General features: G+C 47.4%; 1 protein-coding gene and 1 long non-coding RNA gene across 2 annotated transcripts; both read left to right on the top strand.

Moving 5' to 3' along the window:
• Positions 1 to 31,922: 31,922 nt before the first annotated feature.
• On the top strand, positions 31,923 to 45,341 carry LOC147105397 (uncharacterized). Its single transcript, XR_015081748.1, has 3 exons — positions 31,923 to 32,291; positions 44,698 to 44,757; positions 44,991 to 45,341. It is a non-coding gene; the product is annotated as an uncharacterized LOC147105397 (long non-coding RNA).
• Positions 45,342 to 48,081: 2,740 nt separating this feature from the next.
• LOC147105396 (26S proteasome non-ATPase regulatory subunit 13-like) lies at positions 48,082 to 110,632 on the top strand. The gene is made up of 13 exons (XM_086011702.1): positions 48,082 to 48,245; positions 48,820 to 48,898; positions 52,673 to 52,707; positions 54,327 to 54,382; positions 74,920 to 74,963; positions 78,886 to 78,972; positions 80,250 to 80,421; positions 85,946 to 86,025; positions 92,158 to 92,283; positions 96,576 to 96,638; positions 101,486 to 101,566; positions 102,475 to 102,591; positions 110,383 to 110,632. Exons 1-13 carry the CDS (start codon positions 48,148 to 48,150, stop codon positions 110,476 to 110,478), a joined length of 1,134 nt encoding a protein of 377 aa, XP_085867828.1. The 5' UTR covers positions 48,082 to 48,147; the 3' UTR covers positions 110,479 to 110,632.
• The last annotated feature ends 33,547 nt before the right edge of the window (positions 110,633 to 144,179 follow it).

The raw sequence follows: 144,179 nt of genomic DNA, 5'->3' as shown, positions 1-144,179 counted from the left end.
CTCTACACACAGCTTGCCACTTTGGTCCCTAATGGGCCCTACCCTTTCCCTGGTTATCCTCTTGCCCTTAATATACTTATAAAACATCTTAGGATTTTCCTTTATTTTGCTCGCCAGTGTTATTTCATGGCCCCTCCTCGCCCTCCTAATTTCCTTTTTAAGTATGCCCCTGCACCTCCTATACTCCTCTAGGGCTTCCACCGTCTTTTGTCTTTTGTAACTGCCAAAAGCCCCCCTTTTTTTCCTAATGCATTTTTGTATATCCTTTGTCATTCAAGGTTCCCTTTGCTTGTTGGTCCCACCCTTGACCTTTACAGGAACATGTTGGTGTTGTACTCTCTCTATTTCCCTTCTGAAAGCCTCCCACTGTTTTGATGTGGATTTTCCTATAAGTAGCTGCTCCCAGTCCACTTTTGCCAGATCCTGTCTTATCTTATTAAAATTGGCCTTCCCCCAATTTAGAACCCTGATTTCCGGGCCGTCTTTGTCTTTTTCCATGACCACCTTAAATCTCACCGAATTGTGGTCACTATCGCCAAAATGCTCTCCTACAGACACTTCCACCACCTGCCCGGCTACATTCCCTAGAATTAGGTCCAGTACCGCCCCCTCTCTTGTAGGACTTTCTACATGTTGGCTCAAAAAGCTTTCCTGGATGCACTTTAAGAATTCTGCTCCCTCCAAGCCTTTCACACTCTGACTATCCCAATTTATATTGGGGAAGTTGAAATCCCCCACTATTACTACCCTATTATTTTCACACTTTTCTGATATCTGCCTGCATATCTGTTCCTCTATCTCCCCCTGACTGTTTGGGGGCCTATAGTACACTCCCAGCAAGGTGCTTGACCCCTTTTTGTTTTTAAGTTCTACCCATATGGCCTCATTAGAGGAACCCGCTAATATATCATCCCTCCTTACAGCAGTAATAGACTCCTTAATTAATATTGCAACACCCCCTCCCCTTTTACACCCCCCTCTGTCTCGCCTGAAGATTCTATACCCCGGAATATTTAGCTGCCAGTCCTGACCCTCCCTCAACCATGTCTCCGTGATAGCAACAATATCGTACTCCCATGTGTTCAACAACAACTTCAGTTCATCCACCTTATTTGCAAGACTCCTTGCATTAAAATAAATGCCTTCCAGCCCTGCCATATTCCCTTTTGCCTTCACATCTTTGCTCTGCCTTCCCTGCTGACTTGTTTTTTCCTCCTTATTTGGCTGTACATCACCCCCTACTATAGCTCCACTCTGTATCCCATCCCCCTGCCGAATTAGTTTAAACCCCCCCCAGCAGTGCTAGCAAACCTCCCCGCAAGGATATTGGTTCCTCTCTGGTTCAGGTGTAAACCGTCCGACTTGTACAAGTCCCACCTTTCCCAGAAGCAGACCCAGTGATCCAGGAAACTAAAGCCCTCCCTCCTGCACCATCCCTTTAGCCACGCATTCATCTGTTCTATCCTCCTATTCCTATACTCACTAGCACGTGGCACCGGGAGTAATCCAGAGATTACAACCTTTGAGGTCCTGCTCCTTAATCTTGCCCCTAGCTCCCTAAATTCTTGCTGCAGGACCTCATCCCTCTTTTTACCTATGTCGTTGGTACCAATGTGGACCACGACCTCTGGCTGTTCACCCTCCCCCTCCAGAATGCCCTGCAGCCGCTCAGTGACATCCTTGACCCTGGCACCAGGGAGGCAACAAACCATCCTGGATTCACGTCTACGGCCACAGAAACGCCTATCTGTTCCCCTTACTATAGAATCCCCTACGACTATTGCTCTCCCACTCTTTTTCCTCCCCTCCTGGGCAGCAGGAGCGCCCCCAGTGCCAGGAAGCTGGCTGCTGCTGCCTTCCCCTGGTGAGTCATTCCCCCCAACAGTATCCAAAATGGTATACTTGTTTGAGAGGGGAATGGTCACAGGGGTTTCCTGCACTACCTGCCTACTTCTATTGCTCCGCCTGGTGGTCACCCATTTCCTTTCTTCCTGTGCAGCCCTTCCCTGCGGTGTGACCAACTCACTAAACGTGCTATCCACGAACTTCTCAGCCTCGTGAATGCTCCACAACCCATCCACCCGCAGCTCCAGCTCCTCAATGCGGTCTGCTAATAGCTGCAGATGGATGCAGAGAGTGGTGAACCTGTGGAATTCTCTGCCACAGAGGGCGGTGGAGGCCAGTTCATTAAGTATATTCAAGAAAGAGTTGGATATATTTCTTAAGGCTAAAGGAATCAAGGGATATGGGGAGAAGGCAGGGACAGGGTACTGAATTTGGATGATCAGCCATGATCTCATTGAATGGCGGAGCAGGCTCGAGGGGCCGAATGGCCTACTCCTGCTCCTATCTTCTATGTTTCTATATTTCTATGAAGGTAAATGTGGGTCCCTTACAGGCTGAGACAGGAGAAATTATAATGGGGAATAAGGAAATGGCAGAGAAATTAAACAAATATTTTGGGGTAAAAATTCAGCAGCGCCCCCTTTGGGGCACTGCCTTCGCCGGAGCGCTAACTTTAGCACACCGAAAAAGTTTGCGACCCGCGGCCGATTTTCCCAGGTAGCGCCCCGAGATGGAGGAGGAGTGTTACTGGAAGCGCACAGCATCCCTCTTGGGGCGCTGCGAGCCAAAACCGGGGTGCGACGTGCCGTGGGGCTGCAGGCCTTCCTCCCCTTCTTAAAGGGGAGGGGCCTGGCGCAGTGCATCCCTGTGCCCAGCTGGGCCATCAGGGATCGGGAGTGCTGACAAACAAGCCCGGCACTCAAGAGAAGTGCCAGGCTCACGGAGAGCAGCCGGCACCCCGCGGGGGGGCTTCACAGGGGCCAGGGACAGCAACGGGGGCAGGTGCAGGCAGGTGGCCAGCAACAAAAATGGCCGCCCGCCACCTCCCCTTTAACTAGCACCGCCCCGGCCGCAGGTAGGCCCCTGACTCTGTTGGACATAGCGTCCAGCGGGAAATCGGGGGGCGCCACCCAATATTACAGCCGGTGCACGAGTGGGGCGTGCGCACGGTGATGACATCATCGGCGGCGGCGCATCGCCACGCCGTCGCTAGCCTCTTGCTGAATTTCACGGGAGGCGTTAGCGGCGCCGCTCCCAGGCGCTAGTTGATTTGCGCCCCATTAGCGCTAACGGGAGGCGCAAATCAACCGAATTTAGCCCCTTAGTGTCTGTCCTGACGGAAGAAGACGCAAAAAACTTCGTGGAAATAGTGGAGAATCAAGGCTCTAGCGAGAATGAGGAACTGAAATAAATTAATATTAGTAAAAAAATAGTACTAGAGAAATTAATGGGAATGAAAACCGATAAATCCCCTGGACCTGATGGCCTACATCTAGGGTTTTGAAAGAGGTAGCTCTAAAGATAGTGGATGCATTGGTTGTCATTTTCCAAAATTCCATAGATTCTCGAACAGTTCCCGTGGATTGGAAAGTAGCAAATGTAATCCCACTATTTAAGAAAGGAGGGAGAGAGAAAATGGGGAACTACAGACCAGTTAGCCTGACATCAGTAGTGGGGAAAATGCTAGAATCTATTATTAAGGACGTGGTAACAGGGCACTTAGAAAATAATAATAGGATTGGGCAGGGTCAACACGGATTTATGAAAGGGAAATCGTGTTTGATTAATCTGTTAGAGTTTTTTGAGATTGTAACTAGCAGAATAGATAAAGGGGAACCAGTGGATGTGGTGTATTTGGATTTTCAGAAGGCATTCGATAAGGTACCACACAAGAGGTTATTAAACAAAATTAGGGCACGTGGGATTAGGGGTAATATACTAGCATGGATTGAGGATTGGTTAACAGACAGAAAACAGAGAGTAGGAATAAACGGGTCATTTTCAGGTTGGCAGGCTGTAACTAGTGGGGTACCACAAGGATCAGTGCTTGGGCCTCAGCTATTCACAATCTACAGCAATGATTTGGATGAGGGGACCAAATGTAATATATCCAAGTTTGCTGATGATACAAAGCTGGGTGGGAATGTAAGTTGTGAGGAGGATGCAAGGAGGCTTCAAGGGGATATAGACAGGCTAAGTGAGTGGGCAAGAACATGACAAATGGAATATAATGTGGAGAAATGTGAAGTTATCCACTTTGGTAGGAAAAATAGAAAAGCAGAGTATTTTTTAAATGGTGAGAGATTGGGAAATGTTGGTGTTCAGAGGGACCTGGGTGTCCTTGTACACGAATCACTGAAAGTTAACATGCAGGTACAGCAAGCAATTAGGAAAGCAGATGGAAAGTTGGCTTTTATTACAAGAGGATTTGAATATAAGAGTAAAGACGTCTTACTGCAATTATATCGGGCCCTGGTGAGACCACACCTGGAGTATTGTGGACAGTTTTGGTCTCCTTACCTAAGGAAGGATATACTTGCCATAGAGGGAGTGCAACGAAGGTTCACCAGACTGGTTCCTGGGATGGGGGGATTGTCCTATGAGGAGAGATTGAGTAGACTAGGCCGATATTCTCTAGAATTTAGAAGAATGAGAGGTGATCTCATTGAAACATACAACATTCTTACAGGGCTTGACAGGGTCGATGCAGGGAGGGTGTTTCCCCTGGCTGGGGAGTCTAGAACCAGGGACCACAGTCTCAGAATAAGGGGTCGGCCATTTAGGACTGAGATGAGGAGGAATTTCTTCACTCAGAGGGTGGTGAATCTTTGGAATTCTCTACCCGAGAGGGCTGTGGAGGCTCAGTCGTTGAGTATATTCAAGACAGAGATCGATAGATTTTTGAATATTAAGGGAATCAAGGGATATGGGGATAGTGCAGCAAAGTGGAGATGAGGTAGAAGATCAGCCATGATCTTATTGAATGGCGGAGCAGGCTCGAAGGGCCAAATGGCCGACTGCTCCAATTTCTTATGTTCTTACGTGAAAGGGTGGGCATTGGATGGGGTACAGTGTGTGTGAGGGTGGGGAGTTGGATGGGGTACAGTGTGTGTGAGGGTGGGGAGTTGGATGGGGTACAGTGTGTGTGAGGGTGGGGAGTTGGATGGGGTACAGTGTGTGTGAGGGTGGGGAGTTGGATGGGGTACAGTGTGTGTGAGGGTGGGGAGTTGGATGGGGTACAGTGTGTGTGAGGGTGGGGAGTTGGATGGGGTACAGTGTGTGTGAGGGTGGGGAGTTGGATGGGATACAGTGTGTGTGAGGGTGGGGAGTTGGATGGGGTACAGTGTGTGTGAGGGTGGGGAGTTGGATGGGGTACAGTGTGTGTGAGGGTGGGGAGTTGGATGGGGTACAGTGTGTGTGAGGGTGGGGAGTTGGGGTACAGTGTGTGTGAGGGTGGGGAGTTGGATGGGGTACAGTGTGTGTGAGGGTGGGGAGTTGGATGGGGTACAGTGTGTGTGAGGGTGGGGAGTCGGATGGGGTACAGTGTGTGTGAGGGTGGGGAGTTGGATGGGGTACAGTGTGTGTGAGGGTGGGGAGTTGGATGGGGTACAGTGTGTGTGAGGGTGGGGAGTTGGATGGGGTACAGTGTGTGTGAGGGTGGGGAGTTGGATGGGGTACAGTGTGTGTGAGGGTGGGGAGTTGGATGGGGTACAGTGTGTGTGAGGGTGGGGAGTTGGATGGGGTACAGTGTGTGTGAGGGTGGGGAGTTGGATGGGGTACAGTGTGTGTGAGGGTGGGGAGTTGGATGGGGTACAGTGTGTGTGAGGGTGGGGAGTTGGATGGGGTACAGTGTGTGTGAGGGTGGGGAGTTGGATGGGGTACAGTGTGTGTGAGGGTGGGGAGTTGGATGGGGTACAGTGTGTGTGAGGGTGGGGAGTTGGATGGGGTACAGTGTGTGAGGGTGGGGAGTTGGATGGGGTACAGTGTGTGTGAGGGTGGGGAGTTGGATGGGGTACAGTGTGTGTGAGGGTGGGGAGTTGGATGGGGTACAGTGTGTGTGAGGGTGGGGAGTTGGATGGGGTACAGTGTGTGTGAGGGTGGGGAGTTGGATGGGGTACAGTGTGTGTGAGGGTGGGGAGTTGGATGGGGTACAGTGTGTGAGGGTGGGGAGTTGGATGGGGTACAGTGTGTGTGAGGGTGGGGAGTTGGATGGGGTACAGTATGTGTGAGGGTGGGGAGTTGGATGGGGTACAGTGTGTGTGAGGGTGGGGAGTTGGATGGGGTACAGTGTGTGTGAGGGTGGGGAGTTGGATGGGGTACAGTGTGTGTGAGGGTGGGGAGTTGGATGGGGTACAGTGTGTGTGAGGGTGGGGAGTTGGATGGGGTACAGTGTGTGTGAGGGTGGGGAGTTGGATGGGGTACAGTGTGTGTGAGGGTGGGGAGTTGGATGGGGTACAGTGTGTGTGAGGGTGGGGAGTTGGATGGGGTACAGTGTGTGTGAGGGTGGGGAGTTGGATGGGGTACAGTGTGTGTGAGGGTGGGCATTGGATGGGGTACAGTGTGTGTGAGGGTGGGGAGTTGGATGGGGTACAGTGTGTGTGAGGGTGGGGAGTTGGGGTACAGTGTGTGAGGGTGGGGAGTTGGATGGGGTACAGTGTGTGTGAGGGTGGGGAGTTGGATGGGGTACAGTGTGTGTGAGGGTGGGGAGTTGGATGGGGTACAGTGTGTGTGAGGGTGGGGAGTTGGATGGGGTACAGTGTGTATGAGGGTGGGGAGTTGGATGGGGTACAGTGTGTGTGAGGGTGGGGAGTTGGATGGGGTACAGTGTGTGTGAGGGTGGGGAGTTGGATGGGGTACAGTGTGTGTGAGGGTGGGGAGTTGGATGGGGTACAGTGTGTGTGAGGGTGGGGAGTTGGATGGGGTACAGTGTGTGTGAGGGTGGGGAGTTGGATGTGGTACAGTGTGTGTGAGGGTGGGGAGTTGGATGGGGTACAGTGTGTGTGAGGGTGGGGAGTTGGATGGGGTACAGTGTGTGTGAGGGTGGGGAGTTGGATGGGGTACAGTGTGTGTGAGGGTGGGGATTTGGGGTACAGTGTGTGTGAGGGTGGGGAGTTGGATGGGGTACAGTGTGTGTGAGGGTGGGGAGTTGGATGGGGTACAGTGTGTCGGTTATTTCCCTGATATCTGGAACAAAGGACTCATAACGCCCATATACAAAAGTGGGGACAAAATCGACCCAAACAACTATCGAGGCATCTGTGTAAACAGTAACCTGGGGAAGGTATTCTGTAGCATCATAAACAAAAGACTTATAAACTTCCTTGAGGAGCACAATGTCTTGAGTAAAAGCCAAATTGGATTCCTGCCAAACTATAGAACATCCGATCATATCTTCACCCTACAGACCCTAATTGACAAACACGTTCACCATAACAAAAGCAAAATCTACGCATGCTTTGTAGATTTCCAGAAGGCTTTCGACTCCATCTGGCATGACGGTTTATTCCTGAAACTTATCGAAAGTGGGGTAGGAGGGAAAACATATGATGTAATTAAATCAATGTATACAAACAACAAATGTGCAGTTAAAATTGGAGACAAACAAACAAAATACTTCCCACAGGGGCGGGGGGTGACGCAGGGCTCGCCAATCTCACCGACACTCTTTAATATTTACATAAATGAATTGGCAAAACTACTTGAACAATCTACAGCACCCGGCCTCACCCTATATGAATCCAAGGTTAAATTCCTCCTCTATGCAGACGACCTGGTTCTGCTGTCACCTACTAAAGAGGGGCTATAGCAAAACCTGGACCTGCTGGAGTCGTACTGCCAGACTTGGGCCCTGACAATAAATCCCCAAAAAACCAAAGTCCTTGTGTTCCAGCAAAGATCCAAACATCAGGGACCCAAAATAAATTTCACAGTAGGAACAACCAAAATTGAACAAACCACTAACTACACATACTTGGGCTTAAAAATCAGTTCTACGGGAAACTTCAAACTGGCTGTGAATGAACTGAAAGAGAAAGCAAGAAGGGCTTTCTATGCCATCAAAAAATCAATCCAAATAGAAATCCCAATTAGCATTTGGCTCAAAATTTTCAAATCAGTAATTGAACCAATTGCACTCTATGGCAGTGAGGTATGGGGACCGCTAACTCAACAAGAATTTGCAAAATGGGACAAACACCCAATTGAGATCCTACATGCAGAATTCTGTAAAAGTATCCTCCGGACTCAAAGGAAAACAGTAAACAATGCATGCAGGGCGGAACTAGGCCAATATCCATTAATAATCACTATCCAAAAAAGAGCCACCAAATTTTGGAATCACCTACAAATGAGCAATCCCCAATGCTATCACTACGACGCCCTGAAATGCCAAGAGCTGACCATAAAGAAGAATACCCTCAGTCAACTAGTCCTGGGACTCAGTGAAGTAACTACTAACAATACTAACAATAACCAGCCCCAGGACAGTGACAGGGTAACACAAAGAATTCGACCCAACACAATCGTCACTAAGCAAAAGGAAAAATATCTGACATATTGGGCAGAAACAACAAAAACCCAAAGCAAACTCAATTGCTACTTGGCCCTAAACAGACAATACAACATAGCTGATTACCTGACCAAGATAAAGGATAACAAACTGAGAAGAACCTTGACAAGGTACAGACTTAGCGAACATAGCCTAGCGATCGAAAAAGGCAGACACAGGCAGACCAGGCTGCCAAGAGAGGACAGGATATGCTCTCACTGCAGTCAGGGAGTGGTGGAGACAGAGATGCACTTCCTCACAGCTTGTGGAAAATATCAGGGCATCAGGGAGAATTTCTACCAAAAATTCTCACAAATATGCCCTGATTTCAGAAATCTGAATGACAACCAAAAACTCCCATTCCTACTGGGAGAGGAGAGAAGCTGCATAACACTGGCGGCACACTATGTTACAGCTTGCCATGAACAGAGGGACAACCAGTAAACTAAGAAAAGAATATATATAAACAATGCGAATGTATATTTATACACTCAGGGATATACCTGTTTATACACTGTATGACTAGAACTGCGTTTATGTGCTAAACCATAAATGTATTTTGATGCTTTGGCAACATAAGATGTAACTTATCATGCCAATAAAGCGATTTGAATTGTGAATTGTGAATTGTACAGTGTGTGTGAGGGTGGGGAGTTGGATGGGGTACAGTGTGTGTGAGGGTGGGGAGTTGGATGGGGTACAGTGTGTGTGTGAGGGTGGGGAGTTGGATGGGGTACAGTGTGTGTGAGGGTGGGGAGTTGGATGGGGTACAGTGTGTGTGAGGGTGGGGAGTGGGATGGGGTACAGTGTGTGTGAGGGTGGGGAGTTGGATGGGGTACAATGTGTGTGTGAGCGTGGGGAGTTTGATGGGGTACAGTGTGTGTGAGGGTGGGGAGTTGGATGGGGTACAGTGTGTGTGTGAGGGTGGGGAGTTGGATGGGGTACAGTGTGTGTGTGAGGGTGGGGAGTTGGATGGGGTACAGTGTGTGTGTGAGGGTGGGGAGTTGGATGGGGTACAGTGTGTGTGTGAGGGTGGGGAGTTGGATGGGGTACAGTGTGTGTGAGGGTGGGGAGTTGGATGGGGTACAGTGTGTGTGTGAGGGTGGGGAGTTGGATGGGGTACAGTGTGTGTGTGAGGGTGGGGAGTTGGATGGGGTACAGTGTGTGTGTGAGGGTGGGGAGTTGGATGGGGTACAGTGTGTGTGAGGGTGGGGAGTTGGATGGGGTACAGTGTGTGTGTGAGGGTGGGGAGTTGGATGGGGTACAGTGTGTGTGAGGGTGGGGAGTTGGATGGGGTACAGTGTGTGTGAGGGTGGGGAGTTGGATGGGGTACAATGTGTGTGTGAGGGTGGGGAGTTGGATGGGGTACAGTGTGTGTGTGAGGGTGGGGAGTTGGATGGGGTACAGTGTGTGTGAGGGTGGGGAGTTGGATGGGGTACAGTGTGTGTGTGAGGGTGGGGAGTTGGATGGGGTACAGTGTGTGTGTGAGGGTGGGGAGTTGGATGGGGTACAGTGTGTGTGAGGGTGGGGAGTTGGATGGGGTACAGTGTGTGTGAGGGTGGGGAGTTGGATGGGGTACAGTGTGTGTGTGAGGGTGGGGAGTTGGATGGGGTACAGTGTGTGTGAGGGTGGGGAGTTGGATGGGGTACAGTGTGTGTGAGGGTGGGGAGTTGGATGGGGTACAGTGTGTGTGAGGGTGGGGAGTTGGATGGGGTACAGTGTGTGTGAGGGTGGGGAGTTGGATGGGGTACAGTGTGTGTGAGGGTGGGGAGTTGGATGGGGTACAGTGTGTGTGAGGTTGGGGAGTTGGATGGGGTACAGTGTGTGTGAGGGTGGGGAGTTGGATGGGGTACAGTGTGTGTGTGAGGGTGGGGAGTTGGATGGGGTACAGTGTGTGTGAGGGTGGGGAGTTGGATGGGGTACAGTGTGTGTGAGGGTGGGGAGTTGGATGGGGTACAGTGTGTGTGAGGGTGGGGAGTTGGATGGGGTACAGTGTGTGTGTGAGGGTGGGGAGTTGGATGGGGTACAGTGTGTGTGTGAGGGTGGGGAGTTGGATGGGGTACAGTGTGTGTGTGAGGGTGGGGAGTTGGATGGGGTACAGTGTGTGTGAGGGTGGGGAGTTGGATGGGGTACAGTGTGTGTGTGAGGGTGGGGAGTTGGATGGGGTACAGTGTGTGTGTGAGGGTGGGGAGTTGGATGTGGTGCAATGTCTCTCTGTTACTGTGAGGGGTTTATCCTAGTGAAGGATGTGTGATACATCAGAGATTGTTACAGTGAGGGTTATATCTTTTGTGTTACAGTGAGGTGTATACCTTAGTGTGTAACCGTGAAGGGTGTGGGATATTTCAGTTACAGTAAGGTGCGTGGGGGATATCCGAGTGTTACAGTGCTGGGTGTAAAGAAAAAAGAAAAGACTTGCATTTATATAGCGCCTTTCATGACCACCAGACGTTCCAAAGCGCTTTGCGTCAATGAAATACTTTTGAAGCGTAGTCACTGTTGTAATGTAGGAAATGCGAAAGCCAATTTGCGCACAGCAAGCTCCCACAAACAGCAATGTGATAATGACCAGATCATCTGTTTCAGTGATGTTGATTGAGGGATAAATATTGGCCAGTTCACCGCAGATAACTCCTCTGCTCTTCTTCAAAATAGTGCTATGGGATCTTTTACGTCCAGATGAGGCAGCAGAAGGGGCCTCGGTTTAATGTCTCACCCGAAAGTTGGCACCTACAACAGTGCAGCACTCCCTCTGTACTGCACTAGAATGTCAGCCTCTTTTTTGTGGTGTATATCTTAGAGTGTTACAGTGAAGGGTGTGGGAAAATCAGAGCTACAGTGAGAAGTGTGAATTATATCAGAATGTACAGGGAGAGGTGTGGGATATATCAGAGAGTATTACAGTGAGGGGTGTGGGGTATATCAGAGTGTTACAGTGAGGGGTGTGGGAAAATCAGAGTTACAGTGAGAAGTGTGAATTATATCAGAGTGTTACAGTGAGGGGTGTGGGATATATCAGAGAGTATTACAGTGAGGGGTGTGGGGTATATCAGAGTGTTACAGTGAGGGGTGTGGGTTATATCAGACTGTTACAGTGAGGGGTGTGGGTTCACAGAATCACAGAATCCCCACAGTGCAGATAGAGGCCATTTCGGCCCATCGAGCCTGCACCGACACATATCCCACCCTATCCCCGTAACCCCACGTATTTAATCCCCTAACACTAAGGGTCAATTTATCATAGCCAAATCAACCTAACCCGCACATCTTTGGACTGTGGGAGGAAATCGGAGCACCCGGAGGAAACCCACGCAGACACAGGGAGAATGTGCAAACTCCACACAGACAGTCGCCCGAGGCCGGATTTGAACCCGGGTCCCTGGCGCTGTGAGGCAACAGTGCTAACCACTATGCCACCATGCCCCCCGTTATATCAGACTGTTACAGTGAGGTGTGTGGGTTATATCAGAGTGTTACAGTGAGGGGTGTGGGGTATATCAGAGTGTTACAGTGAGGGGTGTGGGGTATATCAGAGTGTTACAGTGAGGGGTGTGGGGTATATCAGAGTGTTAGTGAGGGGTGTGGGGTATATCAGAGCGTTACAGTGAGGGGTGTGGGGTGTATCAGAGTGTTACAGTGAGGGGTGTGGGGTATATCAGAGTGTTACAGTGAGGGGTGTGGGGTATATCAGAGTGTTACAGTGAGGGGTGTGGGGTATATCAGAGTGTTACAGTGAGGGGTGTGGGGTATATCAGTGTGTTACAGTGAGGGGTGTGAGGTATATCAGAGTGTTACAGTGAGGGGTGTGGGGTATATCAGAGTGTTACAGTGAGGGGTGTGGGTTATATCAGGGTGTTACAGTGAGGGGTGTGGGGTATATCAGTGTTACAGTGAGGGGTGTGGGTTATATCAGGGTGTTACAGTGAGGGGTGTGGGGTATATCAGGGTGTTACAGTGAGGGGTGTGGGGTATATCAGAGTGTTACAGTGAGGGGTGTGGGTTATATCAGGGTGTTACAGTGAGGGGTGTGGGGTATATCAGAGTGTTACAGTGAGGGCTGTGGGTTATATCAGGGTGTTACAGTGAGGGGTGTGGGGTATATCAGAGTGTTACAGTGAGGGGTGTGGGGTATATCAGAGTGTTACAGTGAGGGGTGTGGGTTATATCAGGGTGTTACAGTGAGGGGTGTGGGGTATATCAGTGTTACAGTGAGGGGTGTGGGTTATATCAGGGTGTTACAGTGAGGGGTGTGGGGTATATCAGAGTGTTACAGTGAGGGGTGTGGGGTATATCAGTGTGTTACAGTGAGGGGTGTGGGGTATATCAGAGTGTTACAGTGAGGGGTGTGGGGTATATCAGAGTGTTACAGTGAGGGGTGTGGGGTATATCAGAGTGTTACAGTGAGGGGTGTGGGGTATATCAGAGTGTTACAGTGAGGGGTGTGGGGTATATCAGTGTGTTACAGTGAGGGGTGTGGGGTATATCAGAGTGTTGCAGTGAGGGGTGTGGGGTATATCAGTGTGTTACAGTGAGGGGTGTGGGTTATATCAGGGTGTTACAGTGAGGGCTGTGGGGTATATCAGTGTTACAGTGAGGGGTGTGGGGTATATCAGTGTTACAGTGAGGGGTGTGAGGTATATCAGAGTGTTACAGTGAGGGGTGTGGGTTATATCAGTGTTACAGTAAGGGGTGTGGGGTATATCAGAGTGTTACAGTGAGGGGTGTGGGGTATATCAGAGTGTTACAGTGAGGGGTGTGGGGTATATCAGTGTTACAGTAAGGGGTGTGGGGTATATCAGAGTGTTACAGTGAGGGGTGTGGGGTATATCAGTGTTACAGTGAGGGGTGTGGGGTATATCAGGGTGTTACAGTGAGGGGTGTGAGGTATATCAGTATATCAGAGTGTTACAGTGAGGGGTGTGGGGTATATCAGTGTTACAGTGAGGGGTGTGGGGTATATCAGAGTGTTACAGTGAGGGGTGTGGGTTATATCAGGGTGTTACAGTGAGGGGTGTGGGTTATATCAGGGTGTTACAGTGAGGGGTGTGGGTTATATCAGAGTGTTACAGTGAGGGGTGTGGGTTATATCAGGGTGTTACAGTGAGGGGTGTGGGTTATATCAGGGTGTTACAGTGAGGGGTGTGGGTTATATCAGAGTGTTACAGTGAGGGGTGTGGGTTATATCAGGGTGTTACAGTGGGGGGTGTGGGTTATATCAGGGTGTTACAGTGAGGGGTGTGGGTTATATCAGAGTGTTACAGTGAGGGCTGTGGGTTATATCAGAGTGTTACAGTGAGGGGTGTGGGGTATATCAGGGTGTTACAGTGAGGGGTGTGGGGTATATCAGGGTGTTACAGTGAGGGGTGTGGGGTATATCAGAGTGTTACAGTGACGGGTGTGGGTTATATCAGGGTGTTACAGTGAGGGGTGTGGGGTATATCAGAGTGTTACAGTGAGGGGTGTGGGGTATATCAGGGTGTTACAGTGAGGGGTGTGGGGTATATCAGGGTGTTACAGTGAGGGGTGTGGGGTATATCAGAGTGTTACAGTGACGGGTGTGGGGTATATCAGAGTGTTACAGTGAGGGGTGTGGGTTAAGCCTGTATAGCCTGTGAAGTTAAAGGTAAGTTGCTATTGAAGTTCTTCCCCCCCATACGGATGACCTCTAACCTGTACCCTGCTCTATCTTTGATGAAGCAGCTGTTTGCCCCGCCCAACACTCGGAGCGGTTTGATAACACGGTCTTAACTATTTACAACTCAATCTGGGCTCTAATTTAATTGCATCCTGCACAAAATATGGTGGTGCAGCCTGCAGCAGGCAGACCTGTGTTGGAGGCACAGCTTGTACGCAAGCACATCTACGGCCCGTAGGTTGCCAACCCTCCAGTATTGCCCTGCAGTCTCCCGGAAGTAGAGATTCATCTCCAAAACACTGCTGCGAGCAACTGGGAGAAAAATTTTCTTTGAACACTTTCGGGCTTGCCGGTAGAAAATCAGCGAGATCTTATTGAATGGCGGAGCAGGCTCAAGGGGCCGAATGGCCGACTCCTGCTCCTATTTCTTATGTTCTTACTTCTGTTCTATTTATTGGTTATAAATATATTGGGGATGGGAAAAGAGGCTGACTGACGGTGCGGGGCGGTTGGAGGCGGGAGGTCATGTGCTGAAACCTCCCGGACTGTGTCCAACCCGAGGTGGTAATGCTATCCACAGGCAAATGTTCAGAATCCCCTATGGTATCCTGGTGAGTCTACAGCAATGTCATTGTCAGTTATTTGTGTATATTTCAAATTCTCAACAAAGAGACGGAGAAACACGGTGACTTAACAAGTCAACAAAGAGACAGGGAGAAACACGGTGACTTAACAAGTCAACAAAGAGACAGGGAGAAACACGGTGACTTAACAAGTCAACAAAGAGACAGGGAGAAACACGGTGACTTAACAAGTCAACAAAGAGACAGGGAGAAACACGGTGACTTAACAACTCAACAAAGAGACAGGGAGAAACACAGTGACTTAACAACTGGAGCAGAGGCCGGTCACTTCGGTTTGGCAGAGACGGTGGGAATCTACTTTAGATGTTATCCGTGACTCAGTGGGTAGCACTCTTGCCTGAGTCAGAGGGTCGTGGGTTCAAGTGCCACTCCAGAGACTTGAGCACATAATCCTTTGCAGTACTGAGGGAGTGCTGCACTGTCGAAGGTGCCATCTTTCAAATGAGACGTTAAACCGAGGTCCTGTCTGCCCTCTCAGGTGGGCGGAAAAGATCCCATGGCGCTATTCGAAGAAGATCAGGGTTGTTCTCCCCGGTGTCCTAGCCAATATTTATCGCAATCAACATCACTGAAACAGATTATCTGGCCATTATCTCATTATTGTTTGTGGGAGCTTGCTGTGCGCAATTGGCTGCCACATTTCCTACATTACAACAGTGACTACACTTCAAAAGTGCTTGATTGGCAATGAAGCGCTTTGGGACGTCCTCAGATTGTGAAAGGCGCTGTAGAAATGCAAGTCTTTCTTTTCTTTTTCTTTTGGCCTGTCCCGCTGCAAGGAGCACTCTCGATCCAGTGCTCGCATGCCACCCCGCCTCCCTCAAGCTCATCACTCCATCAGCCCGCTGGGTCTGTTGCCTGCAGCCCTTCTTGGTTCGCTGCTTCTCCTGCCCCTACTGCTAACAGACAGGCATAGCCAAGAAATAAAAAATAGAGCTGGGCGCTGAAAGGACCCTTCCCGACTTTGATACACCACGTTCGGCTCACACCGTGTGTATCAGGTGTGTGGAATGCCAAATCTCCGAGGATTTCTTTCTGGCAACAGAGGTAGAGAGTACCAGTGACCAGAGAACAGTGCAGCACTGGAGGCCAGGCCCAGGCCCAAGGCCTATGGCCAAAAGCTACAGAAGGACTAAAAAGGCCTGAAAAGTCGAGCTCCAGGAAACTTGCGAGTAGGTTAAACTTTAAAAAAAATTAATTTACAAAAAATAAAATCATAATAATAGAAAGTTACAGCACAGAAGGAGGCCATTTCGGCCCATCATGTCCGCGCCGGCCAACAAAGAGCTATCCAGCCTAATCCCACTTTCCAGCTCTTGGTCCGTAGCCCTGCAGGTTACAGCATCCCAAGTGCACATCCAAGTACTTTTTAAATGTGGTTAGGGTTCCTGCCTCTACCACCCTTTCAGGCAGTGAGTTCCAGACCCCCACAACCCTCTGGGTGAAGACATTTCCCCTCAAATCCCCTCTAAACTTTCAAATGTGGCAGAACCACTGAATGACTCTGGCTAACTGTATATAATTCTCTTTAACGATGTTCTAACACCAGCCTAAACCTGTACCATTGTGTTAGGCATTACTGTGTTTTGTATATAGAGTTTGCATGTACGGGGCGTGGCCCCTTTAAGAGCACGGGAAAACGCGGGCAAATGCGATGACGTCACGTCGCAAACCACGGGGCTGCCCAGGCAGTCCTCGTGGCATCTCCGTTGAGTAAAGACCTGTTTAGTTGTTCTCTTGTGTCGATCTCCGTTATTCGTTGGAATTCGTTAATTCCTACACCAATTAATTTAAATCTGTGCCCCCTGGTTTTTGACCCCTCTGCTAAGGGAAATAGGTCCTTTCTATCCACTTTATCTAGGCCCCTCATAATTTTATACACCTCAATAAGGTCTCCCCTCAGCCTCCTTTGTTCTAAGGAAAACAGACCCAGCCTATCCAATCTTTCCTCATAGCTAAGATTCTCTACTCCTGGCAACATCCTTGTAAATCTCCTCTGTACCCTCTCTAGTGCAATCACCTCTTTCCTGTAACGTGGTGACCAGAACTGCATGCAGTACTCTAGCTGAGGCCTAACTAGTGTTTTATACAGTTGAAGCATAACCTCCCTGCTCTTGTATTCTATGCCACGGCTAATAACGGCAAGCATTCCGTATGCCTTCTTAACCACCTTATCTACCTGGCCTGCTACCTTCAGGGATCTGTGGATATGCACTCCAAGGTCCCTTTGTTCCTCTACACTACTCAGTGTCCTACCATTTAACATGTATTCCCTTTCCTCGTTACCCCTCCCCAAATGCATTACCTCACACTTCTCCGGATTGAATTCCATTTGCCACTGTTCTGCCCACCTGACCAATTTATTGATATCTTCCTGCAGTCTACAGCTTCCTTCTTCAGTATCAACCTCACAGCCGATTTTAGTATCATCTGCAAACCAAGTCTAGATCATTGATATATACCACAAAAAGCAAGGGACCTAGTACTGAGCCCTGCGGAACCCCACCGGAAACAGCCTTCCAGTCACAAAAACACCCATCAACCATTACCCCCTGCTTCCTGTCTCCGAGCCAGTTTTGAGTCAAACTTGACACTTTGCCCTGGATCCCATGGGCTTTTAACTTCGTGATCAGTCTGCCATGTGGAACCTTATCAAGAGCCTTGCTAAAGTCCATATACACTACATCAAATACACTGCCCTGATCTACCCTCCTCAAAAAATTCAATCAAGTTTGTCAGACACGACCTTCCCTTAACACAGAAGGAGGCCATTTGGCCCATCGTGCCTGTGCCAACTCTTTGGTAGAGCTATCCAATTAGTTCCACTCCCCTGCTCCTTCCCCATAGTCCTGTATATTTTTCCCCTTCAAGTATTTGTCCAATTCCCTTTAGAAAGTTACTATTGAATCTGCTCCCATCGCCCTTTCAGGCTAATCCCTGCATAAACATTCTTTTCCTCATGTTGCCTCTGATTCTTTTGCCAATCGCCTTAAATCTGTGTCCTCTGGTTACCAACACTTCTGCCACTGGAAACAATTTCTCCTGATTTACTCTATCAAAATGAACTCCTCTATCAAATCCCCTCTTAAACCTTCTCTTCTGCACCTCTCTAAGCCTTTGACATCCTTCCGAAAGTGTGGTGCCCAGAATTGAACACCGTGCTCCAGCTGAGGCCTAACCAGTGATTTATAAAAGTTTAGCATAACTTCCTTGCTTTTGGACTCTATGCTTCTATTTATAAAGCCAATATGCTTTATTAACAATCTTCTCAACTTGTCCTGCCACCTTCAGAGATGTGTGTACATACAGCCCCGGGGTCTCTCGGTCCCTGCACCCCATTTATTACGTCCGTGAATGATTGAGACACGGACAGCAGGAGTTGAACAAAACACGTCTTTACTGATGGAAGTCACTAGTGAAACTGAAACAACAGAGGTTCACTAGCGCCTTTTATACAGGGGTGGTCACTGCCGGTACTGCAGTCTGAGACCAGTTATTCTCTTAAAGGTACATACACAACAATTCCTCCCCTTTTAGATAAACAGTACATAACATTCATTTAACAACTAAATGATAACTAATTACAATCACAATTACGGTTGCTAGATACATTGGTTAAGTTTAAGCAATTATAAGTTCAGTCTTTGAGGAGGCTTCCTGATTCTGTCTGGATAACGCCTCTTTGGGGTATCAGGTTCTTCTGGCAATGTTGAGTCGGGATCAATGTCGTTGTTTGGTTCATCTGCTTCCAATATTACTGGTTCTGCGGTAGCTGCAATTGAAACGTCGATTTCATTACCAGGTGTATCAGATCGTGGAGTGGAGTTGACGTTTTCCAGTGACTCTAGAATCTGGTCAGCATGGCGTCTTACAATGCTCTCCCCAACGTCCACGGTATACATGAGAGGTCCTTGTCGTGTACAAATCGTTCCTGGCTGCCATTTCTCAGTGCGGTGGTCCCGGGTCAAAACTGGTTGACCTATCTTAAAACTCCTGGTCGGCCCTTCATTCATATTCTGAAACTGCCTGTTCTCCACATTTCTTCGGACGTTTGGCTTAACCAAATCCAAGCGGCATCGTAGTCTTCGATTGAAGAACATCATGGCTGGAGTTTGGTTGGTAACCACATGTGTCGCATTCCGGTAGGCAAACAAGAAGTTGTCCACCTTGTGTTGTAGGGGTATATCTTCATTACACATTGCCTTGATAGCCTTCTTGAATGTTTGAGCAAACCTCTCGGCCAATCCATTAGTAGCTGGATGATATGGAGCAGATGTGTAATGCTTAACACCATTGTTCTTTAAGAACCTCCGGAACTCTTCAGACACAAACTGTGGTCCAGTGTCAGAGCAAATCTGTTCAGGCAGCCCATTCCTGGTGAATATGGTTCGTAAAACTGTGATAGTTTTTTCCGTGGTGGTTGAGGACATTTTTATTACCTCTGGCCACTTTGAATGTGCATCCACCGCAATTAAAAACATCGAGTCCATGAAGGGACCAGCAAAATCAATGTGCACCCTTTGCCATGGAGATGAGGGCCACTCCCATGGATGCTTGTGGTGGGGCATTTTGGACCTTCTGGCATCCTGCACAGCTCTTGGTCATCTCTTCGATTTCTCTATCGATTCCCGGCCACCACACAAACGCTCTGGCTAAGTTCTTCATTTTTACCCCACCCAGATGACCCTCATGAAGCTCATTGAGCACTCTATCCGTCAACTTAGGTGGAATTACTACTCTGGATCCACACATCAAGGTTCCTCTGCACACTGACAGCTGTTCTCTTCTCGGCGAGAATGCTGGCAGCAGTGGTTCACCATGTGCTGGCCATCCCTTCACCGTTAAATCATAGACCCGTGATAATGTCGGGTCATTCTGTGTTTCCTTTTCTATGTTTGCATTCGTCACAGGGAGACATTCGACTATGGTCGAGTGGAATAACTCCATTGGATCCACTGCAAGGTCTTCTTCTTCCACCGTCGGCAACGGTAGGCGTGACAATCCATCAGCATTTCCATGCTGTTTAGTTCCTTTGTACTCGATGTCATATTGGTGTGCCCCTAGGAAAAGGGACCATCTCTGCAGCCGTTGTGCTGTCATTATCGGTACGCCCTTCTGAGGGTTGAAAATGGAGACAAGAGGTTGATGATCGGTTAGTAGAGTAAATTTTTGACTGTGCAGGTAGTGATTGAACTTCTTCGCCCCCCACACTAGGCTGAGGGCCTCTCTGTCAATCTGGGCGTAGTTACGCTCAGCAGAAGTTAACGAGCGTGACGCAAAAGCTATCGGCCTCTCTAAACCATCAAGGAATTTATGTGACAGTACCGCCCCAATGCCGTAGGGAGACGCATCACACGCCAGTCTGATCGGCAGTGCTGGGTTGTAGTGAGCCAATACTTCCCTTGAAGTGATTAAGTCCTTACTCTTCTGAAAGGCACGCTTACAATCATCGCTCCATTTCCATGCTACCCCCATTTGTAGTAGGGCGTTCAGTGGGTGCAGAATTGTCGACAAATTCGGCAAAAACTTATGATAGTAATTCACCAATCCGAGGAATGACCTCAGTTGCGACACATTTTCAGGCACTGGGGCCTTAACAACCGCTTCAATTTTGTCAGGGGACTTGTGTAACCCCTCTTCATCAATCACGTGGCCACAATACAATATCTGTTTCTTAAAAAATTCGCACTTGGGGCGGTTGGCTCGCAGCCCATGTTCCCATAGTCTAGTGAGCACCTGTCACAAGGATGTCGTCCAAGTAACAGAGTCCCCGGAATCCCTTGCAGGACTTGTTCCATCGCTCTTTGCCATATCGCCGGAGCCGATGCTACTCTGAATAGCAATCGCTGATACTGGTAAAGACCTTTGTGAGTGTTTATCGTGAGATACTTCCTAGAGGACTCTTCAACCTCCATCTGCAAATATGCTTGTGCTAGGTCAATTTTTGTAAAACGCTTCCCTCCAGACAGTGAGGCGAAGATGTCTTCTATCCTTGGAAGAGGATATTGTACTGTGTGAAGGACTGGGTTCACCATCACCTTGAAATCCCCACAGATGCAAATCTTCCTTGGCTCCCCGGACTTATTGCTTAACGTTTTCTTCATGACAGGAACGATGGGTGTCGCCCACTCGCTCCAGTCGACCTTAGACAACACGCCTGCCTTCTCCAGATTCTCCAGCTCTGCCTCGACGGCTGGGCGAATTGCATATGTTACCGGTCTTGCTTTGAAAAACTTGGGAACTGCATTCTCTTCCATTTTTATCGAGGTGGTTACGCCTTTAAGTGTGCCCAGTTCTTGTTGAAATACCTCTTTGGCGTTAGCTAAGATTGTTGACAATCGTCCAGGAGTGACGTCTTCATCTTTTTTACCGTCCACCGTCATTGCATGAATGGAGTGCCAATCTAAGTTTATCTTCCTGATCCATTCCCGTCCCAATAACGGTGGTCCACCATTTGGCAGTATGTAGAGATACAATTTCCGTATTTTCTTGCCGTTGTATTCGACAGGCACCCTTATTTTTCCTCTGGGGTATACTTTTTGCCCCGTATACATCGTCAAGACGATGGATGTCTCTCTCAAGGGTATGTGTGAAAATAGCCGCTCGTAACCTCGTCGATTCATGACGGTTAGCGCTGATCCTGTATCCAATTCCATTTTAACTTGGGACCCTGCTATCGTGAGGGTGACCCAAATGGTTCGGTGATCCTCTTTTGTGATTACATTGTGAAGTTTGAGACAGCTTAGTCTCCTGTTCCCGGATTCACTATCGCTCATCTGGTCTTCGGAACTACTGTCCGTCATCTTTTGTACTTTCTTGTATGGTTCCTTAGTAGCCTTTTTGTTGTCGCTGGTCTTCTTCCCAGACCTGCAAACTCGTGCAATGTGTCCCATCTTCCCGCATTGCCTGCATATTTTGTCTTTGGGCCAGCAGTTCTTCTGGTCATGGTTAGTTCTGCCGCAGCGATAACATTTTGCAAATCCCCGTGTCATTTCGTGGGTGCCGTATTCCTGTGGTTTTTGTTGAATTTCTGCAGCTCCCCTGGCTGCTGCTTCATACGATACTGCCACGCTGAAAGCCTTATCTAGCGTCAGCTCTTTCTCTGAGAGTAACTTCTTCTGTGTTCCTTCACTCAGGAGTCCACAGACAAATTTGTCCCGTAGGGTATCTGCCAGTCCTGCTCCGAACTGGCAGTGCTTTGATAGCTTGCGTAGTTCCGTAAGGTACTCAGCATTGCTCTCATCTTTATGCTGAGTTCTCCTGTGGAATTTAAATCTTTCTGCTATCAACAGCGGTGCAGGGTTTAGGTGTTCCTGTAGGACAGCAACAATTTCGTTAAAACTCTTCGCCTTCGGTTTGGCTGGAGTAATCAGGTCCCGCAATAGGCCGTACGTTCTAGCGCCCATTAAGTTTAGCAATATCGATGCCTTTTTCTCCTCCGCTATTTCGTTTGCCTCGAAATATACCTCGACTCTTTCCACATACGTGGTCCAGTCCTCTATTGTATTATCAAAAGCAGTGATACAGCCAGTCTTCGGCATCTTGCAAATCTAAAATGGCGCCTCCCGCGCTTTGCCTTCTTCCCCGATTTAACAAAATGGCGCCTCCCATGCTTTGCCTTCTTCCCCGCTGATTAAGATGGCGCCTCCCGCGCTTTGCCTTCTTCCCCGCTGTTGCTAGCACTGCTTTCCGCGGTTCCTGTTGCAACCTGCAGCTCCTCGCGGTTTCTTGCGCGTTTAATATTTTTAAAAAAATTATTTTCCCGTCGTGGAACAACCCTGTGGGACTCTTGCCTCCCTCTTCGCGGGTCTATACGCAGCCCGGCTTCGTAGCACCGGCCGCGCCCTGTGTGCTCCACCCTCTCTCTCTCTTCTTCCCGACAACGCTGCTCGGCCCCGTTGCAAACCACCCGCTCGAGTTCGCGACCGCCGCAGCCCAGGAAGGATCAGTGCACTACCTGCCACCAGCCCGATTAGCTGAAGCACCGTCGACAGGAACCAGGCCCCGCTTCCGACAGCTTCTCCAGCAATCTTCAACTCCGCAACACAGGGCGGATGCCCACGGTCGATGCCCGTTTCTACTGCCTCTTACTTTCTTTTCTTTCTGGCCTCGACCTCTGCTCACTTCGCTGTAGGAATGGATCCCAGGAGGTGGTGCAGACTGTAGGTAGGTTCGTATCTGCTCGTCGCCAGTATTACGTCCGTGAATGATTGAGACACGGACAGCAGGAGTGGAACAAAATAATTCTTTACTGATGGAAGTCAATAGTGAAACTGAAACAACAGAGGCTCACTAGCGCCTTTTATACAGGGGTGGTCACTGCCGGTACTGTAGTCTGAGACCAGTTATTCTCTTAAAGGTACATACACAACACCATTAACATTGTATCGTTTCGTTTATATTGCCTCTTCTCATTCTTCCTACCAAAATGTATCACTTCACACTTCTCTGCATTAAATTTCATCTGCCACGTGTCTGCCCATTTCACCAGTCTGTCTGTATCCTCCTGAAGTCTGCTACTATCCTCCTCACTATTTACTACATTTCCGAGTTTCGTATCATCTGCAAATGTTGAAATTATGCCCTATATACCCAAGTCCAGGACACTTAATGTATATCAGAAAGAGCAGTGGTCCTAATACCGACCCCTGGGGGAGACCACTGCACACTTCCCTCCAGTCTGAAAACAACCGTTCACTGCTTTCTGTCCCTTGGCCAATTTCGTATCCACGCTGCCGCTGCCCCTTTAATTCCATGGGCTTTAATTTTGTTAACAAGGCTGTTATGTGGTACTTGGTCAAACACCTTTTGAAGGTCCATATACACAAGATCAACTGCACTACCCTCATCAACCCTCTCTGTTACTTCATCAAAGAACTCAATCAAGTTAGTCAAACATGATTTGCCTTTAACAAATCCATGCTGACTTTCATTTATTAGCCCATACTTTTCCAAGTGCCACTGAATTTTATCTCGGATTATTAAAGAAAGAAAGACTTGCATTTCTATAGCGCCTTTCACAACCACCGGATGTCTCAAAGCGCTTTACAGCCAATGAAATACTTTTGAAGTGGTGTCACTGTTGTAATATTGTCTCTAAACGTTCCCCCACCACCGACGTTAGGCTGACTGGCCTGTAATTGCCGGGTTTATCCCACTCCCCTTTTTTGGAACAGGGATGTTGTAGCGGTACCACCAAGTGTCCCTTACTTACCGTACATAATTCCCTTTAACGTAACGATGTAGCCGGTGCGGGGCTTTCCTCCTTTGGGAGTGCGGGTTAACGCGATGACGTCACGTCGCACATCACGTGACCGTCCCAAGCGCGGGCAAACGCGATAACGTCATCACGCAAGTCACGTGACTACCCAAGCACGGGACGAACACGATAACGTCATCACGCAATCCACGGGACTGCCTACTCAGTCCTCGTGGCGTCTCCGTCTGGTGAAGACCTATTTTATGGTTCTCCTGTAGCGAGCTCAGCAACCTGTTTGAATTCCTCTGTTCCTGCATTAAAAGCCTTTTTGATTGTTCTCCTGGAGTCGACCTCGATTATTTGATAGGCATTCGTCCAACACCTACAATTGGTGAACCCGAATACCTACAATTGGTGACCACCGACGTGAGGACGGGAGCTCATCAATACCTACATTGGTGACCCTGTTTTTGGTGAACGTTTTTCATGAAAGCAGCGCAGCTGGACCCCGATTTTTTGTGAACGTTTTTCACGAAAGAAGCACGCAAGGAAGCTTAAGCCGTTTCGCTCAGCTACCGCAACACTGGGAGCAACAACCGCCCTCGTGCTTTATAAAAGGTAGAAGCCCCGTTCACCCTGTGCAACATCGATACGGCGCAGACCACGTACCTGGATACGGTCTCTGTTTTCGACAGCTCTACCGAATTTTGGAGCGTCAGCCTCTTCGACAACCCCACGGCGGAACAGCAAGTATGACACCCTCACAGCGCGGGTGCAGCACGTTTTTGGGCTCACAGGATCGGAGCGCGCCCCGGCGGAGAGGCCACGAGGACTCAGTCCTCGCAAACCACCCCTCGCAACCCACGTGGCCTCACCCCTCGCAACCCACGAGGACTTGTCCCTCACAATCCACGAGGATTCGCTCCTCGCAACCCACGAGGATTCGTCCCTCGCAAACCACGGGGACCCACCCCCGCCGACGCCGCACCAGCCTGTCAGCCTGCTGGTCTGTCTTTTCTACCACGCTTTTCGGCGCGAAAGAGAAGCGTTGCCGCCCTCCCGACAGTTTTTCCCCATAACCAACAACTAGAAGCGTTGCCACCCTCCTGGCAGTTTTCCCCCGAAATCAACAACAACTAGAAGCGTTGCCGCCCTCCTGGCAGTTTTCCCCCTACCGAAATCCACAACAACTAGAAGCGTTGCCGCCCTCCCGGCAATTATCCCCCTACCGAAATCCACAACAACTAGAAGCGTTGCCGCCCTCTCTACAGTGTTCCCCTCAACGAAAGCAAACATCTACTGACACTGCGACCATCGAGGGCGGGTCCACCGGGCATCCCGCGGCCGCGATCGGCCACATGAAAATTGTTGTCATCACCGATCACTGATCAACGCAGCAACGGTTCACTCTCTTCTGTGTTACCGTAGTAGCACTATGGCATGCACTGTTCCGTGCATTCCCGACTGCCGAAGAGTTCGCTCGCCTGTCGGCGAGTTCACCGACCTGCCCAGACCCACGTTTTTTTCCTCCTGGATCACCCGTTCGGCGTTCCTGCGGATTTCGTCAGACTGGGGACCTTTTTCCAACAATGACAGAACCATGGTCCGCGTCTGCCCAACCTGCCAGTCGCTATGACGCGGCCAGCTGTTTCGCCCCGGCGCCCGTTTCGAACCACGGGCTACAGAGGTCACACGCTTCCACGGTCCTTCACAGGGCTGAATACATTTTATTCACCCTTACACGCATCAGGATCCTCTCAAGACCCCGTCTACCGGACCACATATTTCGACCTCGCCCGCCACATTGAGACAGCATGACCGCCCGCCTGACCATCAGCTACCCATCATCGTTACGGCACACCTGGTACGATCATCCGCCTGACCACCAGCCACCCATCGTCATTACGCCAACCCAAGTACGACCGCCCGCCAGACCACCAACCACCCAGCAGTCTCCGTCTCGAGGCTACAGGAGTCATTCAGCCAGGCTCGTCAGACCACCTCACCGTTCGACGTCCGTTAAAGCGAATTCTGGGGGGGCGCATATAGCGGTACCACCGAGTGTCCCTTACTTACCATACATAATTGCCTTTAACGTAACGATGTAGCCGGTGCGGGGCTTTCCTCCTTTGGGAGTGCGGGCGAACGCGATGACGCGGGTTAACGCGATGACGTCACGTCGAACATCACGTGACCGTCCCAAGCGCGGGCAAACGCGATGACGTCATCACGCAAGTCACGTGACTACCCAAGCGCGGGAAGAACGCGATGACATCATCACGCAATCCACGGGACTGCCTACTCAGTCCTCGTGGCGTCTCCGTCTGGTGAAGACCTATTTTATGGCTCTCCTGTAGCGAGCTCAGCAACCTGTTTGAATTCCTCTGTTCCTGCATTAAAAACCTTTTTGATTGTTCTCCTGGAGTCGACCTCGATTATTTGATAGGCATTCGTCCAACACCTACAATTGGTGAACCCGAATACCTACAATGTAACATTTGCAATGCTCCAGTCCTCTGGCACCACCCCCATATCTAATGGGGATTGGAAGATTGTGGCCAGAGACGCAGCAATTTCCACCCTTACTTCCCTCAGTAACCTCGGACACATCCCATCCGGACCGGGTGACTTTTCTACTTTGAGGACTGCCAACCATTTAAGTACCTCCCCTTTATCTATTTTTATCCTATCCAATATCGCTATTGCCTCCTCCTTTACTGCTACATTGGCAGCTTCCCCTTATCTAGTGAAGACTGATGCAATGTACTCATTTAGTACCTCAGCCAGGCCCTCTGCCTCCACAAGATAATCTCCTTTATGGTCCCTAATCGGCCCCACCCTCCCTTTGACTACATTTTTTTTACTATTTATATGTTTATAAAAGACTTTTGGTTCTCCTTTATGTTAGCTGTTAATCTATTCTCATAGTCTCTCTTTGTCCTCTTATTCCTTTTTTTTAGATTGCCTCTGTACTTTCGGTATTTACATTGGTGCTCTACTGTATTATGAATCTTACATTTGCCTCTTGTTTCTGTTTCAGTTTGATCTCTATCTTTGAATGCTCTTCCTTTCCCCCTCAAGGGAATGTGTCTACTTTACCCGAACTGTCTCCTCTTTGAGGGCCTCCCATTGTTCTGCACATCAAGTTACAATTGCATCTGATTGACCTCAGCTGTTTATAAATAATTACAATTATTTACCTAAGATTTGCATTTATATAGCAGCTTTCATGACTCCAGGACGTCCCAAAGCACTTTACAGCCAATGAAATGCTTTTGCAGTCTAGTCACTGTTGTAATGTAGGAACCATGACAGCCAATTTGCGCACAGCAAGCCCCCACAAACAGCAATGGGGTAATGACCAAATAATAACTCCCCGGGGTCATCCACATCCACCCGAGAGAGCAGATTTAAATAGATTTAAATGTAAAATGTAGTCCTTACCTATTATCTCGATCAACATGGCTGAGAAACTGGAAGCTCAGAAAGTTAAACTGCTCCACAGCAGTACCCAATGGCTGGAGTCTACAACTGTACGAAAACTGAAAGCACTTTTTTGTATCCGTGTACTGTCAGTGTAAAATAACAGCAACATAAAGCCACGAGTGATTCTTTGAAAGAGAAATGTGACACCTTTAACATTGAAAAGAAAGAACTTGCATTTACATAGTACTTTTCACAACATCCCAAAACAATTTACAGCCAATAAAATACTTTTGAAATGTAGGGGAACACAGCAACCAATTTACACACAGCAAATTCCCACAAACAGCAATGAGATAAATGACCAGATAATCTGTTTTAGTGATGTCAATTGACAGAACACTGGGAGAACTCACCTGCTCTTCTTTGAATAGTGCCCTGGGATCTTTTGCGTCCACCTGAGAGAGCAGACGGGGCCTCGGTTTAACGTCTCATCTGAAAGACGGCACCTCTGACAGTGCAGCACTCTCTCAGTACTGCACTAGGAGTGTCAACCTGGATTTTGTGCTCAAGTCACTGGAGTGGGATTTGAGCCCACACCTTCTGACTCTGAGGCGAGAGTACTACCACTGAGCCAAGGTTGATAGCATGAAAAGGCCTCTCACAGTATCACAGTAAGATATTGCAAATATTTTTTAATGCCACATGCCCCCTTTGATCCATGTTGTGGTGAAAATAAATTCACATCTAAACCATGTAAAAGTAAAAAGATGCAGTTTATTATCAGAGCTCTGGGAGAAGAGTCTCAGACCCCACGGTCTGTGCGAGCACCTTCTCGTTCTCTCTTGGTTGGTACAGCTTTTTATTCTATTTTCATCCAATCACATTGTATTACAATAATCACCTGATCACATTGTATTACAATAATCACCTGATCACATATGGATTCTTTTCAGTATTAGTAAAGGTTAGTTACATCTTACTATGCCTTTGGTCACAGGTCAAATTCCCATGACCCCTATATTCTGCTGTGTCTACAATTTTTAGCTAAAGCAGCACATTCCTTATCACTTACGCAAAACGCACATATTCTGTCTGGTCCCACAACTGCGTCTTATCTTGGTTTTTCGAAGCTTCTCACATTGTTCTTTGTTTAGTTTTGCCTTTTTACGTAAGTCAATTTTTATTGTGATATTTCTTATCTCAACCTGGTTTCTTTTAATCACTTTCACTTGACCCCACTCCTTTGTTCTGATTTTAATTTTGCTGGCATCACTTAAGTAGTGGTCACCTCGGCTGTCCGAATTCTGAGAGGGTTCAATTTAACCCCTTCAATAGCTAATTAATCCTCCCCTGCAATCATTCTGGCGGTTAGGCCCTCGTGACCCTTCTTGGTCTGCAATACTGGGCTGCAGGTCATAGGTTACAGTATCAACAACTCGTTTGTAACTGAGCCCATTCTTTCTGTTCTGTTTCTTATCTCTGCCACCTGGATTATGACGTCTGGTTCTACAGGCTGCCAGACCATATTTGCTAGGCTGAGGCTTCTTTAATAATCTACGCAAGCCATTTTGTTTCTTTATGTTACTACTTTAAGTTTAGCTGATTTTATTAAACCTTTCTCACAGTTCAGCATTAGCTGTGTGTAGCTTGGTGGCTATGCCTTGTCTTATTCTTGTAAGGCTCCATTATATAAAGTCCTTGAGCTGGGCAGACATTTTATCATCACCTGGCTTCTCCTCAGCTCTTAGTGATCTCGCACATAACCCCTTTCTCTTTCCTTTGTCTAAAGTAATTTGTTTGCTCTGCATTTTAAACACTGAGAGGATTTGCTTTTAACCCTTTCAATCCCTCCTGTTGGTCCCGCACCAAATTTAAACTTTGGCTAGGGATACCAACTTCTCTTCCACTTTTATCATCCCCGGGATTACTCCTATACTGATGGCTTAAACTTAGTACCTAAGTTCGTCTTTCCCCTCTGTCTATCTTGTTGAGCTAGGCGTGGTAGTCTGTGAAAATGAACAAAGAACTTTACATGTATGTTCCTATCTCTATCAGTTCATTATCCCGCATTAACTGTTCGGTTTCTGGCTCAATATTGATTATATCAACTGTAGCAACCGGCACTACTCGGGACGCAGCTGCCCTATACCGTCATTATAACACAAAATAATACTACAACTATAATGACAATTATAAGTCCTTATCATTTCTATTTGTCTTTTGATGCTTGATATTCGACCTTGCTGGCATTTATGCTATCTTTTTCCGCTTGCCTGTTGTCAGTCCCTGGTCTAAGAATTAAAACCCATCTTTGAATCTAATAGCTATTTCTTACAATTCCCTTTTTTTTTGAGGAAATATCCTTATTGACTTCTCACAATCGACTCTTGACTAATCTAGCTAGCTCTTATTGCTCTCTCAACTTGGGCGTTAGTTAGTAGGGAGTCTTGAAGATTTCTCCCTTCCTTACAGTCCATTCCTTTGAGGAGAAGGAGCAACCTCTGACCCCTTACTCAAATTCAATTCACTGTTCCGGTGTTCCAATTCTGCCCCGCCTGGGGCATCCTCTGTTTCTTCTATCTTTCCTGCTGTTACCCCGCCTGGGGTCTCCTCTACATCGCTTCGGATCTTCTCTTTTGGTGTGCTCAATTAATTTGTTAGTGCTTGTCAGTCATGGGCATGAGTACCCAATTGGCTTATGTATCAAAGTCTTACTCCACACGTTACATATATCAAATACACTATCATTATAAGTTGGATAACTACCAGAGCATGTGAAATAATACAAACCTCAGGGTGTGCTGCTGTATTAAGCCCAATATCCCATCAATGTGAGTTGTCCGCTATGCTGTCAATTTCAATATCTATTCTCGAGTTGTCTTGCTCCAAAACACACAAATGCTTTAGGGAGGAGTTCAGTCGCATCATGAGCTCACTGAAACCCACAAACAACAGGGGAATGTCATATCCGAGTATCCGAATTGTGCCACATAATTGTGTAGCTCATACTTAAAAACATGTTGGTTGATGGGACAGGTCCTGTTAGACCCGTAAAGCATGGTAATTGCAGTAGTAGTGACACAGGAGGCACCACTAAAATCACCTCATACTGGATTCGTACTGGTTTTTCCCACGCTCTGTTACCTACAAAACACAGTTATTACAGTCACAGTTAAATTCAGTCTTACAATCATATCAAATACATTACAGTTCAACATCTAATCAACAAATCATGGATTTAAAAGATTCTCCAGATCTCTTTTTTGCTCGTATCCATCTTGTGGATAATTCTTACTAAACATGATTTCTCCTTGGCCCTCAATTGTATCAATCTAGATTCCATGTAACTCTCCACTTCAACTTCAATTTCAATCCCTCTAACAGGTATACCAGTGTGTTTAACTCTATTCTGATTGTTTCATTAATTAGATAGTTTCTCGATGGAGTATGTGTCAATGCTTTAAAAGTTGTCTCGCTCTCCTGAGCCACATTAACTATTTCATGTTTTGCTGTTGTCAAGTAACTGAGCATGTCTGAGACCCGTCCTTCAGTGCAAATTCACCATACATTCCTGGATGGTAATTACTTCATACGTTACAAATCACAGTTGCACAATATCATGCCACCCATGCCATCCAATACAAGCCTTTCTCGGGTTTTCAGGTATCTTATCAAAAGATTGTAGTCGTCTAATGGCTGAATACTTCTTCAAGGTCTTACTTGCTGCTATTTAAGCTTTGACCTGAGCTCTTTCCTGTAGTTGTGCTTTCACTAATGCGGTTTTCTCAGCTATTAGGCTCTCTAAAAGCATAATCTGTTGCTTAAAGTTATTCTCAAGATTCAACTTTTCTTTTTCCACGGTCTCTATTGTTGCCTGACTTTTCTCAATGTTTTCCGAAAACTGCTTTAACCTGTCAACTTTTTCAAGTAAAGCATCTTCCTTCTCAGCTAGAAGGGAGGCAAGAGAATTTTCATTCTGCTTTGACTTCATTAATTTATTCTCCAAGTCTGAAACCAGTTCTTCCTTGGTCTGGCAATCTACCTGGAGATTTAGTAAGCAGCCGTTCAAATTATTTTCTTCTTGTTTCAGATCATCGAGTTCAGACTGATTTTTTTTTCAGTTTTGTTTCTGCTCTTTTAAACTGCCTGAGAGCATTTTGCAAGTTCCCATTCAGTAGTGTAATTCTCCTGTTTCAATCTTACACCCTCAATCACTTTCCTTTAATTACCATTCATATCTCATTCATGAGTCCTGGAAAAACTTTACCGTCCAGTACAATATTTAAGATAGAAAACATAGATCAAACGTTCTCACTTGATCCAAGTTATTAACACATTTTATTATCATTATTTTTAGAGGATCTTTTATTTTCCCAAAAGTAACCAAATATATTGTGCCTGAGTCCATTTTGTCATTTCAAAATTATCCCAAAATCCAAATAGCAGTACAGTTGAACTGACAGGTTTTGTCAATGTTCAATTTCATCTCTATCAATTTATCTTCCATTTCCAATTTCAGGAACAAGTGATTCTCAGGCTAGGTAGCTTACACAGTGTTTTTAACATTAGAGACAGAAGTGCTGCAAATAGTTTACAAGGTAACTTCCATATAACAGATGAAAGAAGGGAATCCATTGTGACTCTGCTTAGAGCCCAAGGGGTTAATTTATCAAATCTTAATTTTCCCTCTGTCACTGTGGTGAAATAATAACTTAAAATTAAGAAACTTAAATTTAATAATGTCCAATATCTTTAGATTTCATACTAAAGTTGTTGCTTGGTGAACTTAAACAGCTGTCAGTGGAAAGGGTTAACTCCTTTGCAGGTTTTTAAGAAGGTGGAGCAAAACATTATCAAATGCACGCAACTGCGTCAATTCACGTAAATCAAAAAAAAAAACACTTTCCTGATCGAAAGACAGTTGTGTTTTCACACTTTAACTAAACACGAACACGGAGGTAAGAAAGACGGGAATGAGCAAAGTTCACAAGCTAAGTAAGTCTTTGTAAGGAACTCTGCAACTATCGGATGTTCTTGCGGAGCGGAGTTATCTTATTCAATGCGGTCTACACAAATTTACACCAACCAAAATTTCACCGTGGCCACAATGAAAGTCTGGTTTTAATAGGTTAATTAACCTCATAACTCCAATTTAATCCAGATCTTGTAAACATTCAAATTAATTTTCTTCCAAGCACATTGGCAACTGTAACTTTAAGGCAGAAGCTTATCTTTTGTAAAACTATGGACAGACAAACAAAACAAAATAGCACATTCTTGTAGAAAACAGTAAATTACGTCATATTTTCTTATCAAATCAAACTGCTTTAGAAGATTTCACCATAGCAACCGCGACTCCAAGGTTAAATCTTAGACTGAAACTTAATCTTTTGTTATACAAACTTTTTGTTGCTCTTCTCAGTTTTTACATACCAGCTTAACTTAAATTAGTTCAAAGGTTTTTTTTCAATTCTTGGGGCACAATCTTATTCGCACATGCTTCCAAAATCCAAGACAAGACAAAAGTTTTTAAACGCTTTTAACACAGAGAAGTGGGTGGAGCTAAAACAAACATAACAGAATCTTTCTTTTAAAGACAGACTTTCAGACAAAAGAAATACTGTAACTTCTTAAACATTCATAGTCAGGAAAACTTTCACACAAACTGAAATTCCAGCATTTTTTAAGGTTCCTTTCACTCAGCAAATCTTGTGTTTTATTTGTCTCAGCACAAATGTTAATAACTTCCATGTCAGTAAAACTTTAAGTTTCTCTTTTTTTTCCCTCTTTTTCCATCGGTGTCCCTATCTTCTTTCTCCTTGTTTATCCTTTAGTTTTGCCAATTTTTTTTCTCTAATTTTGTCACCTGCTCCTGTAGATTTTCGTTTTAATTTCCTCGGTCTTTTGAATGACCGTTACTAATTGTTGTACCAATATAACTCCCGCTTTCTTTGTCTTACTTCCCTTTTGTGTCTCCCACCATTCTCGTTGGTACACTGGTACCTTAGACGGATCCCATCCATCCTTTTTCATCTTATCTATCAAACCCTTCTGATCGTCAGCATAGAGCCAACTCAATGAGCCCGGCAGTCCCCTATCTGGGCCTCCGCCTTCTGCCATAATGTATTATTTTTGATACTAGTCTACCGCGTTCCGGTCCTCCCTAGTAACTCGTTCTCAGAGGTCTACCTATCATCCACCACTAGTGATGGCGGTCCTGACTTGTAACTATCTCGCTGTCAGAGGTGATTATTTCACTTGTAGCCGTTAATACATTATTATTACCATACGTCGCGTCATGCAATACAACAGAGAGACTTTTAGTCTGTCTCGGATTCCCAACTAACTCTGGCCTTCACATGGGGCCCAATTGCCCTCTTAATTCCGGCTCAGTATGGGTCCTCGAGACATTTACATTCCGAAATAACACATCAGATGTCAATCAACTTAACCACTTATTTAGACTTATCCACTATTTGAATTTATCCACTATTTAAACTTATCCACTATTTAAACTGCATCTCTCACCCGTCACGGATACCAGATTCTTTTGGTACTGCGTCGCTGTCACACCGCCCTTCCGAGTGATCCAATTTCTGGACGGTCAAGATTTGACGACTCGCCCCGTTCAGTGGTGCAGGCGGTCTTCCAGTTCTGAAGTACCCTGCTCGCAGCACCAATTTGTTGTGGTGAAAATAAATTCACATCTAAACCATGTAAAAGTAAAAAGATGCAGTTTATTATCAGAGCTCTGGGAGAAGAGTCTCAGACCCCACGGTCTGTGCGAGCACCTTCTCGTTCTCTCTTGGTTGGTACAGCTTTTTATTCTATTTTCATCCAATCACATTGTATTACAATAATCACCTGATCACATATGGATTCTTTTCAGTATTAGTAATGGTTAGTTACATCTTACTATGCCTTTGGTCACAGGTCAAATTCCCATGACCCCTATATTCTGCTGTGTCTACAATTTTTAGCTAAAGCAGCACATTCCTTATCACTTACACAAAACGCATATATTCTGTCTGGTCCCACAACTGCGTCTTATCTTGGTTTTTCGAAGCTTCTCACATTGTTCTTTGTTTAGTTTTGCCTTTTTACGTAAGTCAATTTTTATTGTGATATTTCTTATCTCAACCTGGTTTCTTTTAATCACTTTCACATGACCCCACTCCTTTGTTCTGATTTTAATTTTGCTGGCATCACTTAAGTAGTGGTCACCTCGGCTGTCTGAATTCTGAGAGGGTTCAATTTAACCCCTTCAATACAATAGCTAATTAATCCTCCCCTGCAATCATTCTGCCGGTTAGGCCCTCGTGACCCTTCTTGGTCTGCAATACTGGGCTGCAGGTCATAGGTTACAGTATCAACAACTCGTTTGTAACAGAGCCCATTCTTTCTGTTCTGTTTCTTATCTCTGCCACCTGGATTATGACGTCTGGTTCTACAGGCAGCCAGACCATATTTGCTAGGCTGAGGCTTCTTTAATAATCTACGCAAGCCATTTTGTTTCTTTATGTTACTACTTTAAGTTTAGCTGATTTTATTAAATCTTTCTCACAGTTCAGCATTAGCTGTGTGTAGCTTGGTAACTATGCCTTATCTTATTCTTGCAAGGCTCCATTGTATAAAGTCCTTGAGCTGGGCAGACATTTTATCACCACCTGGCTTCTCCTCAGCTCTTAGTGATTTTGCACATAACCCCTTTGATGTGGATCCCCTATTACTGTTATGATGTGGATCCCCTATTACTGTTATGATGTGGATCCCCTATTACTGTTATGATGTGGATCCCCTATTACTGTTATGATGTGGATCCTCTATTACTGTTATGATGTGGATCCTCTATTACTGTTATGATGTGGATCCCCTATTACTGTTATGATGTGGATCCTCTATTACTGTTATGATGTGGATCCTCTATTACTGTTATGATGTGGATCCCCTATTACTGTTGTGATGTGGATTCCCTATTACTGTTATGATGTGGATTCCCTATTACTGTTATGATGTGGATCCTCTATTACTGTTTTGATGTGGATCCCCTATTACTGTTGTGATGTGGATTCCCTATTACTGTTATGATGTGGATCCCCGATTACTGTTATGATGTGGATCCCCTATTACTGTTATGATGTGGATTCCCTATTACTGTTATGACGTGGATCCCCTATTACTGTTATGATGTGGATCCTCTATTACTGTTTTGATGTGGATCCCCTATTACTGTTGTGATGTGGATTCCCTATTACTGTTATGATGTGGATTCCCTATTACTGTTATGATGTGGATCCTCTATTACTGTTTTGATGTGGATCCCCTATTACTGTTGTGATGTGGATTCCCTATTACTGTTATGATGTGGATCCCCGATTACTGTTATGATGTGGATCCCCTATTACTGTTATGATGTGGATTCCCTATTACTGTTATGACGTGGATCCCCTATTACTGTTATGATGTGGATCCTCTATTACTGTTTTGATGTGGATCCCCTATTACTGTTATGATGTGGATCCTCTATTACTGTTATGATGTGGATCCTCTATTACTGTTATGATGTGGATCCCCTATTACTGTTATGATGTGGATCCCCTATTACTGTTATGATGTGGATCCTCTATTACTGTTATGATGTGGATCCCCTATTACGGTTATGATGTGGATCAGCTATTACTGTTATGACGTGGATCCCCTATTACGGTTATGATGTGGATCCCCTATTACTGTTATGACGTGGATCCCCTATTACTGTTATGATGTGGATCCCCTATTACTGTTATGATGTGGATCCCCTATTACTGTTATGATGTGGATCCCCTATTACTGTTATGATGTGGATCCCCTATTACTGTTATGATGTGGATCCTCTATTACTGTTATGATGTGGATCCCCTATTACTGTTATGATGTGGATCCCCTATTACTGTTATGATGTGGATCCCCTATTACTGTTATGATGTGGATCCCCTATTACTGTTATGATGTGGATCCCCTATTACTGTTATGATGTGGATCCTCTATTACTGTTATGATGTGGATCCTCTATTACTGTTATGATGTGGATCCCCTATTACTGTTATGATGTGGATCCTCTATTACTGTTATGATGTGGATCCCCTATTACTGTTATGATGTGGATCCCCTATTACTGTTATGATGTGGATCCTCTATTACTGTTATGATGTGGATCCCCTATTACTGTTATGATGTGGATCCCCTATTACTGTTATGATGTGGATCCCCTATTACTGTTATGATGTGGATCCCCTATTACTGTTATGATGTGGATCCTCTATTACTGTTATGATGTGGATCCCCTATTACTGTTATGATGTGGATCCCCTATTACTGTTATGATGTGGATCCTCTATTACTGTTATGATGTGGATCCCCTATTACTGTTATGATGTGGATCCCCTATTACTGTTATGATGTGGATTCCCTATTACTGTTATGATGTGGATCCCCTATTACTGTTATGATGTGGATCCCCTATTACTGTTATGATGTGGATTCCCTATTACTGTTATGATGTGGATCCTCTATTACTGTTATGATGTGGATCCCCTATTACTGTTATGATGTGGATTCCCTATTACTTTTATGATGTGGATTCCCTATTACTGTTATGATGTGGATCCCCTATTACTGTTATGATGTGGATTCCCTATTACTGTTATGATGTGGATCCTCTATTACTGTTATGATGTGGATCCCCTATTACTGTTATGATGTGGATCCCCTATTACTGTTATGATGTGGATTCCCTATTACTGTTATGATGTGGATCCTCTATTACTGTTATGATGTGGATCCCCTATTACTGTTATGATGTGGATCCTCTATTACTGTTATGATGTTGATCCCCTATTACTGTTGTGATGTGGATCCCCTATTACTGTTATGATGTGGATCCCCCATTACTGTTATGATGTGGATTCCCTATTACTGTTATGACGTGGATCCCCTATTACTGTTATGATGTGGATCCTCTATTACTGTTTTGATGTGGATCCCCTATTACTGTTATGATGTGGATCCTCTATTACTGTTATGATGTGGATCCTCTATTACTGTTATGATGTGGATCCCCTATTACTGTTGTGATGTGGATTCCCTATTACTGTTATGATGTGGATTCCCTATTACTGTTATGATGTGGATCCTCTATTACTGTTTTGATGTGGATCCCCTATTACTGTTGTGATGTGGATTCCCTATTACTGTTATGATGTGGATCCCCGATTACTGTTATGATGTGGATCCCCTATTACTGTTATGATGTGGATTCCCTATTACTGTTATGACGTGGATCCCCTATTACTGTTATGATGTGGATCCTCTATTACTGTTTTGATGTGGATCCCCTATTACTGTTGTGATGTGGATTCCCTATTACTGTTATGATGTGGATTCCCTATTACTGTTATGATGTGGATCCTCTGTTACTGTTTTGATGTGGATCCCCTATTACTGTTGTGATGTGGATTCCCTATTACTGTTATGATGTGGATCCCCGATTACTGTTATGATGTGGATCCCCTATTACTGTTATGATGTGGATTCCCTATTACTGTTATGACGTGGATCCCCTATTACTGTTATGATGTGGATCCTCTATTACTGTTTTGATGTGGATCCCCTATTACTGTTATGATGTGGATCCTCTATTACTGTTATGATGTGGATCCTCTATTACTGTTATGATGTGGATCCCCTATTACTGTTATGATGTGGATCCCCTATTACTGTTATGATGTGGATCCTCTATTACTGTTATGATGTGGATCCCCTATTACGGTTATGATGTGGATCAGCTATTACTGTTATGACGTGGATCCCCTATTACGGTTATGATGTGGATCCCCTATTACTGTTATGACGTGGATCCCCTATTACTGTTATGATGTGGATCCCCTATTACTGTTATGATGTGGATCCCCTATTACTGTTATGATGTGGATCCCCTATTACTGTTATGATGTGGATCCTCTATTACTGTTATGATGTGGATCCCCTATTACTGTTATGATGTGGATCCCCTATTACTGTTATGATGTGGATCCCCTATTACTGTTATGATGTGGATCCCCTATTACTGTTATGATGTGGATCCCCTATTACTGTTATGATGTGGATCCTCTATTACTGTTATGATGTGGATCCTCTATTACTGTTATGATGTGGATCCCCTATTACTGTTATGATGTGGATCCCCTATTACTGTTATGATGTGGATCCCCTATTACTGTTATGATGTGGATCCCCTATTACTGTTATGATGTGGATTCCCTATTACTGTTATGATGTGGATTCCCTATTACTGTTATGATGTGGATCCCCTATTACTGTTATGATGTGGATTCCCTATTACTGTTATGATGTGGATCCTCTATTACTGTTATGATGTGGATCCCCTATTACTGTTATGATGTGGATCCCCTATTACTGTTATGATGTGGATTCCCTATTACTGTTATGATGTGGATCCTCTATTACTGTTATGATGTGGATCCTCTATTACTGTTATGATGTGGATCCTCTATTATGTTATGATGTGGATCCCCTATTACTGTTATGATGTGGATCCCCTATTACTGTTATGATGTGGATCCCCTATTACTGTTATGATGTGGATTCCCTATTACTGTTATGATGTGGATCCCCTATTACTGTTATGATGTGGATTCCCTATTACTGTTATGATGTGGATCCTCTATTACTGTTATGATGTGGATCCCCTATTACTGTTATGATGTGGATCCCCTATTACTGTTATGATGTGGATTCCCTATTACTGTTATGATGTGGATCCTCTATTACTGTTATGATGTGGATCCCCTATTACTGTTATGATGTGGACCCCCTATTACTGTTGTGATGTGGATTCCCTATTACTGTTATGATGTGGATTCCCTATTATTGTTATGATGTGGATTCCCTATTACTGTTATGATGTGGATTCCCTATTACTGTTATGATGTGGATTCCCTATTATTGTTATGATGTGGATTCCCTATTACTGTTATGATGTGGATCCCCTATTACTGTTATGATGTGGATCCTCTATTACTGTTATGATGTGGATTCCCTATTACTGTTATGATGTGGATCCCCTATTACTGTTATGATGTGGATCCTCTATTACTGTTATGATGTGGATTCCCTATTACTGTTATGATGTGGATCCTCTATTACTGTTATGATGTGGATCCTCTATTACTGTTATGATGTGGATCCCCTATTACTGTTGTGATGTGGATTCCCTATTACTCTTATGATGTGGATCCCCTATTACTGTTATGATGTGGATCCCCTATTACTGTTATGATGTGGATCCCCTATTACTGTTATGATGTGGATCCCCTATTACTGTTATGATGTGGATCCCCTATTACTGTTATGATGTGGATCCCCTATTACTGTTATGATGTGGATCCCCTATTACTGTTATGATGTGGATCCCCTATTACTGTTATGATGTGGATCCCCTATTACTGTTATGATGTGGATTCCCTATTACTGTTATGATGTGGATTCCCTATTACTGTTATGATGTGGATCCCCTATTACTGTTGTGATGTGGATCCCCTATTACTGTTATGATGTGGATTCCCTATTACTGTTATGATGTGGATCCCCTATTACTGTTATGATGTGGATCCCCTATTACTGTTATGATGTGGATCCACTATTACTGTTATGATGTGGATCCCCTATTACTGTTATGATGTGGATCCCCTATTACTGTTATGATGTGGATTCCCTATTACTGTTATGATGTGGATCCCCGATTACTGTTATGATGTGGATCCCCTATTACTGTTATGATGTGGATTCCCTATTACTGTTATGATGTGGATTCCCTATTACTGTTATGACGTGGATCCCCTATTACTGTTATGATGTGGATCCTCTATTACTGTTTTGATGTGGATCCCCTATTACTGTTATGATGTGGATCCTCTATTACTGTTATGATGTGGATCCTCTATTACTGTTATGATGTGGATCCCCTATTACTGTTATGATGTGGATCCCCTATTACTGTTATGATGTGGATCCTCTATTACTGTTATGATGTGGATCCCCTATTACGGTTATGATGTGGATCAGCTATTACTGTTATGACGTGGATCCCCTATTACGGTTATGATGTGGATCCCCTATTACTGTTATGACGTGGATCCCCTATTACTGTTATGATGTGGATCCCCTATTACTGTTATGATGTGGATCCCCTATTACTGTTATGATGTGGATCCCCTATTACTGTTATGATGTGGATCCTCTATTACTGTTATGATGTGGATCCCCTATTACTGTTATGATGTGGATCCCCTATTACTGTTATGATGTGGATCCCCTATTACTGTTATGATGTGGATCCCCTATTACTGTTATGATGTGGATCCCCTATTACTGTTATGATGTGGATCCTCTATTACTGTTATGATGTGGATCCTCTATTACTGTTATGATGTGGATCCCCTATTACTGTTATGATGTGGATCCCCTATTACTGTTATGATGTGGATCCCCTATTACTGTTATGATGTGGATCCCCTATTACTGTTATGATGTGGATTCCCTATTACTGTTATGATGTGGATTCCCTATTACTGTTATGATGTGGATCCCCTATTACTGTTATGATGTGGATTCCCTATTACTGTTATGATGTGGATCCTCTATTACTGTTATGATGTGGATCCCCTATTACTGTTATGATGTGGATCCCCTATTACTGTTATGATGTGGATTCCCTATTACTGTTATGATGTGGATCCTCTATTACTGTTATGATGTGGATCCTCTATTACTGTTATGATGTGGATCCTCTATTATGTTATGATGTGGATCCCCTATTACTGTTATGATGTGGATCCCCTATTACTGTTATGATGTGGATCCCCTATTACTGTTATGATGTGGATCCCCTATTACTGTTATGATGTGGATTCCCTATTACTGTTATGATGTGGATCCCCTATTACTGTTATGATGTGGATCCTCTATTACTGTTATGATGTGGATCCCCTATTACTGTTATGATGTGGATCCCCTATTACTGTTATGATGTGGATTCCCTATTACTGTTATGATGTGGATCCTCTATTACTGTTATGATGTGGATCCCCTATTACTGTTATGATGTGGATCCCCTATTACTGTTATGATGTGGATTCCCTATTACTGTTATGATGTGGATCCTCTATTACTGTTATGATGTGGATCCCCTATTACTGTTATGATGTGGATCCCCTATTACTGTTGTGATGTGGATTCCCTATTACTGTTATGATGTGGATTCCCTATTATTGTTATGATGTGGATTCCCTATTACTGTTATGATGTGGATCCCCTATTACTGTTATGATGTGGATCCTCTATTACTGTTATGATGTGGATTCCCTATTACTGTTATGATGTGGATCCCCTATTACTGTTATGATGTGGATCCTCTATTACTGTTATGATGTGGATTCCCTATTACTGTTATGATGTGGATCCTCTATTACTGTTATGATGTGGATCCTCTATTACTGTTATGATGTGGATCCCCTATTACTGTTGTGATGTGGATCCTCTATTACTGTTATGATGTGGATCCCCTATTACTGTTATGATGTGGATCCCCTATTACTGTTATGATGTGGATCCCCTATTACTGTTATGATGTGGATTCCCTATTACTGTTATGATGTGGATCCTCTATTACTGTTTTGATGTGGATCCCCTATTACTGTTATGATGTGGATCCCCTATTACTGTTATGATGTGGATCCCCTATTACTGTTATGATGTGGATTCCCTATTACTGTTATGATGTGGATCCTCTATTACTGTTATGATGTGGATCCCCTATTACTGTTGTGATGTGGATTCCCTATTACTGTTATGATGTGGATCCCCTATTACTGTTATGATGTGGATCCCCTATTACTCTTATGATGTGGATCCCCTATTACTGTTATGATGTGGATCCCCTATTACTGTTATGATGTGGATCCCCTATTACTGTTATGATGTGGATCCCCTATTACTGTTATGATGTGGATCCCCTATTACTGTTATGATGTGGATCCCCTATTACTGTTATGATGTGGATTCCCTATTACTGTTATGATGTGGATTCCCTATTACTGTTATGATGTGGATCCTCTATTACTGTTATGATGTGGATCCCCTATTACTGTTGTGATGTGGATCCCCTATTACTGTTATGATGTGGATTCCCTATTACTGTTATGATGTGGATCCCCTATTACTGTTATGATGTGGATCCCCTATTACTGTTATGATGTGGATCCCCTATTACTGTTATGATGTGGATTCCCTATTACTGTTATGATGTGGATCCCCTATTACTGTTATGATGTGGATTCCCTATTACTGTTATGATGTGGATCCCCTATTACTGTTATGATGTGGATCCCCTATTACTGTTATGATGTGCATCCCCTATTACTGTTATGATGTGGATTCCGAGGCCCTGTTGTGTGTCTGATGCTGCAGTGATAATTTTCTGACACTCTTTGTAAACAGTTTCCACTCAGACACCCCGTCCCGGAGCCCTATGGTGGTTGGTCTCACAAATGGTAGGTTGAATATTCTCCTCAGTAATGGTGACTTGATATCTCCTAAGTGTTCGGTTTTGGTTAAATCGGTTATCAGCTCAAGAACTGCACATTAGCGCCTGAGACAAAGGGTAGCAGGATTAATAAAGTCTGGAAGAGAGCAGGATTCCAGATAACGGGACAGTCAATGTGGAAATGAACAGGTAAGGAGGAATTCAGCTGTCGTGAACTACATTCCTCGAATGGACACTCAGATCCCATCAGCCTCTTCTTCCCTTCAGTCACCGCTTTCTGGTTGATCCTTAATGACAGAGGACAAGGGCAATGAAATGTTAGAATCTTGCCCTAGATTGAATGACAGACAATATAAATAACTTTCCATAATGACAGAGTGGTGGAAGGGAAGTTTCCTCACAGTAATGTGTGTCTTTGAGAAATACCCTTATCTTCAGAAGCTGTGTAATGTGTCAGACTGTGCGAATTCAGACAGTTTTCAGAAAAACAGCGAAATCGTTTTGAACATTTTTGAAAGAATGAGTGTTAAATTTGGCAAGTTTGAAGTTTATACAACATAAACAATAATTGTGTGTTTAACCCCTAAGCCAGCCCCTTTTTAAAATGGTAATTAAAATTATAAAAAGTAGAAGTATTTTACAATTATTGCAACTGGATGGTGCAATGGGTTAGACACTTGCCTTTTCCCTCTGGAACCTGAGTCCAGATCAGACTGTTGGCTGGACGGCTCTTGTGTGCAGAGTTTGGGCAGTTCCATGGTATTGCTTGCAGACATTAAAAAATACAAAATAATATTTTAATTTTTTTTCTCTCTCTCACATGGCAGCTGTTGATGATTCTGCCATTTACACCACATCTAGCGTCATCTTTACATACATAGAAACATAGAAGATAGGAGCAGGAGTAGGCCATTCGGCCCCTCGAGCCTGCTCCGCCATTCAATGAGATCATGGCTGATCATCCAAATTCAGTACCCTGTCCCTGCCTTCTCCCCATATCCCTTGATCCCTTTAGCCTCAAGAAATATATCTAACTCCTTCTTGAATATATTTAATGAATTGGCCTCAACTGCCTTGTGTGGTAGAGAATTCCACAGGTTCACCACTCTCTGGGTGAAGAAATTCCTCCACATCTCAGTCCTAAATGGCTTACCCCTTATCCTTAGACTGTGACCCCTGGTTCTGGACTCCCCCGCCATCGGGAACATCCTTCCTGCATCTAGTCCTGTTAGAATTTTATAAGTTTCAATGAGATCCCCTCTCATTCTTTTAAACTCCAGCGAGTATAAGCCCAATCGACCCAATCTCTCCTCATACGTCATTCCTGCCATCCCAGGTATCAGTCTGGCGAATCTTCGCTGCACTCCCTCCAAGGCAAGAACATCCTTCCTCAGATAAGGTGACCAAAACTGCACACAATACTCAAGGTGTGGTCTCACCAAGGCCCTGTACAACTGCAGCAAGACATCCTTGCTCTTGTACTCGAATCCTCTCGCTACGAAGGCCAACATACCATTTGCCTTCTTAACCGCCTGCTGCACCTGCATGCTTACCTTGTCTCATTACTATCTCCTTTTGCCTTGCACCATCATCCCTTTTGTCTTTTAATCTCTCCTGCCTTCCATCCTATCAGACCTTCCCTTCTGTTCTTTCCTCCCTCTGCCTGGCCTGCTGAGTATTTCCAGCATTTCCTGTTTTTATTTCAGATTTCCAGCATCCGCAGTATTTTGCTTTTGTAAAAACTATGTTTGTCTCTTCCTCTTCTCTGATTCTCACTCACTCTCTAATTCTTTCCATCAGACTGACCGCTTGCAGCCCATTCTGTCATGGAAGTCCTCCTAATGCAGTTAACAACTACAGGTAAATCTTGAAAGAAAGTTAATCTCCGTAATTTCACCCTGATCCCAAAAGATAATCCGGGATATGAGCCCATATCACATGTTCACCGTAGTTTGAATGTATTTCGTAGATGATGCTCTCTTGCTTCAGGAGGACTGAGAAATAGTGTTTCACAGAGTATCTACACATCCAGATTTTATCTCCATAAACCTCATTCCAGTTTTTAACCAAGTATTCATCCTTTCTTTTCTTAGAGAAGTTAAATGCCACCATTATCTACTTCTGATTGGAATCGGTCCCACGGATCTACCACACTGTTGGGGGAAAATGGTCTTCCAATCTCTTATTTCACTTGAAGGTTTCCAGCTTTTGATAATCTGGAATCTGCCAACTGTTGCAGCCTCAACTCCACCCTCAGAACAGGGCAAGGACCGCCAGTGGCTCTGAAGGTGACCGTGGATCTGAACCTTTATGCGTCTCGCTCCTTCCAGGCTGCTGCTGGAGATGTAAGCAACATCTTGCAGTTTACAGTGCACTAAGGGAGGTCACTGAAGCTTTCCATGCAATGAGAGCTAACGTTATTTAATTCCCCTGTGCCAGAGAGAAGCAGGCAGAGTGAGAACAAGTGTTTGCAAGGTTTTCAGGCTTTCCCCATGGCAGGGTACCATTGACTGCACGCACATTGCTTTCCCAGCACCTCGTGTCAACTCTGCCATGTACCTGAACTGAAAGGATTCCACTCCCTCAATGTGCAGCTGGCGTGTGACCATAGGCAGCACATCAGGCAGGTCAATGCCCGGTATCCTGGCAGCAGTCACGATGCATTCATTCTGTGGCAGTCCTGTGTGCCAGCTGTATTTCAGCCACCATGGCAAACCAAAGGGTGGCTACTGGGCGATAAGGGCTAACCGCTGACAACATGGCTCCTGACTCCGGTTCGTGCCCCACGCACACGTGCGCAGCAGGCGTACAATGAGAGCCATGCTGCTGCAAGAAATCTGATAGAGCAGACCATTGCCATGCTGAAGCAATGATTTCGCTGCCTGGACCCTCCAGAGGAGCCCTGCAGTACTCAGCTGAGCGGGTCTCAAGATTTGTGGTGGTATGGTGCATGCTGCACAATCTTGCCATCACGAGGGAACAGCCCTTGCTACCATCTATCAGGCGAGATACTGAGGAGGAGGAGGCAGATCAGGAGGCAAATGAGGACGAGGAGGAGGAAGAGGAAGGGAGGCTGCAGCCTAGACAACCCCGTTCTGCCCGGGCTGTACTGAAGAACTAATTTAAGTGCGATACCAGTAACCGCAACCCCAATTCCTCATTCACCAACAGTCCCACACTCCTTACCCTCCCTCTGTCATTGACCATCACATCATCCTCTTGCCCACAATGCAATATTAAAAGCCAACACAAAATACACATTCCAACCCAAATTTATAAATTAAATAATGCCATATTGCATACAAAAATAAACTGTTTCACCCTCGTGCATTCCCTTAGTGCCTGTCTTCCGTGTGCCTTTGCCTGTCCTGGTGCTCCTACAAGGTGCTTCCCCAGTGGCTGCAGCATGGCTGGTGGAAGGCTGCTGACTTTCAGTGGAGGAGACTGCAGATAGCTTTGGAGGACGACCTCAAGCAGCTCTGGGCCTAGAAGGCCTGGCTTCAGACTGTACCATCTCGGCCTGGGTGGCAGCAGTCTGAGCTGGCTGGCTAACAGGCAAGGGCACTGGTGAAGTGGCAGGGGTGCAAGCACAAGTGCTCTCATCCTGAGAGGGGACAGCAGGTTCGTGCTCCATGGAGCCATTGCCACCCACCTCAGCAATCCTAGTAATCTAGTTCTGACGAAAGGTCATCGACCAGAAACGTTAACTCTGTTTCTCTCTCCACAGATGCTGTCTGACCTGCTGAGTATTTCCAGTATTTTCTGTTTTTATTTCAGATTTCCAGCATATTTTGCTTTTGTCATCCTAGTAATCTGTTGGAGGACAGATTGCTGGACTGCCGTGACATGCTGGAAGCCCCTTTGAACACTGGTAACCGCAGCCACAATGGCAGCAGTCTGAGCTTCCACTGCAGCACCCAGACGTTGGGTGGCTGCTGCTTGTGCTGCAATGGAAGCTGCGATATTGGCCATCAGACGCTGCATCATAGTGAGTTCCACAGGTGTGTTGATGGAGTTGGCCACCACTTCCATGCTGGAAAGGATGGGCTCCAAGCTCTTCGCAAAGCCCTGTGCCAAGTTGGTGCCGGCCCCCTCCATGCTCCTTGACACTGCAGGCCAGCCAATGCACCAAGCATTTTGGTGTGTACACCCACCAGCCTGGCCCATCGAAGTCCACATCTTAATCCTCTGCAGCAGAACTTGTGTGTGGCCTCGCCCTCTGGTGAGCTGACACCCCCTGCCCTGGCTACAGGCCACTCCTGCCCGTCAGTGGCTCACCACCTGCGGCTCCCGCCTCGGAGCCATCCTCTGAACTCCGCACCGTGCCGTATCCGAGCTGGAGCCTGCCAGGTGTGTCTTCATCATCACGGTCTTCCTGCTGTGATCAGGGTTTGGATTAATGTTGGGGTTCGGGTGGGGATTGAGGTTGGGGTTGGGAATGGAGCCGGCCCACTCCACCCGCCCTGATGTATCACACAGTGCCCACACAGAGCGCTGCAATAGGCAGCGGGCCCCAGGCTTCGCCAGGCCTTTGGCCAACATGAGGCGCCAGGATGGCAGCAAATTCTCTCGCTGCTGACAGCAGGACAGGAGGCAGTGAGAACACCCCGTCTCCAGGACAACCGGGGCGGGGCCAGATTGACGGATACCAAGGGGCGGGGCCAGAGGCGGAGTGACGGTTACCAGGGCGGCAGGGGGCGGGGCCAGATTGACGGTTGCCAGTGCGGCAGGGGCGGGGCCAGATTGACGGTTACCAGGGCAGCAGGGGGCGGGGCTACAGGCGGAGTGGCGGTTACCAGGGCGGCAGGGGGCGGGGCCAGAAGCGGAGTTACGGTTACCAGGGGGCGGGGCCAGAGGCGGAGTGACGGTTACCAGGGCGGCAGGGGGCGGGGCGAGGCGGAGTGACGGTTACCAGGGGGCGGGGCCAGAGGCGGAGTACCGGTTACCAGGGGGCGGGGCCCGAAGCGGAGTGACGGTTACCAGGGCGGGGCCAGAGGCGGAGTGACGGTTACCAGGGGGCGGGGCCAGAGGCGGAGTGACGGTTACCAGGGGGCGGGGCCAGAGGCGGAGTGACGGTTGCCAGGCGGCAGGGGGAGGCGGAGTGACGGTTGCCAGGGCGGCAGGGGGCGGGGCCAGAGGCGGAGTGACGGTTGCCAGGGCGGTAGGGGGCGGGGCCAGAGGCGGAGTGACGGTTGCCAGGGCGGCAGGCGGCCGGTTGGAAGCTGCAGTGCGGCTGTGGAGAGCGGCAGGATGAAGGACCCGGTGGGCTTCCTCCGGCGGCAGCAGGAGGCGGATAGCGGGGATGGGTCGGAGCGCTGGCAGAGGATGGAGACCTTCTACAACAGGAGGTACGGCCCACCTCCGCCCTGGGTGTGGAGAGTATCCCCGGCCGGTTGGAGCCTGGCCCACACCGCCGGGTGCACCGGGGCCTTGGGCTGGCGCCGCTCCAGTGTCCCTGCGGCCCGGCCCCCGGGACAGGCCTGGGGCTGGGAATGGCCGCAGGGCCTCCATCCTCACATGGCGAGCGGGGACTGGGCCGCAGGTAGGGCCTCCCGCCCCCTGTGGAGCTGGAGGCCGGGCCGGGGATCAGGTCCAAATGGACCCGGCGCTGCATCCCCCTGGCATGGTTGGCAGGCCGTGGCTGGAGGGGCTCCTCCGCCTCCGCCTGTGCTGGAGCCGGGGGTGTGGAGCACCAACAGTTGCGAATGGCCGGCGGCCCCGCGTGAGGCTGAGGGTGAAGCTTCCTGCAGACGCTCAGCCACCAGGGTCTGTCCAGACGCTGACTCTGCATTGCTGGCACCTTCTGTGTTTACTCCTGTGACACGGGTTGGGTCCCGGGACCAGCCCAGCCTCGCCCCGCTCAGCACATGGGCGCCGCCTTCTACAGTCACCATTAACCCTTTCCCTCTGCCTTCAATCCAGGCTCTGGCACCAGCTGACGGTGGAACTGCTGGAGTTCACGCTGATTCCATGTTTCCCATCTGGGGACAATCTTTTACAGGTAGGAGGGACAATGCAAGGTTTGTTGATTCTTTGGACTAAACCAACAAAGCAGACATTTCATTAACACTTGGGGTGGGGGTGGAATAGAGTCGGGGATTTTGATGTCCTCTTCTGAAATGAAATGGCAGGTTTGGATGCGAAGCATAATGTGGAGATATTTGGCTGTCAAAGTGAGTGTTTTGTCCTCCTTGAGTAAGCCAGTGTCACTTCACATCCTGCTCTGTCTGTGTCCAACCAAAGTTTTGGCTGGCTTCTAAATCTGTTCCTAACCTGCACTAAGATCCGCTCACACATTGGCTTCACGTCCCCTAATGCCTCTAATGTAAAATTTTCATGCTCGTATTTAAATTTCTTCATGGCCTTGCCCCTCCCCGACTGGAACCACCTCCAGCCCTACAACCTGCCGAGGTCTCTGCGCTCCTGTCGGGTGTGTGGGTCAGAACTTTTTGCCCATCTTTCCCGCAATTCCATGTTTGATTCCCTCTAATCGGGTTTCCGCCCTACCACAGTACTGAAACAGCCATTGGTCACCTAACGGGCCCATCCATGCGGGGCCCGCCTTCCCACAGCCAAACAGAAAGCGAACAAACTCTTCTTTACCCGATCGGATGATGCTTCACTCTCAGTCAAACAGCCTTTTTCACTCGCCAATATTGTTATAACTAATAAACAAAAGTGTTCAGAGAAAATTTAAAAAAACAAAACACTTTTAATGGCCTGGTGATTATCAAAGTCACAAATGACATTCTATGTGACTGTGACCATGGTAAACTATCCCTCCTTGACCTAGCGGCAGTCTTCGACACAGTTGACTACTCCATCCTCCTCCACTGCCTCTCTGCCGCCGTCCAGCTGGGTGGGACTGCCCTTGCTGGTTGCATTCTTATCTATCGAATCATAGCCAGAGAATTGCTTGCAATGGCTTCTCTTCCTGCACCCCCACCGTTACCCCTGGCGTCTCCCAAGGATCTATCCTTGACCCCCTCCTGTTTCTCATCTACGTGCTGGCCCTTGGTGACATCATCCGAAAACGCAATGTCAGGCTCTGCATGTACACTGACAACACTGGATACAACTAAGGCAATGAACCCTGACAATATCCTGTCTGTAGTGCTGAAGACTTGTGCTCCATAACTAGCTACGCCTCTAGCCAAGCTGTTCCAGTACAGCTACAACACTGGCATCTACCTGACAAGGTGGAAAATTGCCCAGGTATGTCTTGTCCACAAAAAGCAGGACAAATCCAATCCGGCCAAATACCGCCCCATCAGTCTACTCTCAATCATTAGCAAAGTGATGGAAGGTGTCGTCGACTGTGCTATCAAGCGGCACTTATTCACCAATAACCTGCTCATCAATGCTCAGTTTGGTTTCTGCCAGGCCCACTTGGCTCCAAACCTCATTACAGCCTTAGTCCAAACATGGACAAAAGACCTGAATTCTAGAGGTGAGGTGAGAGTGACCGCCCTTGACATCAAGGCAGCATTTGACCAAGTGTGGCATCAAGGAGCCCTAGTAAAATCGAAGTTAATGGGAATCGGGGAAAACACTCCACTGCTGGAGTCATACCTGCACAAAGGAAGATGGTTGTGGTTGATGGAGGTCAATCACCTCAGCCCCAGGACATCGCTGCAGGAGTTCCTCAGGGCAGTGTCCTAGGCCCATCCATCTTCAGCTGCTTTATCAATGACCTTCCCTCCATCATAAGGTCAGAAGTGGGGATGTTCGCTGATGATTGCACGGTCTTCAGTTCCATTCGCAACTCCTCAGATAATGAAGAAATCCATGCACGCATGCAGCAAAATCTGGACGACATTCAGGCTTGGGCTGATGGTGGCAAATAACATTCGCGCCACACAAGTGGCAGGCAATGACCATCTCCAACAAGAGAAAGTCTAGCCACCTCCCCATGACATTCAATGGGATTATCATCGCTGAATCCCCCACCTTCAACATCCTGGGGGGGGTCACCATTGACCAGAAACTTAACTGGACCAGCCACATAAACACTGTGGCTACAAGAGCAGGTCAGAGGCTAGGTATTCTGTGGCGAGTGTCTCACCAAAGCCTTTCCACCATCTACAAGGCACAAGTCAGGAGTGTGATGGAATACTCTCCACTTGCCTGGATGAGTGCAGCTCCAACAACATTCAAGAAGCTCGACACCATCCAGGACAAAGCAGCCTGTTTGATTGGCACCCCGTCCACATTCACTCCCTCCACCATCGGCGTACTGTGGCTGCAGTGTGTACCATCTACAAGATGTACTGCAGCAACTCGCCAAGGCTTCTTCAACAGCACCTTCCAAACATGCAACCTCTATCACCTAGAAGAACAAGGGCAGCAGGCGTATGGGAGCATCACCACCTCCAAGTCACACACCATCCTGACTTGGAAATATATTGCCGATCCTTCATCGTTGCTGGGTGAAAATCGTGGCACTTCCTCCCTAACAGCACTGTGGGAGTACCTTCACCACACGGACTGCAGCGGTTCAAGAAGGCGGCTCACCACCACCTCCTCATGGGCAATAAATGCTGGCCTTGCCAGCGATGCCCGTATCTCATGAATGAATTGAAGAAAACCACTCTGCTCTATCTCACTACCACCTCGCTTGCCCCCTTCCACTGTCTCTGATTTGTCAGACTGCTTGTCCGACATCCAGTATTGGATGAGAAGAAATTTCCTCCAACTAAATATTGGGAAGACCGGAGCAATTGTTTTTGGTCCCCTCCACAAACTCCATCCCTGGCCACCAATGCCATCTCTCTCCCTGGCAACTGTCTGAAGCTGAGCCAGACCAGTCACAGCCTTCATGTTGCATTTGACCCCGAGATGAGCTTCCGACCACATATCTGCTCCATCACCAGGACCACTTACCTCCACCTCTGTAACATCGCTTAACTCCGACCCTGCCTCTGTTACCTCTAGACTTGACTTTCGATGCTCCCCTGGCCGCCCTCCCATCTTCCGCCCTACATAAACCTGTGTTTATTCAAAACTCTGCTGCCAGTATCTTGACTCTCACTGAGTCCCGATCACCCATCACCCCTGTGCTCGCTGACTTACATTGGCTCCTGTTCTGGCAACGCCTCAGTTTTGAAATTTTCATCCTTGTTTTCAACTCCCTCCACGGCCTTGCCCCTCCCTATCTCTGTAATCTCCTCCAGCCCTACAAGCCTTTGAGATCTCTGCGCTCCTCCAATTCTGGCATCTTGCGCATCCCCAGTTTTAATGGATCCATCATTGGCAGCCATGCTGTCAGCTGCCTTGATCCTAAGCTGTGGAATTTCCTCCCTAAACCTCTCTCTCTCTCTCTCTCTCTCTCTCTCTCTCTCTCTGCCTCTCTCTCCATTTAAGATGCTCCTTAAAGCCCACCTCGTTCTGTCTCCATGTCTCCTGTGGCTCAGTGTAAAATTTTGATTGAAGCGCCTGGTGACATGCTATGTTAAAGGCGCTATATAAATGCAAGTTGTTATTGATGTTGTTTATAGGTGGCTATTAGTTTTGATATGAGGGTTCCCTGTTGGTAGAAACAGGAACAGGTTTGCATGTTGGAATAACTTCACTTCATTGGGTTTTCAGCCAGTCTTGATTATTATAAATAAACAGGTTCTGGTGTATACCATTGACGTTTAGTAACTCATAGTAGAAACAGTGACTGTACAAACGTGGCCAGCTGTGACGAGCATGCCTTCAGGACAGTAACATTCACTCATACCAGATGTGTAGGCTCCAGCTATAACACTGCCTTTTTTCTCCTCTTTTACAGTTGTATGAAAACTTCATAAGTGACTTTGAGCACAGGTAAGCATTTGGCAAGATGACTAATGTCGGCATGGGACATGATTACTGTGCAGACAAGTCTGATTTAACCAGGTCTGGAATGTGAGCTGTTTTTCTAAGGGTTCTGAAAACTGTGTTGAGTTTAGACCGTTGGAGTCTGCCCCGCTGACTAGAAGCACCGAGGAGAATTAATGGGACTGTGCGGACTTGAAAGTGTCAATGTTGGCTTGGTACCCAGTGTTTACACATTGATCTGTGATATTCACCCCTGTTTAAGATGTAATGGAAGTAGAATGACCGCTGGAGATCAAAGGTAAAAGGGCACCAAGGGCATTGTGAATGTGTCCAGTTGACAGCTTTAACCTGGCATCCTTACATACATATTCAAAGTGAAAATAAAAAGTGCTGGAAATACACAGGAGCATCGAAAGAGAGAAAGGACCGGTTAATGTTTTGGATAGATTCCCATCATATCTCTTCTTTAGCTCTCTTTATTCATTCACGGGATGTGGGCATCGCTGGCGTGGGCATCGCTGGCAAGGCCAGCATTTATTGCCCATCCCTAGTTGCCCTCGAGAAGGTGGTGGTGAGCCGCCGCCTTGAACCGCTGCAGTCCGTGTGGTGAAGGTACTCCCACAGTACTGTTAGGGGGGGAGTTCCAGGGTTTTGACCCAGCGACGATGAAGGATCGGTGACATATTTCCAAGTCAGGATGGTGTGTGACTTGGAGGCGAACTCGGAGGTGGTGGTGTTCCCATGCACCTGCTGACCTTGGAGCACTTAATTTTGTCCCAGCTGATTATAATTTTCCCTTCAAGTGTTCTTCCATCTTTTGCTCTTCCTTTGCTCTCCCCACCCCCCACCTCACCATTGTGTTTTAACACCTCGATCAAGGGCTGAGCAGTTCTGTACTAGGAGGTGCCCTGATGGCGGATGTCACTTTCTCCTTCATTTCATCTTCCAACACCTCCTGCCCCATGATTTGGATGAGACTGACAATACCTATTCCTTGGGAAGAAGCCGGCTCCCACATTCAGTCCAGCCTGGGATTTACACTCTGCTCCCTCCTATGGGTGCCGTAGCCTGGTGGTTACGATACTGGATCGGCAACCCAGAGCTTGGGAGTTCAAATCCCAGCACAACAAATTTGTGAAACTGAATTCAATGAATTTGTGGACCAGATAAAATGACCATCAAGTTGTCAGATTGTTATTAAAAACACAACTGGTTCACTAACATGCTTCAGGGAAGGGAAGCTGCCACCTATCCAGTCTGACCGACATGTGACTCCAGTCCCACACAACATGGTTGACTGTTAATGTCCTCAGGGCAACTAGGGATAGGCAATAAATAAATAATTGTTGTCCAGATCCCAAAAACAAATAAAATTCCCAGATGCATGCCCAGCACTCTATACTGCAGCTGACTCCTGAATACTCAATGCTGTCAGTGGTTGCGTACATGAGAGCTGCCCTTCACTTGAGTGCAAGCATTTAGCAAAACGGGCAGGGGATTGGTTTGTGGCCAGTCCAAAGATTTTATTTCAATCTGCTCTGAAACTGTAATATCCAGTAAAGTACTCAACACAGAAGGTTCACTATTACAACACTGACGCTGGAATTTCATGTTCTCTCACACAGAATAAACCCCTTGTCCCTGGTGGAAATTATTCTACGCGTGGTTCGACAGATGAATGGTACGTTCCTGAACTCCCCTTCGGTGTATCTCTTTGTCCTATCAGTTTATATTTTAACATATCAAGCCCACATGTCTGTGTTTGCGCCCCATTTTTTAAAGATTTTAAACCATAATGTAAGTGTCATGGGTTAACAGAAATTTGCCCTGGAGCCTAGCCCACAGCTGGTTGGAGGGAATGGAATGTCCTTTCTCCGTGTTTGTTGTAACAGGCGGTGAGAGGCTACCAAGTAAGAATAACAGGCATTAGTGTTGCTCATTGAGTTACCTGTTTGTGTACTAGTTTCATTCTGCTGTTTGTACGTCTTGTATACAGTTCACTGTTTTAGAGGCAGGCCCCTCAGAGTAAGAACTCCTGCCACACCTAGAGTAAGAACTCCTGCCACACCTAGTGTAAGAACTCCTGCCACACCTAGAGTAAGAACTCCTGCCACACCTAGTGTAAGAACTCCTGCCACACCTAGTGTAAGAACTCCTGCCACACCTAGTGTAAGAACTCCTGCCACATCTAGTGTAAGAACTCCTGCCACACCTAGTGTAAGAACTCCTGCCACACCTAGAGTAAGAACTCCTGCCACACCTAGTGTAAGAACTCCTGCCACATCTAGTGTAAGAACTCCTGCCACACCTAGTGTAAGAACTCCTGCCACACCTAGAGTAAGAACTCCTGCCACACCTAGTGTAAGAACTCCTGCCACACCTAGAGTAAGAACTCCTGCCACACCTAGTGTAAGAACTCCTGCCACACCTAGTGTAAGAACTCCTGCCACACCTAGTGTAAGAACTCCTGCCACACCTAGTGTAAGAACTCCTGCCACATCTAGTGTAAGAACTCCTGCCACACCTAGTGTAAGAACTCCTGCCACACCTAGAGTAAGAACTCCTGCCACACCTAGTGTAAGAACTCCTGCCACACCTAGAGTAAGAACTCCTGCCACACCTAGAGTAAGAACTCCTGCCACACCTAGTGTAAGAACTCCTGCCACACCTAGAGTAAGAACTCCTGCCACATCTAGTGTAAGAACTCCTGCCACACCTAGTGTAAGAACTCCTGCCACACCGAGAGTAAGAACTCCTGCCACATCTAGTGTAAGAACTCCTGCCACACCTAGTGTAAGAACTCCTGCCACACCTAGAGTAAGAACTCCTGCCACACCTAGTGTAAGAACTCCTGCCACACCTAGAGTAAGAACTCCTGCCACACCTAGAGTAAGAACTCCTGCCACACCTAGTGTAAGAACTCCTGCCACACCTAGAGTAAGAACTCCTGCCACACCTAGAGTAAGAACTCCTGCCACACCTAGTGTAAGAACTCCTGCCACACCTAGAGTAAGAACTCCTGCCACATCTAGTGTAAGAACTCCTGCCACACCTAGTGTAAGAACTCCTGCCACACCGAGAGTAAGAACTCCTGCCACACCTAGAGTAAGAACTCCTGCCACACCTAGTGTAAGAACTCCTGCCACACCTAGAGTAAGAACTCCTGCCACACCTAGTGTAAGAACTCCTGCCACACCTAGAGTAAGAACTCCTGCCACACCTAGAGTAAGAACTCCTGCCACACCTAGTGTAAGAACTCCTGCCACACCTAGAGTAAGAACTCCTGCCACACCTAGAGTAAGAACTCCTGCCACACCTAGAGTAAGAACTCCTGCCACACCTAGAGTAAGAACTCCTGCCACACCTAGAGTAAGAACTCCTGCCACACCTAGAGTAAGAACTCCTGCCACACCTAGAGTAAGAACTCCTGCCACACCTAGAGTAAGAACTCCTGCCACACCTAGAGTAAGAACTCCTGCCACATCTAGTGTAAGAACTCCTGCCACACCTAGTGTAAGAACTCCTGCCACATCTAGTGTAAGAACTCCTGCCACACCTAGAGTAAGAACTCCTGCCACACCTAGAGTAAGAACTCCTGCCACACCTAGAGTAAGAACTCCTGCCACACCTAGAGTAAGAACTCCTGCCACACCTAGTGTAAGAACTCCTGCCACACCTAGAGTAAGAACTCCTGCCACATCTAGAGTAAGAACTCCTGCCACATCTAGTGTAAGAACTCCTGCCACATCTAGTGTAAGAACTCCTGCCACATCTAGTGTAAGAACTCCTGCCACACCTAGTGTAAGAACTCCTGCCACACCTAGTGTAAGAACTCCTGCCACACCTAGAGTAAGAACTCCTGCCACACCTAGAGTAAGAACTCCTGCCACACCTAGAGTAAGAACTCCTGCCACACCTAGAGTAAGAACTCCTGCCACACCTAGAGTAAGAACTCCTGCCACACCTAGTGTAAGAACTCCTGCCACACCTAGAGTAAGAACTCCTGCCACACCTAGAGTAAGAACTCCTGCCACACCTAGAGTAAGAACTCCTGCCACACCTAGTGTAAGAACTCCTGCCACACCTAGTGTAAGAACTCCTGCCACACCTAGTGTAAGAACTCCTGCCACACCTAGAGTAAGAACTCCTGCCACACCTAGAGTAAGAACTCCTGCCACATCTAGTGTAAGAACTCCTGCCACACCTAGAGTAAGAACTCCTGCCACACCTAGAGTAAGAACTCCTGCCACACCTAGAGTAAGAACTCCTGCCACACCTAGAGTAAGAACTCCTGCCACACCTAGTGTAAGAACTCCTGCCACACCTAGAGTAAGAACTCCTGCCACACCTAGAGTAAGAACTCCTGCCACACCTAGAGTAAGAACTCCTGCCACACCTAGTGTAAGAACTCCTGCCACACCTAGTGTAAGAACTCCTGCCACACCTAGAGTAAGAACTCCTGCCACACCTAGTGTAAGAACTCCTGCCACACCTAGAGTAAGAACTCCTGCCACATCTAGTGTAAGAACTCCTGCCACACCTAGAGTAAGAACTCCTGCCACACCTAGTGTAAGAACTCCTGCCACACCTAGAGTAAGAACTCCTGCCACACCTAGTGTAAGAACTCCTGCCACATCTAGTGTAAGAACTCCTGCCACACCTAGTGTAAGAACTCCTGCCACATCTAGTGTAAGAACTCCTGCCACACCTAGAGTAAGAACTCCTGCCACACCTAGTGTAAGAACTCCTGCCACACCTAGAGTAAGAACTCCTGCCACACCTAGAGTAAGAACTCCTGCCACACCTAGAGTAAGAACTCCTGCCACATCTAGTGTAAGAACTCCTGCCACATCTAGTGTAAGAACTCCTGCCACATCTAGTGTAAGAACTCCTGCCACATCTAGTGTAAGAACTCCTGCCACATCTAGTGTAAGAACTCCTGCCACATCTAGTGTAAGAACTCCTGCCACATCTAGTGTAAGAACTCCTGCCACATCTAGTGTAAGAACTCCTGCCACATCTAGTGTAAGAACTCCTGCCACATCTAGTGTAAGAACTCCTGCCACATCTAGTGTAAGAACTCCTGCCACATCTAGTGTAAGAACTCCTGCCACATCTAGTGTAAGAACTCCTGCCACATCTAGTGTAAGAACTCCTGCCACACCTAGAGTAAGAACTCCTGCCACATCTAGTGTAAGAACTCCTGCCACACCTAGTGTAAGAACTCCTGCCACACCTAGAGTAAGAACTCCTGCCACACCTAGTGTAAGAACTCCTGCCACATCTAGTGTAAGAACTCCTGCCACACCTAGTGTAAGAACTCCTGCCACATCTAGTGTAAGAACTCCTGCCACATCTAGTGTAAGAACTCCTGCCACATCTAGTGTAAGAACTCCTGCCACACCTAGAGTAAGAACTCCTGCCACATCTAGTGTAAGAACTCCTGCCACACCTAGTGTAAGAACTCCTGCCACACCTAGTGTAAGAACTCCTGCCACACCTAGAGTAAGAACTCCTGCCACATCTAGTGTAAGAACTCCTGCCACACCTAGTGTAAGAACTCCTGCCACACCTAGTGTAAGAACTCCTGCCACACCTAGTGTAAGAACTCCTGCCACACCTAGAGTAAGAACTCCTGCCACATCTAGTGTAAGAACTCCTGCCACATCTAGTGTAAGAACTCCTGCCACACCTAGAGTAAGAACTCCTGCCACATCTAGTGTAAGAACTCCTGCCACACCTAGTGTAAGAACTCCTGCCACACCTAGTGTAAGAACTCCTGCCACACCTAGTGTAAGAACTCCTGCCACATCTAGTGTAAGAACTCCTGCCACATCTAGTGTAAGAACTCCTGCCACATCTAGTGTAAGAACTCCTGCCACATCTAGTGTAAGAACTCCTGCCACATCTAGTGTAAGAACTCCTGCCACATCTAGTGTAAGAACTCCTGCCACATCTAGTGTAAGAACTCCTGCCACACCTAGTGTAAGAACTCCTGCCACATCTAGTGTAAGAACTCCTGCCACATCTAGTGTAAGAACTCCTGCCACATCTAGTGTAAGAACTCCTGCCACATCTAGTGTAAGAACTCCTGCCACATCTAGTGTAAGAACTCCTGCCACATCTAGTGTAAGAACTCCTGCCACATCTAGTGTAAGAACTCCTGCCACACCTAGTGTAAGAACTCCTGCCACACCTAGTGTAAGAACTCCTGCCACACCTAGTGTAAGAACTCCTGCCACATCTAGTGTAAGAACTCCTGCCACACCTAGTGTAAGAACTCCTGCCACATCTAGAGCAGTGGTGTTCAATATGTTAACCCACTGGCCACCTGTGGCTAATTGAAAATCTAGACGTGGCTAATTGCATTTCTGATTTGTGAATAAAAAATGAGTAATAGACACCGTTATTGGTCATGTGGTCTCTACTCAATTGCACGGTGTGCGCATGTGAACTTTGACCGTTCTGTGTTTGTTGGTAAAATTGTAAGATGAAAAACAGAGTGCGACATTTTTGATTGTTGTGAGTGCTTTCCCTCCTTCTTTACTGGATGGTGGTAGATGTTTAAGTAAATATACACTTGTGAAGTACACTTACCTGTATTGTGTGAGTGTATGTAAGGCGTTTTCTAGTAAAATTACTGCACGTGGCTTAAACAGTATCTCCGTAACCGCACTGTTAGCTAGTCAGTGACCCCTATTCAACAGCACTGTACTAGAGGCCAAGTTTTAATGGCCAAGTTTGTATTTTATGATGATACTGTTCCTGTTAATTTAAAACACAATATTTTTGAGCTCGTCAAGGGGATGGGATGTTAGTGCTGCGGAATGGAACTGTTCCCATTTCAGGCACCCAGTGTCAGCACTGAGCACTCCCAGATCAGGTGTAGTGCGGCCAGATGCAGCATAAAACTCCCTCTACTCTGCCCCAGTAACAGGTCTCAGCCTCAGAGTGCCCCCGACTGCTCTAATGTGGCATTTGTTTATCTTTCATGCGAGCAATGACGGACAGGTAAAGAGCCTCTGGTCCATTGAGCCTGTCCCACACAGTTGCGATACCTTGTGTATCACCAATATATACTCTCCACCCCACCCGAAACCATGTGATCTCCTGGGAGAGGCGAAAAAACAGATTAAAAACCCAGGCCAATTTGGGGGGAATCTGGAAATTCCTCTCTGACCCATCGAGGCGATCAAAACTAGTCCAGGGGATCACCCTGGCCCTGAATTCCCTGCAGTGCCCACCTTCTGTAAGAGGTGATCTCCGCCCCAGCCAGAAACAGCTCCGGCTCTCGCTTGAAGGAATTCAGCGAATCAGCACCCACCGCCCGAGATGGCAGCCTATTCCAGAGGCCCACTACTCTCTGGGAAATGAACCATCTCCTGACCTCTAACCTCGATCTAGCCTTGTCCAACTTAAATTTCTGAACCCTGGTCCTCCCTAACCTATTTAATTGGAACAAACTGACAACTGGAACACAATCTATTCCCTTCATTATCTTATAAACCTCAATCAGATCAGTCTTTGCTTCTCTAAAGTGTAGAGTCCCAGCCCGTTAGCCTATCAAGATAACTAAGATGCTTTAGACTAGAAATTAGTCTAGTGGCCCACCTCTGCACCCCTTCCAAAGCCTCACTATCACCCACCCTGTGAGGAGACCAAAACTGGACCCAGTATCCCAAGTGTGGCCTGACCAAGGTCTTGTACAAGGACAAACAGTGCACCTCGTCTTGTCCTCGGATCAGCCATCCTGTGGCGTCTCTGTTTGAGATTGTAAATTTGTGCTGAATTAGAAATGGATTTTGCTGTGGGGCTATGTCCACTGTGAGCTGGATGCAAGCTCATTTCATAAACAACAGACAGCAGAGACTTCCACCTCAGGTCCGCAGCAACCAGGTCCGAGAGGTGAAAGACCAGTGACTTTTTTTATTCGTTCATGGGATGTAGGCATCGCTGGCAAGGCCAGCATGTATTGGCCATCCCTAGTTGGCCTTGAGAAGGTGGTGGTGAGCCGCCGCCTTCAACCGCTGCAGTCCGCGCAGTGATGGTGCGCCCACAGTGCTGTTAGGGAGAGAGTTCCAGGATTTTGACCCAGCGACGATGAGGGAACACTGATATACTTCCAATTCAGGATGATGTGTGACTTGCATGGGAACTTTGAGGTGGTGGTGTTCTCATGAGCCTGCTGCCCTTGTCCTTCTAGGTGGTAGAGGTCACGGGTTTGGGAAGTGCTGCCAAGTTTGACGAGTTGCTGTAGTGTAACTTGTAGATGGTACACACTGCAGCCACGGTACGCTGGTGGTGGAGGGAGGGAATGTTTAAGGTGGTGGATGGGGTGCCAATCAAGCGGGCTGCTTTGTCCTGGATGGTGTCGAGCTTCTTGAGTGTTGTTGGAGCTGCACTCATCCAGGCAAGTGGAGAGTATTCCATCACACTCCTGACTTGTGCCTTGTAGATGGTGGAAAGGCTTTGGGGAGTCAGGAGGTGAGACACTAGCTGCAGAATTCCCAGCCTCTGGCCTGCTCTTGTTGCCACAGTATTTATGTGGCTGGTCCAGTTAAGTTTCTGGTCAATGGTGACCCCCAGGATATTGATGGTGGGGGAATCGATGATGGTAATGCCGTTGAATGTCAAGGGGCGGTGGTTAGATGCTCGCTTGTTGGAGATAATCATTGCCTGGCACTTCTGTGGTGCAAATGTTACCTGCCACTTATCAGCCCAAGCCTGAATGTCATCCAGGTCTTGCTGTGGGCACGGACTGCTTCATTATCTGAGGAGTTGCGAATGGCACTGAACACTGTGCAGTCATCAGCGTACATCCCCACTTAAGAACATATAAGAAATAAGAGCAGGAGTAGGCCATACGGCCCCTCGAGCCTGCTACGCCATTCAAGAAGATCATGGCTGATCATTGACCTCAACTCCACTTTCCTGCCCGATCACCATATCCTTTGATTCCCCTAGAGTCCAAAAATCTATCGATCTCAGCCTTGAATATACTCAAAGACTCAGCATTCACAGCCCTCTGGGGCAGAGAATTCCAAAGATTCACCACCGTCTGAGTGAAGAAATTCTTCCTCATCTCAGTCTTAAATGGCCTACCCCTTATCCTGAGACTATGCCCCCTAGTTCTAGACACTCCAGCCAGGGGAAACAACCTCTCAGCATCTACCCTGTCAATCCCCCTCAGAATCTTGTATGTTTCAATGAGATCACCTCTCATTCTTCTAAACTCCAGAGAGTATCGGCCCATTCTACACAATCTCTCATCATAGGACAGCCCTCTCATCCCAGGGATCAATCTAGTGAACCTTCGTTGCACCGCCTCCAAGGCAAGTATATCCTTCCTTAGATAAGGAGACCCAAACTGTGCCCAGTACTCCAGGTGTGGTCTCACCGAGGCCCTGTACAATTGTAGCAAGACTTTCCTACTCTTATACTCCAAGCCCCTTGCAATAAAGGCCAACATGCCATTTTTCTTCCATACTGCTTGCTGTACCTGCACGCTAGCTTTCTGTGTTTCTTGCACGAGGACACCCAAATCTCTCTGAACACCAACATTTGAAAGTTTCTCACCATTTAAAAAAGATTCTGTTTTTCTATTCTTCCTACCAAAGTGAATAACCTCACATTTCCCTACATTATACTCCATCTGCCACCTTACTGCCCACTCACTCAGTCTATCGATATCCCTTTGCAGACTCTGTGTTCTCCTCACAGCTTACTGTCCCACCGAGCTTTGTATCATCAGCAAACTTGGATACATTGCACTCGGTCCCTTCATCTAGATCATTAATATAGATTGTAAATAGCTGAGGCCCCAACACTGATCCTTGCGGCACCCCACTAGTTACAGCCGGCCAACCTGAAAAAGATCCATTTATCCCTATTCTCTGTTTTCTGACCTTATGGTGGAGAGAAGGTCATTGGTGAAGCAGCTGAAGATGGTTGGGCCTAGGACACTGCCCTGAGGAACTCCCTGCAGTGATGTCCTGGGGCTGTGGTGATTGACCTCCAACCACCACAACCATCTTCCATTGTGCTAGGTATGATTCCAACCAGTGGAGAATTTTCCCCCCGATTCCCATTGACTTCAGTTTTACTAGGGCTCCTTGATGCCACGCTCTGTCAAGGGCAGTCACTCTCACCTCTGGAATTCAGGTCTTTTGTCCATGTTTGGCTGTAATGAGATCTGGAGCCAAGTGGTCCTGATGGAACCCAAACTGGACATCAGTGAGCAGGTTATTGGTGAGTAAGAACTGCTTGATAGCACTGTCGACGACACCTCCCATCACTTTGCTGCTGATTGGCAGCTCGGTTAGTGGTGGTGCTATCGAGCCACTCTTGGTGATGGACATTGAAGTCCCCCACCCAGAGTACATTCTGTTCCCTTGCTACTCTCAGTGCTTCTTCCAAGTGGTGTTCAACATGGAGGAGTACTGATTCATCAGCTGAGGGAGGGCGGTAGGTGGTAATCAGCAGGAGGTTTCCTCGCCCATGCTTGACCTGAAGCCATGAGACTTCATGGGGTCCGGAGTCAAAGTTGAGGACTCCCAGGGCCACTCCTTCCCGACTGTATACCACTGTGCCGCCACCCCTGGTGGGTCTGTCCTGCCGGTGGGACAGGACATACCCAGGGATGGTGATGGAGGAGTTCGGGACATTGGCTGCAAGGTATGATTCTGTGAGTATGACTATGTCAGGCTGTTGCTTGACTAGTCTGTGGGACAGCTCTCCCAGTTTTGGCACAAGTCCCCAAATGTTGGTGAGGAGGACTTTGCAGGGTCGACTGGGCTGGGTGTGCCATTTTCGTGTCCGTAGCCGGTGCCAAGCTCGATGCCGGGTGGTCCGTCCCGTTATATTCTTGTTTTTCGAAGGTTTTTTTTACAACTGAGTGGCTTGCTGGGCCATTTCAGGGGGCAGTTAAGACTCGACCACATTGCTGTGGGTCTGGAGTCACATATAGGTCAGACTAGATAGGTGGCAGCTTCCCTTCCCTAAAGCACGTTAGTGAACCAGATGGGTTTTTACAACAATACGATAGTTTCATGGTCACCATTACTGATGCTAGCTTTTTATTCCAGATTTATTTAATTAACTGAATTTAAATTCCCCAGCTGCCGTGGTGGGACTTGAACTCACGTCTCTGGATCATTAGTCCAGGCCTTTGGATTACTAGTCCAGCAACAGAACATAAGCTACTGTTCCCGTTAACCCACTGTGCCACCCAATTTGCTGTTCTCATTAATTTTAAGTGAGGTTAAATCCTGCATTCGCAAGGATGAATCTAATGCAACAACATGCATATATATCAGAGTCCTAGGCCTAGAAATTGGGTTGGGGCGCAGAAGTCGGCTGAGCACAGGATTTAGCACAGCGATCGGTGTGATACCGATCGCCAGAAATTCAGTTTCAGTGCCCCTCGAGGGAGACGGGGCGAGGCTCGAGGCGCTCCGCGTCCCTCTTAGGGCGCTGAAACTGATTATCGCAGCGCAACGTGCCGCAGCGCCACATGCTGCGGCACGGCATGCTGCGGTACTGCAGGCCTTCCTCCCACTGTTAAGGGGGAGGTGCCTGCAACAGCGCGATCCCCGATCGCGAGTGCCGGCAAATGAGCCCGGCTCCAAGGAGAAGTGCCGGGCGCTCGGGAAACAGCCGGCAATGCTGCGGGGGGGTGGGGGGGTGGTTAGGAGGCCAGGGACGGAGGCGCTGGCAGGCGGCCGCCCCGCACCTCCACCTTAACTTGCGCCGCTGCCGGCACAGTAAGGCCCCGTGAACCGGGCACGGGTAGCGAGCGGCGCAACTGCGGCGTTCGCTACCAAATATCGCGAACGGGGCACTGCGCGCACCGATGACGTCATCGGTGGCGGCGCAGCGCAAATGCCTAACGCCACCATTAGCGCCCCGACTGAATATCGCCGGAGATGCAGCCAGTGGCGCTACAGCCACTGACTGCCTCTTTAGGCGCTAACAGGTGGCGCTACTCACCCAATTTCTCCCCCCTAGAGTCATAACGGCACAGAAGGAGGCCATTCGGCCCATCGAGCCCGTGCCGGCTCTCTGTAGAGCAATCCAGTCAGTCCCATTCCCCCGCTCTATCCCCGTAGCCCTGCAAGTTTATTTCCCTCAAGTGCCTATCCAGTCTTTCCTTGAAAACATTGAGTGTCTCCGTTTCCACCACTTCTGTCGGCAGCGAGTTCCAGGTCCTCACCACTTGCTGCGTAAACATTTTTTTCCTCACATCCTCCCTGTATCTCGTGCCCAAAACCTTAAATCTGTGTCCTAGTCCTTGTACCATCAACTAGTGGGAACAGCCTTTCCCCGTCTAGCCTATCCATTCCCGTCGTAATCTTGTACACCTCTCAACCTCCTTTGCTCTAATGAAAACAAATCCAGCTTCTCCAACCTGTCCTTGTAGCTAAGATCCCCCATCCCCGGAACCATTCTGGTAAATCTCCTCTGTACCCTCTCAAGGGCCTTCACATCCTTCCTAAAGTGTGGTGACCAGAACTGGACACAATACTCCAATAAAGGTTCAGCATAACTTCTCTACTTTTGTACTCAATACCTCTATGAAGCCCAAGATCCCATATGCTTTGCTAACCACTCTCTCAATATGTCCTGCCACCTTCAGGGACCTATGCACATTAACTCCCAGGTCCCTCTGTCCCTGCACACACTTTAAAACTGTGCCATTAAGTGTATATTGCCTCTCCCTGTTCCTTCTGCAAAATGCATCACCTCACACTTCTCTATTAAATTCCATCTGCCCATTCTGCAGCCTTTCTCTGTCCTGTTGCAGTCGATTGGTATCATCCTCACTGTTTGCCACACCCCCAAGTTTGGTGTCATTGGCAAATTTAGAAATTCTACTCTATTCCAATATCCAGGTAATTTTTATATATATATCAAAAAAGCAGTGGCCCCAGCACTGACCCTTGGGGAACACCTCTGTCTACCATCCTCCAGCCTGAAAAACAGCCATTTATCACTGTTTTCTAACCTTAAGCCAATTCCTTATCCAAGCTGCCATGAACCTCAATTTTGTTAACCAGCCTTCTATGTGGTACTTTATCAAACGCCTTCCTAAAATCCATGTAGACAACAACAATTTCATTCCCGTCATCAATCCTCCCTCTTACTTTATCATAAAATTCAACTCGGTTAGTCAAACACGATCTGCCATTTACAAATCCGTGTTGGCTCTCCTTAATTAGCTAGAACATAAGAACATAAGAAATAGGAGCAGGAGTAGGCCAATCGGCCCCTCGAGCCTGCTCCGCCATTCAATAAGATCATGGCTGATCTGATCCTAACCGCCAATCCACTATCACAGAACCATCTCCTGAATCTAACAGAATTAGACACACGAAATAGGAGCAGGATCAGGCTACACAGCCCCTGGGCCTGCTCCGCTACCCACAGGGCCATGACCGATCCGAACCTAGACTCATGTCCAAATTCCTGCCCGCTCCCCGTAACCCTTAATTCCCTTTACTTCTAGGAAACTGTCTATTTCTGTTTTTAAATTTATGTAATGATGTAGCTTCTACAGCTTTTTGGGGCAGCATATTCCATGAACCTACCACCCTCTGAGTGAAGTAGTTCCTCCTCATCTCAGTTTTGAAAGAGCATCATCGGAACATCCTCCCCGCATCCACCCGATCCAACCCCTTCACAATCTTATATGTTTCAATAAGATCGCCTCTCATTCTTCTGAACTCCAATGAGTAGAGTCCCAATCTACTCAACCTCTCCTCATATGTCCATCCCCTCATCCCCGGGATTAACCGAGTGAACCTTTGTACTGACTCGAGAGCAAGTACGTCTTTTCTTAAGTATGGACACCAAAACTGTACGCAGTATTCCAGGTGCGGCCTCACCAATACCTTGTACAACTGAAGCAATACCTCCCTATTTTTATGTTCTATCCCCCTAGCAATGAAAGCCAACATTCCATTGGCCTTCTTAATCACTTGCTGCACCTGCATACTAACCTTTTGAGTTTCGTGCACCAGGACCCCCAGATCCCTTTGTACTTCAGTACTTTCCAGTTTCTTGCCATTAAGATAATAACTTGCTCTACGATTTTTCCTGCCTAACAGTGCATAACCTCACACTTTTTCCAGTATTGTATTCCATATGCCAAATCTCTGCCCACTTACTTAGCCTGTCGATGTCCCCTTGCAGGTTTTTTATGTCCTCCTCACTCACTACTTTCCCTCCCATCTTAGTATCATCTGCAAACTTTGATATGTTACACTCGGTCCCCTCCTCCAAATCGTTAATATAGATTGTAAAGAGTTGGGGACCCAGCACTGACCCCTGCGGAACACCACTAGTTACTGATTGCCAGTCTGAGATTGAACCATTTATCCCAACTCTCTTCTGTTAGATAGCCAATCCTCTATCCATGCCAGAATATTACCCACAATCCTGTGATTTTTTATCTTAAGCAATAATCTTTTGTGTGGCACCTTGTCAAATGCCTTTTGGAAGTCTAAATACACTACGTCCACTGGTTCCCCTTTATCCACCCTATACGTTACTTCCTCAAAGAACTCCAGCAAATTTGTCAAACATGACTTCCCCTTCATAAAACCATGCTGACTTTGTCCTATTAAATTATGATTATCCAAATGTCCTGTTACTGTCTCCTTAATAATGGACTCCAAAATTTTACCTACCACAGATGTTAGGCTAACCGGTCTATAGTTTCCAGCCTTCTGTCTACTGCCCTTTTTAAATAAGGGTGTTACATTAGCAGTTTTCCAGTCTGCCGGGACCTTTGCCGAGTCCAGGGAGTTTTGGAAATTATTACCAATGCATCCACAATCCCTACCGCCACTTCCCTCAAGACCCTAGGATGTAAGCCATCAGGTCCAGGTGATTTATCCGCCTTGAGTCCCATTATTTTACCGAGTACCACTTCCTTAGTGATTTTGATCGTGTTTAGCTCCTCCCCCCCTTTAGCCCCCTGTTTGTCCAGTGTTGGGATATTCTTAGTGTCTTCTACTGTAAAGACTGATGTAAAATATTCATTCAGTGTTTTTGCCATCTCCATATTTCCCACCATTAATTTCCCGGTCTCATCCTCTAAGGGACCAACATTTACTTTAGCCACCCTTTTTCTTTTTATATAACTATAAAAAACTCTTACTATCTGTTTTTATATTTTTTGCTAATTTACTTTCATAATCTATCTTCCCTTTCTTAATCAATCTTTTTGTTATTTTTTGCTGTCTTTTAAAGTTTTCCCAATCCTCTATCCTCCCACTAGATTTGGCTACCTTTATATGCCCTTGTTTTTAGTCGAATACTATCCTTAATTTCTTTACTTAGCCACGGATGGCTGTCTTTTCTTTTACACCCTTTTCTTCTCAGTGGAATATATCTTTTTGGAAGTTTTAAAATAACTCCTTGAATGTACACCACTGATCATGTATCGTCTTACCCTTTAATCTATTTTCCCAGTCCACTCTACTCAATTCCGCTCTCATACCTTCATAGTCTCCTTTATTCAAGCTTAGCACGCTTGTTTGAGATCCAACCTTCTCACCCTCTAATTGAATATGGAATTCAACCATGTTATGGTCACTCATTCAAGGGATCCTTTACTAGGACATTTTTAATTAATCCTGTCTCGTTACACAGGACCAGATCTAAGGTTGCTTGCCCCCTGGTCGGTTCAGTTACATACTGCTCAAGAAACCCATCCCTAATACAACTCAATGAACTCATCCTCAAGGCAGCCCTGCCCAATTTGATTTGTCCAATTAATATGATAGTTGAAATCCCCCATAATTATAGATGTTCCCTTATTACAAGCCTCAACTATTTCCTGATTGATACTCCGTCCAACAGAGTTGCCACTGTTCGGAGGCCTATAGACTACGCCCACTAGTGTTTTTTTCCCCTTATTATTCCTTACCTCCACCCAAACTGTTTCATTATCCTGATCTTTTGACCCAATATCATTTCTCTGTATTACAGTGATCCCTTCCTTTATTAACATAGCCACCCCACCTCCCCTTCCTTCCTGCCTGTCCTTCCTGATCGTTAAATAACCTGGTATGTTTAATTCCCAGGCATTGTCACCCTGCAGCCATGTTTCTGTAATGGCCACAAGATCATACCCATATGTAGTTATTTGTGCCATTAACTCATCTATTTTGTTACGAATGCTACGTGCATTCAGATAGAGAACTTTCAAAGATGTTTTGTGACACTTAGTTCCTGCTTTTGCCCTTTTTTATTACTTTACCTTTTACTCCATACCTTCTGCCCCTTCCTGACATGCTCTGGTTTTTAATTTCCCCACTGATACCTAAGCCTATTACCTTCTCTGTTGTCATTTTTATTATTTGCTCTCTAGGAAACCTTCCCCCCCCCCCCCCCCCCCCCCCACTAGTTAGTTTAAAGCCCTCTCTACAGCCCTAGTTATATGATCCGCCAGGACTCTAGTCCAGCACTGGCCAAGTGAAGCCCGTCCCAACGGAACAGCTCCCTCCTGCCCCAGTACTGGTGCCAGTGTCCCAGGAAGCAAAACCCATTTCTCCCACACCAGTCTTTGAGCCACGCATTTAACTCTCTAATTTTATTTGTCCTAGCCAAATTCGCTCGTGGCTCAGATAATAATCCAGAGATTATTACCCTTGTGGTTCTGCTTTTTAATTTGGCCCCTAGCTGCTCAAACTCCCTCAGCAGAACCTCCTTCCTTGTCCTATCTATGTCGTTGGTACCAACATGGACCACGACAACTGGATCCTCCCCCTCCCACTCCAAGTTTCTCTCCAGTCCAGAGGAGATGTCCTTAACCCTGGCACCGGGCAGGCAACACAGCCTTCGGGACTCTCGCTCTCGGCTGCAAAGAACTCTATCTATCCCCCTAACGATACTATCCCCTACCACTACAACATTTCTTTTAACTCCCCCCCCCCCCCCCCCCCCCCCACTTGAATGGCCCCCTGCTCCACGGTGCTGTGGCCAGGTTGCTCATCCTCCCTGCAGTCCCTGCTCCTGTCCCCACAGGGAGTAAGAGCCTCGAACCTGTTGGACAAGTGCAAGGGCTGCGGCTCCTCCAACACTACCTCCTGGATCCCCGTACTTGCCTCACTTCTAGTCACACCATCCTGACCCTGGCCACGGACTACATGTGAATTAATTAATCTAATTGGTGTGACTACCTCGTGATACAGAGTCCAGGTAACTCTCCCCCTCCCTGATGTGTCTCAGTGTTTGAAGCTGCTCTTCAACACGGAGCCGGAGTTCCTCGAGCAGCCAACACTTACTGCAAATGTGATCACCGTGAGCATCAATGGTGTTCACCAGCTCCCACATATTGCAGCAGCAACACATCGTCTGATCTCCCATTCTATGTAATTAATTAAATTTATTAATATTATTCTTAAATATCCTCTGCCCCGATTCTAGATGGTGTATATCACACCTTAGAAACTATAAACCAAAGAGATTTAAGCTTAAAAGGGAGAAATACTCACCAACCAATCACTTACCCGCTTTCTGGTGACGTCACACTTGGATTACTTTTTACCTCTCTCCTTCCCTCCGAGTTCAGAGACTGGAGATTGGTCGGCCTTACCTGGTCTCTGGGACTTTTATACCCCGCTCTGCCGCTCAGGTTTCCCGCTGACGCTGTGAGGCCTTACCTGGTCTCTGGGACTTTTATACCCCGCTCTGCCGCTCAGGTTTCCCGCCGACGCTGTGAGGCCTTACCTGGTCTCTGGGGACTTTTATAGCCCCGCTCTGCCGCTCAGGATTCCCGCCGACGCTGTGAGGCCTTACCTGGTCTCTGGGGACTTTTATACCCCGCTCTGCCGCTCAGGATTCCCGCCGACGCTGTGAGGCCTTACCTGGTCTCTGGGGACTTTTATACCCCGCTCTGCCGCTCAGGATTCCCGCCGACGCTGTGAGGCCTTACCTGGTCTCTGGGGACTTTTATACCCCGCTCTGCCGCTCAGGATTTCCGCCGACACTGTGAGGCCTTACCTGGTCTCTGGGGACTTTTATACCCCGCTCTGGTTTCCCGCCGACGCTGTGAGGCCTTACCTGGTCTCTGGGGACTTTTACAGCCTGTCCAAGTGCTCGTTAATTTTTTCTTGATTATTATTGTATCTAAAACGTTACCCACCACTGATGTTAAACTGACCGGCCTGTAGTTACTAGGATTGTCCTTGCACCCTTTTTTGAACAATGGTGTCACATTTGCCACTTTCCAATCTTCAGGCACCTCCCCTGCATTTAGGGAAGATTGGAAAATTATGGCAAGCCCTTCCGCTATCTTCTCCCCCAATTCCCTTTGCAACCTGGGATGCAAACCATCTGGACCAGACGACTTATTCATTCTAAGCACACCCAGCCTTTCTAGTACATCCTGTCTATCAATTTTCACCCCTTCCATTGCTTCTACCTTTTTGCACTTCTACTGATATTTTGCCAATATCCACCTCCTTAGTAAACATCGATACAAAGTTCTCATTGAGTATTCTAGTCTTGCCCTGCACCTCTAAGCATATATCACCTTCTTTGTTCTTAATAGGCCCCACCCCACCTCCTACCGGCATGTAAACAGGAAGCAGGTGGTAAAAGATTTTTGGGTTCCCTTTTATGTTAACCGCCATTCTACTTTCATATTCTCTCTTTGCCAATCTTATTTTCATCTTCACTTCCCCTCTCAACTATTGTATTTGGCCTGGTTCTCCCTTGAAGAATTCACTGGACATGCATCACACACCCTCTTTTTTTTGTTTCATCATCTTCTCTATCTCCCTTGTCATCCAAGGAGCCCTTACTTTGGTTCCCTTACCCTTCCCTCTTGTTGGAATGTACCTAGCCTGTACTTGGAACATCTCCTCCTTAAAGACCACCCATTGTTCCGTTACAGATTTTCCTGTCAGTCTTTGGTTCCATTTTACCCTGGCTAGATCCTTTCGCACCACATTGAAGTTAGCCCGATTCCAGTTTCAAAGTTCCACTCTAGATTGTTCCTTGCTCCTCTCCATTGCTAATCTAAATCTTATGATACGATGATCACTCGTACCCAAGTGTTCTCCCACAGACACTTGGTCGACCTGGCCCACCTCATTCCCCAGCATCAGATCCAGCAATGCCTCCTTCCTCGTTGGGCCAAGAACATACTGGTCAAGGAAATTCTCCTGAACACATTTCAGAAATTCCTCCCCCTCCTTTCCCTTTACCCTAGCATTATCCCAATCGATATTTGGGTAATTGAAGTCCCCCAGTATAACCACTCTATTTCCCTGCAGATTTGCTCCTCCACCTCCCTCTCACTAATTGGAGGCCTATAGAATACCCCCAATAGCATGATCATACACTTTTTGCTCCTCAACTCTAACCAAATGGATTCTGTCCTTGTCCCCTCAAGAACACCCTCCCTTTCCAACACTACACTTCTTTAATCAGCACTGCCACCCCACCTCCCTTTTTCCTTCCCTACCTTTTCTGAACACCTTGTACCCTTGAATATTAAGTGCCCAGTCCTCACCGTTTTTAAGCCACGTTGCCGTTTCTGCCACAACATCATATTGCCACACGGCTAATTGTGCTTTGAGCTCACCAACCTTATTCACCACACTGTGCGTTTACGTACGTGCATTCTGAACCCATTTTTGAATTTTTCGTAGTCTTTCTTAGTCTGCTCCTATCTAATAGGGCACTACTTCCGCCTCTATTATTACTTTTTTCTCTAGTACTATCCAACGCACTCTTTTATGCACCTTATTCCTCCTTTCTTACTCCAATATGCTGGTGCCTATCCCCCTGCCAAGCTAGCTTAAACCCTCCCCAACAGCACCAGCAAACCTCCCCGTGAGAATATTGGTTCCGGCTCTGTTGAGGTGTAACCCATCCGGCTTGTACAGGTCCCACCTTCCCCAGAAATTGTCCTAATGCTTCAGGAATCTAAAGTCCTCCCTCCTGCACCGTCTCTCTAGCCAAGCATTCATCTGTTCTATCCTCCTATTCCTGTACTCATTAGCACGTGGCACCTCATATAGTGCCCTTAGCACAGTAAACCGTCCCAAGGTGCTTCACAGGAGCATAGAAACATAGAAAAATAGGAGCAGGAATCGGCCATTCAGCCCTTTGAGTCTGCTTCGCCAGTCAATATGATCATGGCTGGTCCTCTATCTCCATACCATATTCCCGCTCTCTCCCCATACCCCTTGATGCCTTTTGTGTCTAGAAATCTATCTATCTCTTTCTTAAATATATTTAATATAAGTTGGCCTCCACAGCCTTCTGTGGTAGAGAATTCCACTGGTTCACCACCCTGAGTGAAGAAATTTCTCCTCATCTCAGTCCTAAATGTCCTATCCCATATCCTGAGACTGTGACCCCTTGTTCTAGACCCCCCCAGCCAGGGGAAACATCCTCCCTGCATCCAGTCTGTCTAGCCCTGTCAGAATTTTATACGTTCCTATGAGATCCCCTCTCATTCTTCTAAACTCTAGTGAATACAGGCCCAGTCGACCCAATCTCTCCTCATACGACAGCCCTGCCATTCCAGGAATCAGTCTGGTGAACCTTTGCTGCACTCCCTCTATGGCAAGTTTAACCTTTCTTAGGTAAGGAGACCAAAACTGCACACAGTATTCCAGGTGTGGTCTCACCAAGGCCCTGTACAACTGTGGTACTCAAATCCTCTTGCAATGAAGGCCAACATACCATTTGCCTTCCTAACTGCTTGCTGCACCTGCATGTTTGTTTTTAGTGACTGGTGTACAAGGACACCCAGGTCACTTTGTACATCAGCATTTCCCAATCTATCGCCATTTAAATAATACTCTGCCTTTCTGTTTTTCCTACCGAAGTGGATAACTTCACATTTATCCACGTTATACTACATCTGCCATGTATTTGCCCACTCACTCAACTTGTCTAAATCGCCTTGAAGCCTCTTTGCATCCTCCTCACAATCCCACCTAGTTTCATGTTGTCAGCAAACTTGGAAATATTACATTTGGTTCCCTCATCCAAATCATTGATATATATTGTGAATAGCTGGGACCCAAGCACTGATCCCTGCGGTACCCCACTAGTCATCGCCTGCCACCCCGAAAAAGACCCATTTATTCCTACTTTCTGTTTCCTGTCTGTTAACCAATTTTCAATCTATGCTAGTATATTACCCCCAATCCCATGTGCTTTAATTTTGCACACTATCCTCTTATGTGGGACTTTATCAAAGGCCTTCTGAAAATCCAAATACATCACATCCACTGGTTCTCCCTTACCTATTCTACCAGTTACATCCTCAAAAAACTCCAGTAGGTTTGTCATTATCAGACAAAAGTTGACACCAAGCCATATAAGGAGATATTAGGCTAGATGACCAAAAGCTTGGTCAAAGAGGTAGGTTTTAAGGAGGAGAGAAAGGTAGAGAGGTTTAGGGAGGAAATTGCAGAGCTTGGGGCCCAGGCACCTGAAAGCACGGCAGCCAAGTTGCGCACAGCAAGCTCCCGCAAACAGCAATGTGATAATGACCAGAAAATCTGTGTGTGATGTTGGTTGAGGGATAAATATTGGCCAGGACACCGGTGAGAACGCCCCTGCTCTTCGAAATATTGCCATGGGTTCTTTTATGTCCACCTGAGAGGGCAGATGAGGCCTCGGTTTAATGTTTAATACAAAAGACGGCACCTCCGACAGTGCAGCATTCTCTGAGCACTACACTGGAGTGTCAGCCTGGATTGTGTGGTCAAGCCTCGAGTGGGGATTGAACCCACGAATCTTTTGACCCACAGGCGAGAGTGAGCCCCAGCTTGACATCTTGTGTTGGGTGGGGACAAGATCAGGCTTGGCTCACGATCGAAAAGCCTGCCCACGTTTCCCGTCTTGAATACTTTCCCTTCTGAAGGCTGTCAGCAACTGCAGCACCACATTCCAGCAAAAGCCAGCTCTTCTCGGGAGGGGAGGAGATTGTGGGGTGGGTCGGCCCGCATTACCGGGGATGGCCAGGTAGTGACAGATGGTTTAGTGTAAAAGTCTTTCAGAAGCTTAACTTGGAGGGTGAAACGAGTCATCGCATCGTAAGAATGTCGAATGGTTTTGTGCATAATGTCATCGCAGTGGAACGGACAGTTAAAGTGGCGGGCGTCCAATGAAAAGCCTGATTGGTGTCTAGCCTGCCAACTGGAGATTTGTACCTTGACTTCGGTGTGTCTCGTTTTTCCTCAGATGCACAAATGGCACTGACTCTACTGGAAAAGACATGGGAGAAGGTAAGCTGGAAAAGGCAGGGTATTAAACAGCTTCAGGATTTTAATATCTATTTACTAATGTACATCGTCCTTAACGTGTACTTCCATTTGAAGCTTTCAGAATCTGCAGATGTGTTGTGAGCTTACTGAACTAGATAATACTTTTCATGTACAGTTCCAAGGGGACCGGGAGTGGGTCTGGTTTGGGTTTGGTTTCACAGGGACCGGGAGTGGGTCTGGTTTGGGTTTAGTTTCACAGGGACTGGGAGTGGGTCTGGTTTGGGTTTAGTTTCACAGGGACCGGGAGTGGGTCTGGTTTGGGTTTGGTTTCACAGGGACCGGGAGTGGGTCTGGTTTGGGTTTAGTTTCACAGAGACCGAGAGTGGGTCTGGTTTGGGTTTAGTTTCACAGGGACCGGGAGTGGGTCTGGTTTGGGTTTAGTTTCACAGGGACCGGGAGTGGGTCTGGTTTGGGTTTAGTTTCACAGGGACCGGGAGTGGGTCTGGTTTGGGTTTAGTTTCACAGGGACCAGGAGTGGGTCTGGTTTGGGTTTAGTTTCACAGGGACCGGGAGTGGGTCTGGTTTGGGTTTAGTTTCACAGGGACCGGGAGTGGGTCTGGTTTGGGTTTAGTTTCACAGGGACCGGGAGTGGGTCTGGTTTGGGTTTAGTTTCACAGGGACCGGGAGTGGGTCTGGTTTGGGTTTAGTTTCACAGGGACCGGGAGTGGGTCTGGTTTGGGTTTAGTTTCACAGGGACCGGGAGTGGGTCTGGTTTGGGTTTAGTTTCACAGGGACTGGGAGTGGGTCTGGTTTGGGTTTAGTTTCACAGGGACCGGGAGTGGGTCTGGTTTGGGTTTAGTTTCACAGGGACCAGGAGTGGGTCTGGTTTGGGTTTGGTTTCACAGGGACCAGGAGTGGGTCTGGTTTGGGTTTAGTTTCACAGGGACTGGGAGTGGGTCTGGTTTGGGTTTAGTTTCACAGGGACCGGGAGTGGGTCTGGTTTGGGTTTAGTTTCACAGGGACCAGGAGTGGGTCTGGTTTGGGTTTGGTTTCACAGGGACCAGGAGTGGGTCTGGTTTGGGTTTAGTTTCACAGGGACCGGGAGTGGGTTTGGTTTGGGTTTAGTTTCACAGGGACCGGGAGTGGGTCTGGTTTGGGTTTAGTTTCACAGGGACCGGGAGTGGGTCTGGTTTGGGTTTAGTTTCACAGGGACCGGGAGTGGGTCTGGTTTGGGTTTAGTTTCACAGGGACCGAGAGTGGGTCTGGTTTGGGTTTAGTTTCACAGGGACCGGGAGTGGGTCTGGTTTGGGTTTAGTTTCACAGGGACCGGGAGTGGGTCTGGTTTGGGTTTAGTTTCACAGGGACCGGGAGTGGGTCTGGTTTGGGTTTAGTTTCACAGGGACCGGGAGTGGGTCTGGTTTGGGTTTAGTTTCACAGGGACTGGGAGTGGGTCTGGTTTGGGTTTAGTTTCACAGGGACCGAGAGTGGGTCTGGTTTGGGTTTAGTTTCACAGGGACCGGGAGTGGGTCTGGTTTGGGTTTAGTTTCACAGGGACCGGGAGTGGGTCTGGTTTGGGTTTGGTTTCACAGGGACCAGGAGTGGGTCTGGTTTGGGTTTAGTTTCACAGGGACCGGGAGTGGGTCTGGTTTGGGTTTAGTTTCACAGGGACCGGGAGTGGGTCTGGTTTGGCTTTAGTTTCACAGGGACCAGGAGTGGGTCTGGTTTGGCTTTAGTTTCACAGGGATCGGGAGTGGGTCTGGTTTGGGTTTGGTTTCACAGGGACCGGGAGTGGGTCTGGTTTGGGTTTGGTTTCACAGGGACCAGGAGTGGGTCTGGTTTGGGTTTGGTTTCACAGGGACCGGGAGTGGGTCTGGTTTGGGTTTAGTTTCACAGGGACTGGGAGTGGGTCTGGTTTGGGTTTAGTTTCACAGGGACCGGGAGTGGGTCTGGTTTGGGTTTAGTTTCACAGGGACCGGGAGTGGGTCTGGTTTGGGTTTAGTTTCACAGGGACCGGGAGTGGGTCTGGTTTGGGTTTAGTTTCACAGGGACCGGGAGTGGGTCTGGTTTGGGTTTAGTTTCACAGGGACCGGGAGTGGGTCTGGTTTGGGTTTAGTTTCACAGGGACCGGGAGTGGGTCTGGTTTGGGTTTAGTTTCACAGGGACCGGGAGTGGGTCTGGTTTGGGTTTAGTTTCACAGGGAGTGGGTCTGGTTTGGGTACGGTTCCATGGGGACCGGGAGTGGGTCTGGTTTGGGTACGGTTCCATGGGGACCGGGAGTGGGTCTGGTTTGGTTACGGTTTCACAGGGACTGGGAGTGGGTCTGGTTTGAGTAGGGTTTCACAGGGACCAGGAGTGGGTCTGGTTTGGGTTTAGTTTCACAGGGACCGGGAGTGGGTCTGGTTTGGGTTTAGTTTCACAGGGACCGGGAGTGGGTCTGGTTTGGGTTTAGTTTCACAGGGACCGGGAGTGGGTCTGGTTTGGGTACGGTTCCATGGGGACCGGGAGTGGGTCTGGTTTGGTTACGGTTTCACAGGGACTGGGAGTGGGTCTGGTTTGAGTAGGGTTTCACAGGGACCGGGAGTGGGTGAAGTAGTGGTTCCTAGTTTTATGATTGGAAATTTGCAGAAGACGGACTGATGGTGAGGGCGGGCTTCCATCCCACGGCCCACGCGGAATGAAAGGATAAGTGTTGGGAGTGGGGTGCTTGGATGCGGAACGGCAAACCAACAGGATCAGAGAACTGTTGCGCGATTCGATGGGGATGGAGCAGGCGGGTAAGCAGTTGTGTGGAAGCATCCATCTGAGCAGAGAATGGATTAGGAAAAAAAGGTAGGCTTTTGGCAGATGCAAAGGACTAAAAACAGCAGAAGCCCTAGAGCATAGAAAGTGCAGGGGGGTACTTAAAAAAGAAATTAGGAGAGCGAAGAGCGGGCATGAAAAAACACTGGTGGGCAAAATAAAGGAAAATCCCAAGGTGTTTTACAAGTATAGAATATAAGCGCAGGGAGGTTATGATGGAGCTGTACAAAACGCTAGTTAGGCCACAGCTGGAATACTGTGTGGAGTGCTGGTCACCAGACTATAGGAAGGATGTGATTGCATTAGAGAGGGTGCAGAGGAGATTCACCAGGATGTTACCTGGGCTGGAGCGCTTCAGCTATGAAGAGAGACTGGACAGGCAGGGGTTGTTTTCCTTAGCGCAGAGAAGGCTGAGGGGGGACCTGATTGAGGTGTACAAAATTATGAGGGGCATAGATAGGGTAGATAGAAAGGAACTTTTCCCCTTAGTAGAGGGGTCAATAACCAGGGGGCATAGTTTCAAGGTAAGAGGCAGGAGGTTTAGAGGGGATTTGAGGAAAAACTTTTTCACCCAGAGAGTGGTTGGAATCTGGAACTCACTGCCGGAAAGGGTGGTAGAGGCAGGAACCCTCACAACATTCAAGAAGCATTTAGATGAGCACTTGAAAAGCCATAGCATACAAGGCTACGGACCAAATGTTGGGAAATGGGATTAGATTAGACAGGGCTTGATGGCCGGCACGGACACGATGGGCCGAAGGGCCTCTTTCTGTGCTGTATGACTCTTTGACTATGAGAGGTGGGAATGAGAGGGTACCTGTCCAGGGCTACAAGCTAGGAATCTAAAGGTGAAGAAAAGACTCACTTTACACTTCCTATCTCTGAAGAACTGAAAGGTTGTGTATAATGGAAAGTGTACAAACCTCTAGCATCTCACTGAACCTGAAGAGTGACAGAAGTAACACGCGTGACCTTCCTGTCAGCACTAGAAGTTTTTGATAAAGATTCAGAGCATGCGCATATACTAATTTGGTTCCTCGGTAGAAAACAGACTTGAAGTAAAACTTCCTCGCAGTGATCCAAAAGTCGCCCATGTGAAGTGTCGCAGGAACTGATCACAAACCTTTTGTCTTTAATCTGACAGGTGAAGGGTAATGATGAAGCCCTGATTCTCTGCAGGACTGCCATCGCTGCCATTAAAATCAAAATTGGGGACCTCCAGGAAACCAAGGTAATAAAGGATGTGAGAATTCCACAGCCAGTAATGGTCTTATGAGGGGAGTAGAAAGTGTAGAATTTGAAACAGGATATCACTGTTGGGTTCTTTGCTAATGAGATGTGTCTTAGGTTTTCAACATGGATATCTGATGAAAATACTGCTTGTGTATGGAAGAGCCCAGCCAAGAGTGACACAAACAGGAGAAAGATTTATTTGCTTTTATTTTGGAGAATGTTTCCAGAATGTTTTGGTTTGTTTTAGTGCTGTTGGAAATGTGTGTCTTTTTTTGACACTGAACTGAAGCTTTAGCAGCAACTTGATAGTGGCTCGCCACCGACGTGGTAAAAGAAGTACAGGCAGTGACACCACACCCCTTTGCATAATATTATACCCAAGAGTCAACAGGCTGCACGCTCTTCTTGGGCTGCCGATGATCTCCTGAACAAGAATGTCGGCTTGGCTGAGTGATAGCTTTCTACCCTCTTGGTCAGAAGGCTGTGGGTTCAAGCCCCATTCCAGAGACTTGGGCCCATAATATAGGCTGGCGACTCATTGCAACAACAACTGGGCAGTTGCTGAGACATTCTCTGCAGTTGCTGTGTGAAAATTTGCTCACTGAAAGATGTAACAGTTGTGAAATAATCTGAGAGTTTCAGGACTGACTGAATCTTATTACCAGACAATTATTGCATCTGTATATGTGAAACCTGTATAAGTGGAAACTCCCAAAAAAGGGGAAACTTATTGAGAGATCCAAATAACTTGCATGCTAAAATATACAAGAAGCACTCTGAAACAACTGACACTCACAAATTGCACCAAGCCCTTTTGCAGCTTAAAACACGGGTTAAGCAGCACGAGGCGGCAGTGGGTTTTATGAAAGAAGCTCTTTACCCAGCATCCATAGTGGCAGAAAAACTGCTCTATCTCTGGGTTTGAATGCTTGCACGGCTCTATCCCAGGGATAGAGTGGTTTCTCTGCTGCTATGGATACTGGGTAAAGAACCCCCCATTCTACCGAGAATTTTTACAGTACATACAATGACCATTTTGAAAATAAGGACACCAGCAAAAAAAGGACAGTTGATGCCGGTGCCTGAGGTGTCTGTAATTTACAGGTTTCACTGTATATCAGTTAGAGATAGTGCACTGTCATGAGGTGTGATCCTTCTGTGGATATTATAACCTTCCAATACCGTCGTTATCTCTTCCTTTGTTTTGTTTTGCGCTAATTGCTGGAAGCCATTTTTCCTGATCTAACCTGCTGCATTGATCCTTCCATTTGTTAGAAAATCATTGAAGAAGTTGACGAGATGCTGGAGAAGTTGCCAGGTGTGACGTCTGTCCACGGCCGGTTTTATGATACTTCCAGCAGTTACTACCAGGTGGTAGGTGACCACGCTGCTTACTACAGGGAGGCTCTGCGGTATCTCGGCTGCACCGAACTCGCCGACTTGTCAAGTAATCGCTGCTCCGCTCCGTTTATAAATGTTACAGTATATCACTGTCACTGCTGGATTTGAGGAGCTGATTGGAGAGACTCTAATTTCCCACTCTTTCCTCATTTCCCCCCTTTTAAAATTTTTCTTAAATATTTATCCACAAATCTCTTGTAAGCTATTATGGATTTTGCTTTCACCACTGTTTCTGGTCGGGCATTCAGGTCCTAACCCTCTGCAAAAAGTAAATAAATTCTCCTAACCTCTTCCTTTGTTCTTTCTGGTGATGATCATTTTACTGACCAGTGGAAATAGCGTTTTCCGATTTACTTTGTCAAAGCTTCTCATAATTTTGAACCCCTCTGTCAGATCTCCCCATAACCACCTCTGCTGTCATGAAAAGAGCCCCAGTTTCTCCAGTCGCTCCTCATAACTCTAGCCTGTCTGAAGTGAATCTGTCTGTACCCTCTCCATTGCCTTCACACCCTTCCTAAAGGGGAGGGACCTCTCTTTCAAAAGGGAATTGGATATCTACTTAAAGGGGGAAATATTTGCAGGGCTATCGGGAAAGAGCAGGGTAGTAGGACTAACTGGAGAGCTCTTTCAAAGAGCTGCACAGGCATGATGGGCCGAATGGCCTCCTTCTGTGCTGTAAGATTCTATGAAAGTAAGACGACCAAAATATTCTAACTGATTTGTTCAACTGATTGTTAAACAGTTGCTGCTGACTTCCTTTATATGGGGTGAGGTGATGCAGCTTGTTTTGATCAGTGACCTTTTATAAAAAATAAAAAAAAAAGTAAATTGAGGTCGAATGGTCAAAATAGTCCAATGAACAATCCCAAAAATCAAATGTAATTGGAAAAAAGTTGGATAATTGTGAAATCTTCAGGAACTTTGCAGTGAATTTGAAATGTGTCTCAAGGCACTATACACATCATTGCAGGGCTGCTTCCTGTACAGTCACACCATAGTGACTTTGATTAAATGAAATGGAAGCATCCAGCAGTAATTCACCTTTTTTGCAAAGGGTTTCAAATGGATTTTGTTACAAGACAGATCCTGTATGTGTCTATGAATGCGGGCTCTGCCGACGGACATAAAGTTGTCTCCTACTCTACCTTAGCAATGCGGAAAGAGAATAGAAGTACATGTTCATGATTTTGCTTCACGTAATGCACAGAAATCACTCCCGCCTCTTCTGGACAATTGTCTGAGAGCCCTGTGTTGTAGCAGGGTGTCTTTTATTTACCACATTGCCCACTTTTGAACGAGATTGCCAGTGAGTGATGAGTTCTCAGCTCTTCTGTGCAGTGGCCTGACAGCCAGTAGGGGCTAGGTTGAGATTGCCCAAACTTACTTTGCATAGTTTGCAGCTGGTCGGCAGGTGAGATACTCGCTCCATTGGCCCGGACTGGATTTGAATCCAGGTCTGATTGGTAAAAGGACAGTCTCGTTATTTTTCTACTCCACCACCCACTACCTCAGTCAGATGGCATTCTAAATTGGGCAGTTTTTGTTTTTGTCGCTGCACCTCCCTCCTTTGAGTATTCCTTGAGGGCGTGAGTTCAACTATGCAGCTCGGGGGATGTGTGGGGAGAGTAAAATGTGACTGGGAGACTCTCGCTGCTGACTGTTTTGTACACAATTTAGCACTGCTTGATGCTGTCACTGCCATGTTAACTCCCAGAGCTGAATCACTCCTGCTAAATACGCATTGAGTTATAGATTCATAGAATTGTGCAGCACAGGAGGCCATTCAGCCCATCGAGTCTGCACCGGCTTTTTTGAAGAGCAATCCAGTTAGTCCCACTCCCCCGCTCTTTCCCCATATCCCAGCAAAATTTTCTCCTTCATGCGTTTATCCAATTCCTTTTTGAAGGCTACTAATGAATCTTTATCCACTATCCTATCGGGCAGTGCATTCCAATCCGAACCACTCGTTGTGTAAACAAGTTTTTCCTCCTGTTGCCTCTGGTTCTTTTGACAATCACCTTAAATCTGTGCCCTCTGGTTATCGATCCTTCAGCCATTGGAAACAGTTTCTCTTTATTTACTCTATCTAAACCCTTCATGATTTTAAACACCTCTGTCAAATCTCCTCTTAGCCTTCTCTGCTCCAAGGAGAACAACCCCAGCTTCTCCGCTCTATCCACGTAACTGTAATGGGGTACAAGAACAGAGAGACCTGTAATCAATGTGCCCTCTAATTTTTTTTTGTACTGAGCGGGCCACGAGCTCCTTTTCGCCCGTGGGCAAATTTTACAACAACATCTTTTACACCAACAACGGCAGCAACAGCAACCACTTAAAAGTATATATACAGTAATGCCATATTAAATCTGCCATCCCACCGTCTCAAATCATGAAACAATCAGACAAGGTTCTATACAAGTTTGACACAATTTCTCTGCTTTTGAATTCTATTCCTCTAGAAATGAGCCTGTGCTTTATTTGCACTTTTATGGCTTTTTTAACCTGCGTTGCTGCTTTTAATGATTTGTGAATCTTTACCCCGAGATCCTTTTGCACCTCTACTCCATTTAGTCTTATTTTCCAAGGAGCAGGTGGCCTCCTTATTCCTCCTACTAAAATGTACCACCTCACACTTCTCTATATAGAAATTCACTTGTCATTTATATGCCCATTCTGCAACTTTATTTACCGTAAAATTAACATCACTTTCCCGTATTTTTTTCCCGCTTTAAACAATTTTCCAAATTTTCAAAAAGAAATCTCATTTTTGTTTCTGACAAAGGCAACCTGTGTTGTTCCCAGGCGGTTTGAATTCTTCAGACAGGTGTGCTAATTGGGTCGGCCTGTAGAAAGTGAGGTGCCTCAACGTTTCTAAACATAGAAACCTGACGCCAGAATTCTGATTTTCAAAAGTAAGCTCCATATTTCCCCACTTTTTATGTTAAGGTTTTTATGATTTTCATCAGCAACAAGACTAAAACCATAAATACACCCCTGGTGCAATATTGGATTTATTAAAAAGTAGCAAATAAAAGTAAGTTAAACTTGTGTTAATCACTCTTCTTCCTTCTGATAAAATGCTTTCTGGCTTCACCTAATGATTGAAAGCCTGATCTTACAAACCCATCTGCAGTAGGATCATTTTATTTTAAAAAGCAGATTAACGTACAGCTCAAAATTTGCACAAACTTGTTTCTCATTTCCTCTCCTAAAACATGCCACTGCCATTTGACAGCAACAAAGTCCCTTCTTACTCATCTGTAGCAGGTAAAACTCGACGACTCACTCACCTGTAACAGGTTAAATAAGATGGGGTTCACGTGGTTATCTACTGATCTCTTCCATCGATTTTTAAAGCTTTGTCCAGCCCCATAGCGGTGGCTGGCTGCACTGAGCTGGCCCCGCTCAGACTGGCCCCGCTCCAATTTGCCCTGCGGCGTTTGTGTAACACAGGCCCCTGGAACTGTGGCATCAAAGGAGAAGGAGGGAGACGCCCTCATCAGCATGGCAACCGGCAGAGCGCGGCTCCTGTACAGCTTCTGCCTGCAGCATGTGGAACTTCCCAGAGGCTGACACAACCAACCCTGCACCCACTCCCTCATGTGGCCGCTGCCCCAACTCTTTTGTTACTTTCCAATTGGGATTGGCTCTGAGGTCACAAGACTCGCAGGCAACTCTGTCTGCATTCCAGGCCATTGTGCATTGGGCCCCTCCCCTGCTCCAGCTGTCGGGCAGTCCAGTTCTCTGCGCGACATTTAATTTGAAGTGCGCGTGAACTCTGGGACATGTGCGCGACTGCGCACCTTTGAGGGAACAGTGCCTGTAATCCCTGGAACCATTCTAGTAAATCTCTTCTGTACCCTCTCCAAAGCCTTCACGTCCTTCCTAAAGTGTGATGCTCAGAAATGGACATGATACTCCAGCTGGGCCAAAGCTAGTGTTTTATATAGGTTTAGCATAACTTCCTGACTTTTGTACTCTCTGCCTCTATTTATAAAGCCCAGCATTATTAACTGCTTTGTTAACCTGTCCTGCCATCTTCAAGTATTTGTGCACAAACACCCTCGGGTCTCTGTTCTTGTACCCGGTTTATAATTGCACCATTTAGCTTGTATTGTCTCTCCTCATTCTTCCTATCAAAATGAATCACCTCACATTTTTCTGCACTGAATTTTATCTGCCATGTGTCCACCCATTCCACCAGCCTGTCTATGTCTTCTTGAAGTCTATCACTATCTTCCTCACTACACTTTACTACACCTCCAAGTTTTGTGTCATCTGCAAATTTTGAAATTGTGCCCTGTACCCTCAAGTCCAAGTCATTAATGTATATCAAAACCAGCAGTGGTCCCAGTACTGAACCTTGGGGAACCCCACTGTGTACCTCCCTCCAGTCCAAAAAACAGCCATTCACCACCACTCCCGGTTTTCTATCCCTTAGACAATTTTGTATCCGTGCTGCTACTGCCTCTTTTATCCCATGGGCTTCAATTTTGCTAACAAGCCTAATATTTGGTGCTTTATGAAACGCCTTTTGAAAGTCCATATACACAACATCAACGGCACTGCCCTCATCCACCCTGTCTTATCTCATCAGAAAACTCATTCAAGTTACTCAAATATGATTTGCCCTTAACTAATCCGTGCTGGCTCTCCTTTATTCGTCCATGCTTGACCAAGTGGCTGTTAATTTTCTCGCAGATTATTGTTTCTAAAAGCTTCCCCACCATCGATGTTAAACGGACTGGCTTGTAATTGCCGAGTTTATCATACACCCTTGTTCAAAAAAGGGGCGAAACATTTGCGATCCTCCAGTCCTCTGGCCCTGTATCTAAGGAAGGCTGTGGCCAGCATCTCTGCAATTTCTACCCTCACTTCCCTCAGCAAGGAAGCATCTCATCTGGACCGGGTGACTTATCCATTTTAAGTACTGCCAGCTTTTCTAGTACCTCCTCTTTACCTATTTTTATCTCATCCAGTATTCTGGCAGCCTCCTCATTTACCATAGCTTTGGCAAAGTCCTCTTCCTTGGTAAACTTGAGATGTATGTTTTTCTGGCTGATTTTCGCTAGTTGCACTCAACTTGAAAGGAAGACAGACTTGCATTTCTGTAGCTCCTTTCCCAACTACCGGACTTTACAGCCAATAAAGTACTTTTGAAGTGTAGTCACTGGCAGCCAATTTGCTTGCGCACAGCAAGCTCTCACAAACCGCAATATGATAATGACCACATGATCTGTTTCAATGATGTTGATTGAGGGATAAATATTGGCCAGGAGACCGGGGAGAACTCCCCTGCACTTCTTCAAAACAGTGCCATGGGATCTTTTACATCCACCTGAGTTTAATGTCTCATCCGAAAGATGGCACCTCCGACAGTGCAGCACTCCCTCAGAGTGCTTTTTGTGCTCAAGTCTCTGGAGCGAGACTTGAACCCATAACCACCTGACTCAGAGGCGAGGGTGCTACCTACTGAGCCACAGCTTGCTCTTGTACTTGTTACGAAGTAGTTCTTAAGCTCACACACTGATAGCTTGTTGCCTAATTTTTTTAATGTTCTTTCTTGGTAGTGGGTTCACAGCAGCAGAGAGCGTTCACTCTGGGCCTGGCTGCATTACTGGGGGAAGGGATTTATAACTTTGGTGAACTGGTGAGTATCAAATGAAAGGATTTGCGGAATTAGTCCTGGCCCTGCTCCCGAACTGCTGCAGAATTGTTAAGGTTACTGATTGTGTAAATGGGATTCCCACTTTGTGGGTAGCGCATGTTTTGTCCATAATTTTCCATAATTGTACAGGCGCGTTGTTCACCAGCGCAGTTCTTAAAAGCTGTAGAATTCAGGAAACTGATGCGAATTTGTGTTGTGTTTGGTACATTGTTAATCACCTGTTAGTGGCCCATGGAGTACTGTGCATTTGAATTCCAGTAGTGCATTGTGTGGAACCCAATGTTTTTACTCTCTGATCTTCTCAAACATTCCTGTTGACTTATACCTTTCTCAATCGTTCACTTTTCTTTCCATATTTTAAATGTGGCCTCATATTTCAATCAAAATGCACCTGTGTGTATCTGTCCTTCCAGCTGCTTTGAATTGCACCTTCCTCATTACTGAGCTTTAAGCACAGAGCTTGCTGAGAGTTGGATGAATCTGCTAAACACAGTGATGACTGGGATTTGGTGTGAGTGGGAATTTGATGGAGAGGAGGAAGGAGGTGCTAAGTAATTTAAACCAAGGCGCAACAGTAAATATATAAATAATCCGATTAATTACATCTAACGTTTTGGGTCGACTCTTTCCTCCCCTCCTCCCTGCCCCTGCTAAAAAAATCTCTCCTCCCTAACCTTTTCCAGTTCTGATGAAGGGTTCGACCCGAAACATTGACTGTTTCTCTCTCCTCGATGCTGCCTGACCTGCTGAGTGTTTACAGCACTTTCTGTTGTTACTTGTGAGGCAGACTAAGATGGGTTTGGAATGCATGTGTGTAAATGCACAGAGTGTGGTAAATAAGGTTGGTGAGTGGCACAAGTCACCACATGAGACAATGATATAGTGGCAATGATAGAAACCTGGCTCAAACAAGGGCACTTGGTATTTCTGGCTACAATGTATTGAGGAAAGATAGGGAAGGAAAAAAAAAGGAGGGGTGTTGTGACAGTATTGATCAAAGATACTGTTACAGCCCTGGAAAGGGATGATGTGCTTGAGGGTTCAAAAACAGAATCTATTTGGTTAGAATTAAGGAACAATAGAGGAACTATTAGGTTGCTGGGTGTATACTATATAGAGGCGCAGATTTGCAGGCAAATGGCAGAAAGATGCAAGAAAGAAAATAGAGAGTACAATGCCAACATGTTCCCGTAAAGGTCAAGGGTGGGACCAACAAGCCCAGGGAACCCTGGATGTCAAGGGATATACAAGAATGGATTAGGGAAAAAAAGGGAGGCTTTTGGCATATACAAAGGACTAAAAATAGTGGAAGCCCTAGAGGAGTATAGAAAGTGCAGGGGGGTACTTTATAAAAAATAAAAAAAAAGTTAGGAGAGCGAAGAGGGGGCATGAAAAAACACTGGCAGGAAAAATAAAGGAAAATCCCAAGGTGTTTTATAAGTATATTAAGGACAAGAGGATAACCAGGGAAAGAGTAGGGCCCATTAGGGACCAAAGTGGCAATCTGTGTGTAGAGCCGGAAGATGTAGGTGAGGTTTTAAATGAATATTTTGCATCTGTGTTCACTATGGAGAAGGATGATGTGGGCATAGAAATCAGACAGGGGGATTGTGATATACTTGAACAAATTAGTATTGAGAGGGAGGAGGTACTAGCGGTTTTAGCGGGCTTAAAAATGGATAAATCCCCAGGCCCTGACTAGATGTATCCCAGGCTGTTGTGTGAGGCAAGGGAGGAGATTGCAGGGGCTCTGACACAAATTTTCAGAACCTCTCTGGTCACGGGAGGTGCCAGAGGACTGGAGAACAGCTAACGTAGTACCATTATTCAAGAAGGGTAGTAGGGTTAAACCAGGGAATTACAGGCCAGTGAGCCTAACATCAGTGGTAGGGAAATTTTTGGAAAAAATTCTGAGGGACAGAATTAGTCTCCACTTGGAGAGGCAAGGATTAATCAAGGATAGTCAGCATGGCTTTGTCAGGGGAAGATCATGACTAATCAATTTGATTTAATTTTTCGAGGGGGTGACTAGGTGTGTAGATGAGGGTAGTGCAGTTGTGTAGTCTACATGGACTTCAGTAAGGCTTTTGACAAATTCCTGCATGGGAGACTGGTCAAGAAGGTAAGAGCCCATGGGATCCAGGGCAATTTGGCACATTGGATCCAAAAATGGCTTAGTGGCAGGAGGCAGAGAGTGATGGTCGAAGGTTATTTTTGTGACTGGAAGCCTGTGTCCAGTGGTGTACCACAGGGATCGGTGCTGGGTCCTTTGCTGCTTGTAGTGTACATTAATGATTTAGAAATAAATGTAGGAGGTATGATCACCAATTTTCGTGTCATCTGCGAACTTACTGGAGTGGTAAATAGCGAGGAGGGAAGCCTCAGGCTACAGGACGATATAGACGGGTTGGTCAGATGGGCAGAACTGTGGCAAATGGAATTTAACCCTGAAAAGTGTGAGGTGATGCATTTTGGGAGGACTAACAAGGCAAGGGAATACACAATGAATGGTAGGACCCTTGGAAGGACAGAGGATTAGAGGGACCTTGGTGTGCATGTACATAGATCCCTGAAGGCAGTAGGACAGGTAGATAAGGTGGTTAAAAAGGCATACTTGCCTTCATTAGCCGAGGCATAGAATATAAGAGCAGGGAGGCTATGATGGAGCTGTACAAAATGCTAGTTAGGCCACAGCTGGAATACTGTGTGCAGTTCTGGTCGCCACACTATAGGAAGGAAGTGATTGCATTGGAGAGGGTGGAGAGGAGATTCACCAGGATGTTACCTGGGATGGAGCACTTCAGCTATGAAGAGAGACTGGACAGGCTGGGGTTGTTTTCCTTAGAGCAGAGAAGGCTGAGGGGGGACCTGATTGAGGTGTACAAAATTATGAGGGGCATAGATAGGGTAGATAGAAAGGAACTTTTCCCCTTAGTAGAGGGGTCAATAACCAGGGGGCATAGTTTCAGGGTAAGGGGCAGGAGGTTTAGGGGGGATTTGAGGAAAAACTTTTCACCCAGAGGGTGGTTGGAATCTGGAACTCACCGCGTGAAAGGGTGGTAGAGGCAGGAACCCTCACAACATTCAAGAAGCATTTAGATGAGCACTTGAAACGCCATAGCATACAAGGCTACAGACCAAATGCTGGAAAATGGGTTTAGAATAGACAGGGCTTGATGGCCGGCATGGACAAGATGGGCTGAAGGGCCTCTTTTTGTGCTGTAAAACTCTGACTCTAAACACAGCATTGTGATAATGGGGCCCTTGAAATATCCTAATATAGGCTGGGATAGTAACAATGTAAAGGGCAAAGAGGGCGAGTATTACCTGAAATGTGTACAGAAGAACTTTCTTGACCAGTGTGTTTCCAGCCTAACGATGAAAGAAGCAGTGCTGGATCTAGTTCTGGGGAATGAAAAGGGGCAAGTGGAGCATGTTTCAGCAGGAGGGCACTTGGGGAACAGTGATCATAATATCATTAGGTTTAGAGTAGTTATGTTAAAGGACAAGGAAAAATCAAATGTGAAAATACTAATGTGGAGGAGAGTAATTTCAGTGAGTTCAAAAGGGATCTGGCCCAGGTAGATTGGAATCAAAGATCGTCAGGTGAAACAGTAAATGAGCAATGGGAAGCCTTCAAAGAGGAGATAGTTCGGGTACAAACGAGACACATTCCCACGAGGGGGAAAGGAAGGGCATCTAAAGCTAGAGCTCCCTGGCTGACTAAAGATATAGAGATTGAAATGAAACAGAAAAAGAAGGCTTATGATAAATGTCGGGTTCATAATTCATTAAAGAACCAAGCTGAATACAAAATACAGAGGAGAACTGAAAAAAAATAAGAGGGGCAAAGAGAGTATACGAAAATAGATAGTGGGTAACACAAAAGGTAACCCCAAAACCTTTTATAAACATATAAATAGTAAAAGGTTAGTCAAGGGAAGGATGGGGCTGTTGGGGACCAAAAAGGAAATGTGGAGGTAGAGGGCATGGCTGAGGTACGAAATAAGCTTTGGCAGCATCCTCGTTAGTGAAGACCGATGCAATGTCGCAGTAAAGGAGGTAGGAGAGAAACTGGCTGGGATGAAAATAAAGATGTACTAAAAAGGTTAGCAGTGCTCAAAGTAGAAAGGTCACCCAGTCCGGATGGGATGCATCCGAGGATGCTGAGGGAAATAATGGTGGGAATTGTGGAGGGTTGGGTGACACTCTTCCAGTCCTCATTAGATATGGGGGTGGTGCCAGAGGACTGGAGGATTGCAAATGTTACACCCCTATTCTAAAAAGGGGAGAGGGATAAACCCGGCAACTACAGGCCAGCCAGGCTAATGTCAATGAGACATGGGCAAACACATGGCAGGTGAAATTTAACGCAGAAAAGTATGAAGTGATTCATTTTGGTAGGAAGACTGAAGAGAGGCAATATAAACTAAATGGTACAATGTTAAAAGGGGTGCAGGAACAGAGAAACCTGGGGATGTACATATACAAGTCTCTGAAGGTGGCAGGATAGGTTGAGAAGGCTTCTAAAAAGGCATACGGGATCCGTAGCTTTATAAATAGCGCATAACGTACAAAAGCAAGGAAGTTATGGTAAACCATTATAAACACTGGTTAGGCCTCAGCTGGAGTATTGTGTTCAATTCTGGGCACCACACTTGAAGAAGTATGTGAAGGCCTTCGAGAAGGGCAGAAGAGATTTACTAGAATGGAGCCAGGGATGAAAGACTTCAGTTACGTAGAGAAACTAGGGCAGAGAAGGTTTCAAGGGAGATTTGATAGAGGTGTTCAAAGTCATGAAGGGTTTTGTTAAAATAAATAAGGAGAGACTGTTTCCAGTGGCAGAAGGGTCGGTAACCAGAGGACACAGATTGAAGGTGATTGACAAAAGAACCAGAGGGGAGATGAGGAGAATTTTTTTTACGCAGCGAGTTGTTGTGATCTGGAATGCGCTGCCTGAAAGGGCGGTGGAAGCAGATTCAATAGTAACTTTCAAAAGGGAATTGGATAAATATTGAATGGTGGAGTAGGCTCGAAGGGCCAAATGGCCTACTCCTGCTCCTATTTTTCTATGTTCTATGTTACTTGAAGGGGAAAAATGTGCAGGACTATGGGGAAAGAGCAGGGGAGTGGGACTAATTGGAGAGCTCTTTCAATGAACCGGCACAGGCTATGATTATTGAAGTATGTATGTCTCCAATGATATAATAATAATAATCAACTTTATTGTCATTGTTAGTGCACAAGTGCAGTACAACGAAATGTAGGCTTGCGGCTCCCGAGAGTGTACATTTAGATTAAGACATTTAAACATTCACATTCATTTGGCTTGTAATACATTGCAATGGATGATATAGTTGTACAGGTAGACTATCCTTTATCCGAAAACCTCGGGACCAGCCGTGTTTCGGTTTTCGGAGAATTTCGGATTTCGGAAGGTGGGTCGGCAGGGGTCGGCGGGGGGTCGCGCGCACGACTTACGCTGACGCGCAGCGTAAATCGTGCGCACGACCCCCCGCCGACCCCCGCCGACATGGTCGGGGTCGGCGGGGGTCGGGGCCGGCGGGGGTCCGCGGGGGGGTCGGCGTCGGGGCCGGCGGGGGTCCGCGGGGGGTCATGCGCACGACTTACGCTGACGCTCAGCATAAGTTGGCGGGGGTCAGGGCCGGCGGGGGTCTGCGGGGGGGTCGGCGCGGGGGTCGGGGCCAGCGGGGGTCGTGCGCACGACTTACGCTGGACTTACGCTGACCGAAAAAAACCTTTGGTTTTTAGAGGGTTTCGGTTTTCGGAAGTCCGGATAAAGGGTAGTCTACCTGTATATGTTACTGAGAAGCAGAGGGGAAAGACAGTGACAAACAAAAGCACTGAAGTGATGAATTTCGGCAGTGTTTAACTGAGAAGGAAAATTAAAAATAAATGGCTTGCTTTGACTTTGTTTTACTGGAGCAGGAATTTAGTAGTGTTTGTATGTTTGGAAGTTGCTAGTAATTACGGACGGCCTCCAAAACAAGCGCGGGATGATAACATAGAGACTCGTAGAAGTGTGTTGCATCTACATAGACTGGTGCTCTTCCTCTGTGTGCTGTTGGTGCTGAAGCTTCTCCTTCTTTGCAGCTGATGCACCCAATCTTGGAATCGTTGCGCGATACAGAGAACCAGTGGCTGATCGATACTCTGTACGCTTTCAACAGTGGGGATGTGGAGACCTTCTTCTGTTTGAAAACCTACTGGGGATCCCAGGCAAGTTGAACCTTTCTGTCACTTTCTAAAACTAGCTGAATCTCTGAACAATGTGACTGAAGGTTTGCAAATAGTGGGATTATGTTATGATGTAGGCTGCAACAATCTTTATTGAATGAAACCACTAGGACAAACATACTGTTAACTGGGAGTCTGGTAAACTCCAAATTCAGAGCCTTGGTCGGAAATGCAATTGGTGGCAGTGTCGGGTGTAGAGCCCTTCGGGGGGCAGTGTCGGGTGTAGTGCCCTTCGGGGGGCAGTGTCGGGTGTAGTGCCCTTCGGGGGGCAGTGTCGGGTGTAGTGCCCTTCGGGGGGCAGTGTCGGGTGTAGTGCCCTTCGGGGGGCAGTGTCGGGTGTAGTGCCCTTCGGGGGGCAGTGTCGGGTGTAGTGCCCTTCGGGGGGCAGTGTCGGGTGTGGCGCCCTTCGGGGGGCAGTGTCGGGTGTGGTGCCCTTCGGGGGGCAGTGTCGGCTGTGGTGCCCTTCGGGGGGCAGTGTCGGGTGTGGTGCCCTTCGGGGGGCAGTGTCGGGTGTGGTGCCCTTCGGGGGGCAGTGTCGGCTGTGGTGCCCTTCGGGGGGCAGTGTCGGGTGTGGTGCCCTTCGGGGGGCAGTGTCGGGTGTGGTGCCCTTCGGGGGGCAGTGTCGGGTGTGGTGCCCTTCGGGGGGCAGTGTCGGGTGTGGTGCCCTTCGGGGGGCAGTGTCGGGTGTGGTGCCCTTCGGGGGGCAGTGTCGGGTGTGGTGCCCTTCGGGGGGCAGTGTCGGGTGTGGTGCCCTTCGGGGGGCAGTGTCGGGTGTGGTGCCCGTCGGGGGGCAGTGTCGGGTGTGGTGCCCGTCGGGGGGCAGTGTCGGGTGTGGTGCCCGTCGGGGGGCAGTGTCGGGTGTGGTGCCCGTCGGGGGGCAGTGTCGGGTGTGGTGCCCGTCGGGGGGCAGTGTCGGGTGTGGTGCCCGTCGGGGGGGGCAGTGTCGGGTGTGGTGCCCGTCGGGGGGCAGTGTCGGGTGTGGTGCCCGTCGGGGGGCAGTGTCGGGTGTGGTGCCCGTCGGGGGGCAGTGTCGGGGGTGGTGCCCGTCGGGGGGCAGTGTCGGGGGTGGTGCCCGTCGGGGGGCAGTGTCGGGGGTGGTGCCCGTCGGGGGGCAGTGTCGGGGGTGGTGCCCGTCGGGGGGCAGTGTCGGGGGTGGTGCCCGTCGGGGGGCAGTGTCGGGGGTGGTGCCCGTCGGGGGGCAGTGTCGGGGGTGGTGCCCGTCGGGGGGCAGTGTCGGGGGTGGTGCCCGTCGGGGGGCAGTGTCGGGGGTGGTGCCCTTCGGGGGGCAGTGTCGGGGGTGGTGCCCGTCGGCGGGCAGTGTCGGGGGTGGTGCCCGTCGGGGGGCAGTGTCGGGGGGCCTGCCTGTCGGGGGGCAGTGTCGGGGGGGTGCCCGTCGGGGGGCAGTGTCGGGGGGGGTGCCCGTCGGGGGGCAGTGTCGGGGGGGGTGCCCGTCGGGGGCAGTGTCGGGGCTGGTGCCCGTCGGGGGGCAGTGTCGGGGCTGGTGCCCGTCGGGGGGCAGTGTCGGGGCTGGTGCCCGTCGGGGGGCAGTGTCGGGGCTGGTGCCCGTCGGGGGGCAGTGTCGGGGCTGGTGCCCGTCGGGGGGCAGTGTCGGGGCTGGTGCCCGTCGGGGGGCAGTGTCGGGGCTGGTGCCCGTCGGGGGGGCAGTGTCGGGGCTGGTGCCCGTCGGGGGGGCAGTGTCGGGGCTGGTGCCCGTCGGGGGGGCAGTGTCGGGGCTGGTGCCCGTCGGGGGGGCAGTGTCGGGGCTGGTGCCCGTCGGGGGGGCAGTGTCGGGGCTGGTGCCCGTCGGGGGGGCAGTGTCGGGGCTGGTGCCCGTCGGGGGGGCAGTGTCGGGGCTGGTGCCCGTCGGGGGGGCAGTGTCGGGCGTGGTGCCCGTCGGGGGGGCAGTGTCGGGCGTGGTGCCCTTCGGGGGGGCAGTGTCGGGAGGTCAGAAAGGGATACTGATGACTGAAGCAGCCAGGCAAGTTCAGAACAGACAACAGTGGAGTGAATTAATTCGCCCCATCGTTGCTGCTGAGCTGACGGACAGGAATTTAGTAGTAGTAGTGGCTGTTCTTTAAGCAGATGAGACTGGCAGCCATTTTGCACCAGCACTATTTGACAAACATTGTTTAATTGTTGCATCTTGTGTTTATCTATGGAAAGGTTACTGGTAGTATACACTGAGTAGTGTAGAGGAACAAAGGGACCTTGGAGTGCATGTCCACAGATCCCTGAGGGTAGCAGGCCAAGTAGATAAGGTGGTTAAGAAGGCATACGGAATGCTTGCCTTTATTAGCCGTGGCATAAAAAAGAAGAGCAGGGAGGTTATGCTTCAACTGTATAAAGCACTAGTTAGGTCTCCGCTAGAGTACAGCGTGCAGTTCTGGTCACCACATTACAGGAAAGATGTGATTGCACTAGAGATGGTACAGAGGAGTTTTACAAGGATGTTGCTGGGAGTAGAGAATCTTAGCTCTGAGGAAAGACTGGATAGGCTGGGTCTGTTTTCCTTGGAACAGAGGAGGCTGAGAGGAGATCTTATTGAGGTGTATAAAATTATGAGGGGCCTCGATAAAGTGGATAGAAAGGACCTATTTCCCTTAGCAGAGGGGTCAAAAATCAGGGGGCACAGATTTAAAGTAATTGGTGGAAGGTTTAGAGGGGATTTGAGGGGAAATTTCTTCACCCAGAGGGTTGTGGGGGTCTGGAACTCACTGCCTGAAAGGGTGGTAGAGGCAGGAACCCTAACCACATTTAAAAAGTACTTGGATGTACACTTGGGATGCTCTAACCTGCAGGGCTACAGAAGTGGGATTAGGCTGGACAGCTCTTTGTTGGCTGGCGTGGTCACGATGGGCTGAAATGGCCTCCTTCCGTGCTGTAACTTTCTATGATTCTATGGTGAGCTGGTCTAGGAAAGGGGTCTTAGAAGGTATGGGCAGGAACCAGTCACATGACGACCACTGACATCATGGTCTGGAGGGTGGGGGTAAATGTGGTTCTGAGCCACGTAGACCAGGAAAATCCCTGACTTCACCCCTGATTGGCACTGAGGTGGCCAGGATAGGCATCCCTGAGCTAGTGCTGAGAAACGTTGTCAGGGTTCTGGCTTATGACCACGATTCTGGAAGTGCAAACCTGTGGATATTGGATGAAGATGGAATCTGGCGTGTTCTTCCTCTCCTCACTGCTGACATTCCCTGATTAGGCTCTTACTTGGGCTTGGTATTGGATAGTGAAGAAATGGACTTGCTGGGGAGGAACGGGACTTGGTGCAGGACAGGATACGGGCAGCAGGATGTGCTGAAATTTGCAGGATGGGAAACTGGCTAGCGATAGTCAAGTCTGATGGCGACCAAAGTATGGATAAGGGTTTCAGTCGCAGATGGGCTGAGGCAGTGCCGGAGATGGGCGATGTCATCGAGGTTGTTTTAGTATTTTCTCACACGCCTCTCGGAGAACAGTGTGAAGTAGTGGAAGGATGCGCAGGCTGTGGCGTGAACGCTCCTTCCATGGCCGTAACCATTTTTATCCCAGCCGATAGGAGGCTTAGTCCTATACTGGGGGAGGGCTTTCTGGGCTCCTGCAACCCATACAATGAGGTGGGGCCACCCACACCCAGCAGATGCGAGTATCCCGCTGGATGTCCACCCAGAATTTAGAGCCGCAGCTCCGGTCTCCAGTCGCAGGGACTGTCTGGAGCAGGGTTCACACCTGGCACGTTCTGACTCTGTGCCGTGAATGGTAGCAGAGCCAAAGGCTCGCTCTGTTATGGAGGAGAAAGTAGGCAGTCTCTAATGGAGAGGATGTGAGGCCGGAAGCTCAGCTCGGGTTCAAATATTCCATGGGCTATGAGGATACTTTCATTTAAAGAATCAGGAAGACCCTGTGAAGTAGATGATCTTTTTTTAATGATCCATCTGCAAAATGATTGTTCAAAGCTGGTTGGCCCAGAGAAGATAACTTGCTAAATGTGGAAGCAGTTTAGCTGTAGCAGCAATAGTTTGATGCAGAGGCTCACAGCTCAGGCGCTGTGGTGCGGAGGGGGGCGGGGGGGGGGGTCACGAGTGCAGTTCACAACAAAGGGGGAGAACAGCTATTTTCCTTTTATTAATTAACTGATGTAAAAGCAGAATATGAGTGTTTAATGAATGCAAGCAGAACGTTAGCGAGAGAACTGGGCCAGCCCAGCCGCACCCTGGACCCCCTCTCGCTCTGTCACTGCAGCACCTCGTGACGTAGGCTCTAACCCGTCTTTTTTCTCTCTCTGGCAGTCTGACCTGGCCAATAATGAACAGCGACTGAAAGAGAAACTCCAGCTGCTCTGTCTGATGGAGGTAAATTCTGCAGTTACCAAGTTGCCGTGATAATGACACAGTATTAAGGGGGGAGTAGTTAATGTGAAGTAAGCACTTCCTAGGATTGTCGCTCCTGGATTCAGGGATATAATGTTCCAATGCGGGACTGATGGGGAGGGTGGGGGTAAATGTGGGGCCAGTGCAGTTACTGTACATTAGCGTAGTGGTTATGTTATTGGACTAGTTATCCTGACGCCTGAACTAATAATCCAGAGTACACGAGCTCAGATCATGGCAGTTTGAGAATTTGAATCCAGTTAAAAAAATCTGGTGGTAAAAAGTTGGTGTCAGTAAAAGTGACCATGAAGCTGTCGGATTGTTGTATAAAACCCAACTGGTTCACTAATGCCCTTTCGGGAAGGAAACCTGCCGAATAACTATGTGACTCCAGTCCCACACAATGTGACTGACTGAAGTGGCCTAGCAGTCATATCAAATTGCTACTCCAGGCAACTAGGGATGGATAATAAATGCCGGCTATGCCAGCAACGTCCACATCCTGAGAATTAATTTTTAAAAATTAGAGAAACTAGATTTTATTGAGGCCACTTTAGCACGCTTCATAATACTGGGTTGTTTACTTGGAATAGTTATCTATTACCATGTCCCCTGTTCCACTCGCTACCTTTGCCATTCTGCAGCTGATCACTAGGAGGTGTGTGAGAGTGGGCTTAGGCTAATGTGCCTGCTGGTTCTCTCTCTCCCTCTGTCTTGCCTCTGCTCAGCACCTCCCCCAGGCAGGCTTCAATCCCTCTAGCACTGTGCCAAGTCACTTTGACGAACCCCAACTTGTACAGTCACTTTCCTTGTATACACGGGGACTGGCAGCATGAATCCTGGTGTGAGCATTAAAGCAAAAAGCACAATAAAGTTTTCAGTAAGTTGTGAAACAAGGAAGGTTGCATTCTCTGCTATTAGCTGCATCTGTTAAAAGATCTCTTCCTGCTGTAAGCCACTAATCTGAATAGGAGACAGTACAGGAAGCCAATTATTCATGGTCCTAAGGTTAATGGGTGGTTAACCGTCGCAATTCACTTGGGCACTTGGGGGTGAGGAGGTGCGGGGGTAACTTAAAGAAGGAGCCTTAGTATCTCAGCTACTTTTGGAAATTAATTGGTTGGTCTGATTTTTGAAATATGTTCCCAGAATTGAGAGGATGCAACTATCGGGAAAGATTGAGCAGGCTGGGGCTCTCTTCTTTGAGGCTGGAAAAAAAAGATGAAGAGGAGACCTGATAGAGGTCTTTTAACATTTGGAAGGAGTTCCAGAGGATTGGATGTGGAGAAACAGTTTCTACTTGTGGGCGAGTCCAGAACAAGGGGCCATGCATATAAGATAGTCGCTAATAAATCAAAAAAGAATTTAGGAGGAATTTCTTTACACAGTGTGGTGGGAATGTGGAGCTTGCTGCTACATGGAGCGCTTGAAGCATTGATGCATTTAAGAGGAAACTTGATGCTCACATGAGGCAGAAGGGAATAGAGAGATAGGGGAGCAGGGTAGGAAGAGGTAGTGCAAGAATCTCAGAGATCTCGAATTCCAAATGATTTGACATTGACCTGTATTGGTGGCAGTGATTAAAACTTTATTCAGCACAAGCAAGAATCAATACAATCACTATCTTAAGCAGCAGTTTACAAAATATAATTAAAAGTTAGTATGGCCTGTTTATTCCTTGGGTAAAAGTTGCGGCAGTTTACAAGGTATAATTAAGTTAGTATGGCCCGTTTATTCCTTGGGTAAAAGTTGCGGTGAGAGTTGTCTGCACCCCTCTGGCCGTGCCCGTATTTGCCTCTAGGTGTCTGAGAATTCCCTGAATCCTCCTCTGTCTTCTACGCTTAACCCCTGCTGGGGTCCCTTTCTTATACCGTTTCTTTCAATTCAAATCTATGGCTTTCCATTGGACCTGTCACCGATTTACACTCAACCTTCCTTTCTCCCCCGATAGGCCCTCTCTCTTCTCCTCTGACCTCACATCGTCCCTCCTCTTCTGTTACTTTCCACTGAAAAACACCTATTTCAAGAGACGTTATTGTTGCACATGGGCCTCTTGTCTGTCTAGTGAAACTCCCTTATCAGTCTAGTTTCTATGGCTGAGCAAATCTCAGCCCCAGCTGCGTCTTGGTTTTTCTCAAGCCGTTACAACTCCTGTCTTTTCAAGGTCTGTGATTTTTATGCCTTTTCAATGTGTTTTGTTCAGTTATAGTGTTTAAAAATGTTTGCTCTTTATTGGTCAAGCTACTCAGTGTTTTTCCCATCTGCCTTTTCGCTAAGCTGGTTACTTTGCCTTGTAAGCTAACTATGATTGTCTATATATATTTTTGTGTATAAAGAAAATAAGTATTAATTATCAAATGAATAAGCAAATTGACTATAATCTTACAGTAGTTAGTGTGAGAGGAGGCTCGTGTGGAGTATAAACAAATATCAATTGGACCGAATGGCCTGTTTCTGTGCTGCAGATTCTATGTAATCCATATTCAATTTGTTGGATGTGTGATGGTACATTTTTGACTGTTATAGAATATTCTTTTGAAATATCACAACATGATTAGGCAGAGTCAACATGGTTTTAAGAAAGGGAAATTGTGTTTGACAAATCTATTTTTTGAGGGGGTAACTAGCAGGGTAGATAAGGGGGAACCAGTGGATGTAGTATATTTGGATTTTTCAGAAGGCATTAGATAAGGTGTTACACAAAATTAGGGCTCATGGGATTGGGGGATATATTTTAACATGGATAAAGGATTGGTTAATGGACAGAAAACAGTAGGAATAAACGGGTCATTTCGGGATGGTAGGGTGTAACTGGTAGATTGCCGCATGGATCGGTACTTGGGCCTCAGCTATTTACAGTCTATATCAATGACTTGGATGAGGGGACCAAGTGTAATCACACAGAAACACACAGAAACCCCACAGTGCAGATAGAGGCCACTTCGGCCCATCGACCCTGCACCGACACACATCCCACCCGATCCCCGTAACCCCTACACCAACACATTTCCCACCCTATCCCTGTAACCCCATGTATTTAATCCCCCTAACACTAAGGGTCAATTTATCATAGCCAAACAACCTACCCTGCACATCTTTGGACTGTGGGAGGAAACCGGAGCACCCGGAGAAAACCCACGCAAACACGGGGAGAATGTGCAAACTCCAAACAGACAGTCACCCGAGGCCGGATTCGAACCCGGGTCCCTGGCGCTGTGAGGCAACAGTGCTAACCACTGTGCCACCGTGCTGTATCCAAGTTTGCTGATGAAACCAAGCTAGGTGGGAAAGTAAGCTGTGAAGAGGACACAGAGGCTGCAAAGGGATATGGACCAGTTAAGTGATTGGGCAAAAGGTGGCGGATGGAGTACAAGTGTGAAATTATCCACTTTGGTAGGAAGAATGGGAAAGCAGAATATTTTTTAAAAGGTGAGAGACTAGTAAATATGTCCTTGTACTCGAATCACAGAAAGTTAACATGCAGGTACAGCAAGCAATTAGGAAGGCAAATGCTACGTTAGCCTTTATTACAAGGGGGTTGGAGTGTAAGAGTAAGGAAGTCTTGCTACAATTATATCGGGCTTTGGTGAGACCACACCTGGAGTACTGTGTACAGTTTTGGTCGTCTCACCTAAGGAAGGATATACTTGCCTTGGAGGCGGTGCAATGAAGGTTCACTAGATTGATTCCAGGGATGAGAGGGCTGTCCTATGAGGAGAGATTGAGTAGATTGGGCTGATACTCTGGCGTTTAGAAGAATGAGAGGTGATCTTATTGAAACATGTAAAATTCTGAGGGGGCTTGACAGTGTAGGTGCTGGCTGGAGAGTCTAGAACTATGGGTCATCATCTCGGGATAAGGGGCTGCCATTTAGGACTGAGATGAGAAATTTCTTCACTCGGAGGGTTTTGAATCTTCGGAATCCTCTGCCATAGAGGGCTGTGGAGGCTCAGTCGATGAGTATATTCAAGACAGAGTTGATAGATTTTTGGGGACTAAGGGAATCGAGGGATATGGGGATCGGGTGGGAAAGTGGAATTGAGTTAGAAGTTCAGCCACAATCTTAACGAATGGTGGAGCAGGCTTGATGGACCCTGTGGCCTACTCCTGCTCGAATTTCTTATGTTCTTATTGTACACTTGCTTTAGTAACTGGTGGCAGAAAGTACGTCACAGAGGAAGGTTGAAATATTATTTGCCAATCTTCCAGTCTGGTACTTTGCCTGAGGACTTGTTGAGAACCAGGAATATTATCCTCGGTAAATTGTAAATTTGACTTACCATGTTGATCAATTTGATGCTGATTGGCATCTCTCTAACAAATCCCACGGGTTTCTACACTGCCGTGTGTAGTGTCATTACAACTGGGATTATCACAGTTCTATAGAAATAGTCCCGAGGACAATGAAGGCCTTGGAATCTCGGCAGTAACCAACTGCCCACCATACTGATCGGACCTGTAACCAGTTACAAAGAGTTCACACATCCTGTGGTTTGTGTCTAGACTCTTCTCCAAATCGCACCATCATTATTGAACTCTGGGGTATTTCGCACTTTGGGTGGAGGTGCTGGGAAAGTGGCGGTTGCAGATATCTTTCTCTCTTTCCCCCCCCCCCCCCCCCCGATACATCACACCCAATTTTTTCATTCCGTTGAATTCAGTAGAAAGGAAAATTGGATGAGTGTATAACGGGGAAGTAGGGGGGGTGCGGGGCCATACCACCCCCCCCCCACCAAAGTTCACATTACCCCCACATTGACTCTAATCAGCTAGTTTCTGTGTTTGGATTTCATTCTGCTGTTTTTATTGAAGTTCTTTGTATTTCTGAGATGGTGTTTACAAGACCAGCCAATCATCGGCAGATGACATTCCAGGAAATATCCCACCAGGCCAAAGTACCTGTCGATGCGGTGAGTCTGAGGCTGGATCATTAAGTAGACGCTCAGTGTTTGTTCTGTGGTAGAGGTCGCGGAGGGCTCCTGTCCCTGTGGCAGAGGGCTCCAACTCTTCCATTTTCTCTTGTGTTTGAAATTTATAGCTTTACGTTGGCGTGTAAATGACCTAGTTCGATCAAATCTTTCTGCTGCCATCTCCGAGAGCTGCTGTAAGTTTGCAGGATGAGATCTCGTTGTCAGTGACCCCCACATGGCTCGCGCAAAGGTACCAGCCCTTTGGGGCAGTGCCCTACTCCCTGTTTGGCTGGCTCTTTCATATGCAGTGGGTAAACTACACTCAAAGGATGAGGGGGACTGTAGTAGAGGTTGATGGGATGTGTTCTACTGAATAACAGTTCATAAAGGTTTGCTGAGCTCTGTCCTGACTATTTGCGGGGTAGCTTGTTCCTTGTGCTTCTGTGTTATATCAGCTGATTTCTGAATCGGAATCCAGGTGAGAACTGATCTGAGTGATGGAACCAAACTCAACACGGGGATCCTGAGACGTGGGCCTTTGTTTTGGCGATTTGCATCGCTGACATGTTTACAAGAAGCTCCGTCCGACATGCGGCCAAAGCCGCTGTGAGGTTAACGGGGCTGATATCTGACTGCATCACCCCTGACATCGAGCCTCGTCTGCTGCGAGCCCAGATCGGGAGCTCGGCGTGCTCTTTCGTTCAGTTTAACGGGGAGCTCAGGGCGGCAGGTTTGCCAGCGACCTGCCCACCCCCTCCCGAGTCACGATCCTAGTATGTGAGGCTCTGTGCCCGGCGCCTGCATTGGGAAGGTCGGCCTTGGCAAGTGGCCTGTGAAGGTGGGATTTATTAAGCTGGCTGACGTGAGGCGGTTCCTGTACGGTTTTAATCGCTGTTGTGTTCCATCAGGTTGAAATGCTAGTGATGAAAGCACTGTCTGCGGGCCTGGTGAAAGGGAGCATCGACGAGGTGGACCATAAGGTGCACATGACCTGGGTTCAGCCGCGAGTCATGGACCTGCAACAGGTAAAACACGTCAGATAGCAACTCCCGGTGTCGCAATATACACAGACATACTCCAAGCTTGTTGCTTTTTTAAGTTGAAGATGTGAAATCAGAAAACATTTTTTTCCACACAAAAGGTAGTGAAAATCTGGAACTCTTTTCCCGCCCCCCCCCCCCCCCCCCCAAAAAAAAAAGCTCTGGATGGCATTGGTCAATTGAAATTTTCAACATTGAGATGGATAGATTTTTGGTAGGTAAGGGTGTCGAGGGATATTGAGCAAAGTCGAGTATGTGGAGTTGAGATACAGATCTGCCATGATCTTATTAACAGTACGGGCTTGAGGGGCTGAATGGCCCACTCCTGTTCCTATGTTCCTCTCCTGCCGTAGTTATAAATAAGTTAACTCGAAGCGATTTGAGGAGAGGAGTTACCTTTTGGTACTGGACAGAAAGGATTTGTTGTTCACTGGTTTGTGCCTCTCGTCTGGGATACACCTTCATGCTGTGTTCTGTTCCTCAAAGATAAATGGCTTAAATCAGGGTTTCTCAACTGGGAGTCCAGGAGAAGATTTCAAGGGGACCGCCTAGGGGTACAAGATTTGTTTTTTAAAAAAGAAGAAAAATACACCATTACGTAAAGATGGGATCGAGCTGAGCAAACTGGCGACTCCGGCCCCGACTCTGACCTCGGTCCCCCTCCCCCACCCCGAACATCTGTGACCTCGGTCCCCCCCCCCCCCATAACATCTGTGACCTCGGGTCCCCCCCCCCCCCCCCCTGAACATCTGTGACCTCGGTTCCCCCCCCCATAACATCTGTGACCTCGGTCCCCCCCCCCCCCCATAACATCTGTGACCTTGGTGTCCCCCCCCCCCCCCCCCCCCCAAAATAACATTTGTGACCTCGGTTCCCCCCCCCACCCCCCGGAACATCTGTGACCTCGGTTCCCCCCCCCCCCCCAATAACATCTGTGACCTCGGCCCCCCCCCCCCCCCAAAATAACATCTGTGACCTCGGCCCCCCCCCCCCCCCCTAGAACATCTGTGACCTCGGTCCCCCCCCCCCCCCCCCATAACATCTGTGACCTCGGTCCCCCCCCCCCCCCGAACATCTGTGTGAGGACAGCGGCCGCTGAGCCCAGGCCCCCGCTCGCTGGGAAGGGAGAGAGACGCTGATACCTGAGTTCAGATCCCCCGGCTCGAGCGCTCCGTCCTCCGCTCTCCTCTTGCCAGGTATGCATGTACGTCAGTTCCGTTTCAGATTTGAATTTTTTGTCCTATTTTTGTTATTTGATTGTCAATCAAATGAAGAAGGGACAAGGAAATGGGCGGCAGCTCCCGGGAGGAAAGGAGCTGCTGGAGTCGAACAGTGAGTCGCTGTCTTCGTGGAGGAAGAATATGTGAACATTAGGAATCTATTAGGATTGGCAATTATTACCAGCAAAACTGAAACAGTTTACAAACTCATTTAAATATTCTGCACTCTCTATAATTTCCCCCCCAACTCCTCTCCTGCTGTCTTCAAAGTGTTGACTCACACTGTAGTACAGTTACAAGGGCCTTTGGTGCCTAACCTCATTCATTCTTCACCTGTGAGCCTCTACCTTGAGTGTTAGCAGTCTTGCTCTACCAAGGAGGGCATCACAGGCAGACCGGATTGTTCACACCCAATGTTGGCCTCCAGCTCGGATTTCAACCTCCCAGGATTCTCCTGGAGTCGCCAGGAATAAAATATTAATCTGGACACTACTGCGAGCAATTTGGGAGAAAAATCTTACGGGTCTTAAAAAAAATTCTGGTTTTCATTTTCATTGTGTTTATTAATTATTAAAAATATTGGAGATGTGGGGGGGATAAAGGCTGTTTGACTGATAATCAAGCAGAGAACCGGGACTGGCTGATGTGCCGGGAACAGTCAGTGAGGGAGTTGGGGGTTGAGGGGGAATGAGGGAGACTGGGGGTCCGGTGATTGCGGCGCATGTGGAGGGAAAGAGGGTGTGGGGTGGGCGGGAGTGGGGACCAGTATTTTCTGCAGTGCCGGGATAGCAGCAGCAGCAGTAACAGTGAGCGAGTGGGAGCAGCATGGAGAGAATTTTTATGCAGAAAAAGTACTTATGTTGTATTACAGGAGGTCCGTGGAATTTTTTAACACAGGAGGGGGGCCTTGGAAGCAAAAATGTTGAGGCCCCTGGCTTAAATAATTGTCTTCTGTTGTGGAATGAAGTCAAGAGCACTTGTTTAAGTTCAGGAGCCCTACCTAGAGTGGAAACTTGGAACTTTCTAACTTCAGGTGGAGATTGCTATTTTATGTAGAGCTGAGATTGTGAGCTGGCAGAATCTGCTACCTGAGGGTCCAACACATGCAGCAGCATAAAGGAGAATCCACAGATTATAAGATCAGCCCTGGCTCAGTGGTAGCTCTCTCACTCTGAGTCAGAAAGTCATGGGTTCAGGCCCCACTCAACAGACTTCAGCACATAATCCAGCCTGACATCTCTGTGCAACACTGAGGGAGTGCAGCAAAGTAATCCATTGTTTGTGAAGCATTTTGGGACATCCTGAGGATGTGAAACTTGCTTCATGAGTGCAGGTTCTTTCTTAATAAATACACATCACTGCCTATGATTTCCACGACATAATCCCATATTTTCTAGAAGTAAATCCAGTAATTAGTGCACTGATGCCTCACTGTTTGGTTGTTACAACATTTCAACTTGTAAACTGATGTTTCATTTTGTGTATAATAATTTTAATCCAGTCAATTGTATTAGTGTTTCAGAACAGCTGGAGCTTAGAAAAAGAGAATTACTGTTCAGTTTTTGATAAGGAATTCTAAGCATCTTTCTCACCATGGATATTTCTGGCACAGTCAGACTTTATTCTGACAGCCACCCTGCCAGAAACCAGCAGAATTCATCCCGTGAAATCCCAAACTAGCAGCATTCTTCCAGTGAAATCCCAAACCAGCAGCATTCATCCAGTGAAATCCCAAACCAGCAGCATTCATCCAGTGAAATCCCAAACCAGCAGCATTCTTCCAGTGAAATCCCAAACCAGCAGCATTCATCCAGTGAAATCCCAAACCAGCAACATTCTTCCAGTGAAATCCCAAACCAGCAGCATTCATCCAGTGAAATCCCAAACCAGCAGCATTCTTCGTGAAATCCCAAACCAGCAACATTCTTCCAGTGAAATCCCAAACCAGCAGCATTCTTCGTGAAATCCCAAACCAGCAGCATTCATCCAGTGAAATCCCAAACCAGCAGCATTCTTCCAGTGAAATCCCAAACCAGCAGCATTCTTAGTGAAATCCCAAACCAGCAGAATTCATCCCGTGAAATCCCAAACCAGCAACATTCTTCCAGTGAAATCCCAAACCAGCAGCATTCTTCGTGAAATCCCAAACCAGCAGAATTCATCCCGTGAAATCCCAAACCAGCAGCATTCTTCCAGTGAAATCCCAAACCAGCAGCATTCATCCAGTGAAATCCCAAACCAGCAGCATTCTTCCAGTGAAATCCCAAACCAGCAGCATTCTTCCAGTGAAATCCCAAACCAGCAGCATTCATCCAGTGAAATCCCAAACCAGCAGCATTCATCCAGTGAAATCCCAAACCAGCAACATTCTTCCAGTGAAATCCCAAACCAGCAGCATTCATCCAGTGAAATCCCAAACCAGCAGCATTCATCCAGTGAAATCCCAAACCAGCAGCATTCTTCCAGTGAAATCCCAAACCAGTAGCATTCATCCAGTGAAATCCCAAACCAGCAGCATTCTTCCAGTGAAATCCCAAACCAGCAGCATTCTTCCAGTGAAATCCCAAACCAGCAGCATTCTTCCAGTGAAATCCCAAACCAGCAGCATTCTTCCAGTGAAATCCCAAACCAGCAGCATTCATCCAGTGAAATCCCAAACCAGCAACATTCTTCCAGTGAAATCCCAAACCAGCAGCATTCTTCCAGTGAAATCCCAAACCAGCAGCATTCATCCAGTGAAATCCCAAACCAGCAACATTCTTCGTGAAATCCCAAACCAGCAGCATTCTTCGTGAAATCCCAAACCAGCAGCATTCATCCAGTGAAATCCCAAACCAGCAGCATTCTTCCAGTGAAATCCCAAACCGGCAGCATTCTTCCAGCGAAATCCCAAACCAGCAGCATTCATCCAGTGAAATCCCAAACCAGCAACATTCTTCCAGTGAAATCCCAAACCAGCAGCATTCTTCCAGTGAAATCCCAAACCAGCAGCATTCATCCAGTGAAATCCCAAATCAGCAACATTCTTCCAGTGAAATCCCAAACCGGCAGCATTCTTCCAGTGAAATCCCAAATCAGCAACATTCTTCCAGTGAAATCCCAAACCGGCAGCATTCTTCCAGTGAAATCCCAAACCAGCAGCATTCATCCAGTGAAATCCCAAACCAGCAGCATTCATCCAGTGAAATCCCAAACCAGCAACATTCTTCCAGTGAAATCCCAAACCAGCAGCATTCTTTGTGAAATCCCAAACCAGCAGCATTCATCCAGTGAAAGCTTTTGATAAGGTCCCACATGGCAGACTGGTCAAGAAAGTAAAAGCCCATGGGATCCAAGGCAAAATGGCAAGTTGGATCCAAAATTGGCTCAGAGGCAGGAAACAAAGTGTAACGGTCGAAGGGTGTTTTTGTAACTGGAAAGCTGTTTCCAGTGGGGTTCTGCAGGGCTCAGTACTGGGTCCTTTGCTTTTTGTGGTATATATCAATGATTTGTATTTGTATGTAGGAAGTATGATTAAGAAGTTTGCAGATGATACAAAAATTGACAGTGTGTTGATGAAGAAAAAAGCTGTAGACTGCAGGAAGATAGCAATGGATGGGTCAGGTGGGCAGAACAGTGGCAAATTGAATTCAATCCGCAGAAGTGTGAGGTAATGCATTTGGGGAGGCACGGGAATACACAATAAATGGTAGGACACTGAGGTGCAGAGGATCAGAGGGACCTTGGAGTGCATGTCCACAGATCCCTGAAGGTAGGACAAGTAGATAAGGTGGTTAAGGAGGCATACGGAATACTTGCCTTTATTAGCTGTGGCACAAAAAGAAAATACTGCAGATGCTGGAAATCTGAAATAAAAACAGAAAATGCTGGAGAAACTCAGCAGGTCAGTCAGGCAGTATCTGTGGAGAGAGAAACAGAGTTAACGTTTCAGGTCGATGACCCTTCGTCAGAACTGGAAAAAAGCAGGAAATGGAACAGATTTTTAAGCAAGTGTAGGGGCTGGGAGAGGGGGGAGGGGATGAAAGAACAAAAGGGAAGGTCTGTGATAGCATAGGAGGCCGGAGAGATTGAGAGACATTAAGAGATATTCAAGGCGAGAGGAGATGGTAATGGGACAGGTTAAGAAACAAAGGATGGCTCGAGATGACGTGTGAATTGTGCTGGCAGAATGAAGGACAGCTGCCGTGTGGGAGGGAAGAAAAAAAGACACTGGATAAAAAATAAAAATATAAATATATATCCGAGGTTATGATCTGAAATTGTTGAACTCTATGTTGAGTCCGGAAGGCTGTAAAGTGCCTAATCGGAAGAGGCCGCGGACGGTGAGGTCCGAGTGGGAATGGAGCGGTGAATTAAAGTGACAGGCGACCGGAAGCTCGGGGTCACCCTTACGGACTGAACGGAGGCGTTCCGCAAAGCAGTCACCCAATCTGCGTTTGGTCTCCCCAATGTAGAGGAGACCGCATCGTGAGCAGCGAATACAGTATACTAGATTGCGAGAAGTACAAGTAAATCACTCTTTCACCTGGAAGGGGTGTTTGGGGCCTTGGACAGTGGGAAGGGGGGAGGTATAAGGGCATGTGTTGCATCTACTGCACTTGCACAGGAAGGTGCCAGGGGAAGGGGTGCTGGGGGTGATAGCGGAGTGGACAAGGGTGTCGCGGAGGGAGCGGTCCCTACAGAATGCTGAAAGGGGAGGGGAGGGGAAGATGTGTTTGATGGTGGGATCACGCTGGAGGTGGCGGAAATGGCGGAGGATGATCCGTTGAATGTGGAGGCTGGTGGGGTGAAAGGTGAGGACAAGGGGAACTGTATCGTAGTTTCGGGAGGGAGGGGCAGGGGTGAGAGCAGAAGTACGGGAGATAGAACGGACACGGTCAAGGGCTGTGGCATAGAACGCAAGAGCAGGGAGGTTATGCTTGAACTGTATAAAACACTGGTTATGCTGTAGATGGAATACTGCGTGCAGTTCTGGTCACCACATTACAGGAAGGATGAGATTGCACTAGAGGGGGTGCAGAGGAGATTTATGAGAATGTTGCCTGGGCTGGAGAATTTTAGCTAGGAGGAAAGACTGGATAGGCTGGGATTGTTTTCTTTGGAACTGAGGCGGCTGAGGGGAGACCTAATTGAGGTGCATAAAATTATGAGGGGCCTAGATAGAGTGGGTAGGAAGGACCTATTTCCCTTAGCAGAGGGATCGATAACCAGGGAGCATAGATTTAAAGTAATTGGTAGAAGGATTAGAGGGGATTTGAGGAGAAATTTTTTTCACCCAGAGGGTGGTGGGGGTCTGGAACTCACTGCCTGAAAGGGTGGTAGAGGCAGAAACCCTCACCACATTTAAAAAGCACTTGGATGTGCACTTGAAGTGCCGTAACCTACAAGGATACGGACCAAGTGCTGGAAAGTGGGATTAGGCTGGATAACTCTTTGTCGGCCGGCACGGACAAGATGGGCCGAATGACCTCCAGTGCTGTAAATTTCTATGATTCTATGAGTCACTGCTTTCAGAGAAATCGGTTAAAGAGGAGAAATTTGATGAAATATTTAAGAGTAAATAAAGTGCAGGTTTCTTTGAATAAATGCACATTTTAATTGGAGCAAAATCAGTTTTCTATGCAAGTTAGTTATGTATTGTGATACCACAACTCCTGATGCTACTACATTTGAACAACTTGTGCACTGCCCTCCATCACTTGTGTATTGTTTATTTTTATGTGTCAGTGGTAGCATCCTCAGCTCTTACTCAGAAGGCTGTGCATGCAGATGAGGCTGTTTTAACTTGTGCAGGAGTCTAAAACTACAGGTCATAAATGTAAGATAGTTGCTAATAAATCCAATAAGGAATTCAAGAGCAACCCCTTTACCCAGAGAGTGGTTAGAATGTGGAACTCGCTACCACAAGGAGTAGTTGAGGCGAACAGCACAGATGCAGTTAAGGAGAAGCTAGATAAACACACGAGAGAAAAAGGACTAGAGGGATATGCTGATAGGGTGAGGTGAAGTAGGGTCAGAGGAGGCTCGTGTGGAGCATAAACACCGGCATGGACCAGTTGGGCCGAATGGCCTGTTTCTGTGTTGTACATTCTTTGTAATTCCATGCATTCATTCAGTGAACCCCAAACCAGCTGCATTCATCTAGTGGAAACTCTATATAATTACATTTTTCACTATTTTGATACTCCAGGATGTAGAGGAGGTGGGAAGTGGTTTAATTGTTGCACAAGCTAATCTAAACTTGTATTATTTAATAAAATAAAGTTTCATTTGTATATGAGAAAACCAGAAATTTGTGGGCACACCCCTCCATTATATTCACTACGTGTTCTATATACAGTAGCCAGCCACTGTCTAAAATATACAATCAGGACATTACAGTGCATCTTATTAAACCATGGCCTTAGGCAGGTGTGGGGGTCTTCAGGGTGTTCAAACCCCCACCCTCCCATCCCAAAATATCTTCCTAAGTGATGTCCACGTGAGGCAGTGTTGTTCTGGTGGTGATTTTGGATTATATCCAGTATGCAAATATGTGACTGTTTTTAACCCTTAGGTATCTGCCATGAAGGAGCGGCTGGAAGCCTGGTGTGCTGATGTGAAGAACATCTCCATCCTAGTTGAAGACCATGCACATGAGGTTCTTGGCTGAAACTCCATCGCACTCACTTGTGATTTACATTTCAATGTTCGTTCACGCAAAAATAAAGAACTGTTCTAATGTTTTGTGTTTGCTGCAGAAGCAACTAGTTAAATCCTGTTATTTCCTTGTGAAATTTAAATAAACATGTACAATTTTATGTGTACACAGGACATGAGTTTGTTAATTTAGTGTCCTTACATAGAGTTGTCAATGTTATAAATGTCTGAGTGCTTTTACACAATGTGTACAGGAGAACTTTCTTAATTAGTATGTTTCCAGCCCAGCGAGGAAGGAAGCAGTCCTGGATCTGGTTCTGGGGAATGAAGTGGGGTAAGTGGAGCCTGTTTCACTGGGGGAGCATCACGATCATTAGGTTCAGAGTAGTTACGGAAAAGGACAAGGAAAAATCAAATGTGAAAATAGTCAACTGGAGGAGGGCTAATTTCAGTGAGTTGAAAAGGGATCTGGCCCAGGTGGATTGGCAACAAAGATTGGCAGAAAAAACAGTAAATGAGCAATGGGAGATAGTTCGGGTACAGAGTAGACACATTCCCACAAGGGGAAAGGAAGGACATCCAAAGCTAGAGCTCCTGGTATGACTAAAGATAGAGATTTTAAAATGAAACAGAAAAAAGAGGCTTATCATAATTCAGAGAACCAAGCTGAATACAAAAGGTACAGCAGAGAACTGAAAAAGAAAATGAGGGCCAAGAGAGTATATGAGAATAGATTAATACTAAAGCAAAATACTGTGCATGCTGGAAATCTGAAAAAGAAACAAACAGCATTTTCTGTTTTTATGAGACTTGATTAGCAGGTAACCTAAAAAATGAACCCAAAAGTCTTTTATAGACATACAAATAGTGAAAGGCTAGTTAAAGGAAGGGTAGGGCATATTAGGACCCAAAATTAGCTGTTCTTGTGGAGGCAGAGGGCATGGCTGAGGTACTAAATAAGTACTTTGCATCTGTCTTCACTAAAGAAGAAGCTGCCATTGTCACAGCAAAGGCGGAAGTAGTAGAGAAGTTGGATAGGATAAAAATAGATAGAGAAGGTACTTAAGATTGGCAGTGCTTGAAGTAGAAACAACACCCAGTCCGCATGGAAAACGGGTGGCAGGACAAGTTCAGAAGGCTGTTAAAAAGACATATGAACCATGGCTTTATAAATAGAGGCATAGAGTACAAAAGCAAGCAAGTTGTGCTAAACCTTTAAAACACTGGTTAGGCCCCAGCTGGAGTATTGTGGACATCACACTTTAGCAAGGGTGTCGAGGCCTTGGAGAGGGTGCAGAAGAGATTTACGAGACTGGTACGAGGGAGGAAAGACTTCAGTTCTGTGGAGAGACTAGAAAAACTAGTTTTCTCCTTTGAGCTGAGATGGTTAAGGGGGCATTTAATAGAGTTCAAAATCACAAAGGGTTTTGCTCAGAGTAAATAAGGAGCAACTTTCCCGTGGCAGAAGGATCAGTAAGCAGGTAATTGGTAAAAGAACCACAGGTGATGAGGGAAAACAATTATGCAACGGGTTGTGATCTGGAATGCACTGCCTCATAACTTCCAAAAGAGAATTGGATAAATACTTGAAGGGATAAATTTGCAAGGCTATAGGCAAAGAGCCAGAACAGACACAATGGGCCGAATGGTCTCCTGTGCTGGTTCTTCCTGGCGCCCATGTTAGCTGATATTGTTAACGGTTCTCCTCCGATACTGTCACCCTCTCTTTCAAATCTGCCTCATCATCACCCTCTCCTGGGGGGAAAAAAAAACCTTTTACCAATGTTGCCCTTAATTTTTTTTGGCTGCGCGGCCTATTCAAAAAACTGCACATGCGCGATTTGTCCTATTTGAAAGCCGGTGAGCTGGGTGCGTGGGAACGGCTGAGCCCTGTGCAACTTAAATGGCCCCTCCGTCCTTGCATAGTACTGCCCCATCTCCAAAATCCCTTTCCTCTCAAGTCCTTAAACATGCTGTCGCCTCCCAAATCTGTGTTCATCGTTCCTGGAACTCCATGTTTGAATCCTCAGCAGATTTCTGCCCCTAAAACTGACCACTGGGGACTGTTTCACTGGGAATGGAGTCACTGAGAGTTGAGTAATTAAAGACTGATTCACAGTAGACTAATTCACTGGGAACTAATTAAAAGAGGCCTGATTCACTGGGAACATATCTACTGGTTTAGGAGCCGCTGGGAACTTTTTTTGGAGCCTGATTCACTGAATACTGAATTAATCGCAACTGATCTGTGTAATTAACTGAGAATTGATTAACTGGGAACCGATTCACGGGGAACTAATTAACTGATGACTGATTAACTTGGAACTGATTCACTGGGAACTCATTAACTAACCTGAATCACTGGGAACTGAATACTGAGCCAATGGGAACCGACCCCCTGGGGACTGAACCACTGGGGACTGAACGACTGGGGACTGATTCCCTGAGGACTGAACCACTGGGGGCTGATTCCCTGGGGACTGAACCACTGGGGGCTGATTCCCTGGGGACTGAACCACTGGGGGCTGATTCCCTGGGGACTGAACCACTGGGGGCTGATTCCCTGGGGACTGAACCACTGGGGGCTGATTCCCTGGGGACTGAACCACTGGGGGCTGATTCCCTGGGGACTGAACCACTGGGGGCTGATTCCCTGGGGACTGAACCACTGGGGGCTGATTCCCTGGGGACTGAACCACTGGGGGCTGATTCCCTGGGGGCTGATTCCCTGGGGGCTGAACCACTGGGGGCTGATTCCCTGGGGACTGAACCACTGGGGGCTGATTCCCTGGGGACTGAACCACTGGGGGCTGATTCCCTGGGGACTGAACCACTGGAGGCTGATTCCCTGGGGACTGAACCACTGGGGGCTGATTCCCTGGGGACTGAACCACTGGGGGCTGATTTCCTGGGGACTGAACCACTGGGGGCTGATTCCCTGGGGACTGAACCACTGGGGGCTGATTCCCTGGGGACTGAACCACTGGGGGCTGATTCCCTGGGGACTGAACCACTGGGGGCTGATTTCCTGGGGACTGAACCACTGGGGGCTGATTCCCTGGGGAATGATCCAATGGAGACTGATTCACCGGGAACTCATTCATTTGGGAAAAATCGCTGAGGACTGATTCACTGGGAATGGAGTCACAGAGCTGGGTTCTCAACCCTTCTGCCAATGGGAACAGTTTCTCTACTCTGTTCAGACCCATCATGGTTTTGGACACCTCTATCAAATCTCAATCTTCTCTGCTCCAAAGAGAACAACCCCAGCTTCTCCAGTCTATCAATGTAAGTGAAGTCCCTCATTCCTAGAATCATTCTTGTAAATCTTTTCTGCACCTCTCTTAGGCCTTCACATCCTTCCTAAAGTGTGGCGCCTTGAATTGGACACAGTACTCCAGTTGGGGCCGAACCAGTGTTTTATACAGGTTCATCATAATTTCCACACTTTTGTACGCTATACCTCTATTTATGAAGCCTAGGATCTTGTAAGCCTGTTTAACTGCTTTCTCAACCTGCCCTGCCGTCTTCAACGATTTGTGCACATATACCCCCAGGTCTCTCTCTTCGTGCACCCCCTTTAGGATTGTACCCTTTAGTTTATATGTCCTCTCATTCTACCAAAATGTATCACTTTGCACTTTTCTGCGTTAAGTTTCATCTGCCACGTGTCCGTCCATTTCACCAGCCTGTCTGTCTGCCTGGAGTCTATCGTTCTCCTCACTGTACACTATACTTTATATGTTCCTCCAGTCCAAAAAACAGCCGTTCGCCACTATTCTGTGGTGCATGTCACTTAGCCAATTCCGTATCCATGCTGCCACTGTCCCTTTTATTCCATGGGCTTCAACTTTGCTGGCGAGCCTATTATGTGGCACTTTGTCGAACGCCTTTTGGAAATCCATGTACATTACGTCAACCGCATTACCCTCATCAAACCTCTCTGTTACCTCATCAAAAAATTCAATCAACTTAGTTAAACACGATTTGCCTTTAACAAATCTCTGCTGGCTTTCCTTAATTAATCCACACTTGTCCAAGTGACTTAATTTTGTCCCTGATTACAGATTCACTGGGGTCTGATTAACTGAAAACGGATTCACTGGAGAATGATTCACTGGGGTCTGAGTCATTGGAGAATGATTCACTGGAGTCTGAATCACTGGAGAATGATTCACTGGGTCCTGATTCACTGGTGACTGATCCACTGGGGACTGAATCACTGGGGACTGAATCACTGGGGAATGATTCACTGGGGAATGATTCACTGGGGAATGATCCACTGGGAAATGATTCACTGGGGACTGATCCACTGGGAAATGATTCACTGGTGACTGGTCCAGTGGGAACTGATTCACCTAAGACTGAGCCACTGTGAACTGATCCACTGGGGACTGATTCACTGGGCACTGATTCACTGGGAACTAACTGAAGACTGATTCAATGGGGACTGATTCATTGGGGTCTGATTTACTGGTGACTTATTCACTTGGAAGTGATTCACTGGAGACTGATTCACTGGGGTCTAATTCACTGATGATTCATTAACTGAAGGCTGATTCACTGGGGACTGATCCACTGGGAACTGATTCACTGGGGACTGATCCACTGGGAACTGATTCACTGGGGACTGATCCACTGGGGACTGATTTATTGAGAACTGATCCACAGGGGACTGATCCACTGGGGACTATTTCACTGGGCAACGAGCCAATGGGAACTGATTCATTGGGGATTGATCCACTGGGAACTGATTCACTGGGTACTGATCCACTGGGAACTGATTCACTGGGAACTGATCCACTAGGCATGATCCACTAGGCCTGACCCACTGGGAACTGACCCACTGGGAACTGATTCACTGGGGACTGATACACTGGGAACTGATTCACTGGGATTGATTCACTGGGGGCTGGTCAAGTGGAAACAGATCCATTGGTAACTGATTCACTGGGGAATGATCCACTGGGAACTGATTCACTGGGATTGATTCACTGGGGTCTGATTCACTGGGGACTGATTCACTGTGCTTGTTTCACTGGGGACTGATTCACTGGTGACTGCTTCACTGACGATTCATTAACAGAAGACTGATTAACTGGAGGCTGATTCACTGAAGACAGATACATTCAAAACTGTTTCACTGGAGACTGATCCACTGGGAACTGATCCACTGGGAACTGATTCACTGGGGACTGACTCATTGAGAACTGATTCACTGGTGACTGATTAACTGCAGACTGATTAACTAGGGACTGATTAACTGTAGACTGATTCACTGGGATTGATTCACTTGGTACTGATTCACTGCAGACTGATTAACTAGGGACTGATTAACTGTAGACTGATTCACTGGGATTGATTCACTTGGTTCTGATTCACTGGTGACTGATTCACTGACGATTCATTAACTGTTGACTGATTCACTGGGGAGTGAATCACTGGTGTCTGATTAACTGAAAACTGATTAACTGCAGGCTGATTCACTGGGGACTGATCCACTAGGAACTGATTCACTGGGGACTGATCCACTGGTACTGATCCACTGGGGACTGTTTCACTGGGGACTGATCCACTGGGAACTGATCCACTGGGATCTGATTCACTGGGAACTGATCCACTGGTGACTGATTCATCCAGAACTGATTCACTGGGGACTGATCCACTGGGAACTGATTCACTGGGATTTGATCCACTTGGAACTGATTCACTGGGGACTGATCCAAAGGAAACTGATTCACTGGGATTTGATCCACTTGGAACTGATTCACTGGGGACTGATGCACTGGTAACTGATTTACTGGGGACTGATCCACTGGGAAATGATTCACTGGGGACTGATCCACTGGGAAATGATTCACTGGGGACTGATCCACTGGGAAATGATTCACTGGTGACTGGTCCAGTGGGAACTGATTCACCTAAGTGAGCCACTGTGAACTGATCCACTGGGGACTGATTCACTGGGGAGTGATTCACTGGGATTGATTCACTGGGGCCTGATTCACTGGGGCCTGATTCACTGGTGACTGATTCACTGGTGACTGATTCACTGGGAACAGATCCACTGGGAACTGATTCATTGGAAACTGATCCACTGGGAACTGTATCACTGGGGATGGATCCACTGGGAACTGATTCACTGGGGACTGATCCACTGTGGACTGATTCATTGAGGAACTGATTCACTGGTGACGGATCCACTGGGAACCAATCCACTGAGAACTGATCCACTGGGAACTGATTCACTGGGGACTGGACCAGTGGTAAATGATTCACTGGGGACTGATACACTGGGAATGATACTCTGGGAACTGATTCACTAGGGGCTGGTCCAGTGGCAACAGATCCACTCGTAACTGATTCACTGGGGAATGATCCACTGTGAACTGATTCACTGGGGACATATTTACTTGATCGTGATTCCCCATGACTAATTAACAAGAAACTGATTAACTGAATGTTTAGTTAATGATGAATTGATCCACTGGAAACTGATTCACTGGGGACTGGTCCAGTGGGAACTGATTCACTGGAGATTGATCCACTGGGATTGAATCACTGGGGTCTGATTCATTGGGGATGGATTCACTGGCGACTGATTAACTGCAGACTGATTCACTGGGGACTGATTAACTGCAGACTGATTCACTGGGATTGATTCACTGGGGTCTGATTCATTGGGAACTGATTCACTCATGACTGATTCACTGATGATTCATTAACTGATGACTGATTCACTGGGGTCTGATTAACTGAAGATTGATTCATTCAGAACTGTTTCACTGGGGACTGATCCACTGGGAATGGATCCACTGGGAACTGATTCACAGGAAACTGATCCACTGGAAACTGATTCACTGGGGACTGATCCACTGGGGACTGATTCATTGAGAACTGATTCACTGGGGACTGATCCACTGGGAACCGATCCACTGGGAACTTATTCACTGGGATCTGATTCACTGGGGACTGGACCACTGGGAACTGATTCACTGGGTACTGATCCACTGGGGACTATTTCACTGGGCAATGAGCTACTGGGAACTGATTCACTGGGTACTGATCCAATGGTACTGATCTACTGGGGACTGTTTCACTCGGGACAGATCTACTGGGAACTGATCTACACTGAACTGATCCTCTGGGACTGATTCACTGGGAACTCATCCACTGGGATCTGATTCACTGGGGACTGATACACTGGCAACTGATTCATCCAGAACTGTTTCACTGGGGACTGATCCACTGGTTCTGATACACTGGGGAATGATTCACTGGGAACTGATCCTTTGGGAACTGATTCACTGGAGATTGATCCACTGGGAACTGATCCACTGGGGGCTGATTCACTGGGGAGTGATTCACTGGGATTGATTCACTGGCATCTGATTCACTGGGGACTGATTCACTGGAGACTGATTGACCACAGGCTGATTCATTGGTGGCTGATTAACTGCAAACTGATTCACTGGGATTGATTCACCGGTGACGGATTCACTGACAATTCATTTACTTATGACTGCTTCATTGGGTTCTGATTAACTGAAGACTGATTCATTCAGAACTGTTTCACTGTGGACTGATCCACTGGAACTGATTCACTAGGGACTGATCCACTGGGGACTGATTTATTGAGAACTGATCCACAGGGGACTTATCCACTGGTACTGATCCACTGGGGAATGTTTCACTGGGGACTGATCCCCTGGGAACTGATCCACTGGGAACTGATTCACTGGAAACTGATCCACTGGAATCTGATTCACTGGGGACTGATCCACTGGTACTGATGCACTGGGGAGAATTTCACTGGGAACTGATTCACTGGGATTTGATCCACTGCGAACTGATTCACTGGGGGCTGATCCACTGGGAACTGATTCCCTGGGGACTGATCCACTGGGAAGTGATTCACTGGGAACTGATACACTGGAAACGGATTCACTGGGGACTGGTCCACTGGGAATGATTTCCGGAGACTGAGCCACTGGGAACTGATCCACTGGGATTGATTCACTTGCTTCTGATTCACTGGTGACTGATTCACTGACGATTCATTAACTGTTGACTGATTCACTGGGGAGTGAATCACAGGTGTCTGATTAACTGAAAACGGATTAATTGAAGACTGATTCACTTGGGTCTGATTCACTGATGATTCATTAACTGAAGGTTGATTCACCGGGGACTGATCCACTGGGAACTGATTCACTGGGGACTGATCCACTGGGAACCGATTCACTGGGGACTGATCCACTGGGGACTGAATTATTGAGAACTGAGCCACAGGGGACTGATCCACTGGGGACTACTTAATTCGGCACTGTGCCACTGGGAATTGATTCACTGGGGACTGATTCACTGGTGACTGATTAACTGCAGACTGATTAACTGGAGACTGATTAACTGCAGACTGATCCACTGGGATTGATTCACTTGGTTCTGATTCACTGGTGACTGATTCACTGACGATTCATTAACTGTTGACTGATTCACTGGGGAGTGGATCACTGGTGTCTGATTAACTGAAAACTGATTAACTGAAGGCTGATTCACTGTGGACTGATCCACTAGGAACTGATTCACTGGGGACTGATCCACTGGTACTGATCCACTGGGGACTGTTTCACTGGGAACTGATCCACTGGTACTGATCCACTGGGGACTGTTTCACTGGGGACTGATCCACTGGGAACTGATCCACTGGGAACTGATTCACCAGGAACTGATCCACTGGGACCTGATTCACTGGGAACTGATCCACTGGCAACTGATTCATCAAGAACTGATCCACTGGTACTGATGCACTGGGGGAAATTTCACTGGGAACTGATCCACTGGGAACTGATTCACTGGGATTTGATCCACTTGGAACAGATTCACTGGGAACTGATCCAGTAGGAACTGATTCACTGGGGACTGATCCACTGGTACCTGTCCACTGGGGACTGTTTCACTGGGGACTGATCCACTGGGAACTGATCCACTGGGATCTGATTCACTGGGAACTGATCCACTGGCGACTGATTCATCCAGAACTGATTCACTGGGGACTGATCCACTGGGAACTGATTCACTGGGATTTGATCCAATTGGATCTGATTCACTGGGGACTGATGCACTGGTAACTGATTCACTGGGGACTGATCCACTGGGAAATGATTCACTGGGGACTGATCCACTGGGAAATGATTCACTGGGGACTGGTCCAGTGGGAACTGATTCACCTAAGACTGAGCCACTGTGAACTGATCCACTGGGAAATGATTCACTGGGGACTGATCCACTGGGAAATGATTCCCTGGGGACTGATCCACTGGGAAATGATTCACTGGTGACTGGTCCAGTGGGAACTGATTCACCTAAGACTGAGCCATTGTGAACTGATCCACTGGGGACTGATTCACTGGGGAGTGATTCTCTGGGATTGATTCACTGGGGTCTGATTCACTGGGGCCTGATTCACTGGTGACTGATTCACTGGTGACTGATTAACTGCAGACTGATTCACTGGGGACTGATTAACTGCACACTGATTCTTTGGGTCTGATTCACTGGGAACGGATCCACTGGGAACTGATTCATTGGAAACTGATCCACTGGGAACTGTTTCACTGGGGACTGATCCACTGGGAACTGATTCACTCGGGACTGATCCACTGTGGACTGATTCATTGAGAACTGATTCACTGGTGACGGATCCACTGGGAAGCGATCCACTGAGAACTGATCCACTGGGAACTGATTCACTGGGGACTGGACATGGGAAATGATTCACTGGGGACTGATATACTGGGAATGATACTCTGGGAACTGATTCGCTAGGGGCTGGTCCAGTGGTAACAGATCCACTCGTAACTGATTCACTGGGGAATGATCCACTGGGAACTGATTTACTGGGGACTTATTTACTAGATCGTGATTCCCCATGACTAATTAACAAGAAACTGATTAACTGAATGTTTAGTTAATGATGAATTGATCCACTGGGAACTGAGTCACTGGGGACTGGTCCAGTGGGAACTGATTCACTGGATATTGATCCACTGGGATTGATTCACTGGGGTCTGATTCATTGGGGATGGATTCACTGGTGACTGATTAACTGCAGACTGATTCACTGGGGACTGATTAACTGCAGACTGATTCACTGGGATTGATTCACTGGGGTCTGATTCACTGGGAACTGATTCAATGATGATTCATTAACTGATGAATGATTCACTGGGGTCTGATTAACTGAAGATTGATTCATTCAGAACTGTTTCACTGGGGACTGATCCACTGGGAATGGATCCACTGGGAACTGATTCACTGGAAACTGATCCACTGGAAACTGATTCACTGGGGACTGATCTACTGGGATCTGATTCACTGGGGACTGATCCACTGGGGACTGATTCATTGAGAACTGATTCACTGGGGACTGATCCACTGGGAACCGATCCACTGGGAACTTATCCACTGGGATATGATTCACTGGGGACTGGACCACTGGGAACTGATTCACTGGGTACTGATCCACTGGGGACTATTTCACTGGGCAATGAGCCACTGGGAACTGATTCACTGGGTACTGAGCCAATGGTACTGATCTACTGGGGACTGTTTCACTTGGGACAGATCCACTGGGAACTGATCCACACTGAACTGATCCTCTGGGAACTGATTCACTGGGAACTCATCCACTGGGATCTGATTCACTGGGGACTGATACACTGGCGACTGATTCATCCAGAACTGTTTCACTGGGGACTGATTCACTGGTTCTGATGCACTGGGGAATGATTCACTGGGAACTGATCCTTTGTGAACTGATTCACTGGAAACTGATCCACTGGGAATTGATTCACTGGGGACTGGTCCAGTGGGAACAGATTCACTGGAGACTGATCCACTGGGAGCTGATCCAATGGGGGCTGATTCACTGGGGAGTGATTCACTGGGATTGATTCACCGGTGATGGATTCACTGACAATTCATTAACTTATGACTGCTTCATTGGGTTCCGATTAACTGAAGACTGATTCATTCAGAACTGTTTCACTGTGGACTGATCCACTGGTACTGATCCACCGGGGACTATTTTACTAGGGACTGATCCACTGGAACTGATTCACTGGGGACTGATCCACTGGGGACTGATTTATTGAGAACTGATCCACAGGGGACTTATCCACTGGTACTGATCCACTGGGGAATGTTTCACTGGGGGCTGATGCCCTGGGAACCGATCCACTGGGAACTTATCCACTGGGATATGATTCACTGGGGACTGGACCACTGGGAACTGATTCACTGGGTACTGATCCACTGGGGACTATTTCACTGGGCAATGAGCCACTGGGAACTGATTCACTGGGTACTGATCCAATGGTACTGATCTACTGGGGACTGGTTCACTTGGGACAGATCCACTGGGAACTGATCCACACTGAACTGATCCTCTGGGAACTGATTCACTGGGAACTCATCCACTGGGATCTGATTCACTGGGGAAGGATACACTGGCGACTGATTCATCCAGAACTGTTTCACTGGGGACTGATTCACTGGTTCTGATGCACTGGGGAATGATTCACTGGGAACTGATCCTTTGGGAACTGATTCACTGGAAACTGACCCACTGGGAACTGATTCACTGGGGACTGGTCCAGTGGGAATGGATTCACTGGAGATTGATCCACTGGGAACTGATCCACTGGGGGCTGATTCACTGGGGAGTGATTCACTGGGATTGATTCACTGGCATCTGATTCACTGGGGACTGATTCACTGGAGACTGATTGACCACAGGCTGATTCATTGGTGGCTGATTAACTGCAAACTGATTCACTGGGATTGATTCACCGGTGACGGATTCACTGACAATTCATTAACTTATGACTGCTTCATTGGGTTCTGATTAACTGAAGACTGATTCATTCAGAACTGTTTCACTGTGGACTGATCCACTGGAACTGATTCTCTAGGGACTGATCCACTGGGGACTGATCCCCTGGGAACTGATCCACTGGGAACTGATTCACTGGAAACTGATCCACTGGAATCTGATTCACTGGGGACTGATCCACTGGTACTGTTGAAGTGGGGAGAATTTCACTGGGAACTGATCCACTGGGAACTGATTCACTGGGATTTGATCCACTGCGAACTGATTCACTGGGGGCTGATCCACTGGGAACTGATTCCCTGGGGACTGATCCACTGTGAAGTGATTCACTGGGAACTGATCCACTGGGAACGGATTCACTGGGGACTGGTCCACTGGGAATGATTTCTGGAGACTGAGCCACTGGGAACTGATCCACTGGGATTGATTCACTTGCTACTGATTCACTGGTGACTGATTCACTGACGATTCATTAACTGTTGACTGATTCACTGGGGAGTGAATCACTGGTGTCTGATTAACTGAAAACGGATTAATTGAAGACTGATTCACTTGGGTCTGATTCACTGATGATTCATTAACTGAAGGTTGATTCACCGGGGACTGATCCACTGGGAACTGATTCACTGGGGACTGATCCACTGGGAACTGATTCACTGGGGACTGATCCACTGGGGACTGAATTATTGAGAACTGAGCCACAGGGGACTGATCCACTGGTACTGATCCACTGGGGACTACTTAATTCGGCACTGTGCCACTGGGAATTGATTCACTGGGGACTGATTCACTGGTGACTGATTAACTGCAGACTGATTAACTGGAGACTGATTAACTGCAGACTGATTCACTGGGATTGATTCACTTGGTTCTGATTCACTGGTGACTGATTCACTGACGATTCATTAACTGTTGACTGATTCACTGGGGAGTGGATCACTGCTGTCTGATTAACTGAAAACTGATTAACTGAAGGCTGATTCACTGTGGACTGATCCACTAGGAACTGATTCACTGGGGACTGATCCACTGGTACTGATCCACTGGGGACAGTTTCACTGGGAACTGATCCACTGGTACTGATCCACTGGGGACTGTTTCACTGGGGACTGATCCACTGGGAACTGATCCACTGGGAACTGATTCACCAGGAACTGATCCACTGGGACCTGATTCACTGGGAACTGATCCACTGGCAACTGATTCATCAAGAACTGATCCACTGGTACTGATGCACTGGGGGAAATTTCACTGGGAACTGATCCACTGGGAACTGATTCACTGGGATTTGATCCACTTGGAACAGGTTCACTGGGGACTGATCCAGTAGGAACTGATTCACTGGGGACTGATCCACTGGTACCTGTCCACTGGGGACTGTTTCACTGGGGACTGATCCACTGGGAACTGATCCACTGGGATCTGATTCACTGGGAACTGATCCACTGGCGACTGATTCATCCAGAACTGATTCACTGGGGACTGATCCACTGGGAACTGATTCACTGGGATTTGATCCACTTGGAACTGATTCACTGGGGACTGATCCAAAGGAACCTGATTCACTGGGATTTGATCCACTTGGATCTGATTCACTGGGGACTGATGCACTGGTAACTGATTCACTGGGGACTGATCCACTGGGAAATGATTCACTGGGGACTGATCCACTGGGAAATGATTCACTGGGGACTGGTCCAGTGGGAACTGATTCACCTAAGACTGAGCCACTGTGAACTGATCCACTGGGAAATGATTCACTGGGGACTGATCCACTGGGAAATGATTCCCTGGGGACTGATCCACTGGGAAATGATTCACTGGTGACTGGTCCAGTGGGAACTGATTCACCTAAGACTGAGCCATTGTGAACTGATCCACTGGGGACTGATTCACCGGGGAGTGATTCACTGGGATTGATTCACTGGGGTCTGATTCACTGGGGCCTGATTCACTGGTGACTGATTCACTGGTGACTGATTAACTGCAGACTGATTCACTGGGGACTGATTAACTGCACACTGATTCTTTGGGTCTGATTCACTGGGAACGGATCCACTGGGAACTGATTCATTGGAAACTGATCCACTGGGAACTGTTTCACTGGGGACTGATCCACTGGGAACTGATTCACTCGGGACTGATCCACTGTGGACTGATTCATTGAGAACTGATTCACTGGTGACGGATCCACTGGGAAGCGATCCACTGAGAACTGATCCACTGGGAACTGATTCACTGGGGACTGGACATGGGAAATGATTCACTGGGGACTGATACACTGGGAATGATAATCTGGGAACTGATTCACTAGGGGCTGGTCCAGTGGTAACAGATCCACTCGTAACTGATTCACTGGGGAATGATCCACTGGGAACTGATTCACTGGGGACTTATTTACTAGATCGTGATTCCCCATGACTAATTAACAAGAAACTGATTAACTGAATGTTTAGTTAATGACGAATTGATCCACTGGGAACTGATTCACTGGGGACTGGTCCAGTGGGAACTGATTCACTGGGGACTGATCCACTGGGGACTGATTTATTGAGAACTGATCCACAGGGGACTTATCCACTGGTACTGATCCACTGGGGAATGTTTCACTGGGGGCTGATGCCCTGGGAACTGATCCACTGGGAACTGATTCACTGGAAACTGATCCACTGGAATCTGATTCACTGGGGACTGATCCACTGGTACTGATGCACTGGGGAGAATTTCACTGGGAACTGATCCACTGGGAACTGATTCACTGGGATTTGATCCACTGGGAACTGATTCACTGGGGGCTGATCCACTGGGAACTGATTCCCTGGGGACTGATCCACTGGGAAGTGATTCACTGGGAACTGATCCACTGGGAACTGATTCACTGGGGACTGGTCCACTGGGAACGATTTCTGAAGACTGATCCACTGGGATTGATTCACTTGGTTCTGATTCACTGGTGACTGATTCACTGACGATTCATTAACTGTTGACTGATTCACTGGGGAGTGAATCACTGGTGTCTGATTAACTGAAAACGGATTTATTGAAGACTGATTCAGTTGGGTCTGATTCACTGATGATTCATTAACTGAATGTTGATTCACTGGGGACTGATCCACTGGGAACTGATTCACTGGGAACTGATCCACTGGGAACTGATTCACTGGGGACTGATCCACTGGGGACTGATTTATTGAGAACGGAGCCACAGGGGACTGATCCACTGGTACTGATCCACTGGGGACTACTTAACTCAGCACCGTGCCACTGGGAATTGATTCACTGGGCACTGATTCACTGGTGACTGATTAACTGCAGACTGATTCACTGGGGACTGATTAACTGCAGACTGATTCACTGGGATTGATTCACTGGGGTCTGATTCACTGGGAACTGATTCACTGATGATTCATTAACTGATGACTGATTCACTGGGGTCTGATTAACTGAAGATTGATTCATTCAGAACTGTTTCACTGGGGACTGATCCACTGGGAATGGATCCACTGGGAACGGATTCACTGGAAACTGATCCACTGGAAACTGATTCATTGGGGACTGATCTACTGGGATCTGATTCACTGGGGACTGATCCACTGGGGACTGATTCATTGAGAACTGATTCACTGGGGACTGATCCACTGGGAACTGATCCACTGGGAACTTATCCACTGGGATATGATTCACTGGGGGCTGGACCACTGGGAACTGATTCACTGGGTACTGATCCACTGGGGACTATTTCACTGGGCAATGAGCCACTGGGAACTGATTCACTGGGTACTGAGCCAATGGTACTGATCTACTGGGGACTGTTTCACTCGGGACAGATCCACTGGGAACTGATCCACACTGAACTGATCCTCTGGGAACTGATTCACTGGGAACTCATCCACTGGGATCTGATTCACTGGGGACTGATACACTGGCGACTGATTCATCCAGAACTGTTTCACTGGGGACTGATCCACTGGTTCTGATGCAGTGGGGAATGATTCACTGTGAACTGATCCTTTGGGAACTGATTCACTGGAAACGGATCCACTGGGAACTGATTCACTGGGGACTGGTCCAGTGGGAACGGATTCACTGGAGACTGATCCACTGGGAACTGATCCACTGGGGGCTGATTCACTGGGGAGTGATTCACTGGGATTGATTCACTGGCATCTGATTCACTGGGGACTGATTCACTGGAGACTGATTGACCACAGGCTGATTCATTGGGGGCTGATTAACTGCAAACTGATTCACTGGGATTGATTTACCGGTGATGGATTCACTGCCAATTCATTAACTTATGACTGCTTCATTTGGTTCTGATTAACTGAAGACTGATTCATTCAGAACTGTTTCGCTGTGGACTGATCCACTGGTACTGATCCACCGGGGACTATTTTACTAGGGACTGATCCACTGGAACTGATTCACTGGGGGCTGATCCACTGGGGACTGACTTATTGAGAACTGATCCACAGGGGACTTATCCACTGGTACTGATCCACTGGGGAATGTTTCACTGGGGACTGATGCCCTGGGAACTGATCCACTGGGAACTGATTCACTGGAAACTGATCCACTGGAACCTGATTCACTGGGGACTGATCCACTGGTACTGATGCACTGGGGAGAATTTCACTGGGAACTGATCCACTGGGAACTGACTCACTGGGATTTGATCCACTGGGAACTGATTCACTGGGGGCTGATCCACTGGGAACTGATTCCCTGGGGACTGATCCACTTGGAAGTGATTCACTGGGGACTGATCCACTGGGAACTGATTCACTGGGGACTGGTCCACTGGGAACGATTTCTGAAGACTGATCCAGTGGGAACTGATCCACTGGGATTGATTCACTTGGTTCTGATTCACTGGTGACTGATTCACTGACGATTCATTAACTGTTGACTGATTCACTGGGGAGTGAATCACTGGTGGATGATTAACTGAAAACGGATTAATTGAAGACTGATTCACTTTGGTCTGATTCACTGATGATTCATTAACTGAAGGTTGATTCACCGGGGACTGATCCACTGGGAACTGATTCACTGGGGACTGATCCACTGGGAACTGATTCACTGGGGACTGATCCACTGGGAACTGATTCACTGGGGACTGATCCACTGGGGACTGATTTATTGAGAACTGAGCCACAGGGGAGTGATCCACTGGTACTGATCCACTGGGGACTACTTAACTCGGCACTGTGCCACTGGGAATTGATTCTCTGGGGACTGATTCACTAGTACTGATCCACTGGGGACTTATTCACTGGGGACTGATCCACTGGTACTGATCCACTGGGGACTGTTTCACTGGGTACTGATCCACTGGGAACTGATCCACTGGGAACTGATTCACCAGGAACTGATCCACTGGGATCTGATTCACTGGGAACTGATCCACTGGCAACTGATTCATCAAGAACTGATGCACTGGTACTGATGCACTGGGGGAAATTTCACTGGGAACTGATCCACTGGGAACTGATTCACTGGGATTTGATCCACTTGGAACTGATTCACTGGGAACTGATCCACTGGCAACTGATTCATCAAGAACTGATGCACTGGTACTGATGCACTGGGGGAAATTTCACTGGGAACTGATCCACTGGGAACTGATTCACTGGGATCTGATTCACTGGGAACTGATCCACTGGCGACTGATTCATCCAGAACTGATTCACTGGGGACTGATCCACTGGGAACTGATTCATTGGGATTTGATCCACTTGGAACTGATCCACTGGCGACTGATTCATCCAGAACTGATTCACTGGGGACTGATCCACTGGGAACTGATTCACTGGGATTTGATCCACTTGGAACTGATTCACTGGGGACTGATCCAAAGGAACATGATTCACTGGGATTTGATCCACTTGGATCTGATTCACTGGGGACTGATGCACTGGTAACTGATTCACTGGTGACTGATCCACTGGGAAATGATTCACTGGGGACTGATCCACTGGGAAATGATTCACTGGGGACTGGTCCAGTGGGAACTGATTCACCTAAGACTGAGCCACTGTGAACTGATCCACTGGGAAATGATTCACTGGGGACTGATCCACTGGGAAATGATTCCCTGGGGACTGATCCACTGGGAAATGATTCACTGGTGACTGATCCACTGGGGACTGATTTATTGAGAACTGAGCCACAGGGGACTGATCCACTGGTACTGATCCACTGGGGACTACTTAACTCGGCACCGTGCCACTGGGAATTGATTCACTGGGCACTGATTCACTGGTGACTGATTAACTGCAGACTGATTCACTGGGGACTGATTAACTGCAGACTGATTCACTGGGATTGATTCACTGGGGTCTGATTCACTGGGAACTGATTCACTGATGATTCATTAACTGATGACTGATTCACTGGGGTCTGATTAACTGAAGATTGATTCATTCAGAACTGTTTCACTGGGGACTGATCCACTGGGAATGGATCCACTGGGAACTGATTCACTGGAAACTGATCCACTGGAAACTGATTCACTGGGGACTGATCTACTGGCATCTGATTCACTGGGGACTGATCCACTGGGGACTGATTCATTGGGAACTGATTCACTGGGGACTGATCCAATGGGAACCGATCCACTGGGAACTTATCCACTGGGATATGATTCACTGGGGGCTGGACCACTGGGAACTGATTCACTGGGTACTGATCCACTGGGGACTATTTCACTGGGCAATGAGCCACTGGGAACTGATTCACTGGGTACTGAGCCAATGGTACTGATCTACTGGGGACTGTTTCACTCGGGACAGATCCACTGGGAACTGATCCACACTGAACTGATCCTCTGGGAACTGATTCACTGGGAACTCATCCACTGGGATCTGATTCACTGGGGACTGATACACTGGCGACTGATTCATCCAGAACTGTTTCACTGGGGACTGATCCACTGGTTCTGATGCACTGGGGAATGATTCACTGGGAACTGATCCTTTGGGAACTGATTCACTGGAAACGGATCCACTGGGAACTGATTCACTGGGGACTGGTCCAGTGGGAACGGATTCACTGGAGACTGATCCACTGGGAACTGATCCACTGGGGGCTGATTCACTGGGGAGTGATTCACTGGGATTGATTCACTGGCATCTGATTCACTGGGGACTGATTCACTGGAGACTGATTGACCACAGGCTGATTCATTGGGGGCTGATTAACTGCAAACTGATTCACTGGGATTGATTTACCGGTGATGGATTCACTGACAATTCATTAACTTATGACTGCTTCATTTGGTTCTGATTAACTGAAGACTGATTCATTCAGAACTGTTTCGCTGTGGACTGATCCACTGGTACTGATCCACCGGGGACTATTTTACAAGGGACTGATCCACTGGAACTGATTCACTGGGGGCTGATCCACTGGGGACTGACTTATTGAGAACTGATCCACAGGGGACTTATCCACTGGTACTGATCCACTGGGGAATGTTTCACTGGGGACTGATGCCCTGGGAACTGATCCACTGGGAACTGATTCACTGGAAACTGATCCACTGGAACCTGATTCACTGGGGACTGATCCACTGGTACTGATGCACTGGGGAGAATTTCACTGGGAACTGATCCACTGGGAACTGACTCACTGGGATTTGATCCACTGGGAACTGATTCACTGGGGGCTGATCCACTGGGAACTGATTCCCTGGGGACTGATCCACTTGGAAGTGATTCACTGGGGCCTGATCCACTGGGAACTGATTCACTGGGGACTGGTCCACTGGGAACGATTTCTGAAGACTGATCCAGTGGGAACTGATCCACTGGGATTGATTCACTTGGTTCTGATTCACTGGTGACTGATTCACTGACGATTCATTAACTGTTGACTGATTCACTGGGGAGTGAATCACTGGTGGATGATTAACTGAAAACGGATTAATTGAAGACTGATTCACTTGGGTCTGATTCACTGATGATTCATTAACTGAAGGTTGATTCACCGGGGACTGATCCACTGGGAACTGATTCACTGGGGACTGATCCACTGGGAACTGATTCACTGGGGACTGATCCACTGGGAACTGATTCACTGGGGACTGATCCACTGGGGACTGATTTATTGAGAACTGAGCCACAGGGGAGTGATCCACTGGTACTGATCCACTGGGGACTACTTAACTCGGCACTGTGCCACTGGGAATTGATTCTCTGGGGACTGATTCACTAGTACTGATCCACTGGGGACTTATTCACTGGGGACTGATCCACTGGTACTGATCCACTGGGGACTGTTTCACTGGGTACTGATCCACTGGGAACTGATCCACTGGGAACTGATTCACCAGGAACTGATCCACTGGGATCTGATTCACTGGGAACTGATCCACTGGCAACTGATTCATCAAGAACTGATGCACTGGTACTGATGCACTGGGGGAAATTTCACTGGGAACTGATCCACTGGGAACTGATTCACTGGGATTTGATCCACTTGGAACTGATTCACTGGGAACTGATCCACTGGTAACTGATTCAGTGGTGACTGGTCCAGTGGGAACTGATTCACCTAAGACTGATCCACTGTGAACTGATCCACTGGGGGACTGATTCACTGGGGAGTGATTCACTGGGATTGATTCACTGGGGCCTGATTCACTGGGGACTGGACATGGGAAATGATTCACTGGGGACTGATAAACTGGGAATGATACTCTGGGAACTGATTCACTAGGGGCTGGTCCAGTGGTAACAGATCCACTCGTAACTGATTCACTGGGGAATGATCCACTGGGAACTGATTCACTGGGGACTTATTTACTAGATCGTGATTCCCCATGACCAATTAACAAGAAACTGATTAACTGAATGTTTAGTTAATGATGAATTGATCCACTGGGAACTGATTCACTGCGGACTGGTCCAGTGGGAACTGATTCACTGGAGATTGATCCACTGGGATTGATTCACTGGGGTCTGATTCATTGGGGATGGATTCACTGGTGACTAATTCACTGCAGACTGATTCACTGGGGACTGATTAACTGCAGACTGATTCACTGGGATTGATTCACTGGGGTCTGATTCACTTGGAACTGATTCACTGATGATTCATTAACTGATGAATGGTTCACTGGGGTCTGATTAACTGAAGATTGATTCAGTCAGAACTGTTTCACTGGGGCTCATCCACTGGGAATGGATCCACTGGGAACTGATTCACTGGAAACGGATCCACTGGAAACTGATTCACTGGGGACTGATCTACTGGGATCTGATTCACTGGGGACTGATCCACTGGGGACTGATACATTGAGAACTGATTCACTGGGGACTGATCCACTGGGAACCGATCCACTGGGAACTTATCCACTGGGATATGATTCACTGGGGACTGGACCACTGGGAACTGATTCACTGGGTACTGATCCACTGGGGACTATTTCACTGGGCAATGAGCCACTGGGAACTGATTCACTGGGTACTGAGCCAATGGTACTGATCTACTGGGGACTGTTTCACTCGGGACAGATCCACTGGGAACTGATCCACACTGAACTGATCCTCTGGGAACTGATTCACTGGGAACTCATCCACTGGGATCTGATTCACTGGGGACTGATACACTGGCGACTGATTCATCCAGAACTGTTTCACTGGGGACTGATCCACTGGTTCTGATGCACTGGGGAATGATTCACTGGGAACTGATCCTTTGGGAACTGATTCACTGGAAACGGATCCACTGGGAACTGATTCACTGGGGACTGGTCCAGTGGGAACGGATTCACTGGAGACTGATCCACTGGGAACTGATCCACTGGGGGCTGATTCACTGGGGAGTGATTCACTGGGATTGATTCACTGGCATCTGATTCACTGGGGACTGATTCACTGGAGACTGATTGACCACAGGCTGATTCATTGGGGGCTGATTAACTGCAAACTGATTCACTGGGATTGATTTACCAGTGATGGATTCACTGACAATTCATTAACTTATGACTGCTTCATTTGGTTCTGATTAACTGAAGACGGATTCATTCAGAACTGTTTCGCTGTGGACTGATCCACTGGTACTGATCCACCGGGGACTATTTTACTAGGGACTGATCCACTGGAACTGATTCACTGGGGGCTGATCCACTGGGGACTGACTTATTGAGAACTGATCCACAGGGGACTTATCCACTGGTACTGATCCACTGGGGAATGTTTCACTGGGGACTGATGCCCTGGGAACTGATCCACTGGGAACTGATTCACTGGAAACTGATCCACTGGAACCTGATTCACTGGGGACTGATCCACTGGTACTGATGCACTGGGGAGAATTTCACTGGGAACTGATCCACTGGGAACTGACTCACTGGGATTTGATCCACTGGGAACTGATTCACTGGGGGCTGATCCACTGGGAACTGATTCCCTGGGGACTGATCCACTTGGAAGTGATTCACTGGGGACTGATCCACTGGGAACTGATTCACTGGGGACTGGTCCACTGGGAACGATTTCTGAAGACTGATCCAGTGGGAACTGATCCACTGGGATTGATTCGCTTGGTTCTGATTCACTGGTGACTGATTCACTGACGATTCATTAACTGTTGACTGATTCACTGGGGAGTGAATCACTGGTGGATGATTAACTGAAAACGGATTAATTGAAGACTGATTCACTTGGGTCTGATTCACTGATGATTCATTAACTGAAGGTTGATTCACCGGGGACTGATCCACTGGGAACTGATTCACTGGGGACTGATCCACTGGGAACTGATTCACTGGGGACTGATCCACTGGGAACTGATTCACTGGGGACTGATCCACTGGGGACTGATTTATTGAGAACTGAGCCACAGGGGAGTGATCCACTGGTACTGATCCACTGGGGACTACTTAACTTGGCACTGTGCCACTGGGAATTGATTCTCTGGGGACTGATTCACTGGTGACTGATTAACTGCAGACTGATTCACTGGGGACTGATTAACTGCAGACTGATTCACTGGGATTGATTCACTTGGTTCTGATTCACTGGTGACTGATTCACTGACGATTCATTAACTGTTGACTGATTCACTGGGGAGTGGATCACTGGTGTCTGATTAACTGGAAACTGATTAACTGAAGGCTGATTCACTGGGGACTGGTCCACTAGGAACTGATTCACTGGGGACTGATTCACTAGTACTGATCCACTGGGGACTGATTCACTGGGGACTGATCCACTGGTACTGATCCACTGGGGACTGTTTCACTGGGTACTGATCCACTGGGAACTGATCCACTGGGAACTGATTCACCAGGAACTGATCCACTGGGATCTGATTCACTGGGAACTGATCCACTGGCAACTGGTTCATTAAGAACTGATGCACTGGTACTGATGCACTGGGGGATATTTCACTGGGAACTGATCCACTGGGAACTGATTCACTGGGATTTGATCCACTTGGAACTGATTCACTGGGAACTGATCCACTGGTAACTGATTCACTGGTGACTGGTCCAGTGGGAACTGATTCACCTAAAACTGATCCACTGTGAACTGATCCACTGGGGGACTGATTCACTGGGGAGTGATTCACTGGGATTGATTCACTGGGGCCTGATTCACTGGGGACTGGACATGGGAAATGATTCACTGGGGACTGATACACTGGGAATGATACTCTGGGAACTGATTCACTAGGGGCTGGTCCAGTGGTAACAGATCCACTCGTAACTGATTCACTGGGGAATGATCCACTGGGAACTGATTCACTGGGGACTTATTTACTAGATCGTGATTCCCCATGACTAATTAACAAGAAACTGATTAACTGAATGTTTAGTTAATGATGAATTGATCCACTGGGAACTGATTCACTGGGGACTGGTCCAGTGGGAACTGATTCACTGGAGATTGATCCACTGGGATTGATACACTGGGGTCTGATTCATTGGGGATGGATTCACTGGTGACTGATTAACTGCAGACTGATTCACTGGGGACTGATTAACTGCAGACTGATTCACTGGGATTGATTCACTGGGGTCTGATTCACTTGGAACTGATTCACTTATGATTCATTAACTGATGAATGGTTCACTGGGGCCTAATTAACTGAAGATTGATTCAGTCAGAACTGTTTCACTGGGGACTCATCCACTGGGAATGGATCCACTGGGAACTGATTCACTGGAAACGGATCCACTGGAAACTGATTCACTGGGGACTGATCTACTGGGATCTGATTCACTGGGGACTGATCCACTGGGGACTGATACATTGAGAACTGATTCACTGGGGACTGATCCACTGGGAATCGATCCACTGGGAACTTATCCACTGGGATATGATTCACTGGGGACTGGACCACTGGGAACTGATTCACTGGGTACTGATCCACTGGGGACTATTTCACTGGGCAATGAGCCACTGGGAACTGATTCACTGGGTACTGAGCCAATGGTACTGATCTACTGGGGACTGTTTCACTCGGGACAGATCCACTGGGAACTGATCCACACTGAACTGATCCTCTGGGAACTGATTCACTGGGAACTCATCCACTGGGACCTGATTCACTGGGGACTGATACACTGGCGACTGATTCATCCAGAACTGTTTCACTGGGGACTGATCCACTGGTTCTGATGCACTGGGGAATGATTCACTGGGAACTGATCCTTTGGGAACTGATTCACTGGAAACGGATCCACTGGGAACTGATTCACTGGGGACTGGTCCAGTGGGAACGGATTCACTGGAGACTGATCCACTGGGAACTGATCCACTGGGGGCTGATTCACTGGGGAGTGATTCACTGGGATTGATTCACTGGCATCTGATTCACTGGGGACTGATTCACTGGAGACTGATTGACCACAGGCTGATTCATTGGGGGCTGATTAACTGCAAACTGATTCACTGGGATTGATTTACCGGTGATGAATTCACTGACAATTCATTAACTTATGACTGCTTCATTTGGTTCTGATTAACTGAAGACTGATTCATTCAGAACTGTTTCGCTGTGGACTGATCCACTGGTACTGATCCACCGGGGACTATTTTACTAGGGACTGATCCACTGGAACTGATTCACTGGGGGCTGATCCACTGGGGACTGACTTATTGAGAACTGATCCACAGGGGACTTATCCACTGGTACTGATCCACTGGGGAATGTTTCACTGGGGACTGATGCCCTGGGAACTGATCCACTGGGAACTGATTCACTGGAAACTGATCCACTGGAACCTGATTCACTGGGGACTGATCCACTGGTACTGATGCACTGGGGAGAATTTCACTGGGAACTGATCCACTGGGAACTGACTCACTGGGATTTGATCCACTGGGAACTAATTCCCTGGGGACTGATCCACTGGGAAGTGATTCACTGGGAGCTGATCCACTGGGAACTGATTAACTGGGGACGGGTCCACTGGGAACGATTTCTTAAGACTGACCCAGTGGGAACTGATCCACTGGGATTGATTCACTTGGTTCTGATTCACTGGTGACTGATTCACTGACGATTCATTAACTGTTGACTGATTCACTGGGGAGTGAATCACTGGTGGATGATTAACTGAAAACGGATTAATTGAAGACTGATTCACTTGGGTCTGATTCACTGATGATTCATTAAATGAAGGTTGATTCACCGGGGACTGATCCACTGGGAACTGATTCACTGGGGACTGATCCACTGGGAACTGATTCACTGGGGACTGATCCACTGGGAACCGATTCACTGGGGCGTGATCCACTGGGGACTGATTTATTGAGAACTGAGCCACAGGGGAGTGATCCACTGGTACTGATCCACTGGGGACTATTAACTCGGCACTGTGCCACTGGGAATTGATTCTCTGGGGACTGATTCACTGGTGACTGATTAACTGCAGACTGATTCACTGGGGACTGATTAACTGCAGACTGATTCACTGGGATTGATTCACTTGGTTCTGATTCACTGGTGACTGATTCACTGACGATTCATTAACTGTTGAGTGATTCACTGGGGAGTGGATCACTGGTGTCTGATTAACTGGAAACTGATTAACTGAAGGCTGATTCACTGGGGACTGATCCACTAGGAACTGATTCACTGGGGACTGATTCACTAGTACTGATCCACTGGGGACTGATTCACTGGGGACTGATCCACTGGTACTGATCCACTGGGGACTGATTCACCAGGAACTGATCCACTGGGATCTGATTCACTGGGAACTGTTCCACTGGCAACTGATTCATCAAGAACTGATGCACTGGTACTGATGCACAAGGGGAAATTTCACTGGGAACTGATCCATTGGGAACTGATTCACTGGGATTTGATCCACTTGGAACTGATTCACTGGGAACTGATCCACTGGTAACTGATTCACTGGTGACTGGTCCAGTGGGAACTGATTCACCTAAGACTGATCCACTGTGAACTGATCCACTGGGGGACTGATTCACTGGGGAGTGATTCACTGGGATTGAGTCACTGGGGCCTGATTCACTGGGGACTGGACATGGGAAATGATTCACTGGGGACTGATACACTGGGAATGATACTCTGGGAGCTGATTCACTAGGGGCTGGTCCAGTGGTAACAGATCCACTCGTAACTGATTCACTGGGGAATGATCCACTGGGAACTGATTCACTGGGGACCTATTTACTAGATCGTGATTCCCCATGACTAATTAACAAGAAACTGATTAACTGAATGTTTAGTTAATGATGAATTGATCCACTGGGAACTGATTCACTGGGGACTGGTCCAGTGGAAACTGATTCACTGGGGACTGATCCACTGGGGACTGATTTATTGAGAACTGATCCACAGGGGACTTATCCACTGGTACTGATCCACTGGGGAATGTTTCACTGGGGGCTGATGCCCTGGGAACTGATCCACTGGGAACTGATTCACTGGAAACTGATCCACTGGAATCTGATTCACTGGGGACTGATCCACTGGTACTGATGCACTGGGGAGAATTTCACTGGGAACTGATCCACTGGGAACTGATTCACATGGACCTGATCCACTGGGAACTGATTCACTGGGGGCTGATCCACTGGGAACTGATTCCCTGGGGACTGATCCACTGGGAAGTGATCCACTGGGAACTGATCCACTGGGAACTAATTCACTGGGGACTGGTCCACTGGGAACGATTTCTGAAGACTGATCCAGTGGGAACTGATCCACTGGGATTGATTCACTTGGTTCTGATTCACTGGTGACTGATTCACTGACGATTCATTAACTGTTGACTGATTCACTGGGGAGTGAATCACTGGTGTCTGATTTACTGAAAACGGATTAATTGAAGACTGATTCAGTTGGGTCTGATTCACTGATGATTCATTAACTGAATGTTGATTCACCGGGGACTGATCCACTGGGAACTGATTCACTGGGAACTGATCCACTGGGAACTGATTCACTGGGGACTGATTAACTGCAGACTGATTCACTGGGGACTGATTAACTGCAGACTGATTCACTGGGATTGATTCACTGGGGTCTGATTCACTGGGAACTGATTCACTGATGATTCATTAACTGAATGTTGATTCACCGGGGACTGATCCACTGGGAACTGATTCACTGGGAATTGATTCACTGGGCACTGATTCACTGGTGACTGATTAACTGCAGACTGATTCACTGGGGACTGATTAACTGCAGACTGATTCACTGGGATTGATTCACTGGGGTCTGATTCACTGGGAACTGATTCACTGATGATTCATTAACTGATGACTGATTCACTGGGGTCTGATTAACTGAAGATTGATTCATTCAGAACTGTTTCACTGGGGACTGATCCACTGGGAATGGATCCACTGGGAACTGATTCACTGGAAACTGATCCACTGGAAACTGATTCACTGGGGACTGATCTACTGGGATCTGATTCACTGGGGACTGATCCACTGGGGACTGATTCATTGAGAACTGATTCACTGGGGACTGATCCACTGGGAACCGATCCACTGGGAACTTATCCACTGGGATATGATTCACTGGGGACTGGACCACTGGGAACTGATTCACTGGGTACTGATCCACTGGGGACTATTTCACTGGGCAATGAGCCACTGGGAACTGATTCACTGGGTATTGAGCCAATGGTACTGATCTACTGGGGACTGTTTCACTCGGGACAGATCCACTGGGAACTGATCCACACTGAACTGATCCTCTGGGAACTGATTCACTGGGAACTCATCCACTGGGATCTGATTCACTGGGGACTGATACACTGGCGACTGATTCATCCAGAACTGTTTCACTGGGGACTGATCCACTGGTTCTGATGCACTGGGGATGATTCACTGGGAACTGATCCTTTGGGAACTGATTCACTGGAAACTGATCCACTGTGAACTGATTCACTGGGGACTGGTCCAGTGGGAACGGATTCACTGGATACAGATCCACTGGGAACTGATCCACTGGGGGCTGATTCACTGGGGAGTGATTCACTGGGATTGATTCACTGGCATCTGATTCACTGGGGACTGATTCACTGGAGACTGATTGACCACAGGCTGATTCATTGGGGGCTGATTAACTGCAAACTGATTCACTGGGATTGATTTACCGGTGATGGATTCACTGACAATTCATTAACTTATGACTGCTTCATTTGGTTCTGATTAACTGAAGACTGATTCATTCAGAACTGTTTCACTGTGGACTGATCCACTGGTACTGATCCACCGGGGACTATTTTACTAGGGACTGATCCACTGGAACTGATTCACTGGGGACTTATCCACTGGGGACTGATTTGTTGAGAACTGATCCACAGGGGACCTAACCACTGGTACTGATCCACTGGGGAATGTTTCACTGGGGACTGATGCCCTGGGAACTGATCCACTGGGAACTGATTCACTGGAAACTGATCCACTGGAACCTGATTCACTGGGGACTGATCCACTGGTACTGATGCACTGGGAAGAATTTCACTGGGAACTGATCCACTGGGAACTGATTCACTGGGATTTGATCCACTGGTACTGATTCACTGGGGGCTGATCCACTGGGAACTGATTCCCTGGGGACTGATCCACTGGGAAGTGATTCACTTGGAACTGATCCACTGGGAACTGATTCACTGGGGACTGGTCCACTGGGAACGATTTCTGAAGACTGATCCAGTGGGAACTGATCCACTGGGATTGATTCACTAGTTTCTGATTCACTGATGACTGATTCACTGACGATTCATTAACTGTTGACTGATTCACTGGGGAGTGAATCACTGGTGGCTGATTAACTGAAAACGGATTAATTGAAGACTGATTCACTTGGGTCTGATTCACTGATGATTCATTAACTGAAGGTTGATTCACCGGGGACTGATTCTCTGGGAACTGATTCACTGGGGACTGATCCACTGGGAACTGATTCACTGGGGACTGATCCACTGGGAACCGATTCACTGGGGACTGATCCACTGGGGACTGATTTATTGAGAACTGAGCCACAGGGGAGTGATCCACTGGTACTGATCCACTGGGGACTACTTAACTCGGCACTGTGCCACTGGGAATTGATTCTCTGGGGACTGATTCACTGGTGACTGATTAACTGCAGACTGATTCACTGGGGACTGATTAACTGCAGACTGATTCACTGGGATTGATTCACTTGGTTCTGATTCACTGGTGACTGATTCACTGACGATTCATTAACTGTTGACTGATTCACTGGGGAGTGGATCACTGGTGTCTGATTAACTGGAAACTGATTAACTGAAGGCTGATTCACTGGGGACTGATCCACTAGGAACTGATTCACTGGGGACTGATTCACTAGTACTGCTCCACTGGGGACTGATTCACTGGGGACTGATCCACTGGCACTGATCCACTGGGGACTGTTTCACTGGGTACTGATCCACTGGGAACTGATCCACTGGGAACTGATTCACCAGGAACTGATCCACTGGGATCTGATTCACTGGGAACTGATCCACTGGCAACTGATTCATCAAGAACTGATGCACTGGTACTGATGCACTGGGGGAAATTTCACTGGGAACTGATCCACTGGGAACTGATTCACTGGGATTTGATCCACTTGGAACTGATTCACTGGGAACTGATCCACTGGGAACTGATTCACTGGTGACTGGTCCAGTGGGAACTGATTCACCTAAGACTGATCCACTGTGAACTGATTCACTGGGGACTGATTCACTGGGGAGTGATTCACTGGGATTGATTCACTGGGGCCTGATTCACTGAGGTCTGATTCAGTGGTGACAGATTAACTGCAGACTGATTCACTGGGTCTGATTCACTGGGAATGGATCCACTGGGAACTGATTCACTGGGAACGGATCCACTGGCGACTGATTCATCCAGAACTGATCCACTGGTACTGATACACTGGGCAAATTTCACTGGGAACTGATCCACTGGGATCTGATTCACTGGGATTTGATCCACTTGGAACTGATTCACTGGGGACTGATCCACTGGTAACTGATTCACTGGGAACTGATCCACTGGGAACTGATTCACTGGTGACTGGTCCAGTGGGAACTGATTCACCTAAGATTCATCCACTGTGAACTGATCCACTGGGGAATGTTTCACTGGGGAGTGATTCACTGGGATTGATTCACTGGGGTCTGATTCACTGGGGCCTGATTCACTGGTGACTGATTAACTGCAGACTGATTCACTGGGGACTGATTAACTGCAGACTGATTCACTGTGTCTGATTCACGGGGAACCGATCCACTGGGAACTGATTCACTGGAAACTGTTCCACTGGGAACTGTTTCACTGGGAGCTCATCCACTGGGAACGGATTCACTGGGGACTGATACACTGGCGACTGATTCATCCAGAACTGTTTCACTGGGGACTGATCCACTGGTTCTGATGCACTGGGGAATGATTCACTGGGAACTGATCCTTTGGGAACTGATTCACTGGAAACTGATCCACTGGGAACTGATTCACTGGGGACTGGTCCAGTGGGAACGGATTCACTGGAGACAGATCCACTGGTAACTGATCCACTGGGGGCTGATTCACTGGGGAGTGATTCACTGGGATTGATTCACTGGCATCTGATTCACTGGGGACTGATTCACTGGAGACTGATTAACCACAGGCTGATTCATTGGGGGCTGACTAACTGCAAACTGATTCACTGGGATTGATTTACCGGTGATGGATTCACTGACAATTCATTAACTTATGACTGCTTCATTTGGTTCTGATTAACTGAAGACTGATTCATTCAGAACTGTTTCGCTGTGGACTGATCCACTGGTACTGATCCACCGGGGACTATTTTACTAGGGACTGATCGACTGGAACTGATTCACTGGGGACTGATCCACTGGGGACTGATTTATTGAGAACTGATCCACAGGGGACCTAACCACTGGTACTGATCCACTGGGGAATGTATCACTGGGGACTGATGCCCTGGGAACTGATCCACTGGGAACTGATTCACTGGAAACTGATCCACTGGAACCTGAATCACTGGGGACTGATCCACTGGTACTGATGCACTGGGGAGAATTTCACTGGGAACTGATCCACTGGGAACTGATTCACTGGGATTTGATCCACTGGGAACTGATTCACTGGGGGCTGATCCACTGGGAACTGATTCCCTGGGGACTGATCCACTGGGAAGTGATTCACTTGGAACTGATCCACTGGGAACTGATTCACTGGGTACTGGTCCACTGGGAACGATTTCCGAAGACTGATCCAGTGGGAACTGATCCACTGGGATTGATTCACTTGGTTCTGATTCACTGATGACTGATTCACTGACGATTCATTAACTGTTGACTGATTCACTGGGGAGTGAATCACTGGTGGCTGATTAACTGAAAACGGATTAATTGAAGACTGATTCACTTGGGTCTGATTCACTGATGATTCATTAACTGAAGGTTGATTCACCGGGGACTGATCCACTGGGAACTGATTCACTGGGGACTGATCCACTGGGAACTGATTCACTGGGAACTGATCCACTGGGAACCGATTCACTGGGGACTGATCCACTGGGGACTGATTTATTGAGAACTGAGCCACAGGGGAGTGATCCACTGGTACTGATCCACTGGGGACTACTTAACTCGGCACTGTGCCACTGGGAATTGATTCTCTGGGGACTGATTCACTGGTGACTGATTAACTGCAGACTGATTCACTGGGGACTGATTAACTGCAGACTGATTCACTGGGATTGATTCACTTGGTTCTGATTCACTGGTGACTGATTCACTGACGATTCATTAACTGTTGACTGATTCACTGGGGAGTGGATCACTGGTGTCTGATTAACTGGAAACTGATTAACTGAAGGCTGATTCACTGGGGACTGATCCACTAGGAACTGATTCACTGGGGACTGATTCACTAGTACTGATCCACTGGGGACTGATTCACTGGGGACTGATCCACTGGTACTGATCCACTGGGGACTGTTTCACTGGGTACTGATCCACTGGGAACTGATCCACTGGGAACTGATTCACCAGGAACTGATCCACTGGGATCTGATTCACTGGGAACTGATCCACTGGCAACTGATTCATCAAGAACTGATGCACTGGTACTGATGCACTGGGGGAAATTTCACTGGGAACTGATCCACTGGGAACTGATTCACTGGGATTTGATCCACTTGGAACTGATTCACTGGGAACTGATCCACTGGTAACTGATTCACTGGTGACTGGTCCAGTGGGAACTGATTCACCTAAGACTGATCCACTGTGAACTGATCCACTGGGGACTGATTCACTGGGGAGTGATTCACTGGGATTGATTCACTGGGGCCTGATTCACTGAGGTCTGATTCACTGGTGACAGATTAACTGCAGACTGATTCACTGGGTCTGATTCACTGGGAATGGATCCACTGGGAACTGATTCACTGGGAACTGATCCACTGGCGACTGATTCATCCAGAACTGATCCACTGGTACTGATACACTGGGGCAAATTTCACTGGGAACTGATCCACTGGGATCTGATTCACTGGGATTTGATCCACTTGGAACTGATTCACTGGGGACTGATCCACTGGTAACTGATTCACTGGGAACTGATCCACTGGGAACTGATTCACTGGTGACTGGTCCAGTGGGAACTGATTCACCTAAGATTCATCCACTGTGAACTGATCCACTGGGGAATGTTTCACTGGGGAGTGATTCACTGGGATTGATTCACTGGGGTCTGATTCACTGGGGCCTGATTCACTGGTGACTGATTAACTGCAGACTGATTCACTGGGGACTGATTAACTGCAGACTGATTCACTGTGTCTGATTCACGGGGAACCGATCCACTGGGAACTGATTCACTGGAAACTGATCCACTGGGAACTGTTTCACTGGGAACTCATCCACTGGGAATGGATTCACTGGGGACTGATGCACTGGCGACTGATTCATCCAGAACTGTTTCACTGGTGACTGATCCACTGGTTCTGATGCACTGGGGAATGATTCACTGGGAACTGATCCTTTGGGAACTGATTCACTGGAAACGGATCCACTGGGAACTGATTCACTGGGGACTGGTCCAGTGGGAACGGATTCACTGGAGACAGATCCACTGGCAACTGATCCACTGGGGGCTGATTCACTGGGGAGTGATTCACTGGGATTGATTCACTGGCGTCTGATTCACTGGGGACTGATTCACTGGAGACTGATTGACCACAGGCTGATTCATTGGGGGCTGACTAACTGCAAACTGATTCACTGGGATTGATTTACCGGTGATGGATTCACTGACAATTCATTAACTTATGACTGCTTC

Source organism: Somniosus microcephalus, chromosome 18 (assembly GCF_052327205.1).
Source record: "Somniosus microcephalus isolate GS21.2 chromosome 18, FLI_Smic_1.0, whole genome shotgun sequence".
In the NCBI taxonomy this organism is placed as follows: Eukaryota; Metazoa; Chordata; class Chondrichthyes; order Squaliformes; family Somniosidae; genus Somniosus; species Somniosus microcephalus.
This window is presented reverse-complemented; position numbering and strand designations above follow the sequence as displayed.

What these genes read in the sequence shown, in the direction of transcription:
- LOC147105396 (XM_086011702.1), top strand. Translation starts at nt 48,148, where the DNA reads ATGAAGGACCCGGTGGGCTTCCTCCGGCGGCAGCAGGAGGCGGATAGC. An exon ending in CTGGGGACAATCTTTTACAG is followed by an intron (nt 48,899 to 52,672) that starts GTAGGAGGGACA and finishes CCTCTTTTACAG; the next exon opens with TTGTATGAAAACTTCATAAG. An exon ending in CGTGGTTCGACAGATGAATG is followed by an intron (nt 54,383 to 74,919) that starts GTACGTTCCTGA and finishes GTTTTTCCTCAG; the next exon opens with ATGCACAAATGGCACTGACT.